This window comes from Salmo trutta, chromosome 23 (genome assembly GCF_901001165.1).
Source record: "Salmo trutta chromosome 23, fSalTru1.1, whole genome shotgun sequence".
In the NCBI taxonomy this organism is placed as follows: Eukaryota; Metazoa; Chordata; class Actinopteri; order Salmoniformes; family Salmonidae; genus Salmo; species Salmo trutta.
Genome location: NC_042979.1, coordinates 27,498,430 through 27,642,608, shown reverse-complemented (window position 1 = coordinate 27,642,608; position 144,179 = coordinate 27,498,430). Strand labels below are relative to the sequence as shown.

Sequence of the window (144,179 nt, the reverse complement as noted above, 5' to 3'; positions counted from 1 at the left end):
AATGTGTCCGCGTCCTCTGTGGTCTTGGGTTAAGCTTCCGTTTCCATTGTTGTGATTGTGTTTAGATACACAATCCACTTCCAGAGAAGAGGGTCGTTGGGAGCAGAGAGAAGCAATGTGTCTGATTTAACTCTGTTTGTGCTTACATAGTGACAGTGTGTTTATGAAAGCTCCATTAAATGACTAAGGATGAAGTCATCCCCAAAGACTTGAAATACTTTTATTTTTGAGAGAGAAGTCTGAGTAAATGGTAGCACTTAAAAAGGCTAATGTTATAGTGTGTGTTTACAGTACATGAATGCTTTATGTATATGTTTTAGGGTTAAGATAAAAACAGTGAGCACGAGTGTGTGTGTAAATGTTTACATTTGTCACCAGACTGCACGAACTAGGGTAACTGTTTGTGATGAGCAGGAAGTGACATGTTGGAAATCTTGATTGCTACAACATTACTCCTATGGCCTATTCCTTATGTGGATGGTAGGAGTTGGATAGGTGTTAAAGATGATTGATGACCCCTCTCTATTGTGGTGCCCTCTACAGTGTGAAGGAAGTTGTGCAAAACATAGTGGTGCGTTTGGGATCATTTGAATTGTACATAAATCACAAGAACCGATGCATGTCTACTTGATAAGATGTTCTTTGTAATGCCTCAATTTGAAATTGAACTCTATAGGTACAGTATGAGTTCACTGAGAACTGACTTATTTCAATGAGTATATATATATATATATATATCTCTTTCCATACCTCTCACCCATACATGGTTATGGAAAATGTGTTAATGCCACCCAGGTGTAAATGGCTCAGTTTTATTAGATTTGGAACCAGACAGGGGTTTGAAGCTTGACTGGATGTAAGCTTCGGTCTGTGTCTATGGAAATAACGTCAACCTGTCTTCATATAGTCCCTTGTATCTCAGTTGGTAGAGCATGACACTTGCAGTGCCACCGTCTTGGGTTCAATTCCTGGGACCACCAGTATGTAAAATGTATGCACGCATGACTAAGTCGTTTTGGATAAAAGCGTGTGCTAAATGGCATAAACTGTATAATATCTAAATAGAGAATCCAAGTTTATGACAATGGATATTAAAGACCTATGAAGATGTGTTTTTTTTCTGTCTGTGCATCAGTCAGTTATCATTAGCAGGTTGAGGGGCCAAGTATTTGTTCAGGCTATGTCATAATCAATTACAACAGCATTTACGACCTACAAGGTGTAGATTAAAGAACTGAATCGCAATCTTTTGAGGTAATACGATCATCAGATGAACCTGAGGGAAACTGAGGGGAAAATAAATCAGTTAGAAAATATATTTTCGACAAGAAACAGAAATGATATCTCCAGGGATGTGTTCCACTCCCAGCTATGTTATATTAATGATGGAGAGGAAGTGTACAATATAAAACAAAGTGTTGAATTTGGCTCCTCTTGGAAATCAATGGGGCATTTGCGCTTGGCTTGGCTTCCACACAGAGCACAGTTAGTCTGTTTAGGTGATATGCGCTCAGTTGAGCTGTAATTGCGTAATTGAGACCAGTGAAGCGATTACAAACAGGTGGCAGAGACCAGAACCAAGGGTAGCATTTGTTTGGAACCCTCTATCAACAAGCATGTCAATTTGAGACAGCTGTTTTTAACCATATAAAAAAAGTTAATCATTGTACATTCAGCATTACTGTACAAGAGCAGAAAATAGCCTAAATTATAATTACAGTATAGACCTATAAGAGTGGATAATGATGAGAGGTGTCCACTCAATGCAAGAGTAAAAGTATTTCATCCTCCTTTTCCCTTCTGCCTCCCTTCTGAGGGATTCATAAACATATGGTATAAATGAACAAAGGCGACCCCCCTAAGGCTAAGTCTACAGTTAAAATACTATACTGTCCTTATGGCATGTGATCTCATCAGCATTTACATGCCTGCTAACTGTGTCCATCGAATGTGGACTATTACAGTATATGGGGTTTGCAGGGTTGTATTTTACAGCTCAAATCACCGACACAAAACACCACTCATGTTCCCATAAAATCTGCTTATTCCCCATTCCCCGATGCTTCGACACAATGGCAAAAAATGTGTCTGTTTCCTGCCTTTTTCAGCATCTGTTAAACAAATGAAAGTGTATCGCTGTCAGAGATAAAACACATCGGTCAGGACTAGAGCTGATGAGGGGAGAAAATCCCCCATCATTTTGTCCTCTGATAGATTTGGGTTGTTTTATAAGTGGCAGCTACTCACCATATGCTTTTGTCATTATTTGGGACGTGCATAAATGGAATGAGTCATATACAGTTGTCTTGAATGAAAATGTAACTCAATATTCCCAAATACTGAAATGTTGTCAGGTATCAGCCATCCTGCAGTATTTCTGCATTATTTCAACTTTGAAGTTCATTAACTCTTATCTAGTAAGCTACATGCAACTTTGATGAAAGTCCCTTTTACTTTTACTGTGTAACAGAGGTTGTGTATGGAGAAGATGAGCTGTGTGTGTATTATCAGTGGGTGTGTGAATACATGTGCATGCATGTGGGTGTGTCTCCCCCTCGCTCGGTCTCTCTTTCCCTCTGTCTGTCTTTGTGTCTAAGCATTTGTCTGTGTAGGGAGATAAGGAGAGTGAGGGATGGCAGGGAGGCTGGCACCAGTTGACATGGCGCCATTGAATGCCCTGCTTTGGGGCAGTTGGTGGGTCATGTGTAGGGACTCTCTACGGGAGTCTCAACCTATTGAATGGAAGTCCATCATAGATGTGTTGCTTTGTGTCTTTGATATTCATCAGACACGTGAGAGCTGATTCTTTTAGTCCCTTATGTGTTTGATACCAGGTTGAATTTGGATTAACTTGGCTCATTCAGGAGTTCCACTCTACTGCTTTACTGTGACTGTTCTCCCTATTTTTTTCCATCCTCTGTCTTGCTCACTCTAATTTTCTCTCTCACATACAGTCACTCTCTCCCTCTCTTTCACTCTTTGTTATGAGTTGCCAGCAGTCGTGTAAAGTACTTAAGTAAAAATTCTTTAAAGTACTACTTAAGTAGTTTTTTGGGTATCTGTACTTATCTATTTATATTTTTGACTACTTTTACTTTTACTCCACTACATTCCTAAAGAAAAGAATGTAATTTTTACTCCATACATTTTCCCTGATGCCCAAGGGTACTCCTTATATTATGAATGCTTAGCAGGACACGAAACTGGTCCAATTCACACACCTATCAAGACAAAATCCCTGGTCATCCCTTCCGCATCTCATCTGGCAGACTCACTAAACAAAAATTCTTTGTTTGTAAATTATGTCTGAGTGTTGGAGTGTACTTTTGATACTTAACTATATTTTAGCAATTACATTTACTTTTGATACTTAAGTATATTTAAAACCAAATAATTTTATACTTTTACTTAAGTAGTATTTTACTGGGTGACTTTCACTTCTACTTGAGTCATTTTCTATTAACATAACTTTACTTTTACACAAGTATGAATATTGGGTACTTTTTCCACCACCGGTTGCCAGTAAGAACAACAACATACCACTTCAATGCAGCAGCCCAGCTAACTCCAACAGTAAGAAAGAGGGCGGGAGGGACAGAGAAATGAGAGGAGGGAGGGAAAGTGACAGCTATTTAAGGGCTGTAGTTGTGGAATGGGGGTCTGACCAGAATGCTTCTCTCTCAGTTTAAAAGGCCTTTTATCCTCCTCTCTCTTTCTTTCCCACTCTCTCTCTAGCCCGGATCCTCTGTAGGGTCTAGTTGAGGAGAGCAGGCGCCTGAGCGATCAGTGGCAGAGGGGCTTTTCGGAAACAGAAGTGCCATCAGGTTGAACACAAGGAGAGAGGTTCCGGAACAGTCTTGAAAGTGGACATCCTTTCATTCCCCTTTATTGAATGTGCTGGGTTCCAACGAGGCAATTTGTGTGAGCTGGTGCTGAAGGCTCTGGTGGCGTAGCTCTAAACGGTCTGGTCTGCTAAAGGTAAGAATGAGAGATTCATTTCTTTTTTACCTGGATGAAACTGATCTTGGATCTTTGAATGAGTTGTTGCTGTTATTTAGATAATTGATTACTGTGTCCATATTTAGAAATGGGAACTGTTGAGATTTTTTCAGTCTTCTTGACAGTCAATTGAGATTATTGATGACGTGATCAAACACTTACATTTATTGTTTAGTTGTCCCTGATCATTTTGGAGATTAGATTTTTATTTTTTTGTAAACTTTTTTGGTTATTAAGGTCAAACCCTTCAAAGCATACTCAATTCAATTGTCTAATTCAATTTGACATCCAGGTAATTGAATAAAGTGTTTATGAAATATGAAAGAGAATGTGGAATAATGAGTTTATCATACCAAATTAATTCATGAGTTCTTTGAAGCCAATGTACATTTGAAATAAATGGGCAAGAAGCAGGATGAACTCAATAAGAAAACAACACTGTCATAAAACTTATCCAACAACTGTTGCTTCATTGTTCTCCCTCTGCCAGGCTTCGTTCTTTATTTAGCGACAGATGGCTCTCATTGCTCAGCTTTGCTGAGTCGCTAAAGGGAACCAATTATGGTTAATAGGGAACGATATTAACATACTTCATGCATGCTGAAACTTTTGGGTTTACCAGTTTGACCCAAGGCTGGGTCTGTGTGATAGAGATGGAGGATTGGGAGACAGACAGAGCAAGGAGAGCATTAGCTGTGGTTGAATGACTGATGAGTGATAGAACATGTGGAGGAGCCATCCACCTCTTTGGTCACCTGGGGCTAAAGGGCATAGAGCCAAAAATATTTTTCCAATTTTGCCAGACTGTAGATCAGTGAACTGACTGGACAGTGTGCTTTAGAAAAGAGGAAAGTGTGTGTGTGTGTGTGTCTGTGTATATGCGTATTCTTATGTCTGTGAAAGGTGCAGTGGTGTGTGTGTGCATGTCTGTGTGTGAGACATGCAGAAATGTGTGTGTGTGGGTTATTGGGTTATTCAGGAAGTGTCCCCCCCAGGTTTCTGGAAGTCTTTGCAGTCTGATGAATAATCGTTTGTCCGTGGGCGACACAATTATGGTCTTGTTTTATATGAGTTTTCTATTAAGGAGATTACACAGCAGGAGCAGCAGCCGTTGATGCAGCCTTTTCCAGTGTGAGTCATGAGATAAAACAGGCACACTGCATGTCCATTTATTACAAAATCCATTTGCTCCGCTTAATTGAAATCTCACAGCATGCTGTGTGAGTGGTTGATTTTCATAAGGTTTGCACTCTGTGGTCCTGATGGACAGTGCTTTAAGCCTGTGTGTAACTTACACAGTAGCCTCGTGGAGAACCTTCTCTAAACTGGAAGCCTGGGGAAGTCCATGGCACAAAGTCAGCTATAAAAGTGTTGGGAACCCGGTGTAAATCAGTGATGCCTCACAACACGTCAAACCAATCAAATGCCTTGATTGCGCGGAGGTGCTCACCGGATTAGGGTCGTAGGTGCAACAGTGCGTGAGGATGATCGTGAAATCGACCATGCAGCTACAGGTGAACTTTTGTTTGTTTGTTTATTAACCCAGTATTAATTATTACACTCTTCATAGACGTATCATATAGGTCAAAAACACTGTTGCACACGTCCTACACGCTCACATTTGTAATATTTTCAGTTGATCATAGTGACAATTGTATCCTAAATCATTTACATATACACTCTTAGAAAAAAACGGTGCTATCTACAACCTAAAAGGGTTCTTCGGCTGTCCCCATAGGGAACTCTTTAAAGAACCCTTTTTGGTTCCAGGTAGTACCCTTTTTGTTCCATGTAGAACCCTTTTCACATAGGGTTCTACATGGAACCCAAAAGGGTTCTCCTATGGGGACAGTTGAAGAACCCATTTGGAACCCTTTTTTCTAAGAGTGTAGTTAGTTCTTTTCCTTGACAATGAAGTAACTGATAAAGACCATTTTATGTGGCACATACAGTACACAAAGTTTATCCACAAAGTTTATCATTGCAAATATGTAGCATAATGCATGACGTCAGTCCCAGATATTAAAATCGTATTTTGCTTTTATTTAAGGTCAATGTTACAACTACTTCTGGTACAAAGTCACAGATACTTAGAGGTCCTTTGGAAATAACTGGTATATGTTGGCCCAGAGCAATACCAAAGTATTAGATGCAAGAACCTCGAACACCATGTGCGCCTCACAAAAGACCTCATCCAACATCAACATCAAGTCCAGTTTGACATTACACAGAAAGTCAGTAGGACCATTGGAGAGCGGACGGACCTCATGCAGCCATTTGATAAAGACTGTGAGCTGAAGACAGAGTCTGGAAAGCACTCAATCTCAAGTAGATCTGAAGACATCAACCATAGTAAGTGTGCATCTTGATCAGAAGGTGTTTGCTTTGACACCTGGCAGGTTCTACCCAAACTTACAGAACTTAAAATAAACCTGTTGCACAAATTGGACTATGAGGAACTAGTGTTGTGGATCAGGAACCACAAACTGAATACCGTGAGAAGAACAAACTGTCTGCTCTTTGGTAGTGGAGATTTTAGCATGTCAATTTTGGTAGGGCAAACTCCCCAACATTTTCTTAGATGCATGCCAGCAAAGCAACTACACAACACTAAACAATACATTAATTGCAATATAACAGTGACAAACGGTTCCAACAAACTATTAGGGCCTACATAAAGCTGTCCCAACAGCACAGTCCCAACAGCAGTCCCAACACCTTACCACTGCTACACCTGGCTATCATTGGAGCCTTGTCTGGCAGCAAAACAGTTCATTCAGCCTCATTTACTGCCTTTAAAAAAAACATACCTGATATTTGTACAAACTATGGCATAAGGGGACGACGAGCGGCCTATGTTAGTCGCCGTACATTTCAAAAGTGCTAAAGAAATAGATATATTGACTACGTCCGTCGGATTGCCTCTTATCCACTTGTCGTCCCCTTATGCCATAGTTTGTACATCTCAATTGTCATTAGAAACCACATTTGTTTAAACAAGTCAGCCATATCAGCTATGTTTTTTTAAAAGGCAGTAAATAAGGCTGAATTAACTGTTTCGCTGCCAGACAAGGCTCCGCTGATAGCCAGGTGTAGCAGTGGTAAGATGTTGGGATGCTGTTGGGACTCTGCTGTTGGGACAGCTTTATGTAGGCCCTAACAGTTTGTAGGCACCGTTTGTCACCACGATAGAGCAATTAATGTATTGTTTAGTGTTGTGTTGTGTAGCGGCATTGCTGGCATGCATCCCACTTTTCTTTTTTTTGGCCCCACCAAGATTTACATGCTAAAATTGCCACTGCTTGGTTGTAATTGTTGTCCTGCACGCCTCTCCAAAGGACATATATTGCCCTCACATACACCCTTGCAGTTGGATGAGATAACACAATTGTGACAGCAGTCATGTTTGGGCGACATTGGTTTTGTGACCTTATCGTCAAGGAGCTGTAACAGTTTCACCTGCCTGCAGCTGGTACTGTTTGACACATACTGTCTCATCTTATCTGAAACTGCAACAAGCTGTCTTCCATGGTATAGGATAAGTGAATGTTAGCTTGTGCCGTCCCTACCCGCTTTTCCATATGGCTGTATGTAGGACTCAAAGTCTTGAGGTGGTCCATAGTTGACTACAAGATGGACACCCTTAAAGTCTATCCCCATTTCCAGTGCTGAAGTAGCCATCACAACTCTGAGATTAGATTACTCATCTTTCAAGGCTGCGATAATGTGCAGTTTTATGTGCTCGGGTGTCTCTGAGGGGTACATGTCCAAAAGCCTGTTTCCCAGTGTGTCCTCTGCTCCTGCTGAATGCACAGATTTCTCCCCAAGGAACTGGTGAAAAACATTGTACAGCAAAGTACAGTCTTAAATTCTCTTACAGAATATGACAGTCCTTGGGGTCCAACTCTGTGAGTAACCATGAAGACACCTTCTTCACTGCCAGTCGGATGTTGTCCCTGTCAGGACTTTTCACCACCGCAACACATTGCTGCATGCCCAGGTGCTTCATTATGATTTCAATACAGAAACTGGAACTGGTAGGAGTGACCGCAGCTTGCCAACCGTTCCACACCACTTCAATACAGGAACTGGAACTGGTAGGAGTGACCGCAGCTCGCCAACCATTCCACACCACTTCAATACAGGAACTGGAACTGGTAGGAGTGACCGCAGCTCGCCAACCATTCCACACCACTTCCGAAAAGCAGCCTCCTTCCCCTGTGCCTTCCCCTTTTATAGGAAATGGGATAAAAACAAGAAAATATGCATTAGTTGTCATAATACAGGACTAAATAATACTGGTTCAATGACAAAATTGTCATGTTAAAGCTAAAGTGTGGCCTTTGTGTTAATTTAAAGGAGTGACATTTTAAGAAAAGGTCCAACTGTCACGTCTACTCCCGCTCCTCCCCTCCGGCGTTCAATGTCGCCAGTTTACTAACCACCGGTCCTGGCATTCATCATTACGCGCACCTGGCATTCATCATCATCCACACCTGCACTTCATCATTAGGCCCACCCGGACTCCATCTCTCCATCACTGATTACCTCCCATATTTATGTCACCTCCTTAGTTCCATTCCCCAGGCATTATGTCACATGGAGCGGAACAGGTGAACCCAAGAGCAGACTCAGATGAGGAGACTGGGATGAGGTAGCCAAGGTATTTATTGAAACATGGGGGGAAGATTGAGTGCAGGCCAGGGGAAGCTCGGGTGGGTTGCTGGAAACCAGGTGCGGAGGCTGAGGCTGGAGCAAGAGGTGTGGGGACAGGGTAAGCAGGTCCGGAGGGGAATCCAAGGGAGCGTAGAGTGGGGAATCCAGGACAGAGTAGCAGGACTGACAAGAAGTCGGACTGGAGACAGGGACCAGAGTCAGAGACCAGAGTCAGAGCTGGCAGAACTGTAGCGGAGAGGAAAACAGCGTCAGGCAAGGGAAAACAGCCACAACAGGAACAAACGGCTAGAAACATGGACTGACTGGGCAGCGATTACAATCTGGCAGTGTGGAAGTGGCAGGACTGAGTATTTGTAGAGGTCTTGATTATGGAACAGGTTGCAGCTGGTGGGGATCTGCTCTGACTCCAGCTCACCTGTCTCCACCCACCCACACACACACACACACACACACACACACACGGAGAGGGAGAGAGTTATGGGGGGCATGCCATGTGTTTTTATTGCCAATGTTGCAAACTAGCTAGCGTAAAGAACAACTTTCTACAAAATGTGTCCTACCTGGTCGGAAAACAGTGTAGAGCATAAAATGTACCACCCCCTTCATTGAGTGTGTAGGGGGAGGGTTCTTGAAATGTAACATCCAATTAAAATATTGCTGCTGGGAGCCAGCAGACCATTCAAACCTCTTATCCAATACACAATTCTCCAGACCTCCAAGGGAGGCGTGAAAACAACGTGATTTTGGAGGTATCGGAACGCGAGACAACTTACACAGTAACTGTTGTCAGCAGTATTCTAAAGTAATCTTACTATAAGTAAAATAAAGTTACGTACTTCGTGCATTTAAATCATCATTGCTGTCAACCTTTAACACAAAAACCCAAATACCATGTAACATGACCAAGCATTGAGAAAAACGGTTATCTGTGGAGTCACACTTCCCCCAAAACTCAAAGATCAGAAAGAAGAGGTCACCTCATACACGTAGAGCATTTGAATGGGACATCTGTTAGTTACTACTTGGCCCCAGTCAGGGTCATGAGGTGGAGGGGGCAGATGCTTTATGGGTCCTCTGCTATGGGGCTGCTTAACAGACAGGCCTCTGTTGGTGTGGGGGATGTGTGGCTGGACAGGCCTCTGTCATGGGCGTGCAAGTGTGCAGGGGGGAGGGGGGAGACTGGTGGTATAGTGGCCCCCTTGAGGCCTTTGCCTCAGGGCCTGTCCTTCTTTTGGAGAAGGTATTTCCCTGTCATTTTGACCTCCACTCAGTAGAGAGTGTGACGCCTCAAACATGCAGTTTCTCTCTAGTTATCTTTACTGATCAGATAGAAATGTAAACCCATTTTGAATTAATCTGACCCTTCTCTACTCTTAATCTGCTGTAGCTTTACCAGAGAACTAACCCAGGACCTTTGATCCACATCCTATTGAATAAAATAATGACATCACTGTATGGAAAAACATGACTGCAATACTCATGTGGATTGATCGACTGATGATGGACTTCTTGATTTTATTTGATCATATTAGAATACACGTGGCCATGTATGGGGCACGGGTTATTGCCTACATATGCAGGATCTGTGTCAAGGAGCGCATACAGACTTTGATATCAGGGCCTTTCACTATAAATCTGCTGGGGCGTCTAGACGGGGTGTGTAACAAGTTGCGTGTGGGACTTGGGGTGCAGATGGCTCCATACGGCCTGTGAAAATGTTCCGCTTTTTTATTCACTGCTCTCACTTTCTTGGGGATCTGCCAATGAAGCAGTATTAAATCTGCTGCGATATCCTGCCAAGCTTAAAAACCCACACGCTACTTAAACAAAACATATGAGGCAATGTGATTATTCAATGACATCCTAATTATTGTCAATTACTGTCGAGCTTCTATATTATTTTGTCACTTGTTTGTAGCATTATCTTGTGGATAATGGTAATTGATACAATTCAGAGGTGGAGTGAAGACTTTCTATTGCATTGTGCAGCAGGCGCTGAGAACGTAATGTGACAATACAGATCAGATCGGAAACATGACCCTGCAATGCATGCCACATCTCAAACTCAGGGCGAGGCAGAGTTTACTACTACTTATTGGCATCTCAATTATTTTTTACAACAGCAAAACCAGGCACAACCATTTAGAAATAACTACCTTCATCTGAATTCAGACGGAGGGATGCGGTCTAATGAAAATGAGGTGTTTGTGTGTGTGTGTATGGGTTATGGTTCACATGAGGGAGAGATCTGTGTGTGTGCATGCAACTGCATGATAACATGTGTCTGTGCATGTGTGTGTGTGTGAATTTGTGTATGTATGTGTTTGTGTGAACCAACAAGTCACCTCAGGACCTCAGGTATTGCACTCACTACACTCTCACCCACTAAGTGGAAAGGTTCCCCAGCTGTTCCAGCAGCTGGGTCAATCAGCCCTTCCTGTTCCCATTAACGGAAAATAAAAAATCCCAAGGAAAAAACGAAATGAGCAAACAAGCAGATGTGCATGATCGACGGCTGTGTCTGGAACAGACCGAGAAGTTCTGACATGCTGTTAACGCCTCCGAGACAAGAGTTTCGAGACTGTTTTCCATAAGAGGTACACCTTGCCGTGCTTCACTCCAACCGTTCCCATGGATATGGTGTTATGAATTACAGAGCGAGAACTGACGACTCCATAGACACCAAATCCTACTCACTGTGTCTGTGTGTAGGTGGTAGTGATGAGTGATAGTGGTGAAGAGAACTTTGCTCTCTCAGCTTCCAATGGAATCAATGAATTGTTGAGTTAGAGATACAAAAGACTAACCATGGTTACAGTGCCTACAGGACTATGTCTTTGTTTGTAAAGGGATTGTGCTGCAAGACTACACATTTGGTTTAATTTGCTCAACAAAATATTATTTACAGTCTGAGACAAAGAAACTCAACAGCATATTAATGAATAAAAAAATATATAGTGCAGTTTTCGGTAGAATTATATATTTAATTAATAATATCCCCCGAAAGTCTAAGCCCTGTCTATGCCGAGGAGGGGCACACACACACACACACACACACACACACACACACACACACACACACACACACACACACACACACACACACACACACACACACTAGCCCAATACAAACGCATTGAATAACAGATTAACTACATGGAACAAAACAAATCTAAAGGAAGTTTGTTCTAAAGTGTATTTCCTATATCTAAGGGATATACGAAAGATCACGAAACATTTTTATTATTATATATATTTTTTACATGTATTTAACCCTTTATTTTGGCACTAAATAGTCTCCATATATACTTTCATTCATTTTTTCAACTGGTACTGATGACCTTCAGAGGAGTCTTGTGAGAGCAAAACAACTGGCATGTACGTGTTCATGAGTCTCACCTTTCCACAGAGGGGTCATATTAGTGTGTAGCCCAAACTGTTCAGACTTCAGACGAATTCCAAGACGCTTGTGGGGGTCGTAGAGCAAAAAAGGAGTCTCATCTTTCCGTAGAGGGGTCATAATAGTTTGTAGGCTGCAGACGATTTTGTAAGAGGTCTGATTTTTGGTACGTCTCATGGTCTGACAAACACTGCTCTAGCTATGTCACCTTTCACTGTGAAAGTGTTACATACTGTAGGTGGATGCTGTGGATTGAGACAACAGAGCTTAAACTGACAGATTTTCATGGGTATTTTTAAATTATACTAATTACATTTCCGCGTGGGTGCGGGAATCGACCTTAGGGGGTTTTAACAGTTTTCATTTCTCTCCACACCTAGCGCATGGTGTTTGCAATGCCAGGGTTGTGGGTTCGATTCCCATTGGGGACCAGTACGGAAAAAGAAAAAAAATGTATGAAACGTATGCATTCACTACTGTAAGTCGCTCTAGATAAGAGCGTCTGCTAAATGACAAAAAATGTAAATGTAAATATGGGACCGACCATAATGCTCTGAATCGAGAAGCCAGGCTGGCCATTTCTCAGGAAGGTGATACACCTGTGATATAAGTAACCCTGGACCTGCAGGAAAGCTTGTCTTAAGCTTCAGGGGGAATTTAGCTAATTGCTAAAATGTCTGAGCATAAAGGCTGCCAGTCTGGACATACAGTATGACTCGTGCATTAATGCCTTGGTCTTGGACTAGGCAAAACAGATGTCCCGGATCTAGGGCCAACATTCCTCATCCCTGTTTTCCATGTGGGAAAGTTCACAGTTCCACGCCAGGATGGGGGAAGAGTTATAAGGCTCCAGTAATTCTGTTTTAAAGAAAACACTGATATTTATTTATTTTTTCTTTCTAACAAACGTCTCCCTAAGTCCCATGGTGAAGGGGATGTCCTTGACCAACCCCATTCTGAATCTGAATTATGTGTCCCTGAAATCGCAGGGTGTCCAAAATATATAACTCAAACTAATAATTATAGTTTATTCTGGGTTTTTTAGTAGCTGTGAATATCATCAATATTTCTGACCATCTCTTGCAGTTAACTTCAAACCTTCCACTGAGATTCTTTCCTAGCAGATAGAAATGGAATCTGTTACATCTTTATCTCTACAGACACTTCCAACCCAAAACACACACACACACACACACACACACACACACACACACACACACACACACACACACACACACACACACACACACACACACACACACACACACACACACACACACACACAGATGTCCCTATCAAAACTTTACTGCTTTTTTAACTCATCCTCCCATAATCTACAAGAGATTAGGACTAAAGATAGGGAAAACCTCCCTGCTGCTCTCAATTTCATACACCAACAGCAAAACCATACACTTTTGATACAACTCATGAATGAATGAAATCCCATAATTTGGACTTCCCCGTTTCATCATTACACAGCAAATTTGCGGATGTTAGTATCTCGGTGTTGAGGTAAAATGTGTTGTGTTATATCTGAGTGTTGATTCTAGTGGGGTTAACATCAGTGGGATTGAAATTGATGCCACCTGCGGTGAATAAATGAAGTGTTATTTGAATCACAGTGGAATCAACACCAGATGGTGTTGTTGTTACTCAACTGAATTGAGTTAATTACCGGTAACTCTGAGTTAAAATTATATGGGAGGGGTATCATTGCCATATTTCCCAGCATGTTTTGTTGCAGGTTGCTTTTTAGATGAGTTTGTTAAATATATATATGTTTCTGCATGCACATTGATTGATTCATTTTTCTTATACTACACAAAGATATATAACAAATGTTTCTAAACTAATCCAATCTGTAAGTGGTTGGACTTATTTCACCTGTTATTGAGATGGTTGTTCCCATTTAGACGTTTAGGTAGTCTCGTTTATCAATCTCCCCGACCTTGACAGTCATTCTATCTGCAGATTGCGGGTGAGTAAAATATCCAATTGTTGGATATCCTAACTCTGCCTCGATTCCAATAGGAATGATATAAATCAGATTTTATTTGTCACATACTCCAAATGCAAAGGCGGTAGATTTAATCATGAAATGTGTGTGTTTGTGTATGTGTTTTCAACATGCGTGTGTGTGTGCGTATGTAGTGTAAGTGGACGTGTGTGGGTTTTGTGCGAGAGTGTCAGTGTAATGTGTGTGGGTGTGTGTGTGTATGTGTAGTGTGTACTGTATAGTCATGTGAGTATGCATAGAGTCAGTACAAGACAGGGTCAGTGCAGATGCTCTGTGTAACCATTAATTAACTATTTCACAACCACTAGCAAACACAGTCATGGGTGGTACAGGTACATCTAAAATTCACTCGAAAGGCACCCTCGGAAATAAATATGCAAATAAGGCTTTACACCCTACAGCGCTAAAACAACACTGTAACACCACAGGTGTTGTTTCCCTAACACTGAGAAAGTGTTACAGCAGCAGCTCTAATAAAGCATTAATTTAAGTCTGAATTTTCAACACCCATGGTGTTAGGGACCCTACACTCTTGGGGTGTTCGTTTATCAACACTTTGAAAAGTGTTAGTTTAATGCAAGGTGGGTGACAGACACACTAAGGTGGTGTAAAAAAATATATACATCTCATATTTGCTGTATACTACCCCTTCCACCAATATTACCCTCACTAGGGAAGAGGTCAGCCAGCACAAACTTCTAACCCTTTCAAGAAAAGCAAGAAATTTAGGTTACATCCCATCAAACATTTAATCTAAAATCTGTCAGTTGCTAAACCCTGGAATTTCTGGGTATTGCTAACTAAGAAAAGTACGTACATGTGGTCCACTCATCATCCACAGAGGCCGTAAATCAAGAGTCTTAGATCCAACAATACTGGTGTAGGATCTTAATTTGAGCCAGTTTGCTAAAACAGGAAATGTGAATTATGTAGATTATAATTAAGACATTTTTATAGGGGTTGATCCATTTTTCGTAAGGGAAAATCTAACATTTCTAAGTGGAAATTAAACTTTTTTAAACCTCAAATACACTACAAGTTTCTATAGTGTATCCTTGCTTCCAGGGAATAATGGGGTCCTTGTAATCAGCCTATAACAGATTAACTGCATGTTTGAGTTAGAAACTGACAAATACAGACTCCATATTGATGCAGAGTGTCACGTGGAACGGAACTGGTGAGGAGACTGGGATGAGGTAACCAAGGTATTTATTGAGCGTAGAGTGGGGAATCCAGGACAGAGTAGCAGGACCGACGAGAAGTCTAACTGGAGACAGGGACCAGAGTCAGAGCTGGCAGAACTGTAGCGGAGAGGAAAACAGCGTCAGGCAAGGGAAAACAGCCACAACAGGAACAAACGGCTAGAAACATGGACTGACTGGGCAGCGATTACAATCTGGCAGTGTGGATGTGGCAGGACTGAGTATTTGTAGAGGTCTTGATTATGGAACAGGTTGCAGCTGGTGGGGATCTGCTCTGACTCCAGCACACCTGTCTCCGCCCACACAATCTCACACACACACAGAGAGAGAGGGAGAGAGCACTGGGGTTGTGGCGGCAGGTCAAGGAGACACTGGATGAGCACTAGAGGGCGTGGCAGGAGCAGATGTGACACAGAGGTCGTTGGTGAAGCATTTACCTACAAATGTGGTAAATAGGACTTGTAACTTATGGGGTCAATTTGTGATATGTGTATACTAAACACTATGCTAAAACAGTATACAGGGCATCCACTATAACATCACCCAAACAATGAGTCCTCCAATTACTGGGTGGGGAGAAATGGCTAACTCATGACATTGTAAGACAGTGGAAGGAAGGAATTTGAGAGGCAGATAGGGTGGGAATGGAAAAGGAGCGCTGGAATTGCCATCACAGGTCTACTACCGACTGAGCCATGGGCCTGCTATAACATTATTTCCACTGGAACCAGAGAGTAGCAAAATAGATGTTCTGGAATGGTCTTTCTGCAAAGAGCTGACAGAGTCTATAGTGAGCTGACATGGGTTGGCTCATCTCTACAGGTCTGGCGTGCCACCTTTCCACTCTGCGTGAACCCTCGTTCCCTTGCCGTTTGAGCTGTCAACTTTGCAGAGTCTACTGTGATACATATCACTGATGGGATATGCAGAAAATGTATATGTTTTCCTTTCAATTATTTTAAAACCTGTTTGAAACCATATCATGACCAAGACTGGGCATCGATAAGGTATTATTTATGCATACATTTAAGCAATAAGATATATTAGATTCACAAAACTTCTTAGTTTCATTCTGAGGGTTCTCTTTCTTTTTTTCCACCCCTTTTTTTCTCTTTGTGCTTGTAGATCCATTTTTTGATAAGCTCTGTTTACATATGAATCTTAATGTTAATATATTATAACATGAATGAAAATGACATATATATGGATGTTGCCAAAAAAATGATTGGTAAATGTTGAATTAATATGGAAATGACTAAAAGTAACTCCACTACATGTAACTGTTATTCCACTACATATAACTGTTATTCCACTACATGTAACTGTTATTCCACTACATGTCACTGTTATTCTACATGTAACTGTTATCAATAATATTGATTGATCAGTCAGGCTTCTTTTGCCTCATCTGGGGGCTTGTTATATTACATACAACATTAAACTGTCTTAGATCAGGCATGTCGTGAAAGCATGTGGGCTGTAACATAACCTGTAGTCAAGTACTGTTTATTATGTTCAAGTGGAAATCAGTGGGGGAGAGTAACTCTCTGTGTCAACTGCTGAATTTGCAGTCTATTGTGAACTAGGAAATAGGGCTGGGCATGATCAATCCTACCAGACCTGTGGTTTGGCATACCTTCAGTGGATCAACCAGGGTCTTGCTACAGTAGTGTCTCCCCTCACACCCACACCCAACCTTTGGAAACTCAGTCATCCCTCACTGTTTTCCCACGCTGAGGGAGAAGAACAGTTTGACGTTTCTTCCAATCCGTCTTCCACAAATTACAGGACTACAGTGTCTAGCATATGAAGTCATCAGAGTGATATGCAGTGGCCGGTGGGAATATCGACTATTGGCTGAATCCTAACATAAGATATGTACAAGTAACTCAAACTGTTGCTCCAAATGCACCACTCATATCCATCATGACAGCTGGTGCATAAACCAGCAACAAAGGATCAGAAGATCTCCACTTCTTGCAGTCTTTGGCCATCTTCCTAAGGCATTATTAATGCAGTTCAGTTTACATATTCATTTCTCAAGGTAGGATCTGGCCCTATGTGTGTGGGTATGCATTCTCAGTTTAATGCATGAAACAGCTGGTAAGACCAACATGTACATTGTGGAGTTAAATAAATCCTCCTCTTTCTATTCTGGTTAGAGCCAGTTTGCGCTGTTCTGTGAAGGGAGTAGTACACAGCATTGTATGAGATCTTCAGTTTCTTGGCATTTTCTCGCAAGGAATGGCCTTCATTTCTCTGAACAAGAATAGACTGACGAGTTTCAGAAGAAGTTCTTTATTTCTTTCCAATTTGAGCCTGTAATCGAACCCACAAATGCTAAAGCTCCAGATACTCAATCAGTCTATAGAAGGCCAGTTTTATTGCTTTTTTAAGCAGAACAACAGTTTCCAGCTGTGCTAACATAATTGCAAAATGGTCAATGATCAATTAGCCTTTTAAAATGATAAACTTGGATTAGCTAACACAACGTGCCATTGGAACACAAGAGTGATGGTTGCTGATAATGGGCCTCTGTACGCCTATGTAGATATTCCATAACAAATCAGCCGTTTCCAGCTACAATAGTCATTTACAACATTAACAATGTCTACACTGTATTTCTGATCAATTTGGACATTTCTAGGTGACCCCAAATTTTTGAACGGTAGTGTACAGTCGTGGCCAAAAGTTTTGAGAATGACACAAATCTAAATTTTCAAAGTTTGCTGCTTCAGTGTCTTTAGAAATTTTTGTCAGATGTTACTATAGAATATTGAAGTATAATTACAAGCATTTCATAAGTGCCAAAGGCTTTTATTGTCAATTACATGAAGTTGATGCAAAGAGTCAATATTTGCAGTGTTGACGCGTATTTTTCAAGACGTCTGCAATCCGCCCTGGCATGCTGTCAATTAACTTCTGGGCCACATCCTGACTGATGGCAGCCCATTCTTGCATAATCAATGCTTGGAGTTTGTCAGAATTTGTGGGTTTTTGTCTGTCCACCTGTCACAACGTCCACAGAAGGTGGCGCACCTCCCCGGTCGGGCGGTGCTCGGTGGTCGTCGTCGCCGGCCTACTAGCTGCCACCGATCTATGTTTCAGTGTCTGTTAGTCATGTCTGTGTTTAGTTAGGATTCGTGCAGGATTGTTCTATGTTACGTGTGGTAGGGGTTGTATTGATTTAACGTAGTTGCTTTTACTACGTATTCGTTTAGGCTTTAGGGTTGCCGGGCTGCGCCCCGTCTGACTTTTAGAGTGGAGCTGCCACTCGTCATTTGACTTTTGTGCACCCTGCCTTATATGTGGATTTTGCCCCTTGGCAGTATTAAATACGTTTTGCTCAAGCGGAACTCAGTCTCCTGCGCCTGACTCATCCTTCAGTGATTTATCTGCCCGTGACACCACCCGCCTCTTGAAGATTGATCACAAGTTCTCAATGGGATTTAGGTCTGGGGAGTTTCCTGGCCATGGACCCAAAATATCGATGTTTTGTTCCCCGAGCCATTTAGTTATCACTTTGCCTTATGGCAAGGTGCTCCATCATGCTGGAAAAGGCATTGTTTGTCACCAAACGGTTCCTGGAGGGTTGGGAGAAGTTGCTCACGGAGGATGTGTTGGTACCATTCTTTATTCATGGCTGTGTTCTTAGGCAAAATTGTGAGTGAGCCCACTCCCTTGGCTGAGAAGCAACCCCACACATGAATGGTCTCAGGATGCTTTACTGTTGGCATGACACAGGACTGATGGTAACGCTCACCTTGTCTTCTCCGGACAAGCTTTTTTCCGGATGTCCGGATGTCCCCGAAAGGGGATTCATCAGAGAAAATGACTTATCCCCAGTCCTCAGCAGTCCAGTCCCTGTACCTTTTGCAGAATATCAGTCTGTCCCTGATGTTTTTCCTGGATTGAAGTGGCTTCTTTGCTGCCCTTCTTGACACCAGGCCATCCTCCAAAAGACTTCGCCTCACTGTGCGTGCAGATGCACTCACACCTGCCTGCTGCCATTCCTGAGCAAGCTCTGTACTGGTGGTGCCCCGATCCCGCAGCTGAATCAACTTTAGGAGATGGTCCTGGCGCTTGCTGGCCTTTCTTGGGCGCCCTGAAGCCTTCTTCACAACAATTGAACCGCTCTCCTTGAAGTTCTTGATGATACGATAAATGGTTGATTTAGGTGCAATCTTACTGGCAGCAATATCCTTGCCTGTGAAGCCCTTTTTGTGCAAAGCAATGATGACGGCACGTGTTTCCTTGCAGGTAACCATGATTGACAGAGGAAGAACAATGATTCCAAGCACCACCCTCCTTTTGAAGCTTCCAGTCTGTTATTCGAACTCAATCAGCATGACAGAGTGATCTCCAGCCTTGTCCTCGTCAACACTCACACCTGTGTTAACGAGAGAATCACTGACATGATGTCAGCTGGTCCTTTTGTGGCAGGGCTGAAATGCAGTGGAAATGTTTTTTGGGGGATTCAGTTCATTTGCAAGGCAAAAAGGGACTTTGCTATTAATTGCAATTCATCTGATCACTCTTCATAACATTCTGGAGTATATGCAAATTGACATCATACAAACTGAGGCAGCAGACTTCGTGAAAATTCATATTTGTGTCATTCTCAAATCTTTTGGCCACGACTGTATATACAATTGTTGAACCAAGGAAATGGTGTGTCATGGAAATTCTACACATGGGACACTTGAAGTCAATCTTAAGTGAATCATTGTTTATTGTCAGCAAGCTGGAGAGGTCACAGTCAAAGTTAGATGCATAAAGTACCGGTCTGAAGTGATCTCCACCAGGGCAGTCCCGCTTGTTCTCTTATGTACTGCTTACACAGACCAGTTATTTTTTACATGATTTAGCTTGTTCTTTATTCATACTTAATTCATCATTAACGTTTGCTTCATTAATGTAACCGACCAATATTTCATGAGGCTTCTTCTCTCCAAGCTGAGAACTTGACACTGAGATATCCATTTCATTCTCAAAACAAGGTTCTGGGTGTACTGCCAAATTGCAGATATCAATCAGTCACTTGCATGAACACAGAAATTGGTTATTAGAAAAGCACAAACATAAAATGTAATGACTTAATTACCAGCTAAAATTACTGTCAGTTCTGTGGTTAGCTTGATCTCAGTCGTTTAACATGCAGCTGACACTTCACAAGTCTCCAAAGATGTCCCATGCGTATATTAGGGTTTAGGTAGCAAATAGTCTGGGTAGCCATTTGATTAGCTACAGCCCCGTTGATGAGAATGGGGGCGTGCTCGGTCCTCATTTTTTTGTAATCCACAATCATCTCCTTTGTCTTGCTCACATTGAGGGAGAGGTTGTTGTCCTGGCACCACACTGCCAGGTCTCTGACCTCCTCCCTATAGGTTGTCTCATCGTTGTTGGTGATCAGCCCTACCACTGTTGTGTCATCAGCAAATTTAATGATGGTGTTGGAGTTGTGCCTGGCCGTGCAGTCATGAGGGAACAGAGAGTACAGGAGGGGGCTGAGCACGCACTCCTGAGGGGCCCCCATGTTGAGGATCAGCATGGCGGATGTGTTGTTACCTACCCTTACCACCTGGGCACGGCCCGTCAGAAGGTCCAGGATCCAGTTGCAGAGGGAGGTGTTTAGTCGCAGGATCCTTTGCTTAGTGATGAGCTTTGAGGGCACTATGGTGTTGAACGCTGAGCTGTAGTCAATGAATAGCATTAACACATTTTGTCCAGGTGTGAAAGGGCATTGTAGAGTGCAATAGAGATTGCATCATCTGTGGATCTGTTGGTGCGGTGTGCAAATTGGAGTGGGTCTAGGGTTTCTGGGATAATAGTGTTGATGTGAGCCATGACCAGCCTTTCAAAGCATTTCATGGCTACAGATGTGAGAGCTACGTGGTCAGTGGTTGCTTTCCTCAGCGGGAAAAGACACTGAAGGGTTAGGTGTCAATCACTCACAACTTATATAGACAGTGTTCATCCTGTGAGAATAGGTAAATAAAGAGAGGGAGAAAATACTTTAATCTTTTCTCATTTACATCTGAGTGAAACCCATTGATTAGAGGGGGTAATGACATACACACTGGATGCCTTTACAACTCAAACTTCGTCCCTCTGGAATATTATGGCCTTTAGTGTCCAAATTTAGCATTGTCAGTTTTACTGGTGCTGTTATCTAGGGTATAATAGACAGAATGCAGTTGGAATGTGCAGGTGTTCAAGTGTAACAACCTCCATTAGTCTGGACAAAAAAGTTTGTTGACTTTGTTTGTTGATCTATTTTTACCATCTTGTAGTTCACGGAGTGAACAGGTTATTGTCTCCCTTTACAAGTTTTACAGTCATGGACGTCTCCCCAGAGTGACCCTGTGAAAATGTAGTTATCCATGTGCGTTATTGAGGCTATCTTTGACTTAATGTTTTTTGTTTACCTTCCAGGGCCCCTACACTGTTTTCCAGATTTGGCCAGTCTTTGTCCCGATATTCCTAAAACTGAGTCCAGTTAAGAGAGCCAAACATGAGTACTAAAAGCATTCTAGGCTGCCTCTTCCTGACTCTCCTTTTCAGCCTCTGCCAATCTGGGCTGGTGAGAAAAATACTTAGGCATAAACGGGCGACTTTGACAGCCCCGGGCAAAGACAACATAACCCTCCCCAGTGCTGACCAGCCAGTGGTCTTCAACCACGTCTACAACATCAACGTCCCCGCTAGCTCCTTGTGCTCAGTGGACCTGGATGCGCCAGGAAGTACCAGCCTCGAGCCCCAGGACGCAGTTCCGCCATCAGGCCTCCACACCACCGAACATACCATGGATGGGCAGAACCAGATTGTTTTCACCCACCGCATTAACATTCCTCAGCAGGCGTGTGCATGCACCGAAGGGTTCCCGGATTTGAAGGACCTCCTGAGCAGGTTGGAGATGCTGGAGGGAGAGCTGTCCACGCTGAGAGATCAGTGCACTACTGGTGACTCTGGCTTCTGCAGCGCTCAGCCAGTCACAGGTACAGTACTGTATACATGTCAACCTAATCACCTCCAGCTTCTGATTGCCTCATTCAACCCCCTCCTCTCCTCTGGTCATTACTGTAAATTATCATGTGCTCTCACTCAACTTACCTGGTAAATAAATGGTTAGAAAACACAACACAACAGTTAGGATACTGCAAATCATATAATTGGGACAAGTTTAGGGTGTTTTGAAGGGCAAAGGGTTGAGAAATCCTGGTATATTATAGCATGCTTAGGATGACTGTCACCTCCTCACCTCCCCTTCCTTCAGAGGTACATCTGTTTTACTCAACCTCTGGGAAGCTTCACTGGAATTGAATGTGGGGTTGGGCTTAGTAGTGCTTTCTCTTTTACAGGGAAAAATGCTCTTGAAAATGGAATGAACATCGAAGCATGGACATACTCCGTGCTGATTAGAAGATTGTTATTCAGGACATAATTGGGTTTTCAAATGTCTCTGGTCTATGATGATAATACTTGATTACAATATTTCTAAATGACATTTGTTAGAGAAGTGGATTGGGGGGTGAGGGGCAGGATTATCATTCAGAGGGTTGTAATCACTTAACTCTGCTCCTTTAGGTGAGGTGGGGACCAAGCCTTACTGCAATGGCCGTGGCAACTACAGTACTGACACCTGTGGCTGTATTTGCAAGCCTGGCTGGAAGGGACCCAACTGCACTGAGTCTGAATGCCCCAATGACTGCCAGGACCAAGGTCGATGCGTAGACGGGAAATGCATCTGCTTCGAGGGCTTTGGCGGGAATGACTGTTTGCTTGAGGTTTGCAAAGTGGACTGTGGTGAGAACGGACAATGCATTGGCGGGGTCTGCATCTGTGCCGAGGGTTTCACTGGAGAGGACTGTTCTCAGACAGACTGCCTGAACAACTGCCTAGGCCATGAAAAGTGTGTAGATGGGGAGTGTGTGTGTGAAGAGCCCTGGACGGGTTCTGACTGCTCGGAACTCATCTGCCCCAACGACTGCTATGACCGTGGACGCTGCGTCAATGGAACCTGCTACTGTGAAGAAGGTTTCACCGGGGAGGACTGTGGGGAGACAACCTGCCCCAGCGATTGCATGAGTCATGGTTTTTGTGTGGACGGCCAGTGTGTCTGCAGTGCTGGCTACACCGGAGAGGACTGCTCCAAGCTCACCTGCCCCGGTGATTGCAACGATAGAGGTACCTGCTTCAATGGCATGTGTATCTGCGATTCTGGCTACCAAGGAGAAGACTGTAGCCAGCTGGCTTGCCTCAACAACTGCCACAACAGGGGGCAGTGTGTCAATGGGCAGTGCCACTGCGACGTAGGCTACCAGGGAGAGGACTGCTCTGAGCTCTCCTGCCCCAATAACTGCCTCAACCAGGGCCGCTGTGTCAACGGACAGTGTGTATGCGATGAAGGCTTTGGTGGAGAGGACTGCAGTATTAAGACCTGCCCCTCGGACTGCTACGGTCGTGGAGACTGTGTGGACGGCCAGTGTGTCTGCTATGCTGGCTTCACAGGTGAGGACTGCAGCGAGCTGAGCTGCCCCAACAACTGCCTGAATCGCGGACGCTGCGTTGACGGGCAGTGTGTCTGCGATGAGGACTTCACAGGGGAAGACTGCAGTGAGAAGCGCTGTCCCAATGACTGCCTGGGCCAGGGATACTGTGTGGATGGAAAATGTGTCTGCCAGGACAGCTATGCGGGTGACGACTGCTCTGGACTCACCTGCCCTGATAACTGCAACAACAGGGGGCGCTGTGTTAATGGGAAGTGCATTTGTGAGGAGGGATACGTGGGAGACAACTGCGGAGAGCTGAGCTGCCTCAACAACTGCCAGGACAAAGGCCGCTGTGTAAATGGACAATGTCTCTGTGATGAGGGATACATCGGAGAAGACTGCTCAGAAGGTAAGAATGGTTTCATTCAACTGACCCACTGATTGAGAGAAAAAAAACGGAATAATTGGGTTTAGTTCATTTGTTAACTTTGCATGCTTGATATTTCCATGTGCTGGTTGAATGCCACATTAAATCCAATTACTTATTTTTCCATTATGTTTTATACTCAAAACGTAATAAAATCCCCAAATACAATTTGAATTAATTTCAAAGGGGTTTTGCGAAAAGGATTAAAACTTCCATCTATGATTTCCTCTGATGCCAAAAGCTGTGCATTTCAGTTGTCTGTACTTCTGTCTCAAAGATCTTTGGCGGTCCAAACCACTACCAGATGTGAGTCTGGGGAAAGCATTAGCTTTGTGTAGAGGATTGTTAGTGGCTGAGTGGCTTTGGATAAAAGTGTCTTCTAAATGGCATATATACAGTATATTATATATTATTATATTGAGGGCATGGGAAACTTAGTGTCTGAGACAGTAAAAAACTCTGACAAAAATATTCACTATTTTTTGTCCCTCTATTTTCTTTCTTTCTCGTTATCTTTAGTTTCCCCTCCAAAGGACCTGACTGTAACAGAGGTCACCACTGAAACAGTGGACCTGACCTGGAATAATGAGATGCTGGTGACAGAGTATCTGATCACTTATGTGCCAAATGGTCCTGGGGGTCTGTATCAGGAGTTCACAGTGGGCGGAGACAAGACTGCTGCCACTGTCAGCGAGCTGGAGCCTGGCATCGAGTACCTGATCAACGTCTATGCCATCCTCAGCAACAAAAAGAGCATCCCAATCAGCGCCAGGGTGGCCACATGTAGGTCATGCCCGTTTAACGAGGCTTGCGTAATAAGACATCTTGCCTAAGATCTGAAAACTTGGGTCTCTGAGCAGTCTGGGTTCATGGGAATGTGATCCACTTTAGAAAAAAAGTGTAAAAAAACATTAGCATATTAACTGTAATCAGAATGCTATTCAGTCCAGTGGAGAAAATCTCACAGCACAATGTTTACACAAGGCTTTCTTTTTAAGAATAGGTGATTCCAACACAACCACTAGATTTGACTGATGCTTTACAAGTTTTGAAACCACACACTGTCTCGATGCACAATATTTTGTCATCAGGCATAACATATTATTGTCATCAGGCATAACATATTATTGTCATCAGGCATAACATATTATTGTCATCAGGCATAACATATTATATTATTGTCATCAGGCATAACATATTATATTATTGTCATCAGGCATAACATATTATATTATTGTCATCAGGCATAACATATTATTGTCATCAGGTATAACATATTATATTATTGTCATCAGGCATAACATATTATATTATTGTCATCAGGCATAACATATTATATTATTGTCATCAGGCATAACATATTATATTATTGTCATCAGGCATAACATATTATTGTCATCAGGCATAACATATTATATTATTGTCATCAGGCATAACATATTATATTATTGTCATCAGGCATAACATATTATTGTCATCAGGAATAACATATTATATTATTGTCATCAGGCATAACATATTATATTATTGTCATCAGGCATAACATATTATTGTCATCAGGCATAACATATTATTGTCTCTCGCTCTGTCCTGCCAGATCTGCCAGAACCAGAAGGCTTGAAGTTTAAATCTGTGAGGGAGACCTCAGTAGAGGTGCTGTGGGATCAGCTGGACATTCATTTTGATGCCTGGGAGCTCTACATCCGCAACACGGTCAGTCTGTCTATCTCTCTTTGCAATCTATCCATCTCTCTGCAAGTGATGTCTGCTGGGTCTTGCCTAGAATTCCACTAAACAGCACGGACAAGATGACAGATTTACACAAGCTGGCTTTGCTCTTTTAGTGAGGAGATCTTGAAATGCTTGGCTATTTATCATGTCCAGTGAAGTAGCAATAACAATCAGGGTTGGGGTCAGTTCAGTTTTCAATTCAGACAACTCAAAATAACAAGGTTAAAAATGAAACATACACAATAAACCACAAATTGCTATTACACTACTGAAGCGTGCTGTACTTTACACTTTAACGAATGACGCTGATGTGAACCGGTACGTGGAAAATAACTGTGCATTGCCTCAGATCACAAATCTGGGGGCTTATTGTTACTGGCACGTATTCTGCTCAGCTGCTAATGGCAAAGGTCTGGGCAGCCATAACCCATAATACCCTTCATATTGTTCCCAAGTTCATTTTCACAAAGGGCTGTATCCTCGTTATAACACTCCTCAAGGAGGTCTCCAGCAGCCAGGACATGCTCAGCAGTGTTTATTGCTAATCCCATTCTCCTCAGCGCTTGGGCTTTATTGCCCCATACATAAAATGTAAGGACCTGTAATCCATGATCAGCACTTCACTTTGTATGCAGCATTCTTACCTGAGGTAATCAAATACCTGCTAAAATAACCATGGAAAATGTTAATATTGTAGCAATTGTTATTGTTTAACTCAACATTAACTGTGTGAAATATTTATTTAGTTGATCCAAAGGACGATTTGACGTGGTTTACCTCCGTTAGCCTGTTGGATATGTAAGTAGGCTATGTAGCATGTATGAATCCAGAAATGTTATATTAAAAACAGTATGTTTTTGTCCTTTCAGAAAGAGGAGAGTGGGAAAACCCTGACCACCCTTCCATCCTCCCAGACCTTGTATGAGCAGTCAGGGCTAGGTCCTGGTCAGGAGTACGAGGTTTCACTGGGCGTCATCAAGAACAATACCAGGGGACCTCAGTCTACTAAAATCATCACTACCAGTAAGCTTATGGAATGTTTTTTCCCCCTAGTCAAATGCAGATCTGTATGTGCAAACTGGGAAGCCAACTCTTCTGACATTGTCATGCCATGCATGAATTAATCTAAACCAGGCTTCTCCCACTCATCCTGGCGACCACCCACATCCCATGGGGTGGATAAGGAAAATGCTTACACCTCACAAATCACACAAGCAGACAGAGGAACAACTGAACAGACCAATTTAACTGTCAATCATGGCATGAGGATTAGATGGAAAATGTGGCTAAACCCCCATTGTCGTTTCACACAGTTCAATTTAACAGTATTTTTTGCAAAAGTGAACAATGCTGAATTTCAGCCCAGCCTGCATATTACAATAGAGAGTATTTTTATCTTTCAAGGAGCCCTGCCATAAGCTCTTAACAGGGGTTTACCTTAGCTTTTACTGCCAACTGTTAGTCCATACAATAAGATCAAATGGGTTTCTAGCGTGAACTATGCTACCTCCTCGTCTATGGAAAAGCCATTTCATTAAAAATTCCTTGTTGATGGAGCCTATAAATATCTTCTCCTTCTGACTCGTGCATAATTTATTTATACAGGCTTAAGTTCAGCACAGCTTTCAAGAATGAGGAATGATAGAAGTAGGTGATTTCTATAGTGTAAACCTATGGCCTATATCACCCGGTGAAGTCACCACAGCATGGCATTGAGAAACTTCTCCTGTGAAAATAAACACAGGAACTTACCAGAGGTCCTGTCAGAACACAGATGAAAGTGAAATCACATACCAAACAGTCAGAGTAACCAAACTGTTAATTACATTTGTTATGCCATAATTATAACAGTGTTATGCAGGTCTTAAAATGTAGTTAAAGTAAAACCAATACTCCTTGTGTCCTTGTGTCTCTAGCCCAAAGGGAGCACTTATGTATGTGATCATTGTCCATAACAAACAGCACATACTTTCACCCTTTTCATTTATTTTGATTTAATCCTTATTTTAGCAGGTAAGTTGACTGAGAACACATTCTCATTGACAGCAACGACCTGGGGAATAGTTACAGGGGAGAGGAGGGTGGGTGAATGAGCCTGCAATAGTCATCCTTAACATATTGTATTCCTTGTGTCCCTTTCCCCCAGGGATTGATGGGCCCAGGCAGGTAGAGGTGCGTGATGTGACAGACAGCTCGGGCTTGGTCACCTGGTTCCATCCCGTGGCTCAGGTGGATGGTGTCACCGTGTCCTACGGCCCCAGCTCCGACCCCACAGAGAGGACCAGCGTGGACCTGTCCACTTCAGACAAACAGTACAGCATTGACAGCCTCAGCCCGGACACTGAGTACCAGGTGTCCCTGGTCTCCAGGAGGGGAAACAGCACCAGCGATCCAGTCACTGAGATATTCACCACAGGTTGGGGCTTTATTTTATACACTCCTGATAAGTGCAAACTGTGTTTGAGCACACTACATTTATACAGTCCCAGTTCAATTCCATGTCCAGTAATTTTTTTTAAAGTGTACCTGATAACATCATGCACGCTTGGATTTATCAAGAGTTCACTGTCAACAGTCTTTATTGTATTCATTTCTTCTTCTTGCATTGTTACAGACCTGGACTCTCCCAAGGACCTGCAGCCACTGGGCCAGACAGACAACAGCGTCACACTGGAGTGGAGAAACAGCCGGGCAGACAGCTACAGGGTGAAGTACAGCCCTATCTCTGGGGGTTCCCATGGCGAAGAGGTGTTCCCCCGTGGGTCAGGAGACAACACTCAGGCAACTATCACTGGTGAGGGTCAACCATGACCAAATCCCAACATGCAATTATGTCAGTAGAAGGTATAAGGGCTTTTCCCAAGATAGGATTCGCTATGACTTTGTTACTCTTGATGCCAATTCAATCAGGTACTCAAATCCTTCTCGGTTCTGCTCGATTGCAGGACTGAAGCTAATCAGGTACTCAAATTCATCTCTGTTCTTCTCCATTACAGGATTGAAGCCGGGTACAGAGTACGGTATTGGTGTGACCGCCATGAAGAACGAGAGGGAGAGCCTGCCTGCCACCACAAACGCAGCAACCAGTGAGAGCATACGTTGACACGTTTTCATAGGATAGCCACTGTTCAACAGCAGTCCAAATATCCACCACCATAAGTGACCACAGACACTCTGCAGTCGTAGATATATATATAACTTTCAATGCAACAGATTATTCAGGCAACCATATGAGGCAAACATAGGTGCTTTATGAGGTTCTGATGTTTCTAAGTGGTTTGGGAAACAATCTTCAAACCTCAGAACTATCATAGAACAGAATGAAATATGAAAGCACTATACTATCCATTGTTAAAACAGAAAAATTATGTTTGTACTTTCACTACCCTATGAATTTTAACAAATGCTTGATCATCACTGATTGAAAGCTTTACCACTTTCCTCCACAGACCTTGATGGGCCCAAGGACTTGGAAGTGAGCGAGTCCACAGAGACCAGCATGACCCTGGTGTGGAAGAGACCCCGAGCCAAGATCCCCGTCTACAGGCTGGTGTACACCTCCAAGGATGGCCGGAGGGAGGAGGTGGAGGTCCCTGGAACAGCCACCTCCTACAATCTAAACAACCTGACCCCCGGCATGATGTACACCATCACCCTGGTTGCTGAGAGGGGCTCAAAGAAGAGCACACCTGCCACCCTGTCCGCATCTACAGGTGAGGGTTGAAACAGAATCTTCACAACTGACTCCACCCTCGTATTGCAAGGCACACATATGTGTGGTTGATCCGTTAAGAAAGTCGCTTCAGTTCTGCTCTCTGCAAATAGCTTTTTTCCAGTATACAATAATATTTTGCCAATTTGAAGTCATAGATTTGGTTTCAGGTCTGGGTAAAAAACATAGTCTCTTGTGGGAAACATTCAGCAAGTGCTAAACGTATTGTACTGCTAACAGTTTTGAATTGCATTTTATAATCCTAAGAGATAAAGACATCTGTAACAGCTTTACCAATCCAAACATATTTCACAACACAACACAACACAATTATTTCCTCATATACTAATACTTGACAGAAGAATGTGGAATTACTAAGGGCAAGGGTCCGGTAGTTGTAGGCTGTAACTTACTTTATTAGTGGGACAAAAATAGACAACACTGAGGCCAACAGTAACAGTGCAGAAAGACACACAATCTCTAAATGTCTCCCTTATCTGAATTTGTGCCTTTGTGTTTCTCTTGTAGCCTCTTTCACATTTTACATAGCCAACCCGGTCCCTGAGCTTACCACTCCCATAGGCTCGGAGGACAATATCATTAGTTTTGTGTCGTTAGACTCCTCTGACCCAGACCTACAGATCTCAGGGATGGGGCTTGAGCTCGAGGATAAGCTGGGAGAGCTGACTGTCTCAGTTGTAACGTCCGAAGGATTTGAACTTTCGTGGCAACCAAAAACACATGTTGTCTATGATAGTTATATTTTAGAATGTAGAGACACTCTGGGATTATGGGATGTAAAAGAGGTCCATCTCCATGGAGATGCCAAAGGTTCTAGATTTCAAGGCCTGAGGGAATCAACAGAATATCGAGTAAAGCTTTACGGAGTAAGCAATAGCCAAAGATCCTCTCCGTTTGAAGCAGTCACAGTTACAGGTATATGCTTTACTTTTGGGCTGCATGCCTTCAGTACAATAGATATCCCTTTGTTGTTGAATGTTGCTCATTTTAATTCTACCTGGATAGCAAAGTCAGGATTTGAACAAAAGAGTTGAGAAATTCAAAACCAAACCTTTCATGTTTTGCATGATGGTATTGTGATTTTCAACTGCAGTGGATCAGTACGCATGGCATGATATTAGAGGTTTGAGATAATACCGTCTTTACAAAATGGCCATTTGGCTTCATTCCATCAAGTCACTTCTTGCATGCTGAGGGCGGCAGTCCTAAAACGAAAAGTGTTGCTTTCAAACTATGAAGAGGAATCCATGCCTTCTCTATTCCAGAGAAATTCAGATGAAGGACATTACTTAAATTGGTTATAGCAAATATAGCAATGGATACTGGGACTGTAAATGCTGTCATTTGCAGGGCATAATTTGTTACTTTATGTCAGCAACAATACTATCTATTGGTTGTGTAAAATCATCTTGGGGAATCCCCCCCCAAATAGGTTTGTTATCAGAAAGTTGATACCTTCTAGCTGAAGAGATAAAGCATTAAGAAAATCTGTGTATTCCTTGGAATGGCTATTCAGAGAGGTTACAATGTCTCCACTGTTTCCCTGCAGATCAGCATGACATCCAGAAAAGTCAATTTGACTACATTTGCACACCAATTTCCTCCTTCATTGGAGTTTTTAAAAGCAACCAATTTGCTCTCTGTATGTCTGTGCCAACAAACCCATCCACTTCACTGTCATTGCTTGCGATCCCATCCACATTGCATTTTCATCCTGAAATGTTTACAGTATTGCTTGCAAAGGACACAGTAAAAATAGCATATTATGCATCTTGAAACAACAAGACATGAATCAAACTCTAAAGTGTTCGACCAGGGTTCTGTTCCAATATCTATACTTGCATAGTACACTAGTGGTGACCTAATATGGATATTGGAACATAAACAAAGTTGTAGGATAACTTTGGCAGTGCATGGCTTCTTCATCCATTTGAAGTGTACTGGGTACTGTCACTACGGTGGACTATTCGGAACCTTCAAAAATTAATGGCCCTCGTTCAGGGGCCATTAATGCATGAGCTGCTCAGTGTAAATGTACGTCTCCGATGCATGTGGAAGTTTATGGTCCCTGACAACAAGAAAACCTGCACAGCACCATAGAGAGAAAATGGTGATGAATGATGAATGCAGAATTATTTCCTTCCAAACCTCAATAGGAGAAAGTTTGACAAAAGACAATATACCTTTTGTTACTGTAATCAATCATTATGCTTTTGTGGGTATTTATGTTAATCTTTTACTCCACCAGTTATTTATTCTAACCAGATCTTCTTCCCACAGGTTAACCACTCTTTTTGTTTTTCTTCTGCTCCTTTAGAGGTTACAGGTTACACATTTAATACTTTTGAATGTACTTTCATTTAGCACCCAAGTCTACCTCTACTGATGTAGTCGCTCTGAGTGTCAAAAGTGCTCAGACGACACAGTCTCCTGACACAGGAGCTGTTCATCCAACAGTCCTTCCCCTGGCTCCTCTGATCACAGAGGGGCCTACGTCTACATCTCTGTACCCCACGGGGGACATCCCCTCTGGGGCTGAACCTGAACCAGAGGGCTCCAGCCTGGAGACGCTAGGGGACCTCAATGTCACAGACGTGAGCCCCACTAGCGTGAGGCTAGCCTGGTCAGCCCCAGATGAAGCCTTTGATAGCTTTTTGGTGGAGGTGAATGCTCTGTCAGGGATGGCACAAGCTCATGTGACTACGGTACCAGGAAGTGCCAGGAAGACCCTTATAGAAGGCTTGTCCCCTGGGACACGTTATGAGGTTTCGTTATATGGGAAGGTGGAGGGGGAGCAGTCTCTGCCTCTTCATGCTTTTGCCAATACAGGTACATGAAGCAGTGATTCTTTGCCATAGACATCCATAACCATCGGTCATCTTTCTCTCCATCCCTCTCTCCATCCTATCCTTATTTATTTCATACATCCTCCCATTCATCCATCTGTCTTTGTATTCATGTGTTCTGTGTAATCATAACTGACTAAGAAAGTGCTGCTGAAACACATCACAGTTTAATCCCTGCAATACATTGTATAGTTGATGTGAAATATATGGAATATATAAAGCAGGGTTCCCTAACTTGCGGCCCGCGAGTGATTTTATTTGTTGTTGCATTTTATTTTTTATTGTTGGACATAAAAGACTGTAAAAACTCCAGCAAATCAACTCCAAGTGATTTCAATTTTGGAAATCTATTCCAAAGTATTCCCACGCATAATAAAGAGATACATGTGATCGTATACAAACGTAAGCAAGGTTTGAAATTTGTTTGGGCTTCTTGCGGTCAATTTGCAGTATATAAATTATTTGTAATTAAGTTACGGCCCCCTAACCATCCGCTCAAGAAAGAAATCGGTCTATGGCTGAATCTAGTCGATGATCCCTGATTATGGGATATAAAACATAATATGATGTGAAATATCGATTTATGATATATTTCATATAGTGCATATTTTATTGACTGTACTATGATCTGTTTGTCTGCTAGAGGAGCTGAGGCCTGTGGTGACCAACCTCACAGTCTCTGACGTGACATGGGACAGCTTCAATGTGCACTGGACTCCCGAGGACGGGGAGTTTGAGAGCTTTGTCATTGAGGTGACAAACTTAGAGGGAGGTCCAGAGAGTGAGAACCTCACCCTGTCGGCTGATGCCTTAAACCTGGGCATTTCTGGCCTGAGTCCTAACACTTTGTATAGGATTGGCCTGTACGGGCTCCACCAGGGCTCCTTCCAGGAGCCGGTGTATACTGAAGTCACTACAGGTACCTACGAATGGAGGTGTCCCCCAAGGTTCTGTCCTTATCCCTCTCTTTCTTACTTTTTCTTCACTGTGCCTTTTGAGCAATTTCTCTCTATTCCAGTTGGGATCTGTGGGGAACAGCTTACACACAAACCTGCCTGTTTCCATTCACATTCAAGCATCCACAGCACTGCACGTAGCAAGCAAGATCACTGACGTAACCCTTCAATTTAGCCTTTTTTACAAATGACAATGTTTCATTCTAACAACACCATGCCATGTGTCATTCTTACCCTCCAGCCACTGTGTCCGTCTTTCACCACAGGGCAGGGTGCTGGGCATCACCCACACAAACCCTTACCCTATAACTGAAACAAGCAAGCTGCCCGCAAGTGACCAACCTCACCCTGTCTCACCCCCTCCTCACATTCCATCCCATGGCCTGAGTGCATGAAGCCCTCCCCCCTGCCATTACATGCATCGTGGTGAGTTTTGATGTGCTGCAATGATTGCAAAAGAAAACCAAACAACACCTCCTCCCTCCCATCCACATTAAACAGTGTCCATTCGTCATCATTCCATCACCCCCCCACCCCCCCATCCTCACAAACTGAGTAATTAACCTATAGCTTGTTTGCCTGTTGGAGTCATGCTTTAACTGAGTGGCCAGAACGGCTGAGTGACATTAGAGGTCTATGTATTGGTTTCAGTATGAGAGAGACTGGAAATGTAGGCCTAATAGTATACAATGAACAGTGGAGGCTGCTGAGGGGAGAACAGCTGGCTGGAAAGGAGCAAATGAAATGGCATCAAACACCTGGAAACCATATGTTTGATGTATTTGATACCGCTCCAGTCATTACCATGAGCCTGTTTCTCCCCAATTCAGGTGCCACCAACCTCCTGTGACAATGAATACTATGTACTGTGTGTGTGCTGTAACAACATTAACTCCTCTTTTAGATATTATATTTGTGAAACATTGTTAATTCCAACTATAGTGCAACAAAAACGGCAACTTATTGTCCTACTCAATGCAGTGTGTGTGCATGATTTGAACTTGTTTGTGAATGTCTCCCTGCACGTAAGAGTTTTCCCTTTCCCTTGTCAACAAACTCTTCCAAGGGCATGGAGTGTCTTTAACATCATCACCCATCCATGTTATTAACATCATAGGTGAATGGCTCTCCTGCTTGGGTTTGGCAATGTACTATCTCACCAACAACATGTCCACTGTCTTCTAGTCCAGCGTTCTCCAACTCCTGTCCTGCAGAGCTATTGAGTATCCATGCTTTTGTTCCAGCCCAGCACTAACTACAGGTTACAATTGTTTACTATTTGAAACAGGTGAGTTAGTGCTGGGCTGGAACAAAACATATTGCACACCCAGTAGCTCTCCAGCACCGGAGTTGGAGACCTCTGCCTTAAGTCACATTTTGACACTAAATTCAACCGTACACTTTTGTCAAAAAGCGTACTTGTCAAGTCTAGCTAATCTGAAGCCACCTTTTATTTTCATGGATACCCTGTCCTGTTGACTTTCTTTCTCTCTCCGGCACTTTGGCTATCTGTCACTTTCCCTGTTTGTGTCTATGTCAGTGTCTTACTCTGTCTTGTCTGAACAAACACTAAACAAAACATGCACATCTATTTTTAGAATAAGAGCTAGTCCTGACCTGGCTTAAATTGGAATAATGATGACATCACTTACACTTTATAAGGCACAAATGCTATTATTATTCATGTGACACATTATGATCAGTTCTGATGTGTTACACTGCAATACACACTGCTCAAAAAAATAAAGGGAACACTTAAACAACACAATGTAACTCCAAGTCAATCACACTTCTGTGAAATCAAACTGTTCACTTAGGAAGCAACACTGATTGACAATACATTTCACATGCTGTTGTGCAAATGGAATAGACAACAGGTGGAAATTATAGGCAATTAGCAAGACACCCCCAATAAAGGAGTGGTTCTGCAGGTGGGGACCACAGACCACTTCTCAGTTCCTATGCTTCCTGGCTGATGTTTTGGTGAGTTTTGAATGCTGGCGGTGCTTTCACTCTAGTGGTAGCATGAGACGGAGTCTACAACCCACCCAAGTGTCTCAGGTAGTGCAGCTCATCCAGGATGGCACATCAATGCGAGCTGTGGCAAGAAGGTTTGCTGTGTCTGTCAGCGTAGTGTCCAGAGCATGGAGGTGCTATCAAGAGACAGGCCAGTACATCAGGAGACGTGGAGGAGGCCATAGGAGGGCAACAACCCAGCAGCAGGACCGCTACCTCCGCCTTTGTGCAAGGAGGAGCAGGAGAAGCACTGCCAGAGCCCTGCAAAATGACCTCCAGCAGGCCAAAAATGTGCATGTGTTTGCTCAAACAGTCAGAAACAGACTCCATGAGGGTGGTATGAGGGCCCGACATCCACAGGTGGGGGTTGTGCTTACAGCCCAACACCGTGCAGGACGTTTGGCATTTGCCAGAGAACACCAAGATTGGCAAATTCGCCACTGGCGGCCTGTGCTCTTCACAGATGAAAGCAGGTTCACACTGAGCACGTGACAGACGTGACAGAGTCTGGAGACGCCGTGGAGAACGTTCTGCTGCCTGCAACATCCTCCAGCATGACCAGTTTGGCGGTGGGTCAGTCATGGTGTAGGGTGGCATTTCTTTGGGGGGCCGCACAGCCCTCCATGTGCTCACCAGAGGTAGCCTGACTGCTATTAGGTACCGAGATGAGATCCTCAGACCCCTTGTGAGACCATATGCTGGTGCGGTTGGCCCTGGGTTCCTCCTAATGCAAGACAATGCTAGACCTCATGTGGCTGGAGTGTGTCAGCAGTTCCTGCAAGAGGAAGGCATTGATGCTATGGACTGGCCCACCCATTCCCCAGACCTGAATCCAATTGAGCACATCTGGGACATCATGTCTCGCTCCATCCACCAACGCCACATTGCACCACAGACTGTCCAGGAGTTGGCGGATGCTTTAGTCCAGGTCTGGGAGGAGATCCCTGAGGAGACCATCTGCCACCTCATCAGGAGCATGACCAGGCGTTGTAGGGAGGTCATACAGGCACGTGGAGGCCACACACACTACTGAGCCTCATTTTGACTTGTTTTAAGGACATTACATCAAAGTTGGGTCAGCCTGTAGTGTGGTTTTCCACTTTAATTTTGAGTGTGACTCCAAATCCAGACCTCCATGGGTTGATAAATTGGATTTCAAATGATTATTTTTGTGTGATTTTGTTGTCAGCACATTCAACTATGTAAAGAAAAAAGTATTTAATAAGATTATTTCTTTCATTCAGATCTAGGATGTTTTATTTAAGTGTTCCCTTTATTTTTTTGAGCAGTATATTTTTACCTTTCTTTAGTCTTCACCACATCCCCAAAAGCTTGCCGTTGTATTGTCAGAATTAAAATGTGCATGTCATTCATTTTTCATTATATTCAAAGACTATCGAGAAAGGCAGGTGTGAGGTGAGTGCCATGTGAAATTGCACTTATTATTCTCATAAAATCTTTGATAAACAAAATAATCTACAATCTATTATCATCCTCTTAGACAGATAATTGAATATGTAGCAGCCAAACGAGTGATTTCATAGGCGATAGGCATATTGCTTTTAACATTTAGCTTATTTCAAAATCCAATAACTGTTTCTTCCTTTAGTGAGCGAGCCAGTGGTTGGCAATCTGTATGTATCTAATTTAACGTCAGAGAGTTTCTCCATCTCCTGGAATGGCACTGAGGGAGAGTTTGACGGTTATGTCCTGGAGATTATTGATTCAGATTGGCTGAAGGAGCCAAAGGAATATAACATATCCCAGAATGCAATGTCTTATGACATCACAGGGCTAAAGCCCAGCACTGACTATATAGCCTACCTCACTGGGATTGTCAAGGGATCACGAACCCATGCTGTCAGTATTATTGCATCAACAGGTATTTCTATTTTGTTTGTTTTATTTATTTCTAAAGCCAGAACGAGCACATTATCACTTTGCTCCATATCGAAGTTTGCAATGCTTTTCTGATCATTTTTCTTGAGCACACATAATTATTATATAAAATACACATTTTTAGTGACTACCCATTGACTTCATTATAATCTGGGTCACTTGAAGTTTTTGACACTGGATTAAATGGAAAACAGTTTATTGAGAGGAAAAAAGGATAGTAACAGTGTGCCACCCTTAAAAAAATGAATGAATGCTGACTTTTCTCTCCTTTGTAGCTGCAGACCCTGACTTGTCCAGGCTAGTTGTTTCTAACGTTACCTCAGACAGACTTTCACTGTCATGGAGGACGGGGGAGAAGGCTTTTGATAACTTTATAGTAGAAGTCAGAGAGTCTGCTTTGCCCTCGCAGGCCATGGGCCGCACCCTGCCTGGAGCGGCTCGCGCCACAGTTATGACTGGCCTCAAAGGGAGTACAACCTACGACATCAAACTGTACGCCAGCTCCGCTGGACAGAATACACAGCCCCTATTCGCTGTAGTCACCACAGGTATTGCATCGCATGTATTTTTTTCTCCATATGTCATAGTCATACTCCATATTATAATTACGAATTCAAAAGCTATTACTCTTAACTAGCTCATGAGTAGTCAAACCCCGACTATGAAAATAATCATAACTTTATAGTTCCAACCATAGTCCTAGACTGTCAAACAGATAACGTCTAATTTTTATATCACACTCCTCATCTCCCCTAATTCAAAATCACTGTTCTCTTTTGTCCAGAGGCAGTCCCACAGTTGGGCCCAATAGCTGTGTCTGAATCTAGCCCCGATAACTTCACCCTGTCCTGGGGCACAGTGGCTGGTCACTTTGATGGCTTTGTCATCCGGGTCGGTGACCCTGAACAGCTGTTTGATACACTGGAGTTCACGCCGTCTGGCGAGGTCCGTAACATTACAGTCACTGGCCTAGTGGACGCCACTGACTATGACATTGAACTGTACGGTATTTCTCATGGGCGCCGCACCCCTTCCGTTTTAGCCCATGCCGTCACAGGTACTATGTAATTTACTCAAATCTTACCACTTATTTTGAAACACTGACAGGGCGGAAGTGTGTGTCCCAGTAGCCAAAGAATTACACATGACCTCTCCAGGGGCCCACCCAGGTTTAAGCGGGACAAATTTGCAGGTTTTGAATAGTGTTCAAGTGAACATTACTTAGAGGTGTGATGGATACAATATTCACTTTAGTGTTTCAACACCCCCTTGTATCTACCTGACATGTCCACCGTTTTTAATTAGGAGTTTGTCACCCATTTATAAACATGATATAAATCTTTAGGCTATGTGCATGACTAGATTCTCCTAATTGAATTGGGGCTCTACAAGTCATAGGGCCAACTGCGCCAAAGACTACAAGTACTTTTGCAATCATTGCACACATCAACTACCATATGTATTCTCACCACGTCTTACCCCTCCTCTACCCGACCCTAATCCCCCCTCACCCCAAAAAACTCCCGCTCCCTCCAGCATCATTACCCAAAGTGGAAAACTTGACCATTTCGGAGATCACCCCATTCGGCTTCCGCGTGTCCTGGAGGGCGCATCATCCTCAACAACAGGAAGGGGCTCCCTCTACTGTTGGCTTCGGCCACTTTCACATAGTGGTGTCAGACTCAGGCTGGCTACTGGAACCTCAGGAGTTCACTGTCCCTGGCAACCAGAGCTTCTTGGACATCTGGGGCCTGATCACTGGCATAGGCTATGAGGTCAGGCTGACTGGGGTATCCAGTACTGGGCTGGTCTCCCGCCCACTGACCACAGTGGCTGTGACAGGTACCACCCACAGAGGCGTCATGGCTGTTGAAAATGAGGGGGCATGAGCCCCTTACCAATTTGATCAATTTGTAGGATAAAAGGTATACAAGATATAGATGATTTTTCTCACAATTCATTGAAATACATTGAATTCGGTCATCAGCCTGCCCCCTCAACAATTAAGGTGCATGATGCCTCTGGCCATACTACACACACTGTAGGCTGAAATTCTAAGATGCACACAAGTAACTTGGAGTTCGGATTCGGCCCTGTACAATGAGGCTTCTCCATCACAGTGAGGTGTCACTTGGGACTGCTTGAGGGATTGGTCACTATTCAGTCGAAGTGAAAACACAGGTTTACTTTACTTACTCAAGGGGTGATGGATTCCCAACTTGTACTTTTACTGTATCACAAAAAACTAGTAGGCCTTTCCACTAATCTTCTAAGAAAGGATGAAATATTAATGCCATCAATGCTTTACTTTGGTGGGGAAGCCTCAACACACAACCCTACTACCTCCTCCAACATCTCACTTACTTTTCCAGAACAATCTGATTACTGTTAATATTTTCTTCATCCTCTTCATGTTTGAAGCATCATGGAGGTCTTGCCTGTGTTTTCAGTTTGAAGCTTAATTGTTACAGCGAAGAAGTGTCTGGTGCTCTGCTTTTTCCTCTCTCCAAAATATGAAAATATGTTTTCATATTTTAAACTGTGTTTTCCCCTCAGATTTCTCATAATGTGACACTGTGAACGTTACGGTGTAAAGGATGCCATTTTCAGTGGACACATATCACTGTCACTAAGAATTGTTTGAGGTAGGCTAATCAAGCAATATCTAAGTTTCACCTGTAAATATTAGACTGATAAGGCATTTAAAAAAACAGTCTTTATTTCCAGTTGAAAATGTTTGAGGATGGTTATGGACCATTGATTGGATAGTAGGCCTAGCCTATAAGTAGGAAAACACAGACAAATCAACATGGCATTTTCAGCATGAAATGTCAGTTGACCTAACCACTCGTTTTTTTATTTACCTTTGAATGCACTGAATGCAGGGCTGGCATTGAGGATGCATGCGGTGTGGATGGATTGTTTTGGCCAAATCCTTGGCTTGATGCAACAATCACGGAGAATAGTAATTGTGGATGTTGACTTGCTAATTGACGTCAATAAATGTCTCCACAACCATGAACGTGTCTATTTCTCAATAAAATAACAAAGGAATGCAAAGCACCTTGACGATTTGAAAGCATGTCAGAGTGGTGGTAGCAAGTTCATGAGAATTTAACCAAAAACTAGGAGTCCTACTATCTCACCTTTTCCATCTAGTCGCCGACAGTCGCCGTCGTCAAATTTGTTTTCTAGTAATTGGGTGAATGTTTCTCGACAAATACGTCGAATTGAATTCTCTTTCCAACCAGAGGCTGAGCCAGAAGTGGAGCACATGTTTGTCTCGGACATCACTTCAGACAGTTTCCGCCTGGCCTGGACCGCGGATGAAGACATGTTTGATAGATTTGTGATCAAAATTAAGGACTCCACAAAGTTTGCGCATCCACAAGAAGTCAACGTCCTTGGTGACGAGCGAACCAAGGTTTTAACGGGACTCACCGGCGGCACCGAGTACGAAATCGAGCTGTACGGTGTCACTTTGGAACAGCGCTCCCAACCGATTACCGGTGTTGCTCGAACAGGTATTTAAATAAAGGGCCTATTTTCTGACAGTCTGAACTATCAGTAAATGCCGAAGCACAATGTGGTCTGCATCTCACTTCTCTCGTCTGGTTTCTCTGGAAACAGGTGTCTTGATTACAAGATGCAATACTGATCTTTGTTTTGACTGGGTTTTGTAATAATACCTTTTGTTTTTACTGGTTTTCTTTTCCAAGGGGTATGCCTTCAGGCAAATATCTAAATTGCCACTGATCATTATTTTATGTACTAATAGTCCTAGGCCTGTGAGCATCAAGGAACCAAACAAGTGGCGCAGCGGTCTAAGGCACTGCATCTCAATGCTTGAAGGGTCACTACAGACACCCTGGTTCTAATCCAGGCTGTATCACAACTGGCCAGAAATGGGAGTCCCATAGGGTGGCGCACAGTTGTCCGGGTTTGGCTGGTGTTGGCCGTCATTGTAAATAAGAATTTGTTCTTAACTGACTTGCCTAGTTAAATAAAGGTTACATTTTTTAAAAATGGTTTTGCATGTCTCTTTTTCCCCATATGATATCCTTTTCAAAAATATGGAGACGTGTTTTTGCATTAGATTGTGCTGCTTATTGGCTTTAAATGCAGCTCAAAGTCCATGTGTTCTGATGCCCATTATAGATTTGTCAGTGTGTATATTGACACACCATAGGGCAATAGGCCTATTCTGTTGAATAAACTGACCTCAGTAGAATCGATTCCTGATCAAAAATCTAACTCATACAGATCAATCTAACTTTTCTCATTTTTTGCTTGCCTTTTTAACCCTGACCCCATCGCTGTGCCAGGCCTGGGCGCTCCAAGAGGCATCCGCTTCTCTGAAGTGACTGAGTCCTCAGCCATAGTCCATTGGATCATGCCTCGTGCCAGAGTGGATAGCTACCGCATCATCTATGTGCCTCTCCAAGGAGGTGAGTGAATAGCCTCATATCTTATAGTGGCAGTAAAGTATACCCATTATAATAAGGATATTGGACTGCGTTTATATAGTACTTTAGGCCTCAAAAGGGCTTCATGTGGCATGAGGGGAGGAATTTCCTCTCCTCCATTTTTTTTCAAATTGGACAAAGCACTCTCTCTAGTGGAATATAGAGTAATCACAAGGTTTCTTCACACAATAATGTACACTAGTGAAGAACTGTGAATATCTGCAGCTGCTACCAAGGAAGGAAAGGAAACCAGTTCCTTAAAGTGGATTTAACAGTACGATTTAACAGCAGCATTAAACATGTATTTACTTCAGAATAGAAGAACGTAAAGTAGCATAAATGCCATATTTTCTCTCATCAACAGGCAGCCCAATGACAGTGCTAGCAGATGGGACTGAGACCCAGGCCTTGTTGCCTAACATGTTGCCAGGAGTGACCTATCAGGTCACCATCTTTGCTGGGAAGGGCCTGGAGGAGAGTGACCCGGGGTCAGAGAACATCACCACAGGTGTCTGACTACTCTTTAGCATACATTTACACATTTGACCTTTTACTAAATACATGAAATTATACAATACGTTTACATTCAAGTCACAGTGCTATGAGGAGGATAGACAGAAGTCTCTGTGTTATGCATAGACACTATGAGCATTTCATAAATCATTAGCTTCATACATTCATACTCAACAGCACATATGGTACTCCTCTACTCTGTCCACCCCAGTCAATTATTCCTGGGAAAAGTATGACATCATTGCATTGGGTTGTTTGCAGGTCATAATACTGTCAGTACAGGTGTTTGTTTGCTGAAGCTGTTGTGGCTACAGGCCTATGTGTGTAACAAAGCTGTGTATTTTCCTCCTCCTTAGCTCTGGACAGGCCTCAAGCTCTTTCTGCTGTCAACGTCACTGACACGACCGCCCTGCTGCTATGGCAACCAGCTCAGGCCACCGTCGATGGCTACTTCATCACCTACAGCGCAGATTCAGGTTTGTGTGTGTTTCACAAGAGGCCCAAGGCACAGATTGCCAGGAGCTGACGTGTATTTGTCTACATGATGTATTTTTATCCGTGGTATCCCTCATCACTAGCCAAATAGACTGTTGGTGGTGGTAACCAGGTGGTGATATTGTCTCTTTCCTCTGCTGTCTGCAGTGTCCCCAGTGATGGAGCACGTTTCTGGGAACACGGTGGAGTTTGAGATGGGCTCCCTTGTCCCTGCCACCCACTACACAGTCGGGGTGTACTCCATGAGGGAGGCACAGAAGAGTGGCACCATCACCACTGAATTCACAACGGGTAGCTCTCCAATTAGATGCTTTATATAGGAGCATTGGGTCTGATTTTCAAACAACAATCAAACTGTGTAATATTTTATTGTTCATAAATTCAATGAAGTGCAGTATTGTATTGTCCATGAATTCAATATTAAGACATCTGTGATATCATTATTTAACACGTTTAACATAGTGTTGTATGTGATCCTTCCACTTTCCTGTTTGTGTCTGTAGATGTGGATTCTCCTCGTGACCTGGCAGCCAGTAACGTCCAGACAGACAGTGCCACTCTCACCTGGAAGCCTCCGCGTGCCACCATCACCGGATACATCCTCACCTTCACCTCACCCGACGGCACAGTCCGGGTACGGGTTTGAGTCCGCACACTGGCCCCCACAATCGATCATCAATGGCTATTTTACAGCTACATTTTCCAAAGTGCTTTACATTATGAATAAAGATTGATTTGATTTGAATACAGGAAGTTGTCCTGAGCCCTACAGCCACATCGTACAGCGTGAGTGAGCTGAGTGGCTCTTCAGAGTACAGCGTCAGGCTACAGGCCATCGCTGGAGCCCAGCGGAGCCGCCACGTCACCAATGTCTTCACCACCAGTAAGTAGACTGCTGAACACACCACCTCCATCCCCTCACAGCTTTACAATGGGCAGATCTCAAGTGATCTCAGATCTCAAGTTTCCTATGTAGTGCACTGTTTTTGATAGGTGTGTGTGTGTGTGTGTGTGTGTGTGTGTGTGTGTGTGTGTGTGTGTGTGTGTGTGTGTGTGTGTGTGTAGTTGGAGGGTTATACAGATACCCTAAGGACTGCTCGCAGGCTCTGCTGAATGGAGACACGAACTCTGGCACCTACAACATCTACCTGGGAGGGGACGAGAGCCAGCCCATCCAGGTCTACTGTGACATGACCACGGACGGAGGTGGATGGATGGTGAAGAACACACACACACACACACACACACACAAAGTCTAAACTCCAGGTTTGATTGGATTGACCTTTACATGTTTGTGATAATACTGAAGCCAAACCAAAGAAATCAGGGCTTGTATATGACAGGTTCTGTCAACTCTCTTTACAGGTGTTCCTGAGGCGCCAGAATGGAAATCTGGAGTTCTTCAGGAACTGGAAGAATTACACCGGTGGCTTTGGGGACATGAATGATGAATTCTGGTTTGGTGAGTCCACATCTCTCCACCCTTCCTTTATTTGTATTTTATTTTCTCCCTTTGTTCAATATTTGTGGCCAATGCGGAAGTCAAACCACAATCCTGGGGTTGCATCACCATGCTCCAACCAATTGAGCCATAGGAAACAGGAATGGCACTGTGATGTCATTTCCTGTCGTTTCAGGTCTGGCCAACCTCCACAAGATGACGGCATCAGGCCAGTACGAGCTGCGTGTGGACCTGAGGGACAACGGGAAGTCGGCCTATGCTCAGTATGACAAGTTCACCATCGCAGAGCCACGTAGCCGCTACAAGATGTACTTAGGAACATACAGCGGCACAGCAGGTAAGGACAATTATGATAATAGCTGTGTTTATTAGTGCTCCTGCATAGAAAATCTAGTCAGATCTAACTTTATTAAAATTCCATTGAAATATACCAATACACTTTACAGTAAAAAAAAGTCACAATATAACTGTGATTGAACTATCCATATTTCTTCACACCAGTCAATGTGTTTCTCTTGTTTCCTAGGTGACTCTATGATCTATCACCATGGTCGGCCCTTCTCCACGTACGACAATGACAACGACATTGCAGTAACCAACTGTGCACTGTCCTATAAGGGTGCCTTCTGGTACAAGAACTGCCATCGTGCCAACCTCATGGGAAAATATGGTGACAATAGTCACAGCAAGGTACGGAAAGTGTGGCCTACAATGTATTGACTTCCTTTCTGCTATCACAAAGTGTGTGTGTGTGTGTGTGTGTGTATGTGTGTGTGTGTGTGTGTGCGTATATTATATTCTGGTCAGAGTATGAAACAAGATTATTACATTTATTATTTATTACACATACTTTTGAAATACTGCGGTGTGTAAACATGTAAAAAAAAGTCTACTTTTTTTCAGGGTATCAACTGGTTCCATTGGAAGGGACACGAGCATTCAATCCAGTTCGTCGAGATGAAGATTAGACCCGTCAACTTCAGAAACGTTGAAAGCCGACGGAAAAGATCATAGACTTAATACCTGTACATGCTTTTATTGTGAAGATATTTGGTGGAGGGTTTGGAATGGTCAGAATAGGCACTTTTGTGTGTTTGATTTGTTTTATTGTTTGTGTTCATTGGAAAATGTTCAAGCCAAATATGGCTCCCTATATTATGTCCAAAGATATTTGAATATGCCAATTAAGAATAAGGCAGTTTGATTATGAAATGTGAAACAATGAAAGGAGATTTCAGTTACTCTTATTTTTATGGTGAAGGTAAAAAGAGTCCTACTGTAAGTTTCACTCTCGCTCTTATGTCCTATTCTCCCACACTGTTATGTTCTCTTTCTGGCAGTTGATTAAAAAAAACTGTATGAGCACCGTTAAGCTTTTCAACTAGGCACATGGAAATAATAACGTGGCTTGATGCCACATGCCTCAGTCTCCCCAGACATTAAGGGACTGGGGAAATAAAGCTATCGAGGTTAAAGGAAAATTGCACTCAAAAACTATATTTTCGTCCACTGTTGATACAGTCCTACAATGTTTTGCATGTCAGCAGATACGTTTTCAAGATATTGGACTTTGAAGAAGCAAAGTGTCACTTGCCACATCAGCATAATGATGTAAAATGCATCATATGATGCAAAATGCATCATTATGATCATGTGACAAGTGACACTTTGCTTCTTGAAAGTCCAATGTCTTGAAACCTTGACTGCTGACCTGCAAAACATTTTGGGACTGTATCAAAGGGGGACAAATAAAAAAAATAAAATAAAAGAGTTTCCTTGTACAGACCTGAGTGCAGGACTGACTGAACTGGGTATCATTTGTTTCATATTGAGTGATTGATATTTCAAATGTCATTTTATATTATTTTCAACCTATTGGAATTCATGAACAGTGTGTCCACATATACAACAAAGCAGGAAAACTATTCTTGAGAAGATTATGGTAGTGATTTTAACCACTGACATCATTGAATACCGGTTTAAATTATGCTTGACATTTTTTTTCCAACTGAATGAAAAACAGATGTCTATATGAAACCCTCAATACAATAAAATATACTTTGTTAAAAGGCGTCAACATTTTTCTTGCTGCCAATGTCAAACATACCAGTTTCCCTTTACATAAAAGTTTCCCTTCAACAGCAGATGGCAGTGTTGAGTGTTCATGTGTTCATGCCTTAATCATGAGAAAAGTACTCGTCAGTATGCGTCACACAGATTGAGAGCAAATTAACTAATAGGCCTAAAATAGCGAAAGTATTCAACAAACAATAATACACATCAACTTACTAGACTACTTCTGTAAAAGTGGCTCTTTAATGTTGTCTTTTTGTTATCTAGGGTAAACAAGAAAAAAGTAGGCTCATATCAAAAGGATTAAATATGCTGTGGTGTCATGTACCTACAGAGTGATAATATAAAATATAGATATTTTGTTAAGGGAGACATGTTATTTTCTCCTTATTAGTCTGAAAGCAGCAAAGAATGTGGAGCAGCAGATAGATGGCTAGGGGAGCCACCCTGGTCTGTGATCATGTGGTTCTACAGGTCAAGTCAGAAGAATCACTCATGTATCCCTATCTCCTCATGTTAAAGGCCCATGTCTTCATTTGAAAAACCACAAAACGGCAGGCCCGTCACTTTCATGTCGACCCATACAGAATAGAAGAAACCCATCTGCCACAGGTATCAATGTATGACAGTAATGTAGGTGAAGAAAAACATGGTGTGAAATAGTTGCAAAGACTGTAAGGCTGTGTTTACTGAAAAGTCCCTGGTTGATATTGTGAGCATTCATCATATACCATGTACATGTAGCACACAAACTAACATCCAGCACACAGGCAAGTATTCCCTACATCTCCGGTAATGCGATGATTGGATGATAATATTACTACACAGTAATACAGAACAATAATATTTCATAACTAGGCCTGGATGAAATCAGCTTGTTGATCAAGTTTATTTGTCTGCCTTTTTAATCCATTACATTAAATGTACTGTATTGCAGTGTTTTGATTGATGATTTCAAATCCTACTTGAGGGGTTTAAGGAAATTCTTATTTAATCTGTCTGCATTCATAACATATGAACTTGGGTTGCAGGAGATTTCCACTGGGACATGTTATAGAGACTTTACATGATTGCATGTACTGAATACATTATTGGCAATTTAATTTATGGGGCAATGCATAGTTACCTCTCACCCCATCGGCAAATACACATTAGAATATAACAGAAATATTATTACACAACATAATGAACAGACATGAACAGTTAGTGACATATATCATACATTGTCACACACATAGTTAAATAGAACATCTCTATGGTCACAGTTAAATAGGGTCAACAAGTTCAATAGACAAAATACCGACATGTCAGTTGACAAATTAATGGATATTTAATGGATAATGTACTGTATGTCCAAAATTCTACAGTTGGATATGAGCCTTCATCACATCCTATTTTTGGTCCAGATTCTGAGTACTGGTGGATGCCGTTCATGCCTCGGAAGGTCAGTTCTTTGCCAAGGACATTTCAATTCTCTCACACTAGACAAGTTCCAACGGCTTCCTTTGTATCTGTGGTGGAATCTGACTGAGAGCAGCTGGGTTCATGTCGACAAGTGCACTAGCGGTTCTGGGGGGGGGGGGGGGGGAGAAGATGAATGTGCAAGTAGGATACTGGGGTACAAAGGAGCAAAACAAATAACAGTATGAGGATGAGGTAGTTGGATGGGCTATTTACAGATGTGCTATGTACAGGTGCAGTGATCTGTGAGCTGCTCTAACAGCTGGTGCTTAAAGTTAGTGAGGGAGATATGAGTCTCCAGCTTCAGTGATTTTTGCAATTCGTTCCAGTCATTGGCAGCAGAGAACTGGAAGGAAAGGCGGCCAATAGAGAAATTGGCATTGGGGGTGTATATGTACTAGATATAGGACAGACACTTCCAAAACGTATTCCTTATGATGTATATATTTTACTGTCTTTTTTGCCATTTATGAATGTGTTATTCAATGTGTTTCTATGGGCTATAGTAAATATTAAAGGCCAAATTCAGGACCCATAAAGGGGTCCTACAAATCGAAACCAAATAGCTAAATAATCCATGGTAGGACCATCTTCAAACAATTCCATATGTTAGCTTAGTAGCACCTTACATGGAATGATCTCCAATGCACTTTAAAATTGGAGGAATTGGAGCCTCTAGGCCATTTCAGATGGTTATTAGGGGACCTTTTTACTGAAGAATGTGTCTGGTTTTTATCATTGTGTTTTGCTTTTCGTGTATTGTTGTGTATAATAAAGTGTATTTTAATGTGTATATGAATGTGTAGTTTAATGTGTTTATTTTATGTTGATGTGTATTGTGGTGCTATACAGGGCTCATCTGGAAAAGAGACCTTGGTCTCAGCATTGACTAGCTGTGAAAATAAAGGTAAAATAAAATGGTCAAAGGTAGTGCACTATATGGGGAATAAGGTGTAATTTCAGATTTGTCCAATATTCCCAGAAACAAAGTGTATGTGTGTGGCAACCTCCATAAGGTTATACTCGGGTCACTCTCAGAGGACCCAGAGGTAGACTCACTCTGAAAGTCACTTTGCTCACTCCGGTAGACTCACTCCCCAATATGTTATATAACATAATATATACCTTGGGTGTGATCCAAAATTCTAAATGTTTCATGGAACCGTCATGGCATTGCTGTGCATTGTTCCAGTCAATGTTTGCTCAGCTTTATGTCATTATTAAATAGCTGCCAAAATGTTGCACGATTTGTCCGATAGACAAGCTGTTCCTAAGGATGTAATATAATTCATGACATAACCAACCTAAGAGTGGTGCTTTTTCAGAAATCCCAGTTTCCGCATCTGGTATTTTGTTCTGTTTTCCCATGTCATACGAGTCATATAATAACGAATGTATTAGCATGTGTAAATATAATCCTAAATGTAATTATGAAAAAATGCAATTTCCGTTCTGCATAAAAACAAATTAGTGATGACATTCTCATTGGTGGTGAACTACTCTGTATGCAAATTCATCAACGCTATGTATTACCAGATACCCAATCCCTTTATTAGTCCTATTTCACTTGCGTTATTTAGGCCTACCCTATTGAATCAAATGGGCAATGAAGAAATAGTTTCACATTTCCACATGGTATTAGTCCACATTGTGCAAAGGTTAGCGTGCATCCGGAGGGAACCTGTTTACATTCACCACGCTATTTAGCCTCAGTGGAACCAATTGGATTGCTATTAATCCCGTTATTCAAGGAAATCTTTTCCCAAGAGTTTGTTATAATGTCTGTGTTATATTTGAATTGGCTGTACTTTCACAGTCCAGAGTCCCTGACACTGTGGCCCGACATATCTAAATCATCTGACATAGGCTTGTCACAGTGCTTCCACGCTTTCCACACTACCGTAAGAGAACTGTCATAGAAAAAAAAATCAATGTAAATAACACAGGGGATGCTCCATTTCATGCTTCATCTCATCATTTTATGAACTGATGTGAAGACCCTAAAGGCTTAAAAAGGTGTGTTTGTATAGAACACACATGCCCCTTCCAGAAAGAGCTAGCCAGGCCAGGTTGAAACTGAAGCCAAAGCGCAATCTCCCAATCTTAATGACTATATCCATTACAGGGTTGGGCATACAGACTGAACAAGTCTGAGCCTGGAGATCCAGTTGCAAATGATTGTCTTCAAGGAACTCACTATTTGCCTTCTAGGAACTCACTTGTTTCTCTGCCAAGAATGATCAGCCCAATGACTTGTTATTGGATGGAGCCCATGTTGAACCCAAAGATCCTGGTCAAACCAGAAACAAACAACAGATGAGGGGGAGGGGTATTCGGAGATGAAGAGGTCTCTGGGAGCTGTATAGTCAAGGTTATCTGTGATGGTTCAAGTGTTGTACAACCCATTAGTGTAGTAATAATGCAGTCAATAGGCCAACATAGGTGAAAGATGATCCGGCAAAGTGCTAGGATATTACGTTTTACATGAAAGATACGTGATGATCAGTATCTTTCTAATCATAGAGGCTTTACTATTCCCATACTTAAGAATCGATAACATGAGACAAATTGCCCTCAAGACACAAAGGGCTACGGGGAATATTTTGCAGGATTGTAATTGCAAATGTATGCCCCCGGATCACCTCTGCTGACATCTTGGAGATTTAAGATGGATGTATTTAACGAATGTGTGCTCGTAATTATGGGTAAGAAAATGAGAGTAGGCCTCGCCTGATCAGGGTGACTGAGAGTGTCAGTGACCCCCCATGTACACACACACACACCTATCAACAGTGTGAATTATCCCCTCTAATGGTCATAGGGGCTGTCATATGAGATAAAAGATGCTGCTCATTTAGTTAATTGCTCAGGATTTGATCAAATGTATGGATTTTTGTTGCTATTGTTCCTTTAAGTGGAAAGGAGCAATTTGTGCCCAGGCACTATAGGGCCAGGTTTGTATTTGTATTTGTATTTCTTAGGGATCCCCATTAGCCACTGTCGAGGCAGCAGCTACTCTTCCTGGGTTCCAAACACATTAAGGCACTTACATTACATATAAAACAAAAGGTAAAACAGTACATCATATAACATTATTACACCACTACATATCTACAATACAAAATGTATAATACCACCACACAGTACAACAATATTACAATGTATATTACAATATTACAATGTACGTGTGTGTAGAGTGCGTGTGTTAGCGCTTGTGTGCTTATACGTGTAGCTATACCTGTGTATGTGTCTCTTCACAGTCCCCGCTGTTCCATAAGGTGTATTTTACCTGTTTTTTAAATCTGATTCTACTGCTTGCATCAGTTACCTGATGTGGAATAGAGTTCCATGTAGTCATGGCTCTATGTAGTACTATGCACCTCCCATAGTCTGTTCTGGGGACTGTGAAGAGACCTCTGGTGGCATGTCTTGTGGGGTATGCATGGGTGTCCAAGCTGTGTGCTAGTATTTTAAACAGACATCTCGGTGCATTCAGCATGTCAACACTTCTTACAAAACAAGTACTGATGAAGTCAATCTCTCTTCCAATTTGAGCCATGAGAGATTGACATGCATATTATTAATGTTAGCTCCCCGTGTCCTTTTAAGGGCCAGCCGTGCTGCCCTGTTCGGAGCCAGTTGTAATTTTCCTTCTTTGTGGCACCTGACCACATGACTGAACATGAGGCAGAGCAGCGCTTTATTATGGACAGACTTCTCCCCATCTTAGCTACTACTGCATCAATATGTTTTGACCATGACAGTTTACAATCCAGGGTTACCCCAAGCAGTTTAGTCACCTCAACTTGCTCAATTTCCACATTATTCATTACAAGATTTAGTTGAGGTTTAGGGTTTAGTGAATGATTTGTTCCAAATCAATGCTTTTAGTTTTTGAAATAATTTATTTCTTGCTACCCATTCTGAAACTAACTGCAGCTCTTTGTTAAGAGTCATCCGCATACATAGACACACTGGCTTTACTCAAAGTCATTAGTAAAGATTGAAAAAAGTAGTGGGCCTAGACAGCTGCCCTGGAGAATTCCTGATTCTACCAGGATTATGTTGGAGAGGCTTCCATTAAAGAACACCCTGTGTGTTCTGTTAGACAGGTAACTCTTTATTCACAATATAGCAGGGGGTGTAAAGCCATAACACATACGTTTTACCAGCACCAGACTATGATCGATAATGTCAAAAGCCGCACTGAAGTCTAACAAAACAGCCCCCACAATCTTTTTATCATCAATTTCTCTCAGCCATTTATCAGTCATTTGTGTAAGTGCTGTGCACACTATAAGTGTGCTGAAAGTCTGTTGTCAATTTGTTTACTGTAAAATAGCATTGTATCTGGTCAAACACAATTGTTTCCAAAAGTTTACTAAGGGTTGGTAACAGGCTGATTGGTCGGCTATTTGAGCCAGTAAAGGGGGCTTGACTACTCTTGGGTAGCAAGGAAGGGTGGGACAGGAGCAGAATTAAATGGCTAATTAATCATTTTATTTACGTTTTATTTAAGTCATGACGGTCATTGTTTCTAAGACAAAATGTGAAAAAAATTTCAAAATAAGAACCCTTTTATGGTACTTGGGTCATCATTGCTCTCTCTCTCTTCCCCTCCCTCTCCCTCTCTCCTATGACTTTAGCTCTACAGCTTTAGCTGTGACATAACAGACTCAGTCAGCCCCAAAGCTTCTGCAGCATGGGCTCTAGGAGAGAGAGGCAGGCAAAGAGGAATGAAAGCTCATTCAGAGCAGCAGGTTTATTTTAGGGTCCTACTGGATAAAAGTAGATTAACATCACAATGAATCCCTGGGTACTCAGACGCAGGAGTCAGGTCCTCACAGGCCCTACTGGAGCACAAATATTTTTAAATCTCAATCTGTGTTATGACTGCTAAGTATAGATCTGATCAAATGTCATACCGGTGATGTGTCCGATTTTGATGAGTGCAATGGGGGGACTGGGATATCAGGGCAGCATGCGTTAGTTAGGTGGAGAGTGTATTTGGTGAGTTAAACTGTGGTTATAGTTGTCTCCAGACCGTATAGGGTTCACTACAATATGAAAGTTAATGTGCATTGAGAAAATGTTCATTATGTTTAACATGCAATATTTGTTGGAACACACTTTTGTAAGTGCTGTGTCTAGAGGTTTCTCTTTACACTGTTGGTCCATTGCTGTGTGCCACATCAGGGGTCGAGGTGGTTCAGAGACTGAACACGTTATTTTGCAAAGTTCATCTCAGTGCAAAGATGCCTTTAGGCGGTCAATTTACACATGGATATTGTTGTTTGGACACATACCGTTTACTGTTAAGTACCAACTGGCATTGAAGGAAAGATGTACAACACATACGTTATCCTAGACTTTGTCAATTCAGTTCATATTATCCTTAAGAGTTTATTGAGGTACCAGTAAGTGAATCTAAGTAACACAATAAAAAAACTCCCCATCAAAAGCCATCAGTTTAAGCTACAGATACAGTATCTGGTTACTTGCATGAGCTGCATTCCAATTCACCGCATCCAGTGAATTGCTATCCAAGCTACAGCGGTGTTTGACAGACCATGAGACATCCCGAAAATTGGTCTTCTCACTCTATGGAAAGATGAGACTCTCACGAGCACGATGGTGTTCTCCGTTTTGCTCTATGACCCCCACAAGCCCCACGGGACTTGTCTGAAGTCGGCAATGCTGATGTGCCAACTTCTGTCACTGGACACTGGACTCATCTGAAGGTAACCCATACAAATTAATAGAAGTATGGAGGTAGTTTTGTGTCCCCCAAAAATACTTAAATATTTACTGAGCTTTCTTTTATCCTAGATATAGGACAGACACTTGAAAACCTTATTCCTTAGGAAAAAAAATGTCATATTATTTTTTTGTTGCCATTAATTTATGTGTTATCTGCTGCGTTTCTATGGCCTAGTAAAGGACAAATTCTATATATATATATATATATATATATATATAGAATCATATATATATTTATAATTTGTCCTTTACTATATATATATAAAAATAATGGCCTCCAGAGTGGCGCAGAGGTCTAAGGCATCACTACAGACCCGGGTTCGATCCCAGGCTGTGTTGCAGCCAGCTGTGACTGGGAGACCCATGAGGTGCACAGTTGGCCCAGTGTCGTCCGGGTTAGGGGAAGGTTTGGCCCAGCGTTGTCCGTGTTAGGGGAAGGTTTGGCTGGCCGGGATGTCCTTGTTCCATCGGGCTCTAGCAACTCCTGGGCGTATGCACACTGACTTCGGTCGCCAGTTGTGCAGTGGGGCTTGGCAGGGTCGTGTTTCGGAAGACGCATGACCTCCACCTCTCCCGAGTTCATACGGAATTCAAATATCTAATGGTATGATCATCTTATTAAAACAATTCCCCCCGACAGCTTAGACATTTAGAGTTCAAAAAATCACATCACCAAGTTTAATATTACTACATGCACTCCATGCTTTTCTTAATCCTATTTCATGATTACACGTTCTTTTTTAACACACTCCCCATTATTGAATTTCCTGTTTCATCCTCAGAGGCTGAGTGATTCTAAACACACACAGCTAACGACGGGTCAAGGCTTTGCAGCTATAAAGAAGATGCAATTTCATATTTCTGATTACACCTTTTAGTGATTTTATATGGAACACTCTTAACCACAGCTTTTTACCCAGGGTTAGTATCGGAGGGTAATGGTGTGAACGGATTCGGAGACAGTCCAGTGACCACTAGTTCCTTTTAGCCAATCAACTCCATTCTGACCTTGGTCACCTTTCGGTGTATCTGATTCATCTTAATGGAGGTTAAGAGCTTTTCACTTAAAGACCCCAACATATATACTGTACAGCACTTAGTAAAGAGAAATGCATTTCTAATTGTTCTAATGTACCCTTTAAGAAATAACGATTAGAAACATATTAAGAGTAATGCTGATGGTGAAATGTGTATGAATGTAGATGGATGTGTAGGGGTAAGAATTTTGGGCGTGAAGTAGATGTATAATGTCTTCTTATGTAGCAATTATAAAGGCTTTATGAATGCCTACATAAGGAGGGCTATTTGGGTAAAGAGGATCATGCCATTTTATTTGTATATCTGTATCTCCACAGTGGGAAAACATTTTCATTCAGCAACTTTGCTTTTTGTGGTTATCTCATTGTCACATTCCTCTTCGTCAGAAGATATGTTGAAATCGCTGTCAGACAAAGTGGACCAATATGCAGCGGATTGCGTGCTCATCATCTTTTATTTTTTAAATGAGAACACGAGGAAAAAACAATAAACAAAACTTACGACAGGAACCGTGTAGCAGGCTAAACAAAAGCAGTGCTAACATACAACTACCCACAAGTGACAAACAAAAACACACACCTACTTATAGGACTCCCAATCAGAGGCAACTAGAAACACCTGCCTCCAATTGAGAGTCCAGCAACCAAATCTGCACATAGAAAACTTAACCTAGAACCTACTCGTACACCACAAAACCCCGGAACACATAAATAACACACCCCTCTAAGCTATACACAAAAACACACCATACAAAACAAACATACCTCTGCCACGCCCTGACCAAATAATACAAATAATCCTCTATACTGGTCAGGACGTGACACTCATCAGTATTAACCTTCTGATTTGTACCCCAGCACGAGGAGTTAATGTGTCAGTTTTATGGCTTATGAAATATGTGTTATATCAAACTACAGCTATAAAGTTCTTTATAAAAAAGCTATTCATCCCCTTGAGAGACAAGAGAACCCATCAGGGTAACACTGGGTAATTTATCAGTAAAACGAGTCACTGTAAAAATCCGTGATGACTAGTCATTAACATTATTATTTATTACTCAACAGGTAAAGGTGTTGCCTATAAGCACAGTAGAAGGTTAGGATAGTCCCATTGGCCACCTCAAGATCTCCATGGCATTGTACCCTCTGACATACTGTAAAGCCCTTAATACAACTTACCATTGGAACTTGCAGTTTATGAATAAATGTATCAGTTGCATTGAGACACAGCAACATAGTTATTGTTGCATGATCAGTGATTCGACCTGGGTTTAAATACATGTGTATTTGATTATTTGTTATTTAAATACTTATTTTCTGTGTATTTCAGTATTTTCAAATAATGTAGCCCGAATCAACTACTTCTATTAGAAGTATTTGAAAGTATTTTCAAATAATTTCCTACAAATAGCCTACTATTTCAAAGGATTTCCAAATACATATTTCAAATACTATTTTCAAATACATCGGTTAAATGTTTTTAGTCTGTGTTTTTGAGTATTTTCAATTACATGCCAATACATTCCAAGTGTATTTCCAAATACATTCCAATATTCTACTACGTGTATTTTAAAATAAAAAAATAGCTGAATACTTACTTTGAAATGAATATGAAAGTAATTGAGATATTTTAAATAGTATTTAAATCCAGTTCTGTCAGTGATATGGAGTTTGTATTTACTCCGCTAAGCCAAACTTTTTATTTTAAAATATATCCTCAAAACGAGGTAAAAAAAAATCCTCTCTCTCTATTTCCTCTAAGAAAAGGTAATCAAGCCCAACCAACCATGGCTGCAAAGGTGACCCCACTACACGATGCATAAAACCAAACAAAAAGTGATTCTAGAAATGCCATTTTTATGTTATATTAAAGGTTTTATTATTAAACACATAAAAATTCCATCAGATTATATTGTTGGTGACACTCTTTATGCCTCGCATCAGATTGTTTTCCACAGATCAGAGGGCACAGTTATTTAAGTACCTTTTGGTTGGGAGGTACTGAAACAGGAGGAAATTCTAAATGCATGCACCATTAGATGTTTGCTAGTAGGTAGTATTTTCAACAAATGTCACTGTAGATGATATTGAATGCATATCATGTCCAATGCCACTGGTGCCTTAAAGTCACCTTAGCTCCATAACCCAAGAACCCCATGGAATGGAATGAGAAGAAATAGTCAAGTATTGAGGAAGACTAAGAGCGGTGAATTCTACCTTGAAATGTGTGTCACATTAAGATAGCAAGGAGATGACCCATATCTCCCTCCTTCATATTCAAAGTTCCTGTCACAACTTCTGCCGAAGTTGGTTCCTCTCCTTGTTCGGGCGGTGTTCGGCGGTCGGCGTCGCCGGTCTTCTAGCCATCATCGATCCACTTTTCATTTTCCATTTGTTTTGTCTTGTCTTCACACACACCTGGTTTGAATTCCATCATTACATGTTGTGTATTTAACCCTCTGTTCCCCCCATGTCCTTGTCCGGAATTGTTTATTGTAGTGCTTGTGCACGTTATGCTGGTGTGTGACGGGTTTTGTTACCCATTGATTTATTGTTCTGTTAACGGTGGTTTTATTTATTAAACTGTGCCGTTGTAAATCAGTTTTTGCTCTCCTGAGCCTGACTTCTCTGCCACCAGTACGCACCCCCCTACAGTTCCAACATTTCTTTAAAGATGAACCCCGCAGAATTAGTCTATTTACAAATGTCTCACAAATGTGAAAGGTTAGACATGCAGAGAAGAACCATTCCCTATAGTCCAGCCCTAGCCCTGGACCCAAGTCTTGGTTGACTTGGAAGGGCGTGTACCCCTTTCAAATCAAATAGTATTTATCACATCCCCCGAATACTGATGGAGAAAACAGATTTACAGTGGCAGTTGAATATAAAACTGTCAGTTTAAAAATAATCTTGGAGAGCCAACCTATTTTGGGTGGTGGAAACTAGTATTCTTCCTTAATCCCAATTTAACCCATGCCTGCACTCACTTCATGCAACCAGCTGGGGACTAAAGCCCCAAAACTTTCACACCATGCAATCATAAAATACTTTGTTCAAGTACTTTGTTCAAGTACTTTGTTCAAATTCAATTCAGTCATAAATGGGTAGTATGAGGATTTGTTTGTGTCTGGGGGTACATAAAGATCTATGGCCTTACAAAATCACTCATAGACATTTCAGATCCTTTATGAATTAGGATAATTGCATATAGGCCTATCTGCGGCTATGGAGCCCTGGCCTGTTCACCGGACGTGCTGCCTGTCCCGGACCTGCTGTTTTCAGCTCTCTGGGGACGGCGGGAGCGGTGGAGATGCTCTGGATGGTCTACTATGGAAAGCCAACTGACATTTGCTCCTGAGGTGCTGACCTGTTGCACTCTCGACAACCACTGTGACTATTATTATTTGACCCTGCTGGTCATCTATGAACATTTGAACCTCTTGGCCATGTTCTGTTATAACCTCCACCCGGCACAGCCAGAAGAGGACTGGCCACCCCTCATAGCCTGGTTCCTCTCTAGGTTTCTTCCTAAGTTCTGGCCTTTCTAGGGAGTTTGTCCTAGCCACCGTGCTTCTACACCTGCATTGCTTGCTGTTTGGGGTTTTAGGCTGGGTTTCTGTACAGCACTTTGAGATATCAGCTAATGTAAGAAGGGCTTTATAAATAAATAAGATTTGATTTGATTTGATTCACCAAATCGCAAACAACCAATAAAATCCTCTGTAGCCCTTAAAACAGGTGTTTTATGCAGGCGTTACAAAACCAAAGCACAACAGCAAAGCTTCTGTCCTGTTCACAATGCACACATTGATCTCGGGTCAGCCCTGCTGTGAAATGCATGCGTTGGCCCAATAACAAATGTAATTTATGTGGACACACCCGCACTTCATACAGTACTACAATTCACTCTTACTAATCAGAGCTGATGCCATCTCTGTCATTTCCACAGTGCCTACTGCCTATTTAATTACCAGAGACCAGCGAGATCCCCGCTATACTGTACCATCAGTCACTCGCAGTTAGATATTCAGGCTCACACGTGGGGCGTAATCTTTCACTTTAAGTGAATTAAAAACGCCAATTCGGGGTCTCTTGAGATGGAGGCTATCATCTGTAGACAGTATTACATTACAGCATCACAGAGGATTTACATGTTTTATCCCTTCGAAAGCATGACGTTATTCCACTATATCGATTTCTAGTTAAAACGTGGCATCAATTATCCCCACAGATAGCTCGTATCTCATTATTTTGTTTCGCTATCACCCGCAAACCACTCTCTTTTCAGGCTTTGACATTGAAACAATGTGTTCAAGAGGTAATTGAAATGTCATCAGAAGGCTTTGATTTCACAGAAATCCAAAGACGGTGGATAGATGTTTCAAAGATATTTCTTTGTCTCGATATCCATCCATGATTACACAAGAGGCTACTGCCCCAACCAAGAATGATCAACCGTCAAAGCTCAGTCAACTCTAATAACCTTAGGTTGTTGCCATATGAAATCGTTCGCATTCTAGACAAGGTGTGTGTTATCATGGCACCAGCCAGACAGACACTATGTAATCTAATCTATTGCTCCAAGGCAAGCCACCATATCAGCGCATTACACGCTTAATGGTTAACTCTAAATGAGCATTTACAACATGCATTCTATTACATTGCAGACTGTCGATCTAGCATAATGCACCCAACAGTGTGTGACTTGGCTCGAAAGTCATCTTAATTCCCCTTTAATGACAGGTGACATTACAGAGTTGGCTGCTGACTATCTGGGCGTCAGGGTATGGGCAATGTGAAGTCGAGCATAGGTTGAGCTGAGGTCAACTATTTTCTACTCTAGTCCTCACAGTATAAGTAGGGTGTTTCCCTGTCCATGTGACCTGACCAGAAAAAAATGTTTGAGTTGGAGGAAACTCCTGTCCCTACTTATGAGCCTTATCGAAAAAGCATTAAGCATCTACCGGCCTTTAACTAGCTAAGCACGGGCTTGACTTAACAGCTTCAGTGTCCCACTTTAGCTCAGGTGGTGAGATAAGATTAATCATGGCAGCGGCTTAAAGCCTGACTCCTCAAATAAAATCCTTGAGAGACTGTGTGGGTGTCTCAATAGCATCTAGTGGCTTCCTTGATCCTTGTCTCCTTTCCTTAATTTGGGGCACTATTGTGATTGGACTGGACAAGTGAAGTCCAATTCCCAGCAGAGTTCAAATACATGCATATTTAAACATTTGTATTTTAAATCAGGGGTTGGAACTGGTTCAGGAACAGATCCGAAAACCAATAAAGGACATTTTCTGAGGAACAGAATCAGAACCCGTGAATGAATGTGATCTATACTGTTCCAGAACAGAACCGTTATTTTAAAAGAATGGGAACCGGTTAATAACGTTATTTTACGTTCCAGGCATTTATTTCCAGTCCCACAAAAAAACACAACAAAGTGCCTACGCAAAACCCTCACTTTGTCACTCAGGAACTTATTCCAGTGTCTGCATGCCAGCTGGAAATCGTTGCCAGTGTGTGTGCATGTGTGGTCTACCTGCCCCTCCCCTACGAAGCATAGGGTACTGTACCCTACTGACATTACAAGCGTCATTCAGAAATTAGGGAGATATTTTTAATTAGAATGGATTAACTTTTTCAATGCTAGTGAAGGATATTATAGTCATCACATTTCACATTGGATTTTTTAACTACAAAAAGGTAAGATGTGTTTTTATTTTAACGCACACAAGCTTGTTAGCTAGCTATCTAGCTCTGGTCCAACGTTAAGCTAACTCTCAGAAGTTCAAAGACATTCAAAGTTCCTTCATAGAAGCCGCTCCTCCGTAGGCCTAATTCAGATAATGCTTGTCATAACAAGATGCCCAGCACTTCAAGCCAAGCCTCTTCCTCCACCCTCTCTAACTCTCTCCCCATTTCAGTCGCATCACGTTCCCTACATTTGTCTGTCCAATACATGTAAACAACTATAGCTTTCCTTGCTCACGCCATATTCAAATAATGTAGCCGAATCATCTACTTTTACTTTAAGTATTAGAAAATATTTTCAAATAATTTCCTATAAATACTATTTTCAAATACACGTTTTCAAAAACATTTCAAATACCCCTAGGAACAAACAGAAGTGGGTTCAAAGTATAATGAGTATTTCAATATTTGTATTTGAAAATACACTGTCTGTATTTTAGTATTTTCAACAAATACATGCCAATACTTTCCAAGTGTATTTCCAAATACATTTCCAATATCCAGCTACTACTACAACTACTTCTACTACTTATCCAAATAGTTATCTAAATACATATACATTTTAGTCCTTTCGCACATGCACTTATGCAGAGCGACTTACAGTTAGTGCATTCATCTTAAGATAGCTAGATGGGACAACCACATACTGTATCACAGTCATAATAGATACATTTTTCCTCAATAAAGTAGCTATCAGCAAAGTCAGAGCTAGTAACCGGAGAAAAAATTAAAGTGTGAGTGCTTTATTTTTTTTGGGGGGGGGGGGGGGGGGATCGTGAGGATGGGGGGTGCTGTGTGGTTATTTAAGATACTCTTTGAAGAGGTAAGATTTCAGATGTTTTCGGAAAATGGGTAGGGACTCTGATGTCCTAGCTTCAGGGGGAAGCTGGGTCCACCATTGGGTTGCCAGGACAGAGAAGAGCTTGGACTTGGCTGAGCGGGAGTTGCACTCTCATAGGGGTAGGAGGGCCAAGAGACCAGAGGTGTCAGAACAGACTGCTCGGGTTGGGTTGTAGGGTTTGAGCATAGCCTGAAGGTAAGGAGGGGCAGTTCCTCTTGCTGCTCCGTAGGCAAGTACCATGGTCTTTTAGTAGATGCAAGCTTTGAATGGAAGCTAGTGGAGTGTGCGGAGGAGCGGGGTGACATGGGAGAACTTGGGAAGGTTGAACACCAGGCGGGCTGCAGCATTCTGGATAAGTTGCAGGGGTTTGATGGCACAAGAGGGGAACCCAGCCAATAGCGAGTTGCAGTAGTCCAGACGGGAGATGACAAGTGCCTGGATTAAGACCTGCGGCGCTTCCTGTGTGAGGTAGGGTCACACTCTACGGATGTGGTAGAGCATGAACCTGCAAGAGCGAGTCACTGCTTTGATGTTGGCAGAGAATGACAGGGTGTTAGGAATCTGGGAGGGGGACACTGTGGAATTGTCAATCGTGATGGAGAGGTCTTGAAGAGGCAGACCTTCCCCAGGAGGAAGAGCAGCTCTGTCTTGTCGAGGTTGAGATTGAGCTTGTGGGCCGACATCCAAGCTGAGATATCTGTCAGGCAGATACTTACTTTAAAATGTTTTTGAAAGTAATTGAAATACAATAAATAGTATTTGAACCCAGGTCTGATTCCTAGTAAGTTTCCACCATATTGTATTTCCCTGTCCTGGGCTCTTAGACCAACATGAATGAAAGAAAGGAGATGAGGAGAGGAGGCCACTTTAAAGTATTAAGATGCATCCTGAGTGTGACTGTGAGTGTCTGCACCTTGGTGGCTGTCTATATCAGAGCATGGTGAGAAGGAGGGGAGGCAAGGGGATTAGTTGCCTCCTTCGACTGGCAGTGATATAACAGTCTCTAATAATCCATTTCCTAGAAGAAGGAGATAGAAAAAAGAAGGTTAGAGGCTTATAATCACTCTGACTGACAGGAGAGTAGATCATTAAGCCTGCCAGTAATATATGGAGTGATTGAATTATTTGTTTAAGAAAGGTTGTCTGTCAGGACGATTGGGTTCATGTTCATTTTGCTGACCTAGGCTACACGTGTGTGCCTTATCTACTCCAATGCACACAGTTTCATTGATCTGACCAAAGACCGCAATGCATGAGTGAACTGTGAGCGACAGACAGAGCAAAGCATCAGAGAAAGATGTTGACATCGTCCTGCCTCGGTCCATGCTCCAAGCTGACTTCAATGGGATTAAGTATGAAATCTATGTCAGTTGGCATGTTAGGGTTGCAGTAGCTACGTTCTAGTCTAACGAGGAGAGGGACTTTGTTCCGTAATGACTTCCAAGAGATCTGATTCTGAGAGTTTGCAATCCCACAGATATGTATGGCAAATATTAACAGAGTATTGTGTAATGCCAAAAGCCCCATCCATCCTCCTTCTATCAGAGCTTTTGAAGACAAGCAGTAGTCTGAATCCTTTACTTATCCTTAAACCCCTAACATAATGCTATTTCGTTTGTTTAACTATACTCAATGTATAGATAGCCTGCTTTTGTGTCTCTATTCTTTAAACCTTTAAAGTTGGCAGTCAAAAACATGATTTTCCTGTGTTTTATATTTACACACTATGAGGTTGGAATAAAACTGTGACATTGTAAAATTATGATAATGCCCTTTTAGTGTAAGAGCTGATTAAAAAGACGACCTGAAATTTCAGCCTGTTTGGGTGGGATGGAGTTTTGGCCTGCCTGGTGACATCACTTGGCGGTAAATTAGTTAATAGACCAATAAGAAAGGAGTTCCAAACCTCTCTGCCAATAACAGCTAGTTATCAGTTTTCCCCTCTCCACTCTGATCACTCCCAGACAGTCGTAGCGAAATTCTTGAGAAATTGCTCTTTGCTAAGAATCTATTTTCTCCTTTTTTATTTACCATTTTAATTGAAAACAATCACTGTAAGGTACTTCATTGTTAACCAGAAATGATTTGATATTGAGATAAAAACAGCTGCATTGGACCTTTAACGTAACCCTTTCTCTATGTTACTTAAACCTTCTACATGTATTCTAGTACGTTCAATATAGGTCACCAGACATGGTGCAATCAATATGGTGAAATGATTGGACACTTCCTCTAGTTAAGAGATAACGACCGCCTGAGACTCAATATAAAGTTATTTTCAAATATGTGCAGATATGGTAGGTTATGACAGGTTATAAGTTCAAAAAGTTGGCATTCTTAACTGGATGTACATCAGCAGTTTTCCATCTTCATGGATGAATTGCACCAATGTATCTTTTGCAACATGCCCTAACTAACCTCAGAGATGAGATCCAGTTCATATTTAATTAATATACATGTGGCAATAGATACTGGCAGCCCTCTAGCCCTAAGGAGGAACTGCCTGAGAAGTTCAAATTTACAAAACATACCAAATATTTTCAAGAAAGTACAGTAAAGCCTACATTATATGGCAAAGTGTATTCACACACAATTGAGCCACACAGTTACCGCATGTACTGTATGTTCAGAAATGGGGATTAGGGGAAGCTTAAAGTAAGCATTTTTAATTGAAGAAAATTGGTTTAACCTAAATGTTAAAGTGCATATAGTACATAATGGGGGTCCCCTAAGATACTCACTAAGCTATTTAAATCCAATCATTGTATCTTCAGGCATGTTTCAAGCACTTTAATATTTTATTTCCAAAAGAATATGTTTCAGATTTGTGTTTTTTCATCAGAAATTATTGCTTATGGGTACGTTTGTGTGTGTGTAAAATATTACTGTCCTCAGATGTTTAGTTCATGGATTTTAGATGTGAATGCTATATATCCACTGTTTAGCTGGAATGGAATGTTTGTATCCTGTATATTTGATTGTGATATGTGGTTGTCTTACATAGCTATCTTAAGATGAATGCACTTAGTGTCGCTTTGGATAAGAGCATATGCTAAATTACTAAAATGTCAAATGTAAATGTTTTATATACAGATGTCATATTACTGTATTTTCTTTCTTCTTTTAATTAAAAATTGATGTCACAAATGTATAATTTGTACAGTTCTTTATTAAAAATGTAGTTATTTGTTACATCCATAATCAAGATGGCGCTGACAGAGATGGCCGCCTCGCTTCACATTCTTAGGAAACTATGCAGTATTTTTTTTTTTTTTATGTATTATTTCTTACATTGTTACCCCAGGAAATCTGAAGTCTTATTACATACAGCCGGGAAAAACTATTGGATACAGTTGAAGTCGGAAGTTTACATACACTTAGGTTGGAGTCATTAAAACTCATTTTTCAACCACTCCACAAATTTCTTGTTAACAAACTATAGTTTTGGCAAGTCGGTTAGGACATCTACTTTGTGCATGACAAGTAATTTTTCCAACAATTGTTTACAGACAGATTATTTCACTGTATCACAATTCCAGTGGGTCAGAAGTTTACATACACTAAGTTGACTGTGCCTTTAAACAGCTTGGAAAATTCCAGAAAATGATGTCATGGCTTTAGAAGCTTCTGATAGGCTAATTGACATAATTTGAGTCAATTGGAGGTGTACCTGTGGATGTATTTCAAAGCCTACCTTCAAACGCAGTGCCTCTCTGCTAGACATCATGGGAAAATCTAAAGAAATCAGCCAAGACCTCTGAAAAAAATTGTAGATCTCCACAAGTCTGGTTCATCCTTGGGAGCAATTTCCAAACGCCTGAAGGTACCACGTTCATCTGTACAAACAATAGTACACAAGTATAAACACCATGGGACCATGCAGCCGTCATACCGCTCAGGAAGGAGACGTGTTCTGTCTCCTAGAGATGAACGTACTTTGGTGCGAAAAGTGCAAATCAATCCCAGAACAACAGCAAAGGACCTTGTGAAGATGCTGGAGGAAACAGGTACAAAAGTATCTATATCTGTCACGGTTGTCTTCGGTGAAGGAGGACCAAAACGCAGCAGGTATGTGCAGGCTCATCTTGACTTTTATTTAACTATCAAAATGAACACCAAAATAACAAACAGAAATACGATCGACAAAAAACAGTCTGGTAAGGCACAAGGCTAAACACAGAACAATCTCCCACAAAATACAAGACAAACACACCCAACTAATATAGGACTTCCAATCAAAGGCAACACCAAACAGCTGCCTTCAATTGGAAGTCCAACCCCAATTAACTCAACATAGAACCACACACACGAGACTAAACATAGAAATACATGAAAACCAAACAGTGCCCAAAAACCCCGGAATACTTATTCAAACACCCTTTTAACAAACACACCACCCTGAACCACATAAAACAAATACCCTCTGCCACGTCCTGACCAAACTACAATACTAATTAACCCTTATACTGGCCAGGACAATATCCACAGTAAAATGTGTCCTATATCGACATAAACTGAAAAGCCACTCAGCAAGGAAGAAGCCACTGCTCCAAAACCACCGTAAAAAAGCCTACGGTTTGCAAATGCACATGAGGACAAAGATTGTACTTTTTGGAGAAATGTCCTCTGGTCTGATGAAACAAAAATAGAACTGTTTGGCCATAATGACCATCGTTATGTTTGGAGGAAAAAGGGGGAGGCTTGCAAGCCGAAGAACACCATCCCAACCATGAAGCACATGGGTGGCAGCATCATGTTGTGGGGGTGCTTTGCTGCAGGAGAGACTGGTGCACTTCACAAAACAGATGGCATCATGAGGAAGGGAAATTATCTGGATATATTGAAGCAACATCTCAAGACATCAGGACATCAGTCAGGAAGTTAAAGCTTGGTCGCAAATGGGTCTTCCAAATGGACAATGACCCAAAGCATACTTCCAAAGTTGTGGCAAAATGGCTTAAGGACAACAAAGTCAAGGTATTGGAGTGGCCATCACAATGTCCTGACCTCACATAAAATGTCAGGAATTGTGAAAAACAGAGTTTAAATGTATTTGGCTAAGGTGTATGTAAACTTCCGACTTCAACTGTATAAGAGCAACATCAACTTACCAACATTACGACCAGGAATACGACTTTCCCGAAGCAGATCCTCTCTTCGGACCACCACCCAGAACAATGGATCTAATCCCAGCAGCTGACCGAAAACAACGGCGATGCAGAAGGGGCAGACAGAGTGGTCTTCTGGTCAGGCTTTGTAAACGGGCACATCGCTCACGACTCCACCTTGCTCGTGCCGGCTTATAGGCAGAAACTTAAACAGGATGTACCAGTGACGAGATCCATTCAATGCTGGACTGACCAGTCGGAAGCCACACGCCAAGATTGTTTTGATCACGCGGACTGGAATATGTTCCAGTCAGCCTCAGAGAACGACATTGATCTATACACTGACTCAGTGAGGGCGTTTATAAATAAGTGCATTGGAGATGTCGTAACCACTGTGACTATTAAAACCTACCCTAACCAGAAACCGTGGATGGATGGCGGCAATCACGAAAAACAAAGCGCGATCGACTGCATTTAACCATGGAAAGAGGTCTGGCGATATGGCTGAATATAAACAGTGTAGATATTCCTTCTGCAAGGCATTAAAACGAGCGAAATGCCGGTACAGGGACAAGGTGGAGTCGCAATTCAAAGGCTCAGACACGAGGCGTATGTGGCAGGGTCTACAGGAAATCCGGGACTACAAAAACAAAAACAGCCACGTCACGGATACCGACGTCACGCTTCCAGACAAACTAAACACCTTCTTTGCCCGCTTTGAGGATAATACAGTCTTGGCCAAAAGTTTTGAGAATGACACAAATATTAATTTTCACAGTCTGCTGCCTCAGTTTGTATGATGACAATTTGCATATACTCCAGAATGTTATGAAGAGTGATCAGATGAATTGCAATGAATTGCAAAGTCCCTCTTTGACATGCAAATGAACTGAATTCACCAAAAACCGTTCCACTGCATTTCAGCCCTGCCACAAAAGTACCAGCTGACATCATGTCAGGGATTATCTTGTTAACACAGGTGTGAGTGTTGACGAGGACAAGGCTGGAGATCACTCTGTCATGCTGATTGAGTTCAAATAACAGACTGGAAGCTTCAAAAGGAGGGTGGTGCTTGGAATCATTGGTCTTCCTCTGTCAATCATGGTTACCTGCAAGGAAACACGTGCCATCATCATTGCTTTGCACAAAAAGGGCTTCACAAGCAAGGATATTCCTACCAGTAAGATTGCACCTAAATCATCAAGAACTTCAAGGAGAGCGGTTCAGTTGTTGTGAAGAAGGCTTCAGGGCACCGAAGAAAGTCCAGCAAGCGCCAGGACCGTCTCCTAAAGTTGATTCAGCTGTGGGATTGGGGCACCACCAGTACAGAGCCTGCTCAGGAATGGCAGCAGGCAGGTGTGAGTGCATGTGCACGCACAGTGAGGCAAAGACTTTTGGAGGATGGCCTGGTGTCAAGAAGGGCAGCAAAGAAGCCACTTCTCTCCAGGAAAAACATCAGGGACAGACTGATATTCTGCAAAAGGTACAGGAATCGGACTGGGGTAAAGTCATTTTCTCTGATGAATCCCCTTTCTGATTGTTTGGGGCATCCGGAAAAAATCTTGTCCAAAGAAGACAAGGTGAGCGCTACCATCAGTCCTGTGTCATGCCAACATTAAAGCATCCTGAGACCATTCATGTATGGGGTTGCTTCTCAGCCAAGGGAGTGGGCTCACTCATAATTTTTCCTAAGAACATAGCCATGAATAAAGAATGGTACCTACACATCCTCCGAGAGCAACTTCTCCCAACCATCCAGGAACAGTTTGGTGACGAACAATGCCTTTTCCAGCATGATGGAGCACCTTGCCATAAGGCTAAGTGGCTTGGGGAACAAAACATTGATATTTTGGGTCCATGGCCAGGAAACTCCCCAGACCTTAATCCCATTGAGAACTTGTGGTCAATCCTAAATAGGCGGTTGGACAAACAAAAACCCACAAATTCTTACAAACTCCAAGCATTGATTATGCAAGAATGGGCTGCCATCAGTCAGGATGTGGCCCATAAGTTTATTGACAGCATGCCAGGGCGGATTGCAGATGTCTTGAAAAAGAACGGTCAACACTGCAACTATTGACTCTTTGCATCAACTTCATGTAATTGTAAATAAAAGCCTTTGACACTTATGAAATGCTTATAATTATACTTCAGTATTCCATAGTAACATCTGACAAAATATCTAAAGACACTGAGGCAGCAGACTTTGTGAAAATGAATATTTGTGTCATTCTCCAAACTTTTGGCCACGACTGTACTGTGCCGCCGCCCCCCCCCCCCCCCCCCCTTCTCAGTGGCTGACGTGAGTAAAACATTTAAACATGTTAAGGCTGCTGGCCCAGACGGCATCCCTAGCCGCGTCCTCAGAGCATGCGCAGACCAGCTGGCTGGTGTGTGTACGGACATATTTAATCGCTCCCTATCCCAGTCTGTTGTCCCCAGATGCTTACCATTGTTCCTGTACCCAAGAAGGCAAAGATAACTGTACTAAATGTCTACAACCCCCTAGCACTCACTTCTGTCATCATGAAGTGCTTTGAGAGGCTAGTCAAGGATCATATCACCGCCACCTTACCAGACACCCTAGACCCACTCCAGTTTGCATACCGCCCCCACAGGTCCACAGATGACACAATCGCCATCGCACTGCACACTGCAGGTGGTGAAGGTTGGAAACAGCATCTCCACTTCACTGACCCTCAACACTGGGACCCCACAAGGGTGTGTGCTCAGCCCTCTCCTGTACTCCCTGTTCACCCACGACTGTATGGCCATGCACGCCTCCAACTCAATCATCAAGTTTGCAGACGACACAAAAGTAGTGGGCTTGATCACCAACAACGATGAGACAGCCTACAGGGAGGAGGTGAGGGCACTTGGAGTGTGGTGTCAGGAAAACAACCTCTCACTCAATGTCAACAAAACAAAGGAGATGATCGTGGACTTCAAGAAACAGCAGAGGGAGCATCCCCCTATCCACATCGAAGGGTCAGCAGTGGAGAAGGTGGAAAGTTGTAAGTTCCTGGGCGTACACATCACAGACAAACTGAAATGGCCCACCCACACAGACAGTGTGGTGAAGGTGCAACAGTGCCTCTTCAACCTCAGGAGGCTGAAGAAATGCGGATTCTATCTCAAGGCCATCAGACTGCTAAACAGCAATCACTAACTCAGAGAGGCTGCTGCCCACATTGAGACCCGATCACTGGACACTTTAATAAATGGATTACTAGTCACTTTAAACAATGCCACTCTAAATAATGCCACTTTAATAATGTCTACATATTTTACATTTCTCATATCATATGTATATAGTGTATTCTACCCCTGCATTGCTTGCTGTTTGGGGTGTTAGGCTGGGTTTCTGTACAGCACTTTGAGATATCAGCTGATGTAAGAAGGGGTATATAAATAAAGTTGATTTGATTTGATTTATTGAGACCCAATCACTGGACACTTTAATAAATGGATCACTAGTCACTTTAAACAATGTCACTTTAATAATGTTTACATATCTTACATTACTCATATCACATGTATATACTGTATTTTATACCATCTACTGCACCTTGCCTATGTTGCTCGGCCATCGCTCATCCATATCTTTATATGTACATATTCTCATTCACCCCTTTAGATTTGTGTGTATTGGGTAGTTGTTGGGGAATTGTTAGATTACTTGTTAGATTTGTGTGTATTAGGTAGTTGTTGGGAATTGTTAGATTATTTGTTAGATATTACTGCACTGTTGGAACTAGAAGCACAAGCATTTTGCTACACGCATTAACATCTGTGTATGTGTATGTGACCAATACAATTTGATTTGATTTGACTGTGTAAAACCTAGTACTACTTGTTTCTCTGTGAGTGTGGTGGATATATAGCATTTTGCAAAAAAACATGATTATTTGTCTCTGAAATGAAACCATCAATGTAAACAAATACAGGTCTGCCATTGAACAACCCCATGCCATGATCAGATAGTGGGGAAAAAACACACCAAATTAAACTGGAATGGAATGACATTTTTCACTTACTCTCAAACCTTCCTTGTTTTATTTTTTTAATTTAACAAGGCAAGCCAGTTAAGAACAAATTCTTATTTACAATGACAGCCTACCAGGGAACAGTGGGTTTAACTGCCTTGTTCAGGGGCAGAATGACAGATTTTTTTTACCATGTCAGCTCGGGGATTCAATCCAGCAAGCTTTCGGTTACTGGTCCAACACTCTAACCACTAGGCTACCAGCCACTCAGCCATAGCATATGATTAGCATATGAATGAGTATGATATGAGTATGACTCTTTCCATGATGAGTATGCTCAGGTGCATGCTTTAGTTTTCACTAAATACTCATTTAAATCAGGGCTGGCATTAGATGGATGTGATAGAAGAGCATCCTGTTGAGACATTAATCTGACAGAACTATTAAAATGGAAATCCAAACACTGAGATTAAAACACCCCTGTTAAATTGGAATGGGCCTACAACAGTTTTTCCCCTACTATGAGTGTGTGTGCATGCACGTGCACTTCCTTGTCTCAAAACATGTACCACATCCGCCAACAGTACATACCAACCACAGTCAAAACCCATAAAATCGCATCCCATCTCATTACAACTAAGTACCTCAAAACATTTCACATGGGCCCACATCTCCTCTCTTTTTAACATGTACGTCATAATACAAATCATTAAATGCGGCTGACCTCTGCTGGCCTCATTTATAAGCTTAACCATTGTAAATCTCTGTCCTGAAAATGTCTCTGCAGATTAAGCCCATTAATCAGAGATGTGGAGCAGAGGAGACCATTAATGTCATCATCTGTGATCTAACGCCAGCAGAATCCACCTAAGCAGCGTTATTACCCAGGGCCCAGCTGGGCGAGAGTGTTGCTTCGCTGCAATGTCATTTTCTGCACTACATTTATGACCGTATATAGGCTACTGTATGAGACTCTTATTCAGTTGTTTCAATGTGAACTGTAAGACTCGCTGGTAGATCTCAACTGCAAGACCAGGGTTGGAGACCCCCAACCTCAGCTCTAACCAGCCTTCATACACCTAGTGCAGATCAAACTAATGGTGGCACAAACATTATGAACAATGGGTTAGAGTTGTACATATAGGCAAATGTGTTTAGAACACCAATTTGAATTCAAGATGGGAAACTACCTTGAACTTGTTAAGGCCTTTCACTAATGGACACTCCCCCTTTGCTGTCTCATTCGGTTTAACTTTGATGCCATAATAGCTTTGTGCATCGAGGTATCTTGGAGTTAGGAGTAGAACTAACATTTATAAGATTCCTTAATCAAAATGCAAATTATTAAAAATATTATTTCACTATTATGAATAGTTTATGATTTACTACTTAAACAAGCTGTGACTAAATGCAGGCATAATCTAGTTTACTTCGGTCATGTTTTAAGATGAGCACTACATTTTACTATGGAAACATTTGGTCTATATATTTATTCGTATGTGTGAAAAAGATGCAGTCCGCTGAGGTGTGGCTTGTACTCAGCTCGAGTACAAGTCGAGAGGTTAAGGTCATGTGCTCTGTGGTTTTACATTTTCCGTTCCCCATGCTGACGCAACAGTAAACACAGTGGTTGTCAGAGGATACGCTTGATCAACCTCATCTATATCCTACATCTCGTAGCTACATCTGCATTCTGGCACTTTAGTTGAGAGGAAGTGCTAGAAGGTGATCGAATTCTAACGAAATACATTTCCGCATGTTTTAAAACTGAACATTCTAGAATTTCCCATCCTGGTGGTTCTAAATGCAGACTAAGGACACTGTAATGATGGGCAGGAGGGTGGTTAGTGTTTGCAATTCAAGGAACTGCAATGGGAAGAATCCAGTCTATATTTACTTTTGGTCTGCATTGCTCAAATGATCTCCCTCTCTCACACTCCCGCTCTCTGCAGATGATCACTCGAGTTTGCTGGGATGGCCATAACCTCCAGTGAACTATGTGCCTTTTGAGCTGGAGCAATGTAACATAACCTAGGACAAAGACTCATTGCTCCCAGTCAGTCAGGTCTGGTATGGCCTGCTGGCACGCCACTGGATGTCTTTGAAACACTTAAAACATGTTAAAAGACTGTGATAAACTTGTTACACACAATGGTGGATCGCAGCCAATCCCTACTGGGTTGCTGCTTAAGATTTCGCTGTGGATGGAACCAGTAGTTAGTATGAAGTGGTGACAAGACTGTTTTGGTGGGTCAAGGCATTAAATAAGTTAAGTAACCACAGCCTGGTTAAGGAACACTGTGCTTACTGTGGTACTGTGCATGACAAAGAATAATGCTCAAATCAAGTCAAATCTGATAAAGAGACCTATTTCATTTAATACAATGATATCATTAACATCCTGTATCTGCAAGAAGAAATGAATTGGTGAAATGTAGGAACTGAAAGTCCATTCTAGAATTAAGTGACAGAATGGCTAAAACCACATACGCCTCTATAAATTGTCACAATGTGAATGTTCTCAGAGGGAACAACGCATTCAGATGCTCTCGGTTTTCTTATTACTGGTGACATCAATGCTGTGCCATCATGCCATACCCGGAATTTGCATAACCTAAAAAAAAAAAAAAGACACCCAACACAGAGTTCTGCAACTGAAAAGGAGCATTCAGTCTTTTTTCCTTTGAAGTCATCTAGTTGTACTTTTCAGCTGCTATGGATCCATAGATGTCACAATATTCTGGTAAAATGAGCAATTTACTTCAAAAATTGTTTCATAAACATTTTTATTTCATTTTAACAAAGCCTAATACAGGTTTGAAGCAAAACTGGGGAACACTGGTAAATCTCAATCTCAACATTTCTGTCACAGTCACCTCACAGGTGACCGTGTCAACTGAAGTCATACAGTCATTGAGGGTTAAAAGAAAATAGAACAGAGCGTAGAGATGACACTTTGGACAAAAGTGACAAACAAGACCATGGCCACAGAACCTGAGATCAAACTACAATTATACAAAACTTGAAAAGGTATTGTATAGTACAATGGGTATTTATCCCAGAGGTGACATAGTAGCTTGAATCCAAACTTGCTTTGTTTTAACTGGTTCTGTAGTTATTGGCCTCAAGTGAACCAATGTGAGTAAAGCAAAAGAAAAACAGTTAACGACAATTAATCTTAAAAAGAGTAGTTCAATATTTTACAACTTGGATGTTAGATGGTTCCTCACGCTGAAAGTAGCCTATTGGCCATGAGAAACTGTAATCCATGGTTCAGTTCTATAAACAACCACTAAAAAGCTAACAATCAATGAAAGTGATGTGAGCATGTTTAAACTTTTTTTTAATCAAAATAACCTGAAATCAATTCAAATCAAATCCACATTTGGTTTGATGTTACTTAAAGGTCATTTGGCCATTACATTTTTTTGTTATGGCCAATAGACTACTTTCAGGGAGAGGAACCGTCTAACATAAAGTTGTAAAATAGTGAACTACTCCTTTAAAATGTGTAAAAAGGAATATTCTACATATTAACCGTTAACCGCAAGACTGCTAGGCAGGGTGACAGCATCTCGTAAACACTGCACAGACTATTTTGCTCAAGCTTCATCAAAATCCACTCCCATGGGGGCTCACAAAGGTAATGTGTCATGCATGAAATGAAATGTATTGCTGTAAATAGGAATGGGGATTTGAAATAGCTATTGACTCTTGACCAATGAGAATGACGCACATCCACATTGCAGAGCTAAACAGTGGACATGGTGCTTTCCACTAGATGTTGGAACATAGCTGCATGGACTTGCTTCCATTCAGCCACAAGAACATTTGTGAGGTCGGAAAATGATGTTGGGTGATTAGGCCTGGCTCGCAGTCGGCGTTCCAATTCAACCCAAAGGTGTTCGATGGGGTTGAGGTCAGGGCTCTATGCAGGCCAGTCAAGTTCTTCCACACCAATCTCAACAAACCATTTCTGTAGGGACCTCGATTTGTGCACGGGGGTACTGTCATGCTGAAACAGGAAACGGTCTTCCCCAAACTGTTGCCACAAAGTTGGAAACACAGAAATGTCTAGAATGTCTTTGTATGCTGTAGCGTTACGATTTGCATTCATTGGAACTATGGGGCCTAGCCCAAAGCATGAAAAACAGCCCCAGACCATTATTCCTCCTCCACCAAACTTTACAGTTGGTATTATGCATTGGGGCAGGTAGCGTTTTCCTGGCATCCGCCAATACCAGATTAGGCAGTCGGACTGCCAGATGGTGAAGTGCGATTCATCACTCAAGAAAATGCGTTTCCATTGATCCAATAGCGGTGAGCTTTACACCACTCCAGCCGACGCTTGGCATTGTGATCTTAGGCTTGTGTGCGGCAGCTCGGCCAAGGAAACCCATTTCATGAAGCTCCCAAAAAACAGTTATTGTAATGACGTTGCTTCCAGAGGCAGTTTGGCACTCGGTAGTGAGTGTTGCAACTTAGGACAGACGATTTATACGTGGTACGCGCTTCAGAACTCGGCAGTCCCGTTCTGTGTGCTTGTGTGGCCTACCATTTCGCGGCTGAGGCATTGTTGCTCCTAGATGTTTCCACCTCACAATAACAGCACTTACAATTGAATGGGGCAGCTCTAGCAGGGAAGAAATTTGACTGACTTGTTGAAAAGGTGGCATCCTGACGGTGCCACGTTGAAAGTCACTGAGCTCTTCAGTAAGGCCATTCTACTGCCCATGTTTGTCTATGGAGATTGCATGGCTGTGTGCGCCATTTTAATGTTATTTTATTGACTGGGCTTGGATGGTAAGTCTTTAGCTGATAGTCTAAAGTTGAACATAATATTTTACAATTCAAATAAAATCTATTTATCGACAAAAGTTACTATGTTTATCATTCTGGGGACATAACGGAGCTAAAAAGAAATGTATCAAGATTATTTTTGTCACGTTAGGTCATACAATATCTATCAATGTGAATTTCCATTGATACATGTTTATTTACAGTGTAGTACAGATTAAAATCCTAATTTACACTCATGGACATTTGAATTTTTGAATAAAGGGGTGAAAAATCTAAAACTGCAGCAGTGACACTAAATGTTTACTAGAGGGTTGCAGCAAAATGTTGGTACTTTCTCCAAGTAACAGAACCACTATGTATTGGCAGACAAAGTCGTAAGATAATAAGCAATCATTATTTGAAATGAGTTGATCCACCCCTTTAAAACACTCAAAAGATTTTCTGATACAGAAAAAAATACTATAGGGACAAAGCATACGGGAAGATCAAATGTCTCCCAATTTATACTTTTAATAACAATTTTCGTCATTTAAAAACACAGATTTGCTTTGATCTCCTTGTGAAGGGGAAAGGTTATATAACAAAATAAATCTATACTGTTGTTTCAATGGAGATAGTTGAAAAGTTGAGTACAACATGCACCATTACGATTGCAGTAATCAACAAATATTCCCATTATTCCATGCTAAGAGAGTGCTCATATTTAAGAGTCATAGGCTACGCCTCAAATGGCACCCTAGTCCCCGTATCCTATAAGGAATAGGCTGTCACTTTGGATGCTATGGGATGCTACCATTGTTTGTTTTTCGACTAAGATGTAGAACATGTGGCTCTGTTAGAAATATTTATTGTGACTGAAGCAGCTGTCAAATAGTCAAAAGGCTCTCAGCCTGAGAAGAACATCAGTTTGAAGCAACAAAAAAAAGTACTAATTAAACACTCATATTTTATCAGTTGCTGATAAAAATTTGTAATAAAGTATGTTACTATTATTTACTTTCTTAAAAAATATGAAGGAGTTTTTATCTTGGCATTTTGACACAAAATATCCTCTTGGATATTTACATGGGAAAAATACACTTTTTCAAGCAATAAAAACAAGCTTATATTATGGGTTTGCAACAGAATAAAAACAACTTTGCAGAAATAAGGTAGACACAGAATTGCATAGCATATTAGGATGAAAATGAACTGAGCTTTTTTGGTATGGTAAGTTTTCATCGCTTTGTACTGACATTCTCCTCTGTATATATACATAATTAAGTATTTCCATTTCAAGTCCGTTCATATTTTCACTCATCCACAGAAGAGAACAGTTGAGTCTCTGCACTGGTAAGCAAGGGAAAAATCCGGAATTCTTGCCACCTTGTCATCTCCTTTGCTCCTTTGATTCAACAAGTCCGTAGGAGTCTTTTTCAATAAAAGGATTATACTTTGTCAAAAGTGCCATTTTGCTACATTTATCAGTTGATCCACGGTCTGTCACTGAACACTTAAACACACAGGTGTGTTAGACACCCCCAACACCTTTCAGATACTGTGAGTTTTGGTCACAAGGACGCACACACAAACTCTCAAACACTCTCAGACACATACACACAGTAAAAACAAAATGGGGAAAAGAGGAGGAGGAACGGTAGGGGAAAAAATTATGCACTCAAGTTTTATCTCCGTTTTGACATTCCAGCTGGTAAAGCTTTGAAAGAACAAGCACCATTAGGAAAAGGCCTCCAATGTCCTCCACTCAGGGAGAGAGTTCAGCAGTTTCGCCTTGACTCTGTGCTCCCACAATAAGCACGAGAGTAACAAGACTACATTCAGGCTCTCGCCACTGCTCATAGTCAGTTCAGTCACTGAAATGTTTTCAGGCTTCGTTTTGCGGTTGTCTTTAGTCCTTTCCTCTCTTGTGGATAAAAAGTTTGTATGTTAGTAGGCAAGACACATCCTAGCTTTTTAAAATCCTTGAGGACAAAGTCTGAGTAGACGTTTCTGTCCGACTGAATGGCCGGTAGGGTCCTCACCGCCTCTGCTGTGCGTAGACGGGGTGCGCTAGTGTCACATTCAGAGAGTCATTGTGCTGGACCAGTGACGTGTGCTGGTAGTGGAGGACCAGTTCTTTGAGCGAGCTGTACAGGTTGTAAGGCTCAGCGAAGCCAAACCCCGAGGGCGTCTTGTTGATGACACAGTGCTTCACTTCACCTTCCACCCTGGAGAGGAGAGAGAGAAATGTCAAGTCATGTCCTGTTAGGTCAGGGTTGTACAATTTTGTTTCAGCCCAGCACTACGGCACACCTGACTCTACAAACCATCAAGCCCTTGGTCAAGTGAGGTTCTACCCTACACTAAACTAGTCCACGGTTGAGCTGCAATGTCTACACTGAATGCTACACCAGTCTACAGTGTCTGATGCGTGTTTGCAGTGCCAACGTTGATGTACTGAACAGTGTAGAAGCAGATAGCTGGAATACAGGTTGAGGTAAACAGAAACTGAGTAAAGTAGCACAGTCCCAACCTTCAAGGGAACACATAACACCTGTACCCAAACGGTCTCTGAACTGTGTTTGCAGTAGTTCTTAGGTAAATTATGTCAGTAACCAAAGCAGGTAATGTCAGTTCTGGATGAGGTAGATGTGTACACAAATGTACTATAACGAGCAAGTAGAATGAGTACAAGGTCTTTATACGTACACAACACTGCAGGCGTAGCACCCTGCCTTGCTGCTGTCTCGAACCAGGAATGTTCCGTCCCTCTTCCCCCGGAGGAGGGCCTCAGCCTGCAGCCGGTTGATGTTGCCCAGCTTCCAGGAGCGCTCGTCGTGGTGGGGAAGGTCCTCATCGTCATCCACCATAGAGTATTGACTGGAGAACACAGATGGACGAAGAGAGGGGGTTAGATAATTAAAGTTTGATATTGAATGTTTCTACCCCATTTAAAAATGGTGCAATGTGATTCCCCTTTGTCAACTTTAGATACCAGGAACATAAAAAGGATGGAAGGCCAGTCTAGAATACTCACTCTTCTGTGTTCTCGTTTCTGATGTCTAGCCACTCGTTGAGCTTCTTCTGCCTGACTCCCTTCTGGGTCAACCACCTGGAACACAAGAACCATGACAACACCGATTAGAGACCGGAAGTAGGGAGACCTTTCCCAGACGTTCCCTCACCAGAACAAAGTTAATTGAATTTATTTGAGACTAGGAGGTGGATAGAGATTATACTTACGTGAGGTACTGATCCCTGGTCTTGCGGAGCTGGATGAGGTCGGGTTTGATGCTGTTCATCCGTTTGTCGATCTCTCGGTAGTCAGCAGCCTGCTTCTTTAAGTCCTCCTCCAGACGCCGCTTGCTGTCCACGATCTCACTGATACGAGACTTCAGCTTCTCATAGTTGCCCATGATCCTGAGAAAAACAATAATTCACATAGTTAAGAGACATGAAGAAATTGATCAGTTAAGAAAATGTTACTGTCCAAATTCAACCTTTTTATAATTTTTTGGGGGGTCTAGATCCAAGTCCTTACCTCTGGATCTCCTTGTCATTGCCTTCCCTCCTGAACTTCTCAATGTACTCCTTGCTGTACCGCTCTTGCGTTTGGCACTGCTCCTCGAATATCTTGATGGTTTCATTGAAGGCTTCGATCGCTGTCCTTTTCATTTGGATTTCCTGGGACGTCCTGGTGTACTCCTCGTAGAGTCGGTCATACTCTCGATTCTTCTCCTGGTACTGCTGATGGTACTCATGGAGCTTCTTCCCCACAGCCTCGATATTGTCCTCCTTCACCACCTGATCCTGAGGAGGAAAGGAGAAGAAATGGATCGAAACTTCAGATTGATGATGAACTTGAAAAGACCTTTTAGCTAAGATGTATTGTATGAAAAGTCCTAAACAAATAAAGTTGATGATTATGCTGATGGTTACCTGCTGGTGTTTAGAGACGGGAAACTGCAGCTTCACGTCTAGCTTGGGGTTGTACTGGGCCAGGGACTCATTACGGTAGTGGTTGATGAGCTCCACCACCGAGTTGAAGGTCAGGGGGTCAGAGAAGCCGTATTTCCCATCCCGGTGAAATATCTTGATCAGCTTATTGTTACCCCCTTTTCTGAAGGTGGAAACCAATAGAGAACCAATTAAAAACAAAATATTCAAAAAAACACTTGTTATAAAGAAAAGTGAGAAGTATTTAAGAGGAAGGCAATGAGGAAGGGTAGTCTTACCTCAACGTGAGAGTGTAGTCGCCGTGCATCTTGGTGGAGGCGTCACGGACCAAGAACGTACCGTCGGCCGTGTCCCTCAGCTTCTCGTTGACCTCCTCGCGGGAGATGTCTCCCCAGTACCACTCGGCGTCCTGCAGCACCATGTTGTTGTTCATACCGTTGTTAGTGAGAGCAGGGGGAGTGGGTTTTGGTGGCTTGGGAGGTAGGGCTGTAGTGGATGAAAGGGGAGAGATGGCTGCTTAGTACATGAGATAGTGATACAGTCAAATTCCTAGTGCATTAAGAACGATCATAAAGTTATCAGGAGGGATGTCAGAAAATCCTGGCATAGTCTAAGAAAAAAAATATAGATATGCATTCATACACTGAATACGTGTATGTGGTGCTTTATAGGGTCAGCCACAGTAGTGCGGCGGCCCTGGAGCAAATTAGGGTTAAGTGCCTTGCTCAAACGCACATTGACAGATTTTTCACCTTGTCTGCTCGGGTATGCGAACCAGCGACCTTTCAGTTACTGGCCCAATGCGCTAACCACTAGGCTACCTGCCACCCATTAGGCTATAATGTAATGCTTAGCCAGCGTATTCCTGGGGGGAGCTGGAAGTGCGTGTTGAAATATCTATTACTCTATAGCTGCGAGATGCAATATTATTCCATTTCCTTTGCAGATAATTAAATTGGCCCACAAATCTGTAGCGATACACATTCAACTGGACGCGTCTTTGCCTTGCGAGCAGGAGACGTGAACCCAATCAAACGTCTGCGGCAGTTAGCAGTATCCTCCCCCCATCATCCTCCCCACTACTCTCTCCACTTGAGTGAGAGTGTGTGTGTCAGGGAGAAGGGATTTCATTCAGGAAAAAGAAGCCCCTTCCCATCACTATCCCCAGTCTCCGTGTTTGGACCTAACCATAAATCACAACGACTGGAAATCAACCCCATCTGTTGACCCGATTATACCATGCATCTCTGCATTTCTGCAGAACGGCCACAAAAAAATTATAATAAATTACACTGCACAATTTCAGATCTAAATGGAGCACAGCTGTGATCCAGCAGCTCAAATACAAATAGCACTAAACCATTGGAGTATCATCCTGTAAGTCCTATAACTACATTCTACCAATATAACTGTCTGTAGAGACAAAAAAATAAATAAACAGATCCATTGACAAAAAAAAATCATTGCATGGCATTGAGCACATCCAGTCCCTTCAATGGCTTCTTCTCAGCAACAACATTCTCCCTAATGCAGATTGCCATTCTGATTCCATGCTGCTAGCTCTAGTGTCCTTTGTCTCTGATGCTGGCCCCTGCATAGCACCCCTTCAGAAATCATTCCGTGAAGATGGGCTCATCAAAAAGCCCTAATTTCTGCACTGGATTGGCTAATCACAAGTGACATTAACCTGCGAGGGCCGGCTACCTTGCTCAGGTTTCCTATAGCTGCCTCTCTCTCGGAGGAGGAAGGAGCAGAGCTGAAATGGTAGCAGGCTATTTTTAACCCACTAGTACTGCTGCACTCCCTTTGTTCCCTCTCTCTCTCTAGCAGCTTGCCTATTGACCTGGACCTCGCAGGCTTTAGTATAGCAGGAGAGACACCGAGCCATGGGTATAATACACATATTTATAACATGAGCCATATCCATGAGATGGAATATTATATGTAACAGTACATATAGTACACATAACAGTACATAAACATCAACACCCAACTGGTGGCAGGAGTGCGTAAAGCCACTGATCCCAAAGAGAGGAGCTCAGAGATAAAGAGAGGAGATGACCAGAGGGTATGGAAATGAAAGCAGCAGGTTTTGGGTTGACAGCCAAGGTGACATTTCACCACCACCAGAACACATCACATTGCCTTGTGAACTTCCTGAGCTGATGCTAGCCCCTAGCCTCAGACTAATCTCCTGGTTAAACTGAAACCAGTGTCTCAGCATGCAAAGAGAAAGACTTGTCATGCAACATTCAACGTGACTGAGCGAGTCAGTTCGCCTACCTGGAAGGTCCATCTCTTAAGTAAAATAAAGGTTCGGAATCGGCATCAAACTCAGATCTCAGACACAAGTCCTCCAAATCATCCATGTTTCAGAGATCGCCTTGTTGCACATTTGAATAACAGAATATCGTAATAGGCCCAGAAAGGTGCCCTGTTCTCTTTGTAGAAGCGCCTCGAAACCCATTTTAAAAAGCCATCAAAGGGCAGCTTGCTTGCTTCCTTGCTCAGTAACGCGTTACATCACTTACCACAGCCAATCACACAGGGGGACTGTCACCGACCACTCCTGCATTTTTCATTTCCTGAGAGCGATGTCGTCATTTTGAAAGCACACTTGCCTTTTTTTAGTTGCCGATGCTATCCCTCAATGTGCACAGCCCATGCAGTGCAGATCACAGTATCTATATAGACTAGAACACGCACAGGCTAAAATACCCCTATAACAACCTCCGTACACAGCATCCTTTCCAAAGACCTGACTATAGCTGCTGCCAAACCAAACCGTGCAACATCTTCTCTTAGCTGTAGCACAATGTGAGAGAAAAAAAACCTGCAGCCTCTCTCTTTCTCTTCCTCGCTTGCTCTGACTCTCAGCCCTCCCCTCTGCCCCTCTCTTGCTGGTTGCTCGCCCCACCTCCCCGCACGTTGTGCACCGGTTTAGTCCTGCCCACTGTTGGCACTGAGACAAAGCCAGCTTGGCTGCTGCATCATGTAGGCACAGTGGTGTAAAGTACTTAAGTAAAAATACTTAAGTACTTTTTGGGGGCATTTGTACATTACTATTTATATTTGACAACTTTTACGCCACTACATTCCTAAAGAAAATAATTTACTTTTTACTCCATACATTTGTACTCGTTACATTTTGAATGCTTAGCAGGACAGAAAAATAGTCAAATTCACACACTTATCAAGAGAACATCCCCTGACTGCCTCTGTTCTGGCGGACTCACTAAACACAAATGCTTTGTTTGTAAGTTATATCTGAGTGTGACCCTGGCTATCTGTAAAAAAAAAATACATTTAAAAAAAACTTTTATAAGAAAATTGTGCCGTCTGGTTTTCTTAATATAAGGAATTTGAAATGATCTAGATCTTTACTTTTGATACTTAAGTATATTTAAAACCAAATACTTTTAGACTTTTACTCAAGTAGTATTTTACTGGGTGACTTTCAGTTGAGTCATTTTCTATTAGGTATCTTTACTTTTACTCAAGTATGACTATTGGGTAATTTTTCCACCACCGAGTAGGCAGGCCAGGCAGAGTAGCTACACTACACGTCCTAAAGCCTGTGTCCCGGTCACAGCCTCCCTCCTACTGTCACCCGCCATCCGGAGGCTCCAAAATACATCAGTAATCCTCCAGGAGTGACACTCAGCAAATTCAGGACTTCTCTGCGCTGCTGAGGGACACTAAAATAGCCCCAGTTCTGGGTACGGGTTTAAAACTAGGGGCCAGGAGTGGAACGCGGTCATTGTCATCCCAGGACCGGCTTATGGGGACGAAAAGGATGAGGGAACGGCGTCTTTCCAAAGGTAGCTTGGTAATGATGAAATTGGCCACATTGACTGAAAGTCAATATACCTGATAAAAGCTTATCTGCGTGATGATGAGGACAGCTGAGCTTGGCTTTACCTTTTTAAGGACACATGATCTCATTTCAATGATAGCTAGCTACGCACTAAATGAAAGTCATACACATGATTTTATACATATTAAAAACATTTCTTAAGATAGCCTACATTTGACTTATATACGGATATAATACATTACTCAACTTAACTTGTGCTACATATGCATAGGCTTCTTTTTCTTGAGCTCGGTCGTAAACCAAATTCCATTTGGGGCCACAAAAATTGCCTCTCTGAAACAGTATAGTCTAAATGGAAAATTCTGCAATGTAGTCCCTAGATAAATCAGCATGCCTTTCTGACCACACAGACAGACAGCAGGGTGATATATGGGGTCTGTAAGAACCAACAGCTTCTAAAAGTACAGCAGGGGAGAGAGAGGGAGAGAAACACACCGAGAGAGACACAGAGAGAGAGAGAGAGCGAGCGAGCGACACACAGAGAGAGAGAGCGAGCGAGAGACACACAGAGAGAGAGAGACAGAGAGAGCGAGCGACACACAGAGAGAGAGAGCGAGCGAGAGACAGAGAGAGAGGGAGAGATAGAGAGCGAGCGAGAGACACAGCGAGCGAGAGAGAGACACACAGAGAGAGATAGAGAGCGAGCGAGAGAGAGAGAGCGAGAGATAGAGAGAGCGAGCGAGCGATAGAGCGAGCGAGAGATAGATAGAGAGAGATAGAGAGCGAGAGACACACAGAGAGAGAGATAGCGAGCGAGCGCGAGACACACAGAGAGAGAAAGATAGCGAGCGCGCGCGAGACACACAGAGAGAGAAAGATAGCGAGCGCGCGCGAGACACACAGAGAGAGAGATAGCACGCGCGTGCGAGACACACAGAGAGAGAGAGAGATAGAGCGCGCGCGAGACACACAGAGAGAGAGAGCGCGCGCGTGCGAGACACACAGAGAGAGAGAGAGCGCGCGCGTGCGAGACACACAGAGAGAGAGAGATAGAGCGCGCGTGCGAGACACACAGAGAGAGAGATAGAGCGCGCGCGAGACACACACAGAGAGAGAGAGCGCGCGCGCGAGACACACAGAGAGAGAGAGAGATAGCGTGTGCGCGAGACACACAGAGAGAGAGAGATAGCGTGTGCGCGAGACACACAGAGGAAGAGACAGAGCGAGGAAGAGACAGCGAGGAAGAGACAGAGCGAGGAAGAGAGACAGAGAGCGAGGGAGAGAAAGACAAAAAGAGCGAGACAGACAGACGGCGACAGACAGAGGAGAGATCCTGTTCTCTTGACAGCTCTAGAAGACTGGCCATATATATAGGAACGAGACTGACAGATGTATATAAAATATATATATATTTTATATACATTTTTTTTTATATACATCTGTCAGTCTCGTTCCTGTCCCATGTTGCCAAGTACAGTTATTCAAAAAAGTGTATCAGGCCTATTCATCTCTGTCTAGAGGTTTTGCTGAAGCCCTTGCATTAGCAATAAACATTTAAGATTTTAATTGTATCAGATTTGCAAAGATTCAAGATCTCAAACTCACGTTGCAAGTTGTGCATGTTCTGGTAAAGGCACCAGTGGTGTCTCCACTATGAACTTTGTTTCATTCCCCCCAAAACGATGTACAAAATCCAAACAGATAGAGCTCTAGATCGAACACTCAAGTCCTCCTGAAAAGTTCCATTCTGTGGCTTTATCTGGATTCTTTTAGTTTAGTTCTCAGGGAAGATGACAGCCTGTTCCGTGGTACTTAATGAAATCCAGGTAATCCGGCAACTCTTGGGAGGCAGGTGCAGCATGCGACCGCTTGCTTGCCTGCTCTGCTTTCCTGACTGCCTGGCTTACTCCTTGGTCTGGCGCAGGTGGTGTGAGAGAGGGAGGGAAGGGTGCCTCTCTGTACCTAGCTCGCTCTACCTCACCCCTCTCTCTCTCCCCCTCGCTAACCCACCCCAGTCTCCCACTCTTTCTCGTGCTCTCTACCTCCCACTCTCTATCCGCCTTCTCTTTCTCGCTCTACCCCCTTCTCTCTCTCTCTCTCTCTCTCTCTCTCTCTACACACCCCTCTCCTCTCCCCTTGCTTTACCCCCCTCCCCACCCACCCTCTCTCCCGCTATCTACCCCTCCTCACACCCCTTCTCTCTCAACCCCCTCTCACTCTCCCAACCCACCCCCCAATCCTCTCCCGACGACCCTCTACCCCCTCTCCTCTTTCTCTCTCCCTGGGCGCGTTGGGGCCGCTGGTTGGTTAATGATTAGCTGAGCTGCTGCCCCGGTGTTGGCCCTGCATGCCCACTCTGAAACCTGGCCATAGTGCCGACCGAGTCTGTGTGCGTGTCCCTCTCCATGTTTGAAAGGAAGGGAGTAGCGAGAGGGGGAGGTTAGAGGGGGAGGATTGTGGCCCAAGGAAGTAGGAGCAGCCACCGGGCTAACAAAAGGTGCTCTGTGAAACAGATTACTTAAAATAGGCCCCCAGTAACTGGGAGGAGGCACACAGACATACACACACACAGGCAGGTTATCATTTCAGAGAAACACGCATGTGCAGACAGTAAACATAAACACGCTTTCGTAGAAAGTCTCCCATGCTCTCAAAGACAAACACACAGGTGATGTTAAACGGGTCAAATTTGACACAACTGACCACCAAACGGCTCCCCTCCCAAGTTCAACCTGCCTGGCATGTGTGTATATGTGTGTGTGTGTGTGTGTGTGTGTGTGTGTGTGTGTGTGTGTGTGTGTGTGTGTGTGTGTCTGTGCATAGAACATAGTATGTTTGCGTGTGTGAGCATACGAGTGTTCATTCACACAGGAAGGGACCTGGCTGGTTCAGCAGAAAGAGAAATGTCAAAGCTTGCGGTGTTGAGCTTGCCATTGCCCGCCCGGCCAGCCTCCCCCTGTCAGTTTGCCTCCATCCCCGTCGGCCCATTGCTCCTGCAGGTGCAAACTCCTGACAGTGGCCCATGCGAGGGGGACGTTATAAATAATCCCAAACAGGTAATAAAACGTTTCAACAGTCAAAGCCAGGCACTGGGCCTGCCCACCAAAAGCAGTTTTAACTAGCGACTGTAAAAAGCCAACTGTGCCACGCAAACGGTCTGCAGTCCCACACCATCCGGCCTGCTGGCGTCTAGAGAATGCTAGGCTAAGGCCACTCTACTGGTTAGATGAAAATTAAAATCACATGTTATTGCTTTTTCTTTTATACAGTATAGGGTATTATTCCTTCTTGGCCTGAATTTATCAAATGTTCAAAATTCAGTTTGTGCATTTCTGGCCACGGTATAACGTCTTACATAATTAATCAAGGGTAGCCTACTTCACTGCACATCACACGTAGGGTGGAATCCACCTAGAGCCCTGTAACCTCAACTACTTTCACTTTGATCTCAACACGCCACTGATTTCCTGCTCGAGAGGAAGGAGGCTCTATCCTGGGCTACAAACTAAAAATTAACAACCCATTTTTACACAATACCGTTTTAGACCCCATCATTGAGAGACTACTATGGGTTAACAAACTCCTGCAGCCTAAGCCTAGGCTATATGCTGCAATTTGCATAACTGTTTTGATGAGTCAAGCTAGTCCCTCCCCATCCCAGAAGAATGCTTTGCAGGTTCCATCGCCAAGTCACAATGAAAGATGTGTGACACAAACACAGCCAAGCCAAGATTCTGGTATTAAAGATTTATAACTCAATGTGAGGAAATAAATTCAGCTTTTTTAAATGAAAGGCTGATATTTAAGCAATAAGGCCAGAGGGGGTGGTATATGGCCAATATAACACGACAAAGGGTTGTTCTTGTTGTTATGCAAGCCAAATTCTAGGTTAGAAGCAAGGAGAAATAATGTGTTTAATAAAACCCTTATTGCTTTTCTTTTGTCATTTGCTGTGGTATATCAAAAACAGCGTAGTGATACTTCAAATAGAACAGTAAACGTGGATTTTTGCGTCATACCCATGATATTGTCGACATACAGACGGGTGGAATAGTGTTTCAGCCAATCAGCATCCAAGATCCAAACTACCCGGTTTATAAATGAAGACAGGCTAATTGCAGCCAATTTGCAAACATTGACTGGCATATAACAATAAAGCCTTTTAACCTGTCTGGACTAGGGGGCAGTATTTTCACGGCCAGATGAAAAACATACCCAATTTAAAACAGGTTACTTCTCTTGCCCAGAAACTAGAATATGCATATTATTAGTAGATTTGGATAGAAAACACTCTGAAGTTTCTAAAACTGTTTGAATGGTGTCTGAGTATAACAGAACTCATATGGCAGGCAAAAACCTGAGAAAAAGTCAACCAGGAAGTGGAGGATCTGAGAATTGTAGTTCTTTCTAGTCCCTTTCGAAACTACAGTATCCGTGGGGTTACGTTGCACTTCCTAAGGCTTCCATTGGCTGTCTAAAGCCTTCAGAAAGTGGTTTGAGCATTTTCCTGTCACTGGGCAGATAATAGGAGCTCAGTTTCTAAGTGGACTGCCTGGCAACAAAGGGATTGGATATGCGGGGTCACGCGAGCACGCTGTTCCTTCTTTTTCTCCTTGAATGAATACGCTATTGTCCGGTTGGAATATTATCGCAATTTTACATTAAAAATACCATAAAGATTGATTTTAAAACAGAGTTTGACATGCTTCTAAGTACGGTAATGAAACATTTTTACTTTTCGTCTCTGGTACCGCGCTCGCGCGTTATGCCTTTGGATAAGTGATCTGTACGCACGAACAAAACGGAGGTATTTGGACATAAATATGGATTATTTGGAACAAAAACAACATTTCTTGTGGAAGTAGCAGTCCTGGGAGTGCATTCTGACGAAGATCAGCAAAGGTAAAAGAATATTTCTAATACTAATTCTGAGTTTAGGTTGCCCCGAACTTGGCGGGTGTCTGTATAGCTCACCGTGATGGCTGAGCTATGTACTCAGAATATTGAAAAATGTGCTTTCTCCGTAGAGCTATTTTAAAATCTGACACAGCAGTTGCATCCAGGGGTAGTCTATCTATAATTCTTTAAATAATTGTAATATATTTTGTCAACGTTTATGATGAGTATTTTTGTAAATTGATGTGCACATTCACCGGAGGTTTTGATGGGAATACATTTTCTGAACATCACGTGCCAATATAAAATGTTTTTGGATATAAATATGAACTTTATCGAACAAAACATACATGTATGTATTGTGTAACATAATGTCCTAGGAGTGTCATCTGATGAAGATCGTCAAAGGTTAGTGCTTCATTTAGCTGTGTTTTGGGTTTTATTGACACATGTCCTTGCTTGGAAAATGGCTGTGTGATGATTTTTGTCTATGTACTCTCCTAACATAATCTAATGTTTTGCTTTCGCTGTAAAGCCTTTTTGAAATCGGACAATGTGGTTACATCAAGGAGAAGTGTATCTTTAAAATGGTGTAAAATAGTTGTATGTTTGAGAAAGTTGAATTATGAAATTTTGTTGTTTTTGAATTTGCCGCCCTGATATTTCACTGGCTGTGTCCTGCAGGTGCTAGCGTCCCACCTAGCCCATAGAAGTTAAACTAGTGCAGAAAACCTTAACTAAAGCTGTAATAAATGGAGCCAGCTAGGTATGCGATGGGGCAGCTTTTGCCCCACAATGGAGGCTTTTTCCCATGCAGTGCAGCCAGTACATCCTGTGCTCTGTGCTACTGCTAGAGTGTGAGTCCCAGTGTGGCTCTAAGGGCTAAGAACAGCCCAGGTTCCCTGCTGTTCCCCTCGGCTCCCCCAGTCAGTCAGTCAGTAACTACCATGGGCTTAGCACCACTGCAGTCTTAATGTATGCACTTGGGCCATTCTCTCAATGCCCCTCAATAACAAAGTACAGTACGTCAGTGTAAATAATTTCACAGAGGAAGAGATGGGCATTCATATGGCTTTAAATATAGTTGTTCTGTATCTCTGCATACACCCCCAATTAGAACTTTAACAGATGACAAATAATAGAAAAGGACAATGTGTGTTTCTTACCTGGAGCCGCCTGTGCTTCTGTCCATTCGCTAGTCACAAGGATCTCAATGATCTTGATGTGAGCATCCGGGCTGGGCTCGCAGCTGATGAAAGAGTGAAAAAAGAAGAAGAAAAAAGTCAAATAGAGTCAGCGATTCTCAGGCCAGATGACTGGCCCTGCTGTTGTGATTCATCTGTGCATGATCTTGTTTCATCTTTGTCACTCTCTAACTGATGGGACTTCAAGCATGGCTGCTTTAACTGCAACAGCACAGCTGGCAAATAGAAAAGCTTCCCAACCTAAATCCTTTCACTTCAAATGTGTGTGTCAGTGAGAGTGTGTGTGTGTGTGTGTGTGTGTGTCAGTGAGAGTGTGTAGGCTGCTTGCCTGAGAGTGTGTTTCCTTGAGTATATAAAAAGTGTCTGGCTGTCTGTGCACACCTGTCTGTGCGCGCCAGTCCCTCTCTCTCCTCCACCCACCTGGCAGCCTGCTGTCTGAAGAGCATGGGGCTGAAGATCTCGCCCAGGGCGCGGGAGCTGAGCAGGTTCTTGGGCGCGTTGTGGCACACCCGGGACCAGTGGCGCAGCAGGCAGTGGAAGGTGAGCCAGTACTGGGCTGGCAGGCTGGGCGTGCTGGCGATGCGACGCAGCAGCTGGGCACACTCCTTGGGGCTCTGCACCTCTGTGGGACCAACACACACATGGGTGTCAGAGAGGGAGGTATGTCATACATACATACACATGTTTCCATGTGCTCACACTTACGCAGGTTACGCAGAAATTCATTGATAGAGGTCAGAGGGAGATATACACATTGCATTGCCACACATGTATGACTTTGAATGTGTGCACAGGTATGCTGCAGGCTACGCACTAACAAAACCCTTCAAAAAGCTCCCACAGTTAAAGCTACAGAGGTGCTAGCAGACTTCCCTTCGACCAATGGGGTAGCAGAAAAGGGAGCCATGTGCTCAGTAATCGGGTTAGACAACCGTATTGAGATTGTGTGTGCTCAACAATGAGTGGAGTGCAAGGTACACTTGCAGGTGATTGGCTAGCACTGAGATAAACTTATGTAAGTTGCTATTAACAACAGAGATCCTGTTTCTGGCCATGTGACAAAAAGATTACTCTGAGATAGCACTGAAGAACATAAGATAGAGATAAAGCAAACCTGCTCTGTCTCTGTGTGTGTGTGTGTGTGTGTGTGTGTGTGTGTGTGTGTGTGTGTGTGTGTGAGAGTGTGTGTGAGAGTGTGTGTGTGTGAGAGTGTGTGTGTGTGTGTGTGTGAGAGTGTGTGTGTGTGTGTGTGGATATTGACACTAGCTCTAGGTACTGTGGGTTCCCGATCCAAGGTACAGAGTGTTCAGCAGCCCGGCCAGTGGTAGATTAGGTTCAGACTGCTGCTGTAGGCCAATAATTAACTAGACACCGTACCTTTGGGTTGAGGCACGTTCCACTGAAAGTGATTGCTGAGAGCAACAAACAAATTGAATGAACAGCAACCTCTAACCGACATGCTGATTTGGACATGACCCATTTTCTAGTAGAACATTGACAGGAAGGAAACAGTAGGTGCTATAGAATATTGGTTATGTGATTGTGTGTACATCATGTGGTGTACTCTGATGAGTGTATGGCAGTGTTACAGTCACAGTGTGTGTGAGTACCTTGGGCGGTGTGTACCAGCTGAGTGTAGATGGCCGGTGGGATGACAGGCTGGGGAAGATCCTGCAGGTACCGACGTAGACCGTCACACAGCATCTGCAGGTCCATCTGGTCCAGGTCTGCTGACGGAGGATCTGAATAGAATCACATACCATTCGCTCAAAGTCAAACTGTTTTCCCCCAAAAAAATTGCACACAAAGTCAAATAACATTGAATTTGGGTGGATATACAGTGCATTCGAAAAGTATTCAGACCCCTTGACTTTTCCACATTTTGTGTAACCCATAACGACAGGTTTAGAAATGTTTGCAAAAAAGATATACCTTATTTACATAAGTATTCAGACCCTTTGCTATGCGACTCAAAATTGAGCTCAGGTGCATCCTGTTTCCATTGATCATCCTTGAGATGTTTTTACAACTTGGTGTCCACCTGTGGTAAATTCAATTGACTGGACATGATTTGGAAAGGCACACACCTGTCTATATAAAAGGTTGCACAGTTGACGGTGCATGTCAGATCAAACACCAAGCCATGAGGTCGAAGGAATTGTCCATAGAGCTCCGAGACAGGATTGAGTCGAGAGACAGATCTGGGGGAGGGTACCAAAACATTTCTGCAGAATTAAAAGCTCCCCAAGAACACAGTGGCCTCCATCATTCTTAAATGGAAGAAGTTATGAACCACCAAGACTATTCCAAGACCTTGACCAAGAACCCGATGGTCACTGACAGAGCTCTAGAGTTCCTCTGTAGAGATGGGGGAACCTTCCAGTAGGACAACCATCTCTGCAGCACTCCACCAATCAGGCCTTTATGGTAGAGTGGCCAGACGGAAGCCACTCCCCACTAAAAAGGCACATGACAGCCCGCTTGGAGTTTGCCAAAAGGGACCCAAAGGACTCTCAGACCATGAGAAACAAGATTCTCTGGTATGATGAAACCAAGGTTAAACTCTTTGACCTGAATGTGTCCGCTCAACACCTGGCCAATACCATCCCTACGGTGAAACATCGTGGTGGCAGCATCATGCAGTGGGGATGTTTTTAAGCGGCTGGGACTGGGAGACAAGTCAGGATCAAGGGAAAAATGAACGCCGCAAAGTACAGAGATCCTTGATGAAAACCTGCTCCAGAATGTTCAGGACCCCAGACTGGGGCAAGGTTCACCTTCCAACAGGACAACGACCCTAAGCACACAGCCAACACTACGCATGAGTGGTTTCGGGACAAGTCTCAATGTCCTTGAGTGGCCCAGCCAGAGCCCGATCAAACATCTCTGGAGAGACATGAAAATAGCTGTGCAGCGACACTCCCCATCCAGCCTGACAGACCTTGAGAGGATCTGCAGAGAAGAAAATCCCCAAATAGAGGTGTGCCAAGCTTGGAGCGTCATACCCAAGAAGACTCGAGGCTGTAATCGCTGTCAAAGGTGCTTCAACAAAGTACTGAGTAAAGGGTCTAAGTACTTAATTAAATGTGCTATTTCTAAAAAACAGTTTTTGCTTTGTCATTGAGGTATCTGTGTAGATTGATGAGAAAAAAACAGTTTAATACATTTTAGAATAAGGCTGTAACATAACAAAATGTGGAAAAAGTCAAAGGGTCTGAAAACTTTGCGAATGCACTGTAAGTGATAAACATGAATTCTGCTCACCAGTGTCAAAGCACTGTCTAACATCCAGTCCACCATCGGCTGTGAAGGTCCTGTACAGCGTTGGGTTGTCCAGACCTACACAGAATCAAGCAGCACATGATAAGCCATTAGCTTAGATGCAACTACTTAAATTCCTAGAAAGTCGTAAAATCACTATAAACGGCCTTCCGATTTATTTAAGTATGAAAACATTCAGGGAATAAAGCGCACTACAAGCTACCAGACCTAGTCTCAGGGATGGCTAACTGGAAATCCCTTCAATCACCACTGAGTTAGGTAAACCTGCTTTTAGTTTCTTTGCACCTTACTGGTGGAATATCCTCCTAAACTCTCTCAAATTGGATATTATGATGCCTCTGGAGAGCTACCCTTTGGGGTTGGAGCGAAAACCTAGTTGTAACTAACGTGATTCTTCTTATCAATCAGCTAAGTGTGAGAATCAGGAGCGCTAGATTAATAGGGTTGGAGCGAAAATCTACCGGAATGGTAGCTCTCCAGGAACAGGGTTGGAAAGCCCTACTCTAGGGCAATTCAGATGGCTGATTAAATGACTTTTTTTTATTGAAGAATGTGTTTTCTATGATTGTGTTTTGCATCACTGTTCTGCTTTTCATAGTGTATAGATTTTGGAATATTCTTGTAATTACAGGGCTCTTCAGACCAAAGAGACCTTTATCTCAGCATGACTTCATAATTACATAAGTAATTACATAAGTAAATGAAACCATGTTGTTGATACACGAGGGGTGGATCTTCTAGAATGTAAATCTAGGAAATGTTTAGATGACCAGTGTGGATGTGTGCTAGTCCATTGTGTACAGGCCAGTGCACCTTTCTTCTCGATGGCCTCCAGCAGCCTGGCCAGCATGGGAGGAGCCGTCTCTGGGAGCGCAAACTGCTCTGTCAGGTCCAGGAGGGCGGAGCCTGGAAGACGAGAGAAGAAAGGAATAGCGGTTCAATAAGTCATTTTCACTTAAAAAAGGTAGTTTTAGGATTCAATCGATAACAATTATGGAGGCTAACAAAGAGTGAGAGAGGAAAGGGGATAACTTGTTGAGGGTTCATTTTATTTCAACATTTCAGGAAGTGCATTGAAATGCAGTACATTCATTGAAAATTGCCCGACCCTGGTTTAACCAAGCCCTGGATGGTTATAGGTAACGGAGTCAATTCCTCCAACCCTCTCTAACACGACACAAAGGGGTCCATTTTGGGCCTCCACTTCAATCCCACCACCATGGTGGCCTCCACCCACACCCCTCGCCCTCAGGCAGCCTATTAATATATCAATCCCACGTTGCAATCCATTCACATGGTGTGACATGGTGTGACATGGTGTGCCTTTTAAAAATGGTCAGGAAGGGAGATTTGGGACTGGAGCGCTACTTCAAAAGGTATTGCAGACACCAGACCAAAGGACCGATGGAGAGACAAAAAGGCAACTGTGCACAACCGAACGATTCAGGTTGGAGAGGTGCCGAGCAGTAGGATACCATGAAGGTAGCGTTGGGGTGGACCAAGGGGCTAAGCAAACACCATGTGATATGCATGAGGCAAGCCAGGTCTGAGGCTTTGCCCCTCCACCCCACTTTTTTCATTAGATCTTAGCGTCCAGGTGTGGACATGAAAGGGTCTGTGGGCTGGCACCGATTTTATTTGGATTTGCAAAAAGGTTATTTTGAAAGAGCACCTTTCTGAAAGGCCCAACTGTTTGAGGATTTCAGTCTGCAGTTTCAAACGCAGACGACCATGAATGGAGCCCCTTTCACGGTTCCCCTTTCACGGTTCCCCTTTATTTAACTAATTAACAGATGTAGAGCATCTAAAATAAATAAATAAATAGATCTCAGAAGATCTCAAAAGGTTCCAATATTAAGGCAATGTAGTGGCATTGCCTTCATGTGTTTTTATCCTATTGTTTTTAACAAACAAATGTCAATTATTTTGCTCTACCCTTTTTTGTAAACGGGCACGAAACCGGGCATCTAGAATAGCCATCTACGCATACACACCGGTCATTAGCCTGGAAACATTCTCTCCCCAAGGAGGCTGCTTGCTTGCACCACACGGACCAGAAAGCGACTCGTTTTCTCAGAAGCAGTGAACTTTGAGGTACTGGAACACCAACATTTCCCCAAATAGAGAGCTAGGCATCCAGTGCCACCTCTGCATGACTTGGAAGTGTAACCTTCCTACCCAGACAGATATCCTACACTGCTGTCCCTCTACTGCCAAAGCCCTGCCTGCATCGGCCTCCCACTTCTGGGAAACTCACTTCACAACCTGGGGCTAAATTTACACTTGGCCTCAGTGCTGCTAAAAGTAAATATGCAGAATAACAAGCCTAGCTAGGCCTAGATACAATCATGTTCTATTTTTTTCAACTTATCTACAATCATATTCTAGCATTCCTAGATTATAGATAAGACTGCATTTACCATTGTGATAACTATAGTAAGATACATTGTGTTCTTAAAAGTGAAATGCTACCTGTGTGCTCATCTGTACATAGACACATAGTGATTTAAGTATGAGAGTTTTGAGTAGACCTATATCAGCTTTCACAATATTATTTTCTACAATATAATATAGATAGATATGACTCCACATATCAAAAAAATTAAAATAAATATAAAAAATAAAAAAATCGGTTGGTGGATATTCCCTCAAACCGCAGTACTATTCAAAGTGTCCTGTATCTGGGACTGTGTTTATTTACTCTATCCATAGCAGCCCTGTGAGTGACACAGGGAGGGGGAAGATAAAGTTGCTTCTCAGTACCATCTGCGCGACCTGATAGTTCCAATGCCGACGGGCCGGTGTCGAGTGACACAGAAAATGACAGAAATGTTTGGGCCGATCAGTTGGTGATTTCCATGAGGCACTGCCACGAGATCAAGAAACAGAGCAGAAGGGATCTAATGAAGGCAGAGGGGCAGCGAGCGAGAGAGAGAGAGCGCACGAGAGGGGCGGCGAGCGAGAGCGCACGAGAGGGGCGGCGAGCGAGAGCGCACGAGAGGGGCGGCGAGCGAGAGCGCACGAGAGGGGCGGCGAGCGAGAGCGCACGAGAGGGGCGGCGAGCGAGAGCGCACGAGAGGGGCGGCGAGCGAGAGCGCACGAGAGGGGCGGCGAGCGAGAGCGCACGAGAGGGGCGGCGAGCGAGAGCGCACGAGAGGGGCGGCGAGCGAGAGCGCACGAGAGGGGCAGCAAGCAAGAGAGAGCAAGCGCACGAGAGGGGCAGCGAGCGAGAGAGGGGCAGCGAGCGAGAGAGGGGCAGCGAGCGAGAGAGGGGCAGCGAGTGAGCGAAAATGACAGAAATGTTCGGGCCGATCAGTTGGTGATTTCCATAAGGCACTGCCACGAGATCAAGAAACAGAGCAGAAGGGATCTAATGAAGGGAGGGGCAGCGAGAGCGCCAGAGGGGCAGCGAGAGAGCGTGAGAGGGGCAGTGCGAGAGAGAGAGAGAGAGAGGGGCGAGAGAGAGAGAGAGAGGGGCGAGAGAGAGGGGCGAGAGAGAGGGGGGCAAGAGAGAGGGAGAGGGGCAAGAGAGAGAGAGAGGGGCAAGAGAGAGAGAGAGAGAGAGGGGCAAGAGAGAGAGAGAGGCAAGAGAGAGAGAGGCAAGAGAGAGGGGCAAAAGAGAGAGAGGGACAAGAGAGAGAGAGAGAGGGGCAAGAGAGAGAGGGGCAAGAGAGAGAGAGGGGCAAGAGAGAGAGAGGGGCAAGAGAGAGAGAGGGGCAAAAGAGAGAGAGGGGCAAAAGAGAGAGAGGGCGAGAGAGGGACAGGGCGAGAGAGAGACAGGGCGAGAGAGAGACAGGGCGAGAGAGAGACAGGGCGAGAGAGAGACAGGGCGAGAGAGAGACAGGGCGAGAGAGAGACAGGGCGAGAGAGAGACAGGGCGAGAGAGAGACAGGGCGAGAGAGAGACAGGGCGAGAGAGAGACAGGGGCGAGAGAGAGACAGGGCGCGAGAGAGACAGGGCGCGAGAGAGACAGGGCGCGAGAGACAGGGCGCGAGAGGGGCAGCGCGCGAGAGGGGCAGCGCGCGAGAGGGGCAGCGCGCGAGAGGGGCAGCGCGAGAGGGGCAGCGGAGAGGGGCAGCGGAGAGGGGCAGCGCGAGAGGGTCAGCGCGAGAGGGTCAGCGCGAGAGGGGCAGCGCGAGAGGGGCAGCGCGAGAGGGTCAGCGCGAGAGGGTCAGCGCGAGAGGGTCAGCGCGAGAGGGTCAGCGCGAGAGGGGCAGCGCGAGAGGGTCAGCGCGAGAGGGTCAGCGCGAGAGGGTCAGCGCGAGAGGGGCAGCGCGAGAGGGGCAGCGCGAGAGGGGCAGCGCGAGAGCGCGAGAGGGGCAGCGCGAGAGGGGCAGCGCGAGAGCGCGAGAGGGGCAGCGCGAGAGCGCGAGAGGGGCAGCGCGAGAGCGCGAGAGGGGCAGCGCGAGAGGGGCAGCGCGAGAGGGGCAGCGCGAGAGGGGCAGCGCGAGAGCGGCAGCGCGAGAGGGGCAGCGCGAGAGGGGCAGCGCGAGAGGGGCAGCGCGAGAGCGCGAGAGGGGCAGCGCGAGAGGGGCAGCGCGAGAGCGTGAGAGGGGCAGCGCGAGAGAGCGAGAGGGGCAGCGCGAGAGAGCGAGAGGGGATTTTGCTCCTTTGCTCTGCAGAGAGCTAACAAGGAATGCAAACATACAGGTACGGTTAGTCCTTCTGCAGCTTTCAGCACTGTCGCTCCCACAGTTCAAAAATGAGAACATTTTTCAATGCCTGCATTATTAGAATGCTTGTGCACATAGCAGAACCCTTCACCCAGGCTTGAGACAATTTCTCAAAGCAAAAAGGATTTTATTTAAAGACACTGCAAGAAAATGTGAACGTTTAAGAGTAGCTGCCTATTGCTAAATAGTTTTTTTCCCCCATTCAGGAATAGCCTACCAAAGAAACTATTGAGGAGCCTATTGAACAAGTCTCCACAAGCCCACGTGTTTAGCAGGATTCCTCATAATATCTCAGATGGCATCAGCTCAGTCAGCCAACCACAGGTTGAGGAAGTCAACGCAGCTGCCACTGGTGCTGTGGTGCGGCTGGCGTAGGCTACAGGGGAACACTCTCTCCCCAGTTCAAACGGTACCTGTAAACTCCAGTAAAGGCTGTGGCCAGGCCAGGGCATGGAACATCAACGACGGACTAAAGATAGCGCACACCTCTGTTAAATGTAAGGTCCCGGTCATGTAACCAGTTTTTTCAGAGGTTCTAGTATTTATTTTCTTCTGGGGAGGAGGTTCTGTGGAAAAAGTGTGACTGAAAACTGATGACCAGTAGTGCAGCCATAGTGTTACATGTGTGACTTGAGTCCATTTACTTCAAGGGGCAACTGGGTATAAAAAAAATGCATCTGTCCTCAGCGGTGGACGCTTTGGCGCTTTGTTGAAACAATATTTATTTCCCTCAATTATCTGTCAGAATAGTATTAAAAAGCTATTGGGTGAAATGGCCAGGTCAGTGTGGCTTTTTACTACTATACCATGCAGTGTATTGCATGTGAAATAGGCTATATTACATGGAGTAGCCTTGAGTTTGGACACATGAAATGGGGCTGCAGGCATGAGAAAAGTGAGACTACGTCTCCCCCTGCAGAGAGAAAATAGCAACGCATGCACCTCACTGAGAACCAATGAATAGCCTGTTGCTACACAGGAGGGAAAACAAAAAAACCAAAAAAAATACATTTATTGGTGCTTTGTGCAAAATATTTGTTTCAACTGAAGATCTATAATAAACCAGTATCATAATGTACAATTTCAAGACTCACAATTACAGATTCCACCAAGAAATTAGACAAATAAAGACGACAACCATTGCCATCCAGGCCTATATTTGAACAAAAAGAAAACATTTTTTTGTTTGTTTGTTTTAGGCCTACATCAATTGATTCAATCAATAAAGTCCAAAGCATTCCCATTATAAGATATAAGAACCAAACTTCATCTACCTTTGTTTAGCCATTATGAAAAACCACTACAGTACAGAAGAGGGAGGTGTCGCAGTCTACTTTGATAAACAGATATAGCTAGTGTGATTGATCCATACCACAGTTAGGGTTGCAAAGGGTTGGAAACTTTCCGGTAAATTTTCGTAATTTTGACAATTTTCCATGGGAAGTTAAATAATTTCTAACTTGTTAACAATTTCTGCTAGTTAGTTTTTGCTACCATGTGGGTTTTAGCTTGCTTGAGCCTGCTAACTGAGGAGTGTTAATTCACCCGTTTCCATACATATTTCATTTTAAAACATTTATCTTACAAAGGAGTTGTTTAATCTAACTGCTTAACTATACATGGAATTGTAATTAGGGTTATTTACTCATTTTTTTCTAATCTCTACAGGAAAATGCTACGGGCACTATATGATGTGTGGAGACATTTCACTGCAGCTAATGTAAAAGGAAAAGTTGTGTAAATTTGCAAATACCATGCCAAATCATATGTGAAGAATGCAACAAAGATGCAGAATCATCTGGCCAATTGCATAAAAAGTTCCCTCGGCGCTCACAACAAGCAACCTCGGCGCTCACAACAAGCAACCTCGGCGCTCACAACAAGCAACCTCGGCGCTCACAACAAGCAACCTCGGCGCTCACAACAAGCAACCTCTGACAAAAGTGGATGAAGCAAAGGTTCTTGGCAGTCTGGCGAAGTACACTTCCAAGCAAGGGCTTTGGGATGGAGATGCAATATGGCAGTCGTGCCAACATATCTCATCAGCCACCTGGTGGAAGGGACTTTGTGGATCTGAGGCTCTTTCCCCTGTTGCCTCCATCATCCTCCAAATCCCACCAACATCAGCCGCCTCAGAGTGCAACTGGTCCTTATTTGGGAACACACACACACTCACACTCAAACACCAAAGCACGCAACAGGCTGACCAATACAAGGGTTGAAAAATTGGTGGCCATCCGGGCAAATTTGAGGCTTTTTGAGCCTGACAACGAGCCGACCTCAACAAGGTTGGAAAGTGACAGTGAAGATGAGGCCCCAGAGTCTGATGGACATTGAGGAGGTCCAGGGAGAAGACATGGAAGCCTGAGAGGAAGACAACCAAAGCTTTAGTTTGTAGACTATCATTTTACAGATGTATGTTGAAAACGTTTTTGGGAGATGCGATGGATCATTGGGGATCATTCAATATGCCCTTTTTGTTGTTCAGTGAAATCATCCCATGTGAAGAGTCAACTCATTTAAAGTTCAATTCGTAACTAAATTGTTTTTTTTCTATTGGAAGGATTTAATCATTTGCAATTATGCCTAGTTATGATAAGGTAAATGGTTAATGTTTCCGTCTCCATATGATATGGTAAATAAACTCAAAAAAAGAAACGCCCCTTTTTCAGGACCCAGTCTTTCAAGCTCATTTGTAAAAATCCAAATAATTTCACAGATCTTCATTGTAAAGGGTTTAATGAACCATAAACTTGTTCAATGGACCATAACCAATGAATGAACGGTCGTTAAAAAACTAACAGCTTACAGTCGGTAGGCAATTAAGGTCACAGTTATGAAAACTTAGGACACTAAAGAGGCCTTTCTACTGACTCTGAAAAACACCAAAAGAAAGATGCTCAGGGTCCCTGCTCATCTGCGTGAACGTGCCTTAGGCATGCTGCAAGGAATAATGAGGACTGCAGATGTGGCCAGGGCAATAAATTGCAATGTCCGTGCTGTGAGACGCCTAAGACAGCGCTACAGGGAGACAGGATGGACAGCTGATCGCCCTCGCAGTGGCAGACCACGTGTAACAACACCTGCACAGGATTGGTACAACAACTGCCCGAGTTACACCAGGAACGCACAATCCCTCCATCAGTGCTCAGACTGTCCGCAATAGCCTGAGAGAGGCTGGATTGAGTGCTTGCAGGCCTGTTGTAAGGCAGGTCCTCACCAGACATCACAGGCAACAATGTCGCCTATGGGCACAAACCCACTGTCGCTGGACCAGACAGGACTGTCAAAAAGTGCTCTTCACTGACGAGTCGCGGTTTTGTCTCACCAGGGGTGATGGTCGGATTCGCGTTTATCATAGAAGGAATGAGCGTTACACCGAGGCCTGTACTCTGGAGCGGGATGGATTTGGAAGTGGAGGGTCGTCATAGTCTGGGGCGGTGTGTCACAGCATCATCAGACTGCCTGCAATGGCAACAAGCTCAATATCAATGCTGTGCGTTACAGGGAAGACATCCTCCTCCCTCATGTGGTACCCTTCCTGCAGGCTCATCCTGACCCTCCAGCATGACAATGCCACCAGCCATACTGCTCGTTCTGTGCGTGATTTCCTGCAAGACAGGAATGTCAGTGGCCTGCCATGGCCAGCGAAGAGCCCGGATCTCAATCCCATTGAGTACATCTGGGACCTGTTGGATCGGAAGGTGAGGGCTAGGGCCATTCCACCCAGAAATGTCTGGGAACTTGCAGGTGCCTTGGTGGAAGAGTGGGGTAACATCTCACAGCAAGAACTGGCAAATCTGGTGCAGTCCGTGAGGAGGAGATGCACTGCAGTACTTAATGCAGCTGGTGGCCACACCAGATACTGACTTACTTTGATTTTGACCCCCCTTTGTTCGGGGACACATTATTCAATTTGTTAGTCACATGTCTGTGGAACTTGTTCAGTTTATGTCTCAGTTGTTGAATCTTGTTATGCTCATAGAAATATTTACACTAAGTTTGCTGAAAATAAACGCAGTTGACAGTGAGAGGACGTTTCTTTTTTTGCTGAGTTTATATCCAATGCAAAAAACATCTACATTTAAATGGGATTAATATTAATTTGCATATATTTCCGTTACTTCCCACGGAAAGTTTCCACCTCTGAATATTCCCCAAAATGTGCAACCTAATCACAGTCAATGGCAGCCACAGTATGCATTATGGGCTGGGGTATCAGCATAGGGGCCTGGGCACAATAAGTCCCCTTTGGACCATTATAGAACTCCACACCGCCTCTCTCAACGTGAGGCTGGCTCTCACCATGGTACCCATTCCTTTTACTGATGTTTGGCATATTTTACATCTCTCGCTTTCCCACTCTCCATATCTTCTCTTTCCTTCCTTCACCTCTATCCCCCCACTCCTCATCTCTCGCTCTCCCGCTGTCTAATCCTGCTCGCAGACATGCTCTGCCTCCAGTAATAAGATTTGCCAATTCAGACTCCAGTCTCTGGAGGCGATCAAGTAATGAAACTCACATGTGCGCGGTCTCATGCACACAGGCCCATAAAAACAGGCCTTTTACTGGAATGCTGCCGGGCCAAGAGCAGTTTGGTGAGGGTTTTAAAAAGATAAATCAAATTACAATGTGGATAGGTTTGATTGTTGCCCTCAAATTAAGTTCTGTGCGGTTTGTGCTTTGGTGTTTGAATGTGATCAGCTCCAATCTGATGGCCTGATATGCACTTAGCACGTAGGGGGAAATCCCAAAGAGTGTAAAGTCTAGATGCAGAATAATCATATAAAACCCTATAGGTGTGACTTTCACATTCTTTTCGACTTTAATACTTGCCATTATACTGGTCTACTACACGAGTAGCATAAACCAATATAGAGGCTACATTTAGAATAAACAAAATACCACATCTTCAAAATAAAAACGGGGTAATCAAATGTGTAAAGTTGTCAACTACAGCACCAGCAGCACAGATGACCCAACACAGTGTGTGTGAAACAGTCACCATTCAGTTCCCTTTCACCGTGCATCCATTTGTCCTGCCGGCATTGTGCCCCAAGTTAATGCAATCAGCACTTAGTAAAATTCTACTGATTCATCACAACGCCACAAATCAGTGCAGTCTGTGTGCCCCCCTCCACCAAAGGAGCGCCATTGCCGCCCCGACTGCGCTATACCGCGGCTGCGTTCCCACCACAGAGTAAACTGTTCCAGCGGGCACATTGTAACTACCTGAATTGTGAGTTAGTTGGGTCTTTGACTTTAGAGTGGGTATGGCCATCTATCATAGGCTCCATATAATAAAGGCATATTTGAACCACCCCAACCACTCCATGCCTGGTTTAAGGGAAAGTGTGCATTCTTTGTAGAACGAGGCAACAATTCTCCTTCAGAAAAACATCTCAATACAGCAATGTTCTTTGCCCGAGCACTATTTTGGCCACGAAAATAAGAATTCTACATGATCTAAATCTCCAGCTATGCAGACAGAGTGTACTTATTCACTCTCCTCATTCTCTCCCTCTTATTCCTGAGCCTCTCTTTGGTACAGCTACAAATGGGGCTAACTTTATTACTGTTTTACTCTTAGCGGCTGGATACAAAACCCCCTATCCTCTCCTACATGCTAACTATTCTCTCTACTTTAATACTGTATAGGCGTAGTTCTCTCAGAGTAAAGCGCCCTTTCCTCTCATTCTATCGTGCTCTTCCTTTTTGTCTGCGTCAAGCTGTCGCTTTAGCCTCCTGCACTACTACATGTTGCAAACTGTCTGTCCACATCGTGCACATTCACATGTATAAAAGCATGACCAACTACACAGTTGCAAAACAGCCACCACAGCATCCTAGCTAAGAAAAGGCATGAGTTTGCGCTTAGAAATAGGCTGATAAAATGCAGTCTTAGAGAAAAGATAAGGTGACTTACATCTGTTAAACCTGCATGTCAAAAAAAGGTGTTTGGAAATAAATCCACAGTAACAGAGTGATTCTGAGACTCAAAATATATATATATATATATATATATATATATATATATATATATATATATATATATATATATATATATGATTGCAAAGTTAAATAAACCAAACAACTCCATGCACAAGGACAACTTTTAACAATATCTACTGAATATTTAGCAAAAACCCATTTATTTGAACAGTGCAGATGCAAAGTTTGTTAAAAGAATGACGGCACAAGCAGCACTGTTGCTAGTATTAACATTAGAACGAAATCACAATGGATTAGCTCGTTTCCATGAAACAGCTGCCTGTGTTAGCACTGTTAAAAAAACACTACTGCCACCTTCTCATTTGGAGTATTTTAACAAGGCTGAGTGGCTTCCCACTTCCAAGGTGTCTGCTGTGTGAACACAAAAGAGTGACTGCCGACACTATCTATTCAGAGGTGCTAAGTACTTTGACAATCCTAACGGTGTGTCTGATTTAGGTTACCTCCATTCCCTTTAAGTTGAACGTGAGAGGAAAATTGTCTCCAAAGAATGATAAACTTGTAGGCCTACTTCGATAAGAATCCGGGACAATAATGGCATAAAATATGTCCTTGAGCAAGACGGAGCACGTAGCCTATGTGCCTTGTAGGGACTTGTTGGGGAACAATCAGTTTGGCAGAATTTACTTCAACCATTTCGAAGAACATTCTGAGAAACTGTTGAGACTGATAAAAGCCAGTGTGAATCATAAACATAGAACTTAACCCTAGAGCCAACCAATATCCAATTTTAGGATCCTATACCAATTTTAAAAGTGGAAATATTTACAGATAATACAAATATTTGCACATATATATTATAGCTAAAAAATAAAAAAATCTGTGCTTAAAATCAGAAAGCTGATTTCTTACACTTGAGGAAAGAACATTAACTTAAGCACCACATAACACTTTGGAGCACTAGAAATTGACGATTTTTTAATAGAAGAAAACAGTTTAAGAACAAATTCTTATTTTACAATGATGGCCTACCCTGGCAAAACCCGGCCAATTGTGTGCCACAATATGTTACTCTAGTGAAAGGAAAATAAACTGCACTGATTCACTGAAGCCTAAGCTCAACGACATGACACATTTCCAATGTATTGGTATTTACTAGTGATGCACCGATATTACATTTTTGGCCGATACCGATATCTGATATTTTCCTTGCCAAAAAAACCCCGATATCGATACTGATAACAAATATTTAACATTTTTGCGACCTTAAGCATTCTAGTACAGTTAAATAGTTAACACTCACACAGCGGTCTAAGGCACTGCATCTCTGTGCAAGAGGAGTCATTACAGTCCCTGGTTCAAATCCAGGCTGTATCACATCTGGGCGTGATTGGGAGTCCCTTAGTGCGGCGCACAATTGGCTTCAGCGTCGTCCGGGTTTGGCCGTCATTGTAAATAAGAATTTGTTCTGAACTGACTTGCCTAGTTAAGGTTACACACACACACACACACACACACACACACATTGACCAAAAAGTTATTTTGTTGGCATTTATGCATGTCCCCACTACCAGTAAAACAATCAAAACCTATTTCTTTCACTTACTTGCTGTGCTGTTTCATTGTTCATTTGTTCAGTCGTTTCATTCTCAACCAGGATTTATCATACTATGGAACGCCGTTTGGGTCTTTGCTTGTCAAATAACACACTATTTGACGTGTCAAATAAGCTTGTTGACCAATCAGGACCCGAATATGACTGCACTTCACATAATAATTTAACACGTTCATAAATTTACGTAGTTATTACACAATCACCCGTATTTCATATGTCACAACGATTCATCGATACGTATACTATGAGGCTGGTAAAGCACCTACAGTGCTGGTCATAAAAAAGCTAGCTCATGGATGCAAACAATGTTCTTCCCTAAAAACATAGCAAAATGGCAATCTGTTTCAGTAGCTATAGTTAGTTAGCTAGCTAGCTATATAGCTAGGTGTCATCTAAAATAACCCTAATTTATAAGACAGTTCTTATTTGATTAATGGTTGTCGGACCCATCTATGTGAAGCTAGCCACAATAAGGATTAGCCACAATAGTGGACTTTGCGGTTAGCCTTCAAAATAAAAAGTATGTAATTGACAATGATGCAAATGAATACAAATAGTAGAATTATGCCATAATTGAATAGATCATGCTAAACGAGCTTCGAATGTTATATAACATCAACAAAAGACAATCTGCTAATTTGACAAATCTGTTGAAATCACACTGGATGTATTATACTTTAGAATTGTATTGGGGTCATACTCATTTCACTGTACAGCCTTACCTATGGATTGTGGATCAATGACATGGGGTATCAGTCTGCTCAGTGACACCCAGAGAACATTAGCGTCGTAGCTCTTATTGCAGGACTCTGTAACAACAGTGAATTGAACCACATTTATTGTCAACCTATGTGTATTGAACACTATTCCAGAGGAAAAATAATACTGCGTGGATATTTTGGAGTCTGATAACTCTGAGGAGGATGTTGGGAAAAAATATCTTGGCATTGAGTAGACTGATACCCCATTTCATTGATCCCCAATCCTTAGGTAAAGCTGTACAGTGCAATATGATTATCAACACACAAAATAGGCTGATTGTGTGAAATCATCTCCCCAGTCACAGTCCCGCGATAAGAGCTACAACGCTAATATTTGCATAAACTCTTCACAGTTGTGTTCTGTGGGTGTCACCAAGTAGACTGATACACCATTTCATTGACTCACATTCCAACCTTGTTTGACATTATCTAGTCTAAATATGGCATGATTCCACCAACTGTAACCTTCTGCATCACTTTCAAAGAGGTACTTCTATTTTTAAGGCAAACCGCAAATTCCACTATTGTGACAAATCCTTATTGTGGCTAGCTTCACAACACATAACCCGGTCCAGTCGAGCCTCACTAGCCAGATGAAGCTAGCTGGCTGCTTATAACGATAGCTTTATCGGCAACAGGGTAAAGTAGCTGGCTAGCCATTTATTTTCATGAACTGAAGTTCAATTTCAATAGGCGAACAACAATACTCACAAGGATTCCCAAATCATTGCTAAAAACAATGAAAATGACTTCAGTTTCTACTGGTCATCGTTTTCAGGCTGGTTGTATTGGTGCTAGCTAGGTACCAAGCTAACGCTAGCTACCCCAGAAGTTGCGGTCAAACAAATAATGGTTTATTACCAACGCGGTATTGTAAACACATCGTTCGTGGCCAGTGTTTGCAGACTTTTTTGTACAGCTTTGACAGTGCTACTGATAGTAGTGGTGGCGCTTGGTTTGCACGTGCAAATTCAGAACACACAACATTCTATAATAAAACTGTTATTTGAAGTGTCAAATTAAAAGCTTATTTGACGTGTATGTTTTTTGACACGCGAAGCTAATAGCAGTGACGCTATTACTGTGTAACTCCGGTAGGGCAACATGTGTACCGGTGCTCGACCAGTTGGCAAAAGCCAACACCCACGACAGAACAGTTGATTGTCAATGGCAATGAATACCATTATCTTGGCGTTAATGGATTTCGCCTTTGAGTTGTCTTGCTGAAATGTTCTTACTCTTTCAAATGACTGCACGACTTGTTGACTGCTCGATCCACACAGCAGACATTGTGGGCTAGGTTAGGAATGCTGTGTTGAACATGTAGCGCAACATTTTACGTGGCGTCATTACATCATGTACCTATGTTATATAGGCTTTGATGTCGGTTTTGCACATCGTTGTTAAACTAGACATCAGGCCGATACCGATGTTGGCCTTTTTAGCTAATATCGTTGTTAGTATTTAGCTATGTATCATCAATTGTAGCCACTGACTTCTGGTAGTTGAAAGGAAAAACATCACAAAATTCGCTGCCGGTTGCCCCGAGCATTGCCTCAATGAACAGTCCTTGCAATTCTGGATCCTTGGGATGTCCCTACCCCATTGAAGTTGACATTTAAAATGATTACGGTAAGGGTCAAGGTTCAGGTTAGGGTAAGGGTTATGTCCCAAGGATCCCGGATAGCACTAGCCCCTCAGTGAATGGCGTCAAGTACTCTCACACAGGCTGGAATGGCGAAACGTGAATTTGGACCAGCCCCTGACAAATGACAACCCATACATCAAAATGTAAATATGAAGCACTACCTTGTAACCTTCTACATTTTTTTTTGTGTCTCTGAAGACAAAGCTTGAGGAATACCCTTCAAAAAAGCATTTATAAAACACACCAGATTTAGCGGGCTTCACGTAAAGGGCTGTAACGTTAGCGTTACCATAGAGTCGAATGTTCTTAGCACTTAACACATTTGAGCATAGCATCCATGATTTGTCGCGACGCCCATCCATGACACTTCGTAACAGTATATGGTCAGTGTGCATTTTTTGCACTTTATTTAGCATGCAAGCTTCACTCTACTCAGAACTCACCATAAAATCAGTAACAGTTAGTTCACAGTAGTTTACTCTCCTCTCCGACTGGTGTAGTTGTGTTGAATTATAGTGTCCAGTCTTGCTGTAGCACGCCAATGCAAGATGGGTTTATAGCCATGTAAAGAGTGCCCTATTCAGGACAAATATTGAAATGCAAAAATAAAGTGAAATTCAAGCTATCAACCATCGCACATTATTCACACGTTGTCCATGGGAAGCAATTGGAATTTGAGAGATTTCACAATTGAATTGCGGTTAGAATATGTTATGGTATCAATGGGCGATCCAATTGAATGACGACAGTAGTCAGCACTATTGTCAGCTGGTCCCCACCACTAGGCTGGTGGTGACAAAAAAAAACTCAGACACAAGTATAGCTGGTTATAAACCAGAAGGACATTCTAGTGCGCCGTTTTGTCACACAATAAACAACCTCAGCTGCATAAAATGGCCTCACAACACCAGGATCACATCAAACACTGGTTAAAATGTTCTACAAGGGAGGAGTTAGTAGGAAGATTTTCTGGTTCGAGCCTGCCAAACAAAATAAGTGAATGGAAGTTGTGAACTGAAAGTGACGCTTCCTTCTTCTCAGTGGTTTTCAGGCCCAGAGTGAAGGTCCTCTTTTCAAGGCTGGCTGGCTACATGACTCAGTCGAGAGGCCTAGGAAAGGAGCAGCAGCATGCTGGTGTTTTAAAAAGACTGGGAGCTGGAATGAACCGGAATGCTTCTCCAAGCCCGGCCCAGCCCTCTCTCGCTCTTTCCCTCTATCCACATCTGCTGCTCTGAAGTAAACCCCTGTGGCTCAATGAGAGCAGAGGCCCCTTTCCAAGCATACGCTCTCCTCCCTCTCACCCTCCCAGCAGGGACCGACTCCAAGAACACTATCAAAACATTAAAAAAGAGGAGGGTGAGAGGAAAAAAAGCTGAAGCACTGGAGGAAAGAAAGAGGGGATCTGCCAGATCCCTCAGTAGCAGGCAATAAATCACACTCTGAAGCAACAAGACTCGAACCAGCCCAGAGCCCTCCTCAGCCCCTTAGCCTCCCCAGGCCTTAGCCCCCACGCTTCCCAGCCCCTCTCCTTTCTCACCAGCCAGCCTGCAGCCCTGATCACTCAACTCACCAATCCCTTTCCCCAGCCCCTTCCCTCCCACACTTCTCCCTCCCAGCCTCAAGCACTCTCTCCCCCTTCCCATGACACAGAGACTTTTCTTCTCCTGGTGCTACATTCACACTTGCTCTGGGCTCAGCGCTGCCACTCAACCACAGTCATGCCCATTCACCACATGTCCCCTTCACATATGGCTCCTCGCTCACCCTGCAAGCCCCAGCTAAAGAATTTCACAATCGCACCACAAAGGACAGGAAATGGAAACCAGGCCACCAGAGCCTGTTGTATAGGTGAGCTGACAGATCTACGCAAAGTCAGAGAGCCTGAATATACGCCACAGCATCTTTAAAGATGCATGTCTTTCTACTTACAAAGTCTTGTAGCCTCGAGTGGCCATATAGAAGTGTGTCGGTGTTGCCTGAAACAGCCCGGGTTGTTTCGGTTTAATAATAGGTAAATAAAAAAAACATGATGTACCATCGTAAAAAAATGACATTTCAAAAGTGTGATATGCAATCGCGTTGACTCGAGGCTTTTCCACAACACGAAGATGACTCTCGTCACCTTTTGTTAGCGGAATATCAACAAAAAAACTGATTACAAAAGGTCCGAATGACAGATTTTCTTAACCAGGCCAAAATAATCTCCCCAAAAATGTACCCAATGCAAACAGACAGGCTTCCAGTTCAGATCTGGCCCATTTATTTCATGTGGATTAGTCAGTAGAAAATTGCATGACTGTAAAAAAAATTACAATTGTGCCTACAGCGAAATGAAATCTTTTCTCGATGCAGGCCAGGAAGAGTTTCAAAGAGGAGTGGTCCAGCAGTCCAACCACTGGGCTGGTACTAGGTGCTGCGCAGCACCATAATGCACTGAACCGGAGCCAAGCCCCATTGTCCTCCGGCCCTGGTTAGTATTCAGTGGGGCTGTGAGAGCACTGCCACTTGTTATCAAAGATGTCATTGTGGTCCCACCATGCGAGTCCCCTTTCTCAGCTACTGTTTGACGCTGGGACCGAAACAAAAAGGAAAAAATGTCAACTGACTTGCTTGGGCTTAATGTAAAGAAATAAACTGTCAAGGAAATGGCTCCCATGCAAACGTTGGCGCGTAGGCTACACCAATCTGACGTTTAGTAAACATTGTAGTAAACCGTTTAGCAATCATCACTTCCTAACAAATCATCATTGGAAACTTCACAGGATGCAATCGTTCCATTCAGCGTGACCAAAAAGAATACAGCCAGGTAGGCAAAAAAAAAACAAAAAAAAAAAGAAAAATATAATTTACCCATTCTCTATGATGAAAGAAGTGCGACAAAAAAAAAACATGATTGTGACAATCGTGTGGACCCTTAATTTTGTAAATATTAGGTTCTCTGCAATTACTGCGGCTTGAAAACACCTCTGCTTTTTCCCAACTCCAAGGTAACAGGTTTCCACAGGCCCTAATTGAAGGATGGATACGCAGAGATCTGTGACGCACATCTGCTAACCAGGTTAGCTATAAACTGGGCAGTGGTTCGAATGGCCAATCATCTAAGAAGAGATAGGATAAAATTAAACAAGAGATAGAATTGGCTAATACTTTGTAGATAGCCAAATGGATTGCTTCAGCAAATGCATCCAACACAACATAAAGATATCATAAATCAGGCATTGTTTGCTTTGGTCTCTTACATAGATGTTTTTGGGGATCTATTTGATGTTGGGAGAGAACAAATCTAATAAAGGTTAGGCATTGGAATCCATCACTTTTTATCTTATATGATTTCAATATGAGGTGTCTACAATCTTCTGTGTGTCCTAGCTACAACACAACAATGTGTAACACAATACTACCCTGGAGCAGAGAGTGTAAATGGAACCATGAAGTGAGCCCAATGGGTTGAATTACTACTGTGGTTTGACCAAATGGCTTCCACAAAGAGATTCTCAAATGGTGAAGGAACAAAGTCTGAAATGTCACAAATGCAGTAATGCACAAGGTCCATCCAACACAAATGGGAAGTTCTGTGAATAAAATGCAATGTTATAACATCAGGGTAGAGTCTTTCAAGTGCTTTCAAAAAGAAGCATACCACTGAGGGACGATTGAAATGTAAGGGGTAGGGTATTTACAAAGCAGCCGACCATCTGGATTTGCTTTGTGGGTTTAAAAGTATTTTCGATTAAATCCAACAAAGGGGTTTGTAAAGGCTATCTAAAACTCAGTGGTAATGTTAACAAGAGGTTAGTCTATGTGAAGGATGAACCACTCCACCACCTCTACAGCAAGGTTACATGTCAGCTTGGCTGCCTGCAAACCTATCGTGGATTAGCCTTTGGTTTGGCATTTTGTTTCAGCAACTGTTTGTTAACGCAGGAGAACAGTTTGGCTTAATTGCGTAGGGGCCTGTTCAATCAAAACCTGCAATGGTGTTTGTAGGGCATGTAAAAAAAATAGAAAAAAAAGAAGAAAGAGCTGGGATGATAACCAAAAATGATCGACACAGACCAAATAAATACGTTTTCTAATATGTTGTTTTTTGTTAATTGGACAATTGATAGATACAACATTCAAAGTAGTAGTCGTAGTTTTAAGGTAAAACATAAAAAATTACTATGGTGCACATTAATGTACCAACTTATCATTGAATTTATCATTAGTGATAATTCAGTAAATTTATCATGATATGGATTTGTGTCTATATCACCCAGCTCAACATTTTACCCATGCAGTGTGAAATGTTTGAATTGTTTGTGTTTTGTTTTTTTGTTTACAAATGTGAACATTGGTTTTGTACTGTACAAATCACAACTGCATCCCAATACCAGGTCCCAGAAACCTTGTATTGGGGTTCGGTTGAAGGCGGCTCATACTGTTTATCACTCACCTAGTTCATCACCAGAGTCAGCCTTGGAGGAGCCCGGGGCCACGGGTAAGGGTCTGGGGGGTCTCGGCTTGGGAGTGGGAGGAGAGATCCTCTTCTTCCCAATGAACTCCACATATGTCCCTGGAAAGTCTCCCTTTTCCTGAGTGGTTTCATTAAAGCCAGGCAGCCAGCCAATGTCCTCTGGCCTTTCCTCCAGGCCGTCGCTGTACCCTAGGGCCACCAGGGTCCCTTTGGTCACTGTTAAGATGTCCCCCACATGGAGGTCAATGTCCTCCTCTCGCTCCTTCTTGTAATCATAAAGTGCCCTGTACTGATATCCTTCTGCGGCCATCGTAGAGACTTTTCACACAGGTGTTTTTTGTTGTTGGTATATATATATATATTCTTTTAAATCAACACGGCTGTGAATAACTTGTTCGGGCAGGTTAGAGTTCCACCAATTAGTTACTCCTCTGGTTTCCCCGAGAATATATTAACGGAGCAAACAAAAAAAGCCAAAAAAGACTTAATGAACATTCTAGCCCTCAATAGTTCTTTGGGTGATTATTGTGTTTTAACTTGTCTTCAGGTCATTCTCAAAGCTTGGCTATCCACTGCACCCCTTTGGTGCCTCCGGCAGTGTTTCCATGAGTATATGGCCCCTGCAGCAGTGGCCTTGAGAAGGTACACCTGACCTGCAATACAGAACAGAAGAAGCCATTTGCAACACATTGCGTAAGACTTATGATCACAAACATTTGAAAATCGGTGGTGGCTACATGTACAAGAAAGGTACCAGTGAAATAGGGACAGTCCTAACTTTTTTGTTGTTGTGCTCTTGGGATTTTTTTAAATAAATAAATAAATGAGCACAGGGGAGGGTAGTGAATTTTTTTCACTGGTTTACATTCACCATTTTGTAGGTTTTACTATACATTTTCTTCCATCCTAGCCCAACTTCCTCATTTCCTTGCATGCGCCTCCCTATCAAGGTACTTCCCTTAGGCACTACGCTTTTCCGCGCGCTTACTATACCACAGGTCAATATAGTCCAATCCAACTGTCTATCCTGCCCTCTATCAACCATTCAGTGACAATAGCGGTAGGTGGATCGTTTGTCCAGATCTGTAATAGGCTAACTTGCAATCATACCACATATAATTCAAACGTGGCCTGTGGTTGTGAGGCCGGTTGGACGTACTACCAAATTCTCTAAAATGAAGTTTTAGGCGGCTTATGGTAGAGAAAGGAACATACAAATTCTCTGCCAACAGATCTGGTGGACATTCCTGCAGTCAGCATGCCAATTGCACACTCCCACAAAACTTAAGACATCTGTGGAATTGTGTTGTGTGACAAAACTGCACATTTTAGAGTGGCCTTTTATTGTCCCCAGCACAAGGTGCACCTGTGTAATGATCATGCAGTTTAATCAGCTTCTTGATATCCCACACCTGTCAGGTGGATGGATTATCTTGACAAAAGGCAAAAATGCTCACTAACAGAGATGTAAACACAACATTTGAGAGAAATAAGCTGTTTGCGCATATGGAACATTTCTTGGATGTTTTATTTCAGCTCGTGAAACATGGGACCAACATTTTGCGTTTATATATATTTTTTTCCAGTACAATTCCAGCATTTGAGGAATGGAAAGAGACTGTTACGAATCACCTAAAAGTTATGACATTCAGAGAATGCCTTCTAATACTGATGACATTTCACTTCCTTATGTTATAAAATACATTTTACCAAGACAAATATGATTCTTCATATTCGGAATCGCTCATTAACATTATATCCCAAAAGTTGCATTTTGTAACCTAATACACCCGATAATAAGCACAGAGCTCTGTTGACAGAGCGGTGCCATTTGTCGCAGCGATTTCAGGATTTTACAGGTTGTGGTGGTCGTCTGCAAAGTTGTCGCAAAAAGAGAAATTAGCATGACAAGTTTAATTAAATGTAAAAGCTTGCGGTACACTCAGTGCTCCTTTGACATTTCACAGAGATATGCTTGTTTATCACAATATAAAAAAAGCGTATACTAGAATCTGAAAATCAACATCCGTCTAACCTTTATATTTTTTGAGGTCCTCCAGATTTGAGAAGAAAGATAACTAGTTCAACGGTGAGCCTGTCAGTTTGCCTTGATTCTCACACAGCATCCAGACAAGCTGACAAAAATATATCTTCTCAGATTTTTAACCCCTCTTCTTACGAATTCCAAAGATTTAGTCGCCCTAATCTTGGCAATCCTACAAGGGTAAAAACTCCAATAACTTTTGAACAGATGAGAGACATGAGGTTTGGACCATTGCTTTTATTAGAAAAGTATCTACACAAGTATCTACACAAGTAACATATTTTAGTCAAAAGGTGCGTTTTTTTTTGGACGCCCTACATATTGTGGCTTTTTCACTAGTGCCAATGAGTAGTTCTGCTGAATAAACCCAAAACTCAAACAAGCAGTTGTTGAATAAGCACTAATTAAAACCTTTTTAGGTTAACATAATTTGAGATGGAATGCTAACATAGATAAATAAAAAAGTGCATTGATTTACATTTGCTTATGCTGTTAAACCATGTTGAATGCCAATGAAATACTGTAGTGTTTAATGCAGTGGTTCCCAAACTGTTGTAATAGTAGAATGCACAAGGTGCAATTTCGAAATTGGGTAACGCATCAGCAGTTTTGCTTGTCATGTCAGTCATTGAAGAACTTAGAGAGCTAATTATTACTCATGTTACAGTCCCCACCACAACAACAAAATACTTAAAACACGTAATATTGTCCTTGAAATATTTAAAATTGAAAAAGTCTAGAATTCCATTAATTCCTTTGGAGGACTGGTTTGTGCAACATTTGCCCATTATTAATTTCCAAATTCTTGAAGCTCTGTCAAATTGGTTGTTGATCATTCCTAGACTACCATTTTCAGGTCTTGTCATAGATTGTCAAGTAAATTTAAGTCAAAACTGTAACGCGACCACTCAGGCACATTCACTGTCTTCTTGGTTAGCAACTCCAGTGTAGATTTGGCCTTCTTTTAGGTTACTGTCCTGCTGAAAGGTGAATTTATCTCCCAGTGCCTGATGGACAGCAGACAACCAGGTTTTACTCTTTTTATTTATTTATTTATTTATTTATTTAACTAGGCAAGTCAGTTAAGAACAAATTCTTATTTACAATGACGGCCTACCCCGGCACCCTATGGGACACCCAATCACGGTGGATGTGATACAGCCTGGATTCGAACCAGGGACTGTCGTGACGCCTCTTGCACTGAGATGCAGTGCCTTAGACCGCTGCGCCACTCTAAAACAAAATTAAAATATGTAAATATGTGTGTCACATGCGCCGAATACAACTGGTGTAGACTTTACCGTAACACGCACAAGAATGGAGCTATATACAGGGAGTACCTGTACCAGATCAAGGTAGGAGGTATTGAGGTAGATATGTACATGAAGGCAGGGTAAAGTGACTACGCATCAGGATAGATAAGAGTAAAATAAAGAATAGAGTAGCAGCAACAAAAGTTTGTGTGTGTGTGTGTGCGTGTGCGTGTAATGTGTGCTTTCGGCCAAAGAGTTCAATCTTGGTCTCATCAGACCATGTGTGCTTCAGGCCAAAGAGTTCAATCTTGGTCTCATCAGACCAGAGAATCTTGTTTCTCATGGTCTTGAGAGTCCTTTAGGTACCTTTTGGCAAACTCCAAGCGGACTGTTGTGCCTTTTACTGGAGGAGTGGCTTCCGTCTGGCCACCCTACCATAAAGGCCTGATTGGTGGAGTGCTGCAGAGATGGTTGTCCTTCTGGAAGGTACTTCCACCTCCACAGAGAAACTCTGGAGCTCTGTCAGAGTGACCATTGGGTTCTTGGTCACCTCCCTGACCAATGCCCTTCTCCCCCGATTGCTCAGTTTGGCGTCGCGGCCAGCTCTAGGAAGAGTCTTGGCGGTTCCAAACTCCTTCCATTTAAGAATGATGGAGGCCACGGTGTTCTTGTGGACCTTCAATGCTGCAGACATCTTTTGGTACACTTCCCCAGATCTGTGCCTCAACACAATCCTGTCTCAGAGCTGAACGGACAATTCCTTCAACCTCATGGCTTGGTTTTTGCTCTGTAATGCACTGTCAACTGTTGGACCTTACATAGACAGGTGTGTGCCTTTCCAAATCATGTCCAATCAATTGAATTTACCACAGGTGGACTCCAATAAAGTTGTAGAAACATCAAGGATGATCAATGGAAACAGGATGCACCTGAGCTCAATTTCAAGTCTCATAGCAAAAGGGTATGAATATTTATGTAAATAAGGCATCTGTTAATTGATATACATTTGCAAAAATGTCTCAACTTTTTTTGGTTTGTAATTATGAGGTATTGTGTGTAGATTGATGAGGAAAATGTATTATTTAAATCAATTTTAGAATAAGGCTGGGATGTAATGTGGAAAAATGGAAGTGGTCTGAATACTTTCCAAATGCACTGTATGTGTGTTTGTGTTGTGTCGTTATTCGTGTGGGTGTTGTGTGTGTGTGTGTGTGTGTCTATGCAGGTTATATGAATGTGTGTGGGTTGCCTGTGCATAGCTCGATTCCGTTTCTTTTTTATACTGAAAAACCCCAGTCCTTAACGACAACAAGCATACCCATAACATGATGCAGCCACCACTATGCTTGAAATATGGAGAGTGGTACTCAGTAATGTGTTGTATTTGCCCAAAAAATAACACTTTGTATTCAGAACAAAAAGCCACATTTTTTGCAGTATTACTTTTGTAACTTATTGAAAACAGGATGCATGATTTTGAATATTTTATTCTGGACAAGCTTCCTTCTTTTCACTGTCAATTAGGTTAGTATTGTGGAGTAACTACAGTTGTTGATCCATCCTCAGTTTTCTCCCATCATAGTCTTTCAACTCTAACCATTTCAAAGTCACCATTGGCCTCATGTGTTTTCCTTCCTATCCGGCAACTGAGTTATGAATGACGCCTGTATCTTAGTAGTGACTGGGTGTATTGATATACCATCCAAAGTGTAATTAATAACTTCACCATGCTCAAAGGGATATACAACATCTGCTGCTTTTATTTTTACCCATCTACCAATAGGTGCCCTTTGTGGGGCATTGGAAAACCTCCCTGGTCTTTGTGGTTGAATCTGTGTTTGAAATTCACTGCCTGACCGAGGGACCTTACAGATAATTGTATGTTGGGGTACAGAGATGAGGTTGTCATTCAAAAATCATGTTGAACACTTGCACACTGAGTGAGTGAGTCCATGCAACTTAATAAGACATGTTTTACTCCTGAACTTATTTAGGCTTGCCATAACAAAGGGGTTGAATACCTATTGAGTCAATATATTTTTATTACTTATTTTTTATTAATTTGTATTAAAAAAAATCAAAGAACATAATTCCACTGACATTATGGGATATTGTGTGTGTAGGCTAGTGACACAAATCTCAATTTAATCCATTTGAAATTCAGGCTGTAACACTACAACATTTGGAAATAGTCAAGGGGTGTGAATACTTTCTGAAGGCACTGTATATCAGTGCTTCCAACTTGTTTGGCTGATCCCTCCTTGTGACCCTGTTGGATTCATGTTCAACCGTGTCACAGGAGTGATCAGCCAATTGTGAAAAATGTACTGCTTCAATTTGCCCATGCTGTCAGACGCTATAAAGCACAGCTACAAAGATGAGTCCTCTATCTATCTCTATAGTATACAGTAACCTCTCCCATCTTCTAGAATGAGAATGTTTTTGTTGATGTTGTTTTGTGTCTTCTCACTTTTGTTTATTTCACTTGCTTTGGTCATGTAAACATAAAGTCCCTCTGAATTGAATAGCTACAGTGGGTAACTAACGTCAACTAGTGGCTTGGTAGTTTACCAAAGACAATTGGCTTTAGGTTTAACTCAAATTACGCCTGAAATGTTGACAGCTAGTTAATTGGAAGCTAAATTAACATTTACTAGGCTGAAAAGCTTTCACCCCAAGTCTAACTTTGTCATGCTTGATAATGACGTTAAAGTTTGGCATGAATAATAACATTTCATGGAATTATCACTATACTGAGGTCGATCAATCGAAGTCCAACAGTGCAGTGGTCGGCTTGTCCCTGTCGTCGCGAGCAAGTAAAACTGGGTAACAAATTCCGTTGTAATCAAACGTGTACTACTTTATTTAATAAGCAATATGACGTTATCTGGCATGACAATAGATTCACAGACGTCTTTAACTACAAGTAAAGCTATGAGATAGCCAGTATGCTAACGTGGCATTTAATTCTAACTAGCTACTGTGCTGACGTGTTAGCCTAGCTAACTAGCTACTGTACATACATAATAAAAGCGCACAACTCACTTGCATGAAGGGGCCCAGGTTGAATAGAATGAATCCTCCTCCCTTTCCGTGTGGACACACTATTCCACTCCGATACCAAACATAGAACGTTAGCCACACAAAAACAACGACAAAAGCCTCTGAGAGTAGCTATAACGTTTTCGACCAAATTAGTCCAGGACTTAAAAAGTAGGTTTTAATCTTATTTGCTACGCTCGTACTATGTCAACAGACGGGACTACTCCGCTCGAGCGAATGCATTGGTTTAGGTTTCAACGAGGGGCATGGCAGTGGACTGGCGGGGTCACTCGTTCACAGGCACGTCAATCCAAATACGTCATCATAAAAGCAGCTATACCCTGCCCTCTCCGGGTAGCACGTCAAGAGCTTGGAGTGTGATTGGTTATTGAGACTACACGCGAGCAGCACACATGAAACACCCATAAGATAATTACGTAACTTCCACATGCGAACAGGTTAACATTTCTACTATCGTATAGCCTATAGGCCCATGACACTATAGACACAATGAATAAAAATAGCTGGTAATGTTTCTTTTCAGGTTATTTGGCTTTATGGGTTTATGGTTTTAAAAGCTTACATCTGAGTGATGATTCGTTTTCACATAGGCTGTTTTTACACATGCAACCCAATTCTGACCTATTATCCAGTAATTGGTATTTTGACCAATCATACCAGATCTTTTCACATCAGATCTTTTCAGAGCTGATCTGATTGATCAAATTAGTGGGAAAAAAAGATCAGAATTGGGCTGCCTGTGTAAACGCAGCTCAAGAGGCAATTTAATTGATTCCAGACACAGAAGAGGACTAGCTACGTTGTTAGGAAAACCACTCCCATTGTAGCCGAAGCATAGGAGTGCCAAAGAAGTCTATGGAAACTAAGTTTCAGAACTCTGTGCAGTGCTGTGAAGCACATGTTAGGACTTTACAATTTGCATATTTACCACATATATATATATATATATATATATATATATATATATATATATTTGTTTATTCATTTATTTATCTAAATCCTATTGAGATCAAATATATTTTACTTCGGAGACCTGTCCCAAGAAGAACTATCTACATGCAAACTATCACAACCGGCTGTGATTGTGAGTCCCATAGGGCGGCACACAATTGGCCCAGCGTTGTCTGGGTTTTGCTGGTATAGGCCGTCTTTGTAAATAAGAATTTGTTCTTAACTGACTTGCCTAGCTAAATAAAGGTAAAATATTTTTTTTGTATATATTTTTAAAAACAAAGGGAAACCCAGCCGCGAGTTGCCCAATGATGTGAACCTACCAGAGGAGATAAATACCTTCTATGGTCTGAGCTAAATGCTTCAGATGCTCGCTTCGAGGCAAGCAACACTGAACCATGCATGAGAAAACCAGCTGTTCCGGACCACTGTGTGATCTCGCTCTCCATAGCCGATGTGAGTAAGACCTTTAAACAGGTTAACATTCACACATGGATTACCAAGAAGCATACTCAGAGCATGCACTGACCAGCGGGCAAGTGTCTTCACTGACACTTTCAACCTTTCCTGTACCCAGTCTGTAATACCTACATGTTTAAAGCAGACCACCATAGTTGCTGTGCCGAAGAACACCAAGGTAACCTGTCTAAATGACTATCGCTCCGTAGCACTTACATCTGTAGCCATGAAATGCTTTGAAAGGCTGGTCAGAGCTTACATCAACACCATCATCCCAGACACCTTGGACCCACTCCAATTCGCATACTGCCCCAACAAACTCTATTGCACTCTACACTGCTCTCTCCCACCTGGACAAGAGGAGCACCTATGTGAGAATGCTGTTCATCAACTACAGCTCATTGTTCAACACCATAGTGCCCTCCAAGCTCATCACTAAGCTCAGGACCCTGGGACAGAACACCTCCCTCTGCAACTGGATCCTGGACTTCCTGACAAGCCACCCCAGGTGGTGAGGGTAGGCAACAACACATCCGCCACGCTAACCCTCAACATGGGTGCCCCTCAGGGGTGCGTGCTTAGACCCCTCCTGTACTCCCAGTTTACCCATGACTGAGTGGCCGTGCACGACTCCAACACCATCATTAAGGTTGCTTACAATACAACGGTGGTAGGCCTGATCACAGACAACGATGAGACAGCCTATAGGGAGGAGGTGCCAGGACAACAACCTCTCCTTCAAAGTCAGCAAGACAAAGGACCTGATTGTGGACTACAGGAAACGGAGGGCCGAGCACGCCGCCATCAACATCGATGGCGTTGTAGTGGAGCGAGTCGAGAGCTTCAAGTTCCTCGGTGTCCACATCACTAAGGAATTAACACGGTCAACACACACCAACTGTCACGCTCTGATCTGTTTCACCTGTCCCTGTGATTGTCTCCACACCCTCCAGGTGTCGCTTATTTTCCCCAGTGTATTTATCCCTGTGTTTCCTGTCTCTCTGTGCCAGTTCGTCTTGTAGGTTTCCAAGTCAACCAGCGTTTTTCCCGTTCTCCTGCTTTTTGCATTCTCCTTTTTCTAGTCCTCCCGGTTTTGACCATTGCCTGTTTCTGGACTTTGTACGCGCCTGCCTGACCATTCTGCCTGCCTTGACCACGAGCCTGTCTGCCACTTTGTACCTCCTGGATTTTGATCTGGTTTTGACCTTTTTGCCTGTCCACGACCATTCTCTTGCCTACCCCTTTGGATTAATAAACATTGTAAGACTCCAACCATCTGCCTCCTGTGTCTGCATTTGGGTCTCGCCTTGTGCCTTGATACCAACACAGTCGTGAAGAAGGCACGACAGCGCATCTTCCCCCTCAGGAGGCTGAAAAGATTTAGCATGGGCCCTCAGATCCTTTAAAAGTTCAACAGCTTCACCATTGAGAGCATCTTGACTGGCTGCATCACTGCTTGGTATGGCAACTGTTTGGCATCCAACCGCAAGACGCTACAGAGGGTAGTGCATCCAGGAACTTTATAGCAGGCGGTGTCAAAGGAAGGCCGTAGAAGCTGTCAAAGACTAGCCACCCAAGTCATAGACTGTCCTCTCTGCTACTGCCCTGCAAGCAGTGCCGATGCACCAAGTCTGGAACCAATAGGACCCTGAACAGCTTCTACCCTAAAGCCATAAGACTGCAAAATAGTTAACCAAACAGCTACCAAAACGTTCTGCAATCTATCCTTTTGTCTAGTCATTTTACCCCTACCTTTATTTCCATATCTACCTCAATTACCTTGTACCCATGCACATAGACTCAGTACTGGTCCCCCGTGTATATAGCCAAGTTATTGTTACTCATTGTGTATTTATTCCTCATGTTATTATTTTTCAGTTTTTCTCCCTGCATTGTTGGGAAGGGTCCGTAAGAATTTCACTGTTGTTTATGATGTATGTGACAAATAAATGTTGATTTTGATTGATTTGATACAATTTTATTCGATTTTGATTTGAAGGAGGCAGCAACTTTTGGGAAATGAAGTGACATCTAGATATCAAGATCACTGAGGGAATGTCCTATACCTTTACATTGAAGCATGTGAAATTCAAACACTGAGTTCAATTCAGAAGTCCACCATCCACTGCTCATACACATTTAATTGGTCAGAATTTCATTAAGCCCAAGTGGTCTAATCAGAAATGATGAGCATTTCGAGAAACGAGAAATAAATGATTAATTTATTGTAATTTATTGTAATAAAACCATCTAGGCCTACTACATACCTACAGAGGGGACTTTCCAGAGCATATTTCTTGCTGCATTCTCCAAAGGATAAAAAGATTTTGAGGAAATGTTCTTGAAAATGTAGGTTAAATTCACTTTAAATGTGTCACACTCTATTCATCAGAATGATTAGACTTCGTTGAAATCTAAGGGACCACAAATGAAATGAAAAGAGCTGGGCTGCTGCCTGTATGAGTCATAACTGAGCCTTTCATAAACAGTGAGGTCACTATAGTCATCCACAGCCGTAGCATTTGAATAGGCTATATTGTGAATGTATAGTGTCTCTATTAATTGATACACTTCAGAACATTAATATAGCAGCCTAACAACTGTTAATCACAGACTGTGCATCATAAATAGTGAATTCCTGTGTCATAGCCTAAAACAACTTGCTAATGAAAAAATGAATCTGCTCATCAAATCAGCAAACAAGGAAAACTTCAAGGTGCTAGCTAGCTCAATGTATTCAGTGGTAAATGAATTGAAAAGCAGTCATTTCTAATATGGAGTTCATAGAGTACATCATCCCAGGCGCATGACTGTGAATGTGGGTGGCCTAATTATGGGGGGGGAGGACACTGGGCTCTTAGAAATCCCCTGGCAAGTATAGGCCTACTATCCAAGCAGCACTAAAGGAGCTGTAAACAGCTTTGTGCAGGAATAGGTCCCTCAGTCCTCTCCAGTCTCTCATGAATCAATGGACCCCACCTTTCAGATATGAGGAAGGCCTAGATGAGACGTAACAAACATGAGAAGGGGGATAATATCATCCAAGGAATGGTGGAGCCTATGTTGAAATTGCAAATGCTTGGAACGTTTAAGGATGCAATTTTAGTCTTCTCCCAAAGCACAGGGTTTGTGGAAATTAAAAGGTATTTGGTTTCAATAATTATCGCTTGACTGACTGTGTGGGCGGCAAGTAGCCTAGTGGTTAAGTGTGTTGGGCTAGTAACCAAAAGGTTGCTGGTTTGAGTCCCAGAGCCAACTAGGCGAAACATATGTTGATGTGCCCTTGAGCAGGGCACTTAAAAATAATTTCTCCTTTAAGTCAATCTGGATAAGAGCGTCTGCTAAATTACTATAATGTGTATGAATTGGTCATCTATTCGACTGAAATGATGTTCACTGGTCTTTGGTTATTCATCCATTATAATAATTTGCTGTGTACAGATGCCTCTGCCATTTACAAAAGGTTTATACTTTACTTTTGCTCCTCATGCTATGTAATCTCAAATTCCCTCTTAGTTATTTAACTCTATAATTCAAATATAAAAATATTGAATGGGGGGGCCTACCGAGTGGCACAGTGGTCTCGACCTTCGCCTTTCCCGAGTCCGTACAGGAGTTGCAGCGATTTTTAAATTAATTTTACTAGCCAAGTCAGTTAAGAACAAATTCTTATTTACATTGACGGCGTAGGAACAGTGGGTTAACTGCCTTGTTCAGGGGCAGAATGGCAGATGTTTACCTTGTCAGCTCAGGGAGTCAATCTTGCAACCTTTCGGTCACTAGTCCAATGCTCTACTAACCACTAGGCTACCTGCCGCCCCAACGATGAGACAAGACTGTAACTACCAATTGGATACGACGAAATTGGGGAGAAAAAAGGCTAAAGAAATAAAATAAATATTGAATGGAATGTTTACACAATGTACATACAGTCATACCAAATCGTATATTTCCTCCCGTTTCTGAGAAGAAATAGGAGTTGTAATGTACTATATTTGTTATTGACTTGTAAAATGTTCAAATGAAAGCTGAGCCTTTGAACCTATGTTGTTTGCTTTGCCATTGATTAAAACACAAAAGTTATTTCAACTACTATTGAATGAAAGTACGAGAAAAATGTAATTGACATTTTCACAAATAACAATTTAATAATGAAATGTATATTTGAGCAAGGACTACAAGTCCTTGATTTGATAGGTCTATAAGAATACCATTGAGAAGCATAGATGGGATTTGAAGTTCTGTTGTCAACAATGACAGAAAATAATATTTGAACCACTAGAGTGTAGAGTCTAGTGGATTATATGGTCTAGTGACTAGACCATATAATCCATACATTCATCCACCATGATTAAACAGTGGATCAGGCTCTGGGCTGGCAATGCATCTGATATTGATCTGATATTCTCTTCAACAACTTCAAACCAAACTCCAGTTCTGCTACTGTAGGTTCTCTTTAAGATGCACTCCAGGATCTTAAGCACAACACATTCATTACATATAGTAAAAGTTAAATTCGTAACATATTGTAGGAAATGCACAAATTTGCAGGATGTAACATATCATAAGAAACGGAAGACGTGGTTTACAATTTGATGACATAGTACACAAAAAACGGGGACCACTTTTGGCTCGTGAGTACCAGTTTCAAAACTACTGGCTGAAATTATACAAACGTTTGAGAGAGCATCTTTAACTGTTCCTTAACAGAAAATAAATAGGAAAAAATGAATTTATGAAGGTCAAGGGTTATTACTGTTCAGTGCTGTTAGGATGCTGGAAATGTCTGCTGTAGATGGTGGTTAATAAAGCATTTAGTGACTGCCACTCAATGGTATTGATGGTTGTTGAGCTTAGATTAAGATGGGTCTACTAACGTTTCCTGAGCCACTAAAAGCTAATTATGTAATATAATATCTACTCCAGTCAGAGTTTGTAACATTTAACCAGATGCTACATAGCACAGTATCCTGCCCCAAAAGTAAAGACTGTAGACTGTGACATGGACCGTCAAAGGCCTACTACTGTATCGATTTTGAGAAATGATTTAATTTTAGTTAAAAAAGTCATAACTACACAAATATCAAATTTCTACCTTAAATACGTATTTTTTATTCATTTTAACCCTATATTATAAACATGCTTCCTTCTGTTTGAGAAAACCAAACCCTGACCAAAACCCAGCTGGTATTCTTTGGGCCTGTAGAAAAGTCCATGCATAAGGCAGTACGCTCAATGAGCCTGACACAGTAGACAAAATGGGGAACATCTCAGTTCTTAACGGACGTGCCACTGACATTGGCTGCTGTCCAACAGTTGCACGCAGGGAAACGACTTTCTGTTACATAATGTGGTTATTCAAATGTGTGCTGACAGACAACAGAGGGTGAGGGATAAGACAACAACACAATAAAAACCCTGCTGATACCAACTGTTAAGTCTACATTTGTTCAGGTTTGTGTACTATCTATAAAAGCACCAAATGGGCCGAGGATATGTCTTATGTAATGATATTTCTGGAGAGAGGAAAATAGCAGTGCAGAAAAAAAGAGTTCTTCACCTTTGTCTTTTTATACAGGAGAGAGGAGACGTATCCACAGGCAGATTTGGAGTTTACAGACAAGGTGTGTTTCCCCAATTAATTGCATACCTCTCTGTTTTGGTGCAAGCTCCAACCTGAGGGTATTTAGCATGTAATTATGACATTTTTTTGGCACATACCAACCCAGTCATCATACTGGATCATCATCTCAGCATTAGTACCCAAAAATGGCCACCAATAGATTAAGTTACCGATATCTGGAAGGTGTGGAAGTCTAAATGTAAGCTCTGTGATACATTTATGACATAATGGTATGAGCTCTGAAATGTCTGTTATTGATTTGGACTTTCGAGCAACTTTCCAAACTGGGCAGCAACTTTCCAGTTAGTAACAACACTATATGCCTAGGATTTTATTTTGCCATACTGTTATTTGTTTTCAAGACTGAGCGTATACAGCCTCTTGGTTGGTTGCAGTCTGTATAGGACTATGATCATAACAAAATCGAGGAACAGTTCCTTTTATGATTACTGAATGGATGGATTTGAAGCAGGTGATGCTTTTTTGTTTAACCCTCAGTATCCCCATATGATTAACTTATAAGAGACCAAAACAGCTGCCCCATCCCCTCACTCTCCCCTCTCTTCTATAAGCCCTTCTGCACATGCATATTGCATGCATTAAAACACACTATAGCCAGGCACATTTTTCAAACACCTTCACATTGTTTATTTTTTCTTAGCGGCTACGCTATTTATTTATTTCGAATTTTAATGAAGCACTATGTATTAGAACTAAAGTGGTTAAAAGGGGCCTTCGCAATTGCTTTTCACTCAGACCCTCCCCCAGACCCTCCCCCCTCCCCCATCTTTTGAAGCTTGCAGAAATCAATATCATTCACAGAATGTTGCTCTTGGCAGATATTGCTCAAGACTAAAGCCATAGAGTGGAACTACTGTATGTTCCTGAACTGCTTTTGATATTTCTATCACCTTGGCCAATAGATGGTGAGACATTCCCAGGGGCATATTTGTGAAGCATTTGACTGACAACATTGTCAACCATGTCTTTTCACGTCACTTTACTCAGCTTGGTCAGATTTGCCATGGTTGGGGCCAGAACCTGTGCATTACCATGACATACCATTGAGGCCCACCAGACTGGGGGACCTTCATACTAGCACTCTTTATTATGGTAACGATAAGATACAAAACGGTAAGTGCTTTCAGACCACCAACTGTCACAGGGCATTCAACAACACTCTCAAAGTAGGCCACGGAAATACAGTATGCTACCACAATCTGCAAGTCACTGCACACACCTGCTTTCAATACTTTGAGTATGATTACCGTAATTTCCGGACTATTAAGCGCACCTGAATATAAGCCGCACCCACTGAATTAAAAAATATATATTATTTTGAACATAAATAAGCCACACATGTCTATAGGCCGCAGGTGCCTACCGGTACATTGAAACAAATTAACTTTACACAGGCTTTAACGAAACACGGCTTGTAACAAAAATAAATACGCTTTAACGAAACATGGCTTGTAACAAAAAATAAAAAATTAGCAGTAAGTGTCCAAACGTCCACAGAAGGTGGCGCCTCTCCTCGGTCGGGCGGTGCTCGGCGATCGTCGTCGCCGGCCTACTAGCTGCCACCGATCTATGTTTCAGTGTCTGTTAGTTATGTCTGTTTTTTGATTGCACCTGTTTCGTGTTTGTCATTAGTTGCCCTACAGACCGCGGAGGCCCTATTCACCCACGTCTTCCGGCACTACGGGGTGCCCGAAGACATCGTATCTGATTGGGGTCCCCAGTTTACATCCAGGGTATGGAGGTCGTTTATGGAGAGGCTGGAGTCTCGGTCAGCCTGACCTCGGGTTTCCACCCTGAGAGTAATGGGCAGGTAGAGCGCATTAACCAGGATGTAGGCAGGTTTCTGCGGTCGTATTGCCAGGACCGGCCAGTGGAGTGGACGCGGTTCGTACCCTGGGTCGAGATGGCCCAGAACTCTCAGCGCCACTCCTCTACTAACCTGTCACCCTTCCAGGTTGTGTTAGGTTATCAGCCGGTCCTGGTGCCATGGCAACAGAGCCAGACAGAGGCTCCTGCGGCGGAGGAATGGGTCCAGCGCTCAAGGGAGAGCTGGAATGCTGTCCAGGAGTGTATAAAGAGGGCTGGAGAACGACACAAGGAGAGCGCTGACCGCCACCGCAGTGAGGCCCCCGTGTTTAACCCAGGGGATAGAGTCTGGCTCTCGACCCGGAACCTGCCCCTCCGCCTGCCCTGCCGGAAGCTGATTTGTGGGGCCATTCAAAGTCCTGAGGAGAATAAACGAGGTGTGTTATAGGTTACAACTTCCTACATATTACCGCATTAACACCTCGTTTCATGTGTCTCTCCTCAGGCCGGTGGTAGCTGGTCCACTGCAGGACGCTGAGGTGCGGGAGGCCCCCCCGCCCCCCTGGACATCGGGGGGGCCCTGGCGTACACAGTCCAGGCCATCTTGGACTCCCGACGTCGGGTAGGGGGCCTGCAGTACCTCGTGGACTGGGAGGGGTACGGTCCGGAGGAGAGGTGCTGGGTCCCAGCGAGGGACATTCTGGATCCAGCCATGTTGCGGCGTTTCCACAGCCTCCGCCCGGATCGCCCAGCGCCTCGCCCTCCGGGTCATCCCCGAGGCCGGCGTCGGCGCGCTGCGGGACCCGCGCGTCAGGGGAGGGGTACTGTCACAACGTCCACAGAAGGTGGCGCCTCTCCTCGGTCGGGCGGTGCTCGGCGGTCGTCGTCGCCGGCCTACTAGCTGCCACCGATCTGTGTTTCAGTGTCTGTTAGTTATGTCTGTTTTTTGATTGCACCTGTTTCGTGTTTGTCATTAGTGCGGGGGTATTTAGTTTGTCTGTGTTTAGTTAGGATTCGTGCGGGATTGTTTATACGTAGTTGTTTTACTACTTATTGTCTAGGCATTAGGGTTGCCGGGCTGCGCCCCGTCTGTCTTTTCGAGTGGAGCTTCCCTCTAGTCTTTTGACTGTTGTGATCCCAGCCTTATATGGATTTTGCCCTTGGATTTATTAAATCACGTTTGTTCCAACGGACCTCAGTCTCCTGCGCTTGACTCATCCTTCAATTGTTCTATCCGCTCGTGACAGTAAGCTTTAGTTGTCTTTTTGCACTGAGTCAATTCCTCACGCTGCTGTTTCCAACGTCTTATCATCGACTCATTAAGACCAAGCTCTCGTGCAGCAGCTCTATTTCCTTTTCCAACAGCCAGATCAATCGCCTTCAACTTGAAAGCTGCATCATATGCATTTCTCCGTGTCTTTGCCATGATGAGGGTGACAAAATGACTACCATAATCAGAATGATGGGAAGTTTGAGAGCGCTCAATTTAATCTAAACAGTAAACAAAAAAGTTGTTTGACCTTAACCCGTTCGGCAATTTCATTGGTCTAATGAAAGCTTCATGCCGCCAAAAAACTGAGCACGTCACAGAATGTGTTTAAAAAAAAAAAAGAAAGATTGAAAGCGGGAAAAATCCATATATTAGCCACGTCATTGTTTAAGCCGTGAGGTTCAAAGCCTGGGAAAAAAGTTGTGGCTTATAGTCCGGAATTTACGGTAGTTTAAGTGTTGTTGCTTAATGTCATTCAAACACAACAAAGTAAGTAAAAAAATCATCAGGAAATTAAAAATGTAACATCCAACAGCCCTGAAGGAAAAATATGATTATTTGAAGAAATATTGTCTGGTGTTGTTATATTGTACATGCATGTACTTGTCAGACAAGTCGCACCATGGAATTAGTTATCTACTTTACTGTACCGTAAAGAACAATTCAATGCAAGTGCGTCTTGGTTTAAGTGATACCATTACTCAGATTCATCACCTCTGCTCCAGTTCAAAAGTTCAAGGTTCAGTCTGAATATGTGAGTTAGTAACTGAAGCCAGCCAGGAATAGCTATTGCCAGCAGCGTTATACATTTGTGAGACTGTAGCCAATCGCAGGTTTTAATTAAATGTATTATAGAAGTTGCTGCAACATTAAAAATAACAATTATATCATTATATATGCCATTTAGCAGATACTTTTATCCAAAGCGAATACAGACATACGTGCATGCATTTTACCTATGGGTGGTCCTGGGAATTGAACCCACTAGCCTGGCGTTACAAGTGCCATGCTCCACCAACTGAGCTAAAAAGAACCAAAAGGTTGATATTATCATAGGCAATTTGTTAAAACTAGAGTAGTAGCAACATGTGAAATTAGTTGACAGCCCTTTAAATTCCACAATGCCACAATGACCAACAGAACGTTCACATCTTCAATGCAATCAGACTGAGTTTGGTTCACTGAATACAACATTAGAATGTTGACAGGAAGGAATGTTCCATGGAATGTTCTGGAATGTATAGAATCAGTGCTTCGGAAGAGGTCGTCTAAACAGGAGAATATGACGCTCAAAACAGTTGGAAGAGAATAGCTGTATGGCCCAATGCCTTAGTTTACCAAAGGGATGTGACACACATGCAGCATGAACTCTTAAAGTGCACAATAGGCCAGGCCGACCCAGAGAGAATAGGTCCTATTGGTCTGTTGAAAGCCAGGGCCAGGGCTCCGCACATGGGGGATTATATCTTGGAGAATTAAACTTTCAGGTACGTGACATAAGGCTCCTTTTTCTGGTGCTGCCTGTAAATGTTTAAACTACCTTTTAAGAATTCACTCTGCCGGTGGAGTGGGCCCCTTAAATCATTCAACTGGCCAGTGTTTTCATAATGACTAACCTCAGTGTATTAAATAAGCTCTTAGGGAGCTCCCCAGCTTTTCATTTTCTCCCTCCTCTCTGTTCACCGATTATTTTACTTTTGTGAGCAAGCTGAGAATTCTCACACGGCCAATCCCACAATGCCCAGTGACATGAGAGGAACTTGTGAAATGCGTCACCCACCAACGCCTATTTAAACAAAAACCCAAAAAGGGGAGAAAGAGAAACGTTTTCCTTAAGCATGGTTTCCTTCAACAACTGAAACCTCCTTCTCCTTCCCTCCTTCAACATATAAACATGTTCATCTTTCTGCTACATTATCTCCAGCACCTCTCCTGACTATAACGGACATTTACATTTAGGCAAAGCCTCTATGACTGGCCGTTGTTAATGTTAGGGGGCCATGTGAACTGTGGTAGAAGCGACAGTGTCACCAAGTTTATCGCCATAAAATCTCATCATCATGGATTATATAGTTCAGAGTACTGTGACAGTACAAATACAATCAGACGTCTATTGGTATTGTTCTGGTTTGCCATAGCCAATGTCAATTCTGAGCTGTGCATTTAGTTAATGTGTAAAATATATAGAGTAGACATAAAAAGTTTAACATTAACCTACAAACAATTACAGTACAGTACAGCACAGTAGAGTACAGTATGTACTAACACTGTAATAAAACTAGTAACAACATTGTATTTACATGTGAGTTGTGCTGTTTTTGTATTGAGAAATAGAGACTGTTTTTGTGTAATAACCAAGGGCATTAAAAAGCAATTTCTAAAGGAACGTAACAACAATGTTTGTGACTGGACAATTCCACGGTAACATAATGTTTCACTTTAATGTATGCCAAACAAAAACCATTGATTTCAAAGTTTAACAAACCATACAAAATCTAAAAATCGAATTAAACTTTATTTATCACATGCGCCGAATACAAGTGTAGACCTTACCGTGAAATGCTTACTTACAAGCCCTTAATCAACAGTGCAGTACAGCTCTATCCACAAGGACAATGTTTAACAATTTACACAGAACATTTTACAAAAACACATTTACTAGAAGAACTGTGCAGATGCAAAGAATTTCGGTAAAATCTCCCTGGTTGGTCTGAACGGGACCAAATCTGAACCAATCATCGTCTACGTTTCACAAGTTTGGACATCAAAGTACAGCACAGTAGAACTCAGTAGAGTACATTACAGTACAGTACAGTACATTTCAGCACAGTAGAGTTCAGTACAGTACAGTATAATGCAGTAGATTATAGTGTACTCCACTGTAACGTGCTCTACTGTGTACATACTGAACTCTACTCTACTGTACTGTACAGTACAGTACAGTACTGAACTATACTAGACTTTTCTTTACTGTACTGAAATCTACTCTACTGTACAGTACTGTATTGTACTGAACTATAGTATACTTTTCTTTACTGTACTCTATTGTGCTGTACTGTGCTGTACTGTACTATACTATACTCGAATTTACCTTACTGTACTCTACTGTGCTGTACTGTACTATATTGTGCTGTACTGTGCTGTACTGTGCTGTACTGTACTATACTATACTCTAATTTACCATACTGTACTCTACTGTGCTGTACTGTACTCTACTGTTCTGTACTATACTATACTCTAATTTACCTTAATGTACTCTACTGTGCTGTACTGTACTCTACTGTTCTGTACTGTACTATACTCTAATTTACCTTACTGTACTCTACTGTACTGTACTGTTCTGTACTATACTATACTCTAATTTACCTCACTGTACTCTACTGTGCTGTACTCTACTGTGCTGTACTGTACTATACTGTACTCTAATTTACCTTACTGTACTCTACTGTGCTGTACTGTACTCTATTGTGCTGTACTGTACTATACTATACTCTAACTTACCTTACTGTACTCTACTGTGCTGTACTGTACTCTACTGTGCTGTACTGTACTGTACTATACTCTAATTTACCTTACTGTACTCCACTGTGCTGTACTGTACTCTACTGTGCTGTACTGTACTATACTATACTCTAATTTTCCTTACTGTACTCTACTGTGCTGTACTGTACTCTACTGTGCTGTACTGTACTATACTCTAATTTACCATACTGTACTCTACTGTGCTGTACTTTACTGTACTCTACTGTACTATACTATACTCTAATTTACCTTACTGTACTCTACTGTGCTGTACTGTACTCTACTGTGCTGTACTGTACTATACTATACTCTAATTTACCTTACTGTACTCTACTGTGCTGTACTGTACTATACTATACTCTAATTTACCTTACTGTACTCTACTGTGCTGTGCTGTACTGTACTATACTATACTCTAATTTACCTCACTGTACTCTACTGTGCTGTACTCTACTCTACTGTGCTGTACTGTACTATGCTATATTCTAATTTACCTTACTGTACTCTACTGTACTATACTATACTCTAATTTACCTTACTGTACTCTACTGTGCTGTACTGTACTATACTCTAATTTACCTTACTGTACTCTACTGTGCTGTACGGTACTCTACTGTTCTGTCCAAACTTGTGAACCCAACTGTGTTTTATGACTACTATGATTTCCCATTGTAGCCAATTCAATTGTCGAAATTCCATTACCAATTTTCATAAATTCCATTACCGATTTGGTGGGTTTTTGGTAACCAAATTTTAAGGCACAGGGCAATATTTCTTAAACTTACAGAACTCAGAAACATTTCTCCAAAACTAAACATGTGTTGATATTAGTTAGCTGGGGTCTTTACTTCAGCATTATTGTGTTTTGATGTATTTCTAAAATGATGTATTTCTAATTCCTTTTAAGACTTTTTCTGGTAGATATTTTTTATGACCCCTTTTCCATCTGTTTGACCACAAATCAAAGCCTTTGCTTATTCATAATTTGTAGGATGGAAAATGGTTTAAAAAAGTTTATATACGCCTCAAATTCTAAAAAATATAGACTCATAGCTTTCATTTGACACCAAATTTGACATGCTCCTATGAATTTCACATGTTGGTGCTCATGGGTCCTTTTACATGGAAATTACCTACTGTATTAATTTACACAGATGGAAAAGCAACTTAATCTATATAACATACCAAAATATCTTTAAAGTAAGACCTGTTCCAAAAAAGCAACAATCAAATGCTTGTTATATACCATACATTGACATATACTGAACAAAAATATAAACGCAACATGTAAAGTGTTGGTTTCATGAGATTAAATAAAAGATCCCAGAAATGTTCCATACGCACAAAAAACATATTTCTCTCAAATGTTGTACACACATTTGTTTACATCCCTGTTAGTGAGCATTTCTTGTTGACAGGTGTGGCCTATCAAATCAAATCAAATCAAATCAAATTTATTTATATAGCCCTTCGTACATCAGCTGAAATCTCAAAGTGCTGTACAGAAACCCAGCCTAAAACCCCAAACAGCAAGCAATGCATGTGAAAGAAGCACGGTGGCTGGGAAAAACTCCCTAGGAAAAACTCCTGAGAAAGGCCAAAAACCTAGGAAGAAACCTAGAGAGGAACCAGGCTATGAGGGGTGGCCAGTCCTCTTCTGGCTGTGCCGGGTGGATATTATAACAGAACATGGTCAAGATGTTAAAATGTTCGTAAATGACCAGCATGGTCAAATAATAATAATCATAGTAATTGTCGAGGGTGCAACAAGCACGTCCGGTGAACAGGTCAGGGTTCCGTAGCCGCAGGCAGAACAGTTGAAACTGGAGCAGCAGCATGGCCAGGTGGACTGGGGACAGCAAGGAGTCATCATGCCAGGTAGTCCTAGGGCTCAGGTCCTCCGAGAGAAAGAAAGAAAGAAAGAAAGAGAGAATTAGAGAGAGCATATTTACATTCACACAGGACACCGGATAAGACAAGAGAATACTCCAGATGTAACAGACTGACCCTAGCCCCTCGACACATAAACTACTGCAGCATAAATACTGGAGGCTGAGACAGGAGGGATCAGAAGACACTGTGGCCCCATCCGATGATACCCCCGGACAGGGCCAAACAGGCAGGATATAACCCCACCCACTTTGCCAAAGCACAGCCCCCACACCACTAGAGGGATATCTACAACCACCAACTTACCATCCGAAGACAAGGCCGAGTATAGCCCACAAAGATGTCCGCCACGGCACAACCCAAGGGGGGGGCGCCAACCCAGACAGGAAGACCACGTCAGTGGCTCAACCTACTCAAGTGACGCACCCCTCCCATGGACGGCATGGAAGAACACCAGTAAGTCAGTGACTCAGCCCCTGTAAAAGGGTTAGAGGCAGAGAATCCCAGTGGGAAGAGGGGAACCGACAAGGCAGAGACAGCAAGGGCGGTTCGTTGCTCCAGCCTTTCCGTTCACCTTCACACTCCTGGGCCAGACTATACTTAATCATAGGACCTACTGAAGAGATAAGTCTTCAGTAAAGACTTAAAGGTTGAGACTGAGTCTGCGTCTCTCACATGGGTAGGCAGACCATTCCATAAAAATGGAGCTCTATAGGAGAAAGCCCTACCTCCAGCCGTTTGCTTAGAAATTCTAGGGACAATTAGGAGGCCTGCGTCTTGTGACCGTAGCGTACGTGTAGGTATGTACGGCAGGACCAAATCGGAAAGATAGGTAGGAGCAAGCCCATGTAATGCTTTGTAGGTTAGCAGTAAAACCTTGAAATCAGCCCTTGCCTTAACAGGAAGCCAGTGTAGGGAAGCTAGCACTGGAGTAATATGATCAAATTTTTTGGTTCTAGTCAGGATTCTAGCAGCCGTATTTAGCACTAACTGAAGTTTGTTTAGTGCTTTATCCGGGTAGCCGGAAAGTAGAGCATTGCAGTAGTCGAGCCTAGAAGTAACAAAAGCATGGATTAATTTTTCTGCGTCATTTTTGGACAGAAAGTTTCTGATTTTTGCAATGTTACGTAGATGGAAAAAAGCTGTCCTTGAAGCAGTCTTGATATGTTCTTCAAAAGAGAGATCAGGGTCCAGAGTAACGCCGAGGTCCTTCACAGTTTTATTTGAGACGACTGTACAACCATCCAGATTAATTGTCAGATTCAACAGAAGATCTCTTTGTTTCTTGGGACCTAGGACAAGCATCTCTGTTTTGTCCGAGTTTAAAAGTAGAACATTTGCAGCCATCCACTTCCTTATGTCTGAAACACAGGCTTCTAGCGAGAGCAATTTTGGGGCTTCACCATGTTTCATTGAAATGTACAGCTGTGTGTCGTCCGCATAGCAGTGAAATTTAACATTATGTTTTCGAATGACATCCCCAAGAGGTAAAATATATAGTGAAAACAATAGTGGTCCTAGAACGGAACCTTGAGGAACACCGAAATTTACAATTGATTTGTCAGAGGACGAACCATTCACAGAGACAAACTGATATCTTTCCGACAGATAAGATCTAAACCAGGCCAGAACTTGTCCATGTAGACCAATTTGGGTTTCCAATCTCTCCAAAAGAATGTGGTGATCGATGGTATCAAAAGCGGCACTAAGATCTAGGAGCATGAGGACAGATGCAGAGCCTCGGTCTGACGTCATTAAAAGGTCATTTACCACCTTCACAAGTGCAGTCTCAGTGCTATGATGGGGTCTAAAACCAGACTGAAGCGTTTCGTATACATTGTTTGTCTTCAGGAAGGCAGTGAGTTGCTGCGCAACAACTTTTTCTAAAATTTTTGAGAGGAATGGAAGATTCGATATAGGCCGATAGTTTTTTATAATTTCTGGGTCAAGATTCGGCTTTTTCAAGAGAGGCTTTATTACTGCCACTTTTAGTGAGCTTGGTACACATCCGGTGGATAGAGAGCCGTTTATTATGTTCAACATAGGAGGGCCAAGCACAGGAAGCAGCTCTTTCAGTAGTTTAGTTGGAATAGGGTCCAGTATGCAGCTTGAGGGTTTGGAGGCCATGATTATTTTCATCATTGTGTCAAGAGATATAGTACTAACTATCAAGAAGCTGATTAAACAGCATGATCATTACATAGGTGCACCGTGTGCTGGGGAAAATAAAAGGCCACTCTAAAATATGCAGTTTTGTCACAGATGTCTCAAGTTTTGAGGGAGCGTGCAATTGGCATGCTGACTGCAGGAATGTCCACCAGAGCTGTTGTTAATTTCTCTACCATAACGTCATTTTAGAAAATTTGGGAGTACGTCCAACCGGCCTGACAACCACAGACCACATGTAACCACACTATTCCATGCCCTCCACACCAAGCTTCTTCACCTGCGGGATCATCTGAGACCAGAAATCCAGACTGCTGATGTAACTGAGGAGTATTTATGTCTGTAATAATGCCCTTTTGTGGGGAAAAACTCATTCTGATTAGCTGGGCCTGGCTCCCAAGGAGGTGGGCATATGCCCTCTCTGGCCCACCCATGGTTGTGCCCCTGCCCAGTCATGTGAACTCCATAGTTTAGGGCCTAATTCATTTATTTCAATTGACTGATTTCCTTAAATGAACTGTAACTCAGTAAAATCGTTGAAATTGTTTCATGTTGCATTTATATTTTTGTTCAGTATGCATAGTCCCACAGGAAACACAGATTCACAGTATCTTTATGAGCTGCATTTTTTTTTACACTGTGGTGTACAGTCTAAAATTAACATTTCAGATATAACGCCATAAGCCTGTGCAAGGCTGGGCATGTTGCAACACTTCTCAGCACACAGACAGATATCACATTAGTCTTCCCCACAAAACTGTATAGTTCTTTGCCTGTAAAGAGGCTCACAATAGACACAAGGCTATAAATTGTGTGTGGCTCTATGACTGGAGACAGACTGGCTGGAGCTCTGTGTTAGTCTCAATTCATCTTCTCTAGTCTGTGGAGCTCCCCAGCAAAACTGGTCTCCTTGCCTGACAGGCAAAAATGTAATAGATATGCACTATCGATTCGCTTTAATAAGTAAAGTGTTGGCAGACAACTTTGGAAGGTTTATAAAAGTTTGATTTGTGTCGCCATTGTATTGCATTCCATAACACGGGTAAAAGCCACCTTTCTCTCTCAACTGTGTAATTTACTGGTGCTAATTCCATATACTGCAATTTGGGAAATGCTCTGCAAATTAATCCATGCAGACTATAAGTAAAGGCTTGCATGCATATGGTGTAGTTAACAGCACTTGCTTTTGTGCGAGAGAACACTTCAGAAATTGATCAGACCAGTAACTGTTTTAATGTTTAGTCCATAGTTTAGTCCATAACTCATTCATGCTCTACACGCTTTACAGTTCAGCACTTTGAGAGTTCTCCCATGAGGTATAGGCATTTGCAGGCACAATGCTGGTACACAGACACCAATGACATAGACATAGTGATGTAGATAAATAATGGCAAACTACACAGAAAATAACTAACCATATACTTCAACTCAGAAACTCTTAGAATCTATAGTAAATATTTTGCATGAGACAGACATATATGAAATAAGCTAGGCAAAAGTACTGTCGTTATTTATTGGAAGAGAGGTGTGGTATAGCAAGAAGTGCATTTAAATAAAGACATAAAAATGATTAACTATGGCTTTGCTGAATATAACATGGCATGTGTTTAGACTGAAAGTCTATGGACTGTGAAGCCGTTGAACACAGGCCACCCCCAATGTTAGTTAGATAAACATAAATATCATAACAATGTAAATCTGACTCTGGCATACTGATATAAAATCTCATTCTGTTTAGCACACAGAGTATTTAGCACCAGCAGTGTAGTATTAGTGATCACTCTCACATCCACCTAGCCATAAAAACAATAAGTGTTTTCATTTTCAATGGAAACAAAGTTTAAAAACTCCAACGTGTTTTGGCTGGATGGCCTTAGTCAGGGAGTACAAAGATATGATAATACAATGTCCTCTTTTGAACTGCTTTGGTGTTATTTCGCCTAGTAAGAAATACTGTACACATTAAAAAGTGAAATACTATAGATATGTTATCAAAAATGCATATCAAGGCTAGAATCATCAGAACCCCTAGAAAGGTAGTTCTAACCTGGGATATGACTGGGCAAAGAATAGGAGAGCCATATGCATTTTGATTTTTTACTTTTTATTGTGTAAAGTATTGCTTTCTAGGTGTTGTCCATGTCATAAAAAAAATGTGATGAAGTTGAATCCACGTGGAAAACTGATTGGATTTGAAAAAAGTCATCAACTTAAAGGACTTTTATCTTTTTTTTACTCAACTTTTCACCTAAATTCAATGACATGGTTACATTTTTGGTTGATTTCACATTGAATACGTTAGTTGACCACATTGACAATGAAATGACATCTGTGCCGTGGGTAGATACTTTTGTTTCCCACAGTGCTGCAATATAGGACAGTTCACTGTGAATAGTATAAGCCTGCAATAGACATTGATGTCAACCATTGTAAGTAGTGTGTATAAGTATAACTGTTTGGCACAGCAAGTCTACCCTACATGAGGACTGAAGTTTTGTTTTTTTAAAGAAGTTTATAGGCCACAGAGGTTTGTGGTTGCTGATATTGCAAGTTTCAGCTGCCTTGCTGAACCGAAACTCTTGTTTGTATGTGTGTGTGTGTATACATATATATACAGTATGTGTGTGCATGCTTTTGCGTGCGTGAGAGCGCGGGTGCATGTGTATGTTTGTGCATGTGCTATTAATTAACCCTTCATTGATCACTTGAAAGATCTGAGAGTTTTGCACCTTTACAAACAAAGTGACTGACATTAAACTGTGTTTACAATAATGTAATAATGTACAGTATGGCCATGGAGCCATTAGTGTAACTTACTGAGAAAAATATATTAACAGCTTTTTTTATGTCACGCTGTTTCACCATTGCCAAAAAGCGAATGATGAAAACAGCCATTTCAAACAAGCAAGAGGAGGAAAATGAGCTGGAGGTGTGTATGATGCCAGATGTACAGCTCCACTCACAAGCCTGTAACTTCCACCTTCTGTCTTTGATTGACGGGGCTTCTTGAAATAAAAACTTGAACATTACATTTTTTATATTATTTAACCTTTATTTAAGCAGGGAGTCATGCTGAGACTGAGACCACTGTTTCTTTAACAGATGAGGCCTGCATGATCACATCAATAAACAACAATTACACTATATATACAGTATATCTATATACACATTGATTACACTATATATACAGTATATCTATATACACATCAATTACACTACATATACAGTATATTTACATATACTGTATATATTGTTTAATCAATGTGTATCTACATACATCAATTAGACTATATATACAGTATATTTATATACACATCGTTTACACAATACATGAAAAGCAATCACAAAACACTACCTAACACCGACAGTGCTGGATCACTCTTTTTGCTCTGTGGAGAGGACGGTAACCTAGTTTTGCGGTGACATGTAAATGGCTCATAACCATAGTCCAGTGATTTCTCCAGCAGAGACTGCAGCCTTGCGCCAGGGCCCCCTCTCTCACATTTGCATAAATGTCCATCATAACTTACTTATTAATTAACTTACACACGAGCTACCAGACCTAGTCTCAGGGAGGTTAACTCTGAAGAGCCCTTCGATCTCCACTGAGTTAGGTAAACCTGCTTTTAGTTTCTTTGCACCTTACTTGTGGAATAGTCTCCAAGGCTCTAAAATTGGATTCATCTAGAGTAATTCAAAAGGCTGATTTGAGGACCTTTTGATTGAAGAATGTTTCTTTTCTATGATTGTGTTTTGCTTTTGTGTATTGATTGGTACATTGATGTGTATATTGATGTCTGTAGTGTATACTGATGTGTGCTGGTGTGTATTAACGTGTATACAGGGCTCATCTATGAAAGAGACTTTGGTCTTAGCATGACTCTCTGTTAAAATAAAGGTTACATTTGGAGAGCCAGGAGACTCGACATGGGGACATGGAGACATGATTCCTGATGGGAGGGACCCAGACACTCCTCCTCCTTCTCTTCTCTTCCATGCTTCTCTTCTCCCACTTTCTTCTTCTCTCTCCACGCCTTGACTATCGTATTTACCCTTCAACACCCTTCTCTCTTTCAACTGTCACTGCACAATCCTTTTGTGTGGTCATGGACATTGTCTGCAGTCTATTATTATTGCCCATGAACTTGAAGGATTTTTTGACTACTCTGTCTGATTTGTAATGCAGAGGATGACAGCAATAATTTTGGAGAAAAGGGTCTGATTAGTATCAATCAATGTAAAATTGCTGTCCATCTATATCTTGAAACATTGCCAAGTTATCAATGGCAATGACTGTGTCAGAATTTTTGCGGGGTTGTGGTTGTATTTTACTGGTACGGTATAAACAGATTCTAGACGTACTATATTACATTCTCAAACTCCACTATAAAGATTACACCTGGTTTCCCTGCATTCTCGTAGTTTTCCATTATTTAAAGTAGTTGTCTAATGTTGTCGCCAACATATCTTTTAAGAATCCCGTTTTATGGTGATGAATAATTTCTGGTAGGACCTTTTCTATTCTACGGACAATACATTTTGCATCACATCATTGAAGGGTGAGGATCCCGAGTTTTTAAAAAAAAGACTGGGTCTTTGTATTGCCCTCTGGCTCCTGCTTCAGTAGGGAGTTAGTTACACTACAACATATAAAAATATGCTTCAAATGAAAACCGAGATGACTGCACTAAAACATAAACAGTAGTCTATAGGCCTGTTTAATCAGATTCAGTCAATTGAATTATATTTTGCTACTTGTACGCTACTGTCTGTAATTTGTCTCAATATATTTCATGATGTGTAGCCTAACGTGCATAATGACAGATTTTTTTATTGGGTCATTAGAATAAGCCGCCTCAATATGCCAATTTGTAGCCATAGGTGGCAATATCTCTGTAGGAGCTGATCTGTCGTCAGTATTATGAAATAATTATAATGTTAAGGTAAGATTTGAATGGAGAAAGCTAATTCGGGAGCAGCGCTCCCTTTCTTTCGATCCTATCAGTATCGAAACAAGCTCCAACGACGCAATTAGCAAACGCTCTCTCTGCGTGGTGTTTTGGGAAATGCATGTTCTTCGGCCGTTGTAGGAAAAATATTCCTTATTGTTCGACTCAAGTGACACTTTTCCGCGTGTGCAAGCTACACAGAGAAGTCTCTCTCTCATGAAAATGGAATATAATGTTTGGAATGACACAATTGCATACATCTAAAGACCTGCATCACTATACTGAGAGCACAACATCTATAGACCTGCATCACTATACTGAGAGCACAACATCTATAGACCTGCATCACTATACTGAGAGCACAACATCTAAAGACCTGCATCACTATACTGAGAGCACAACATCTATAGACCTGCATCACTATACTGAGAGCACAACATCTATAGACCTGCATCACTATACTGAGAGCACAACATCTATAGACCTGCATCACTATACTGAGAGCACAACATCTATAGACCTGCATCACTATACTGAGAGCACAACATCTAAAAGACCTGCATCACTATACTGAGAGCACAACATCTAAAGACCTGCATCACTATACTGAGAGCACATCTAAAGACCTGCATCACTATACTGAGAGCACAACATCTAAAGACCTGCATCACTATACTGAGAGCACAACATCTATAGACCTGCATCACTATACTGAGAGCACAACATCTATAGACCTGCATCACTATACTGAGAGCACAACATCTAAAGACCTGCATCACTATACTGAGAGCACAACATCTAAAGACCTGCATCACTATACTGAGAGCACAACATCTATAGACCTGCATCACTATACTGAGAGCACACCATCTATAGACCTGCATCACTATACCGAGTGTTGTTGTTTCTAAAAGGACTATTTGAGTATTTTTGGAACCTTTGTTCATGTTGTTTCTGTGCCCCTGCAACTGTAGAACGAGCATGAGGAAGTATATCTCTGGTGGGTTGAGTTCCTCAAAACCAAGTGAAATCACAAAAAAAAGTGTCTGGACACTTCCATAACATGCCATTTACATCCAAAATACAGATTTGTTAAAAAAGTGAACTTTTTAGTGGGCTTTTTTAGAGTTGCCTTCCAAAAGGCAACATTTTTATTCAACAAGCGTTTTCAAATTCAGCTCACTTTGAGCAGAGTTTGTTGAGTAAACAAACTAACACATTAGCACAATTCTTGTCCTTTTAAAGGTACTCACAGAATAACGCTGCTGTTTTTATTTTACGAGTGTCAGGCCAGGCATGCTGCTGGCAACTCCCACAGCTGCAACCTCCCTTGGCAATGGACTCAAACCCAAAGGGAGGTAGCTAGTGTGCATACGTTGACAGACACATTTCTGTGTCATAACATGCCAAATCCCCCTGTTAGTAAATCTGATGATATGGCCTCATAACAAATACATAGATATTGACCCAGTATGTTTTTTGTTGGCTTTTATGTAATCAGTGTAACTAACTCCTCATCATTGTCCCTCATCGATTCTCTCAACTCATAAATACCAAATAATTACACTCTAGAAATTATAATCAGAGAGATAAGTCATTTGTGTTTATCAATCAGTTCAGGAGTTCAAGACTTGTAATGATGATTAAATACAGGACAGCATTCAAGCATGGAGTATATTTAAAAAATGTCCATGTCCACATGTGTGAAGAAGAATATGCCAGAGGGCTGGCGTGATCCCCTCGTTAAGTGAATTCATTTTAGCAGATGAAAGCCTTGGAGGGAGCGAGGCTGTTCTCAGATCTGTAATTACAGGCGACTCAGAGGCTACTCATTGTGTGCGTCGCGTAACCTAGGCAACAGGAGAATCAAATATGTCTTAGAGGTGAGTAAATACACCCCTGCGTTCCAAAGTGAAATCTTGTTGGGCATGTTTTTGCCACGACTGAAAAGCTCCCTGTGAGGTAAGAGAATCATTCACAGCAAGGCGATTGGACGGGCTGGAGGCCGAGATGGCCAAGCCCACTTGAAGAGCCCTGCTCTGCCACTCCGCTGCTCTGCCTATGACCCCCATTTTATACCATTACTCAAAGACAAGGACAGTTTGTTAAGTCAGGCTTTTTTCAATGTCATTGATTACACAATTATGAAAACCACAGTCATGGATACATCAATTGCAGCGAAGCTAAACTCACAAATAATTTTCCACAAATGTAATAATATCCTTGTGTTGTACATGGATATGTCACAGGGTGAAAAAGTGACAGATTATTTAAGATCTGGGTTGAGCAGGCAGAGTTATGTAGAGACCAAACAACTATTTCAAACAAATAACATTTTGTAAGGCACGGCTTAGTCGGTTACATACTATAAGTTCAATTAAAATTCTTTAGCCAATGCAAGTAAGAAATATAAAAACAAACAAATACCAATATCAAAACAACCCAAACAAAGTGGCACAGGAAGTGGTGCAGCCCAGGACGCAGGCGTCATTTTTATTAAACAGTCCGTCTCGCAAATTTTAGTAGCCATGTGCTCTCACCAAACACTTGCCACATGCTCTCTGCAACAGGGCTCCGCCATGCCTCTGGACTGCATCACTTCCTGTGGACGACCACCTAGAACCAAAAGAATACAGAGGGATTAAATATAGACATCAAAGTCACATAATCAAGTCAAATTGTCCAATGAAAATGCTTGCTGAATTAACAGGGGCAATTAGTCAATCTTGTGGGCTGTGTAGTGCTGTAAAGTACTTAAGTAGTAATTTAAAGTATTTTTACTTAAGTCATTTTTTGGGGTATCTGTACCTTACTATTTATATTTTTGACAACTTTTACTCCACTACATTCCTGAAGAAAATAATGTACTTTTTACTCCACCCGGAAGTACTCACTGCATTTGGAATGCTTAACAGGATAGGAAAATGGTCTTTTCAAGAGAACATCCCTGGTCATCCCTTCTGCCTCTGATCTGGTGGACTCACTAAACACAAATGCTCCATTTGAAACTTATGTCTGAACGTTGGAGTGTGCCCACTGACTATCCGTAAATTAAAATAAGAAAATGGTGTCGTCTGGTTTGCCTAATATAACACTTTTACTTTGATACTTAAGTATATTTTGCAATTACATTTACTTTTGATACTTAAGTATATTTAAAAGCAAATACTTTTAGACTTTTATTTTACTGGGTGACTTTTACTTAAGTCATTTTCTATTAAGGTTTGACAATTGGGTACTTTTTCCACCACTGGGGCTGTGACATATACTACCCATGATCCTTTTCTACCCATGATCTGTAGTTTATGGCTTAGCAGGGGTTGAACATAAGTCTATTTAAACGGCATGTCTTGTAAAGAAATACCAACACAATTATACTCAAACCTATTTGACATTCCCTAATTTGTTTCATTTTGACCTATGGCAATCCTTTACAGTAGCTGCTTGTTAACCAAGGTACAGCACTAGATCACAAGGCAGGCTGCCAATCAGCATTTTGAATGAAGCTGTTATAGTCTCCTCCGAAAACCGTTACAGTACATGGAAAAAAACATTCAACAAGATGAACAGCCCTGCTAGGCAGTCTTAGTACAGAGTGTACAGTTGAAGTTGGAAGTTTACATAGACTTAGGTTGGAGTCATTAAACTTGTTTTTCAACCACTCCACACATTTCTTGTTAATTAACAAACTATAGTTTTGGCAAGTCGGTTAGGACATCTACTTTGCATGACACAAGTCATTTTTCAGACAATTGTTTACAGACAGATT

General features: G+C 42.4%; 2 protein-coding genes and 1 long non-coding RNA gene across 16 annotated transcripts; 2 read left to right on the top strand and 1 right to left on the bottom strand.

The window, feature by feature from the left end:
- The first annotated feature begins 3,661 nt into the window (after window positions 1–3,661).
- tnca (tenascin Ca) lies at window positions 3,662–46,400 on the top strand. 10 transcript variants are annotated; one of them, XM_029709675.1, is made up of 29 exons: window positions 3,662–3,978; window positions 21,731–22,293; window positions 22,883–24,196; window positions 24,734–24,997; window positions 25,812–25,927; window positions 26,815–26,968; window positions 28,092–28,361; window positions 28,560–28,739; window positions 28,942–29,031; window positions 29,395–29,658; window positions 30,186–30,593; window positions 32,043–32,507; window positions 33,168–33,443; window positions 37,106–37,378; window positions 37,671–37,943; window positions 38,180–38,452; window positions 38,932–39,237; window positions 40,647–40,919; window positions 41,721–41,843; window positions 42,226–42,369; window positions 42,731–42,850; window positions 43,017–43,160; window positions 43,373–43,503; window positions 43,620–43,752; window positions 43,935–44,086; window positions 44,235–44,331; window positions 44,507–44,668; window positions 44,858–45,021; window positions 45,235–46,400. In XM_029709675.1, exons 2-29 carry the CDS (start codon window positions 21,810–21,812, stop codon window positions 45,343–45,345), a joined length of 7,164 nt encoding a protein of 2,387 aa, XP_029565535.1. In that variant the 5' UTR covers window positions 3,662–3,978; window positions 21,731–21,809; the 3' UTR covers window positions 45,346–46,400. The 10 variants fall into 10 exon arrangements, with proteins under 10 accessions (XP_029565535.1, XP_029565536.1, XP_029565537.1 ...); XM_029709676.1 differs by lacking the exon at window positions 30,186–30,593; XM_029709677.1 differs by lacking the exons at window positions 30,186–30,593; window positions 32,043–32,507.
- Window positions 46,401–75,323: 28,923 nt separating this feature from the next.
- pik3r1 (phosphoinositide-3-kinase, regulatory subunit 1 (alpha)) lies at window positions 75,324–117,991 on the bottom strand. 5 transcript variants are annotated; one of them, XM_029709669.1, is made up of 14 exons: window positions 117,736–117,991; window positions 111,373–112,046; window positions 93,101–93,193; window positions 92,270–92,344; window positions 90,616–90,747; window positions 89,387–89,627; window positions 88,967–89,049; window positions 79,366–79,573; window positions 79,070–79,250; window positions 78,672–78,940; window positions 78,374–78,550; window positions 78,168–78,242; window positions 77,840–78,010; window positions 75,324–77,358 (listed from the first exon to the last, which is right to left on the bottom strand). In XM_029709669.1, exons 2-14 carry the CDS (start codon window positions 111,701–111,703, stop codon window positions 77,169–77,171), a joined length of 2,226 nt encoding a protein of 741 aa, XP_029565529.1. In that variant the 5' UTR covers window positions 111,704–112,046; window positions 117,736–117,991; the 3' UTR covers window positions 75,324–77,168. The 5 variants fall into 5 exon arrangements, with proteins under 5 accessions (XP_029565529.1, XP_029565530.1, XP_029565532.1 ...); XM_029709670.1 differs by having other exon boundaries at window positions 89,426–89,627; XM_029709672.1 differs by lacking the exons at window positions 88,967–89,049; window positions 89,387–89,627; window positions 90,616–90,747; ... (2 more) ...; window positions 111,373–112,046; window positions 117,736–117,991 and adding an exon at window positions 84,510–84,862.
- Window positions 96,870–98,817, top strand: LOC115159696 (uncharacterized). The gene is made up of 3 exons (XR_003868938.1): window positions 96,870–96,937; window positions 97,167–97,457; window positions 98,629–98,817. It is a non-coding gene; the product is annotated as an uncharacterized LOC115159696 (long non-coding RNA).
- Window positions 117,992–144,179: the final 26,188 nt, after the last annotated feature.

Coding starts and splice junctions, on each gene's coding strand:
- tnca (XM_029709675.1), top strand. CDS start 21,810: ATGAGTACTAAAAGCATTCTAGGCTGCCTCTTCCTGACTCTCCTTTTC. Junction 24,998..25,811: donor CAGCGCCAGGGTGGCCACAT/GTAGGTCATGCC, acceptor CTGTCCTGCCAG/ATCTGCCAGAACCAGAAGGC. Junction 44,669..44,857: donor AACATACAGCGGCACAGCAG/GTAAGGACAATT, acceptor CTTGTTTCCTAG/GTGACTCTATGATCTATCAC.
- pik3r1 (XM_029709669.1), bottom strand. CDS start 111,703: ATGGCCGCAGAAGGATATCAGTACAGGGCACTTTATGATTACAAGAAG. Junction 89,628..90,615: donor GCTGGTACACACCGCCCAAG/GTACTCACACAC, acceptor TTGGTCCCACAG/AGGTGCAGAGCCCCAAGGAG. Junction 77,359..77,839: donor TGCTACGCCTGCAGTGTTGT/GTACGTATAAAG, acceptor TCTCCTCTCCAG/GGTGGAAGGTGAAGTGAAGC.